Below are 121,896 nucleotides of genomic sequence, written 5' to 3' on the forward strand. Positions count from 1 at the left end.
TGTTTTTCTTTTGGCCGAGAGGGAGGGACAGCCTGGCTGATTTCTGGGGAAGAACCAGGAGCACAGCGCTGGTACATTCGTGTCCTCCCCACCTCCCTTGAAATCCTGGGAGGAGGTGTTGCTACACTTCCTCCATTTGACTACACGGGAAATTAAGGCCCCGGGGTTCAGAGACTTGCCCCCCGGGCCCGCAGCTGGGGCAGAGCGGCAGCCGGGAGAGCGGGCCCATCCGCATTCCTGGAAAGACCCCGCGGAGGCGGTCGAGCTGGGAGGGGCGGGATTCCGACCCTTGGCGGCCGCGCCCCAGCCCTCGGGGCGCGCTGTGCTTCCCGATTCGGCCGAAAGGTGGCAGCATCGTTCAACGCGGGATTCCCGGGGTGCCAGGAGGCGCGGGGCTGGGACATGGGGCTGGGGCTCCCCGAGCTCCCTCCCCGGGGAGCGGGCTGGTGGGCGGGGTGGGAGGCTGTCTCCGTGGGTGAAAGGCGCAGGGTGAGGGCCAGACGCCCAAACACGGATGAGCCTTGTGGAGAGCGTGCGGGACTTGGAGAGATGGGGCACGGGCCCCTGGGGAGGGGGCGAAGGGAGATGATGGGTGTGGTGCTGCTCCCCGACCTGGAGAAAGGCGGAGGGCCCCGGGAGAGGCTTAGTTCTTAGGTCTTTAGACGTCTCTTGCTGTGTCTCAGATCTGACTTTGCCACTGAAAAACTTCCCCAACTTAGTAGGGAAGGACAGCCGTGGCTTCCCTCGCCGCTTTCTCTTTATTTCTGTTTCTCATCTCTCCCAGTTGTGCTATCTGTGTTGTGTTTAACCTCTCCTTATCCCTCCCCGTTCCTCCCAGTCTGTCTTCCTGTTGCAGTTTCTCCCGGTCTGTCTCCACCGGCTTCCCTGCATTCCTATGCGTTCGCTGGTTTTCCCATCTCTGTTCTCTCTGCCTTGATCCCACTTTGTCTCAGTCGAGGAATCTGTGTGTCTCTCTCTTTCCATTTGCCTTGTCTCTGGCTTGGTCCCGTGTCTCGCTGTCTCTATGTCTGTTTCTCACCAGCTCTCCTGGTCTCTCTCTCCCAGTACCTCTCTCCCTGGTCTTTCTCTCCCCCTCTTTCCTTGTCTCTGTTTCTCATTATCTCTTGGCCCTTTTCGGCCCCTAAGGACAGAATCTTCCATTCTTCTGACCCAAGTGGAATTGGGTCTGGCCCCAGAGAATGCCCCCTCTATTTGAAATTCCTGATGACTCTCAGCTTGGAGAAGGGAATGGGGGGGGGGCACCACCTCCCTCCTCCCCCTGCAGTTGGCTCTGGACCCGGCCCAGCCCTCTGCCAAGGGGGACCTCATCCAGAGAGTGCTGGAGCTTTCTCCCTGTAGCACCTGTGCTACTGCCTCCTTAGTGAGGTCCTTGCTAACTTGGGCTCCCAGGGCCCTCCTGCCCCTGCCCTGGCCCCACTGCACCAACACCCAAGGCCTGGGATAACTCTCCCATACCCCCTTATACTCTGCCCAGGTCTGGGGCCCCACAGATGTGTGGCCCTTAGGGAAGAGGAAAATGGGTGAGCTAAGGGGTGGAGAAATGAGGGGGCTGAGAAGGGCATGGGGGAGTTTGAGGGGTAGAGGTGGGAGTCTGGGAGCTCTGGAGAGGTGAAGGGGCCAGACAGGCACCAGTGCCCTGAGGAGGGCCAGAAGGAGGGCAGGAGGCTGGCGTTACTCCCCTTTGGCTCTCTGGCATCCACCTGACACAGATTTATGGTTGCCAGACAAAAAACAGGATGCTCAGTTAAATTTGCATTTCAGATAAACAACGAATAATTTTTTAGCATAAGTATGTCCCAAATAAAGTTTATTTGTTGTTTATCTGAAATGAAAATTTAACTGGGTGTCCTGTATTTTTATTTGTTAAATCTGGCAACACTACTCATGTCCTTAAAATGTCAGAGGAACAGGCATTTGAGAACAGCTGCTCCACCCCCTGCCCCACATCTTCCCAATGGGAAAGTGAGGCTCGCGGGGCACAGTCCAGGGGGCCTCTGGGTCCCCAGCTTTTTTCATGACACCAAACTAACCCTCTATGCTCCTTCTTGTATAGGGGGATGGGGTGAGGGGCCTGGAGATGGGTGGTCCCAGCTCAGGCCAAGAGCACTAAGCCCTGTTGTCAGCATCCATCATGGCTCCTGGGGCCCCAGCATTCTTGGTGGGTGAGGTCGGGTGGGGGTGGGCGCACAGTGGGGCCCCAGACTGACCAGACAGGGGGCTGTTCTTGTCTAGAGGCAAGAGAGTCCTGGACAGGGACGACATCTTCTGTTCAACACTTAATCCACCAGTGGGAGGGAAGCGTGTTCATGTGTGCACGTGCGTGCTCAGGCACGCAGGGATACAGGGGCAGGGAGGCCCAGAGATCTCATGCAGTCAGTGGGTCCCTCTAGATTCCGTGCCAAATTCCAGCTGGGGTTTCCCGAGAGCAGCAGAGTTGAAATGTCTTCATATTCGCTTGCTCGCCACCTCCCCAGCCCATTCACTAAAGAAGGAATTGATTGTCTGTGCAGCCTACAAGGCCCCAGCTGGAAGGGCCTCGGAGGTCAGTTGGTCCACTCGCTGGCTCCTCAGGGAAGCCAACAGAAGCCTAGAGGGGTGGGAAGGCCAAGTCGCACCGGACACTGGGGCTGAGTCAGGACCAGAACCACGCAGGTCCGGAGACCCCACACCCAGAGGCAGCCTCAGAGGTGGCACACACGTCAGGTCTGGGGAGCCGCCGCTCTGGATGGAGGAACTCCTCACTGGAGGCTGAGGTAGGAGGCCTTCTCCAGCCCTGGGGGCCAGGCCCTGGGTGAGGGGGAAGAGCCAGGCTGAGTTCTGTTCCTCTCAGCCCCCCTCCCTGCCATACTGTGGTGGGCACTGATACCCATAATGGCTTATGGCGCTGGGCTGGGATCTTTCTTTCCAAAGCCTCCAGAACATCTGCTCTCGCCCGGCTCTGCCTGCAGGGACAGCATTGTGTTGTGTTAGTAAATGTGCCACTTGCTATGGTGTGCTGTGTGACCTTAGTCAAGAAACTAAACTTCTCTGTGCCTCTCTAAACTCATCTGGGGGGCGGTGTGGGGATTGGATAACAGTACCTCCCTTATCACATAGGGTCATTGTGAGAAGAAATAGTAAGCCGTCAGTGTCTGGCACACAGTAATGGTAAATAAATATTTGCTTAACAACGATAAACAATAAATGTTTCATTCCTGGCAGAGGAAGGGGGCCCAAAGTTCCTTCTCAACATTTCACACAGAGGCAGAATGAGGTGCCAAGGAACTAAGGGTCTTGCTTCCTTCTGAGAATCGCTCTTGGCCCCTCTGGATGGGCCGCCGTGGTCCAGCGCCAGTTCCCCCAGAATACCCCACTCACTGGCCCCCTCTGCTGTCCATTAAGGGCCAGGTCAGAGAGAGCGGGGCCAGTGACCACCTCAGAGGGTGACTTGGTAATGACCACTCCTCCTGGAGGGTCTCAGGGGACAGGATGTGGCAGTGGCAGCCAGAGATTTGAGCAGTTCCCTCTCTTTCTGGTCTATCCCCCTCTTCTGCTCCCCCACTACCCACTGATCACTGCCTGGATCGGCCTCAGGGTGGGGCTCACCTCTCCTTCAAGCTGAGAGCTCAGGGGGACGGAGACTGTGCTTGTCACAGGTGTGCCCCCGCCATTGCACCCATGAAGTGTGGCTCCCCAGGGCCAACACAACTGTCTTCAACAAGGCCTCCGGCCTGGTTTCCCCATTGTCCCTGTTGGGGCCTGTCACTCTCTTGCTCCCTGTCTTCCAGGGGACCCCCGCTTCTGCCTGCATAAAGTCCCATCTCAAAGATACCTCTGGGGTCCTTCCTAACTGGCTCCCACCTGCCCTTGCAGTGTGCTCTCCCGCTCCTGCCCACATGTTCTCCAGCCACACACTGACTGACCCGTTCTGCTTCCCTCCTTTCCCCTGCACTTAGAACAGCTGTTCCCAACCCCTCCCTGAACCCTAACTAATTCCCACCTGTCCTTCAAGGCTCAGCTCACACACCACCTCCTCCAGAAAGCCTTCCTGGACTTGGACCTTCCCACGAGAAGTGATTGTCCCCTCCCTACTCCTGCCCACCCTGGCCTTTTCTCTGGCCCTCTCTGACGCCCTTGGCCACTCTCCCTTGAAGATGTGTGTGCATGTCCTAATGTTCCCAACAGGCTGCGGGGGCCGGCCCAGTTCTGATTCAGCTTTCATTTCCCCATGGTGCTTTGTTCCAAGTAAACACTGGCTCTGTTGTCACTGAGTTGAAGTCGGTTGGGGGCCTCCCACAGTCAGGGCCCAGATTTCTCCAAGGGGATTTCCAAAGTCCTTGGTGGGGGGCTCTAGGTTGGGGGTGTTGTTCCAGACTGACTGGACTCCCCATCTCCACTGGCTGTGTGGTTTGGGGGATCCACCTCTTCTGCTTCCTGCCCTCTCCCCAAGTATACACATACCCCCAAGTGAGTAAGATGGCTCCCAAGGGATCAAGCAACTCCTACAGGGCAGGGCGTGCTGCAAGGAATGCTGGGCTCGTTGTCCACCTTCCAGAGGAGGCGGGATGCAAGGCGGGTTGCCAATAGGGATCTTGGCCAGAGGACCAGGGTCTGAGTCTCCTTCCCAGCATTCCTTTGGAAATTGAAGCCCACCGGCCCCTCACTCATTCTTGGGGTGATGGGCGTGGGAGCGGGAAGATGACTTCGGAGTTGACCCCAGGCCGGGGCCACCAACCCGTGGGCCAAGAGGGTGGAGGGAGGTGTGCCACCTGACAATTAACGGTGCAAGGAGCTTATTATCCTAATGAGCGGGTTGGAGGAGCTCGACTAATGCTCACCTTCCCCAAGGCTTAGAGAGACAAAAACGGCATTTGGAGCCATTATCCGTCCAAAGAGTAGGTTTCTGGGGCACAGCCAGGGATGGCAACACCTCCAGGAGGTGGGATGGGAGTCAGGGGGAAGGTTGAGCTAATGAGCCTTGGCTGTCTAGGGTGGCCGATGGAGCAGAGCCACTAAGATGCAGGCAGGAGGGGCTGAGCCAAAACCAGGTTAAAGGTCTTGAGAGCCCCCCAGCCCTAGTCCCCTCTCTCTGGGGCTCCCTCTCCCCAAGGCTCCCCTGCCCCTCCCCCTCTCTGCAGCCCCACTCCCAGCCCCACCCTCGCTGTTGACTCTGAGATAGGACCCTGTAGTCAGAGAGAAGAAAGGGGTTTGGGAACCCCCACTTTCTAGCTCTGTGCTTGTTGGCCCCTTGAAAGAGGGCTCTACTGCACCCTGCTTGTGGGTTCCTCTGCTCAGATCCAAATATTACATGGGATTGTGGTTAGACTTCACAAGAACTTCCCAGTCCCAAAAGCTAGAGGTTGAGGCTGGCCAGTGGAGAGGGTAGTCCCTCTGTGGGCTGGGCAAATTGGGGGGAGGGCTTCTAAAGGGTCTGGGGGCTCAGACTAAAGTGCAGAGAAGGTACAGCTTGGGACATCCCTGAAGCTTATCACCTCCTAGGGACCTGGGAATCCGCAGGCAAAGAATGAGTGGGAGTAGAGGGGTGGAGAAGAGAGGCGGGCAGAAACCACATTCTTCCGCAAATCATAGCTCCTCTAAGCAGCCACATCATCTGGCCCCCAGCCGACCTGGCTGCAGTTGTGTGCACGCACGCATATGTGGGTGCGTGCAGTGTGTGTCTGCATGTGTGTACATACGAGTGCACGCGTGTATGCACACCACCCTGCCTCCCGGGCTGATGTGGCAGCTCCCACTCAGCGCCCACCCCCCAGCTTCCTTATCACCAGGACAGCCTTTTGGGGGTTGCCTGCAGGATCCGCTCACCCCAGTGGCCCTATTAGCACCTCCTCCCTCCCTTGTTAGCGCCTCACAGCCCCTCTCCTCCTCCGGCCCCTGCTGTCCCCCAAGAGAGGCCCCGTGGCTCGCAGCCCAGCTCTCGTCTTCCGACTCCACTTCAGCTTCTCTTTCTCAAAGCTTCCTTCTTCTCCCAACCCCTAAGCCCCCTGCCCTCTGCATCCTCCCTCATCCACAAGGAGAGGTCATTTCCTGAACAAGGGAGCCTGGGGGATGAGGTCAGTGCCCCTCCAGTTTAGCACACACTCCTCTTCCAGGCTGGGGCACAAAGCAAGCCCCCCCATCAGCCTTTCCTGCCCAGAGGGTGGGAGGGGGCAAGTTTGGGAGGGAGCCCTGGACTAGGGGCCAAAGCTAAGTCCTGGTGCCAGCTGTGCCACCCCCACCAGGGCAAATCGCCACCCTCTCTGCGGCACTGGGGGTGGAGGGAGGATGGAGATAGACGTGTCCTCTTCTGCCCACCCGCTCCAGGACTCCTGCACCCCACCTGAGCCTGGGCTGCCGAGCGGGACAGGGTGGTCCTGTGCCCAGAGCCAGGCTGTCAGGCAGTGAGGACTGCAGGTTTCCTCTGCTGAAGGGCCCCTTCCTGGCGGCTTTTGATGTGTCTGCGAGGTTAGTGAAGGATGTTTGGCTTCGGGGCCCAGCGCCAGGATAAACTCCCTCTGCCTGCTGGGCCAAACCACTGCCTCCCGAGCCTGGAGCCTGGCCTCCCCCAAGGCCAGCACTGCTGTGCCCGCCCAGTGGGGTGGGCACCGAGTGGCCATGGTTACTGCTACGGGGAGAGGCCCTGAGGCAATGGATGTCCTGTCATGGAGGCTGTCTCTGGGGCACCCGCCTGCCTGCTTGGTGACCAGGGGCCTGGCCCAGGTGGGGCTTGAGAGGTTGGACCCCGGCTGCTAGTAGGGGTGGGAGTGAGATGGGGTATGGGGGAGGGGAGCGGGGTGTCCACGTGGAACTGCCTGCCCGGGCTTCAGCTCTTCCAGATGTGCAGAGGCTCCAGATGCGGGGATGACTCAGCCTGGAATGGGGAGGAATGGGCGGTCCACGGAGGGGGATGGCGAGCAGGGGGAAGTGAGGCCCCAGGCAACTGCCAGCTGCCGCTCCCCTTCCTCTGGAGCCCCAGCCGCCTCCAGCCTGCGGGCCGGGCCGCTGAAGTGGGAGCCACTGAGAACTGCCCAGAGCTGCAGCCCTTGTTTCCCACCGTGTGCAGATGGGGAGAGGGGAGAAGGAGGCCGAGGGCAAGAGGCCCAGCTAGGAGGTCACCCAGAGACTGGAGAGAGAGAGGCAGAAGGTGGGGGGCAGCGAGTGGGGAGAGGGGTGGGGAGAGGAGGTGGGAGGGAGGACGAAGACAGGGAGGGGCAGGGAGAAGCTCAAGACTGAAATGTTAGAAGCCCCCAGGGCTCCCTGGGGGTGTGGCACTGGGAGGAGTGTGTACTAGTGCAGAGGACCAAGGTGTATGCATGTGTGTGTGTGTGTGTGTGTGTGTGTGTGACCCCGTTGCTGGCGTGTAGGTTATACGTGGGGAGGAGTATCTTGGGATGAGCATCGTGTGTCTGACATGAATAAGGTGTGTTTGTGAGCTGGGTATTAGAAGATTATGTGTGTGTTGGGTGTGGCGGGCTGTGGGGTATGGTCTCTATGGTCTGTGTGATAGAGAGAGAATGTGGAGCATCTGTGTAGTGATTGGCTCTTGGGGATGGGGCTCTGATGGTGCAAGCTTAAGCGAAGCCGTGTGTGTCTTTGGGTGCTGATGGCGGGTCCCTTGGACCTGGGGAGTCAAGAGGTGTCCAGGCACACCAGACCAAGTCTCCAAAGTCCTGGGGCTTCCTCTCTTTCCTCTAGCCTCCCCACTTCCTGGGGGGGGTGCTTCTAGAATCCTTGGAGCTGCAGTTTCTCCTGCTGGGCACTGGGCCTGTATGATCTCCTCTTGCAGGGCAGCTGAGAGGCCGCTGAGCTTTGGGGGGCTAGTGCCCTGTGCACTGCAGTGTGAGGACCAGGTGTGCAGCCGAGCAAGATGCCTCTCCATGCATCCTCCTCAGCCAGAGCTGCTGTCCCAGCCTCCTCTTTGGCCTCCAGGTGGGTCTGCTGGCTGGGCCTCTGGCCGCTCCCTGGAGAGCCCCACCTGTGCCAGCCGCCCATGCCAGGGTAAACAGGGCATTAAGTGTCTGGGCTGGTGCCTGCTGTGAGCTGGGCACTGCTTCTCCACAGGATGCCTGCTGTGGCTTGGGTTGCCTCCTTGAGCTAAATGACAGGTCTGATGCCCCAGTCCCCATAAACAGTGTTTTCTGGGCAGGTGGGGGTCATGGAGACCTGATAAGCAGACAGATAATCAAGTTTAATAGGGAGACAACAAGTCTGGGGGGCTTTCGTGACTCACACCTCACCCCATGCTGCAAGGGTCCTCGCCCCTCTCACGCAGCACTGGTGGAATCCTCTGTTACCCCAAACACACAAACACACATACATATGCACACACACAAGTGCATACACATACATGCGTGTTCACACACCTATGTACACATGTACGCACACACAACATACATACATGCACACACACGTGCATGCGCACACGCACACACACACCAGCCCGCTCCTCTGGGTTTTTGGCACGGTTCTTGGCACCACTTTACTTGTGGTTGCAAATATAGCCCCTCAGCGGTGGCTGGGGCCCTGTCCGCTCACCTTGTGCTGTCCTGTTCCCCCTTTCACAATCCGTGGGTGAAGTCCAGAGAGGGTGAGCTGTATGCCCTATGTCATCTGCATGAGACATGAACTTGGATGTGTACATGGTCCTCCAGACACAGCAGTACCACCACCCACCCGCCCCATCCCTGGCCCATGTGGCTCCCTCCTCCTGGGACTCAGGCCTGGAAGCCAACTTCTTCTCAGGCTCTCCCAGCTTCTCCACTTCCTTCCCCACTTCCTATCAGCTCCTCTCCCCTCCCCTCCTCTGGGGCTGAGTCCAAATGAGAGGGGGGCACTTATTTCTCTGTCCGCCCTCTGGACTCACTGCTGCCCCCTACAGGGCAACTGAGAGGGAGGAGGAGCCTCAGGCCCGACGAAGCGCCCCCTGAGGGGCAGGTAGAGGCCAGGCTTCTGGGGGAGTGAGGCAGGCTCCAGGCAGACGGGAGGGGTACTGAGCAGAGGCGGGGCATGGAGGAGCAGGAGGAGAGTCTCCCTGCCCGGGCAGGCCTGGAGGCCCTTCACCCACCCTCCCGGAGAGCAGGGGAGAGGGGCCAAGGAGCCAGTGGGCAGGTTTCCAGGCCCATGGGTGCCACGCAGTAGAGATGGAGGGCACCCCCCTCTGTCCTTCCTTTCCCCCTGCCTCCCTCTGTCATTATCCATCTCTGTGTGTCTGTGTCGGTCTCTTTCCGTGGTTCTGTTTCTCTGTGTGTGCATGTCTCCATCTCCCGCTCTCTTCTCTCTTGCCTTTTCCCTCCCCTCCCCTCTCTTTACTCCTTGAGGGGAGCAGCCCCAGTGTCTGGGAGCCAGGCTCCCAGAATGGACGGTGGCTTTGTCCAGGAAGGTCCTTGGCCTAAGCCTGTGGTCTCAAAATAGCGATGTCCAGCTCCACACTCTCTTTGCTCAAGCCCTCCCCTAGCCCCCTCTGTGCCTGGGGTCCTAGGGGCCACTCTTGCGCTGGTCAGGTGCTATGGGAGGGGGTGCTCCCTGGGCACCCAGGGGAGGAAGGCAGATCTCTCTCCTCTCTCTCTCTCTCTCTCTCTCTCATCCTTGAGAAGGCAGCACTCTGGGAGGCTAGATCTGGGCCCGTTCCTGGGTGACCAGATGCCTGGGGTGCCCAGGACAGTCCAGACTATGCCGTTGCCTGGGTGTGATTGTTAGCAGCGCCCCAAAGCATCCTGATTTGGGCTATAAATTATATCCGCATGGCCCAGACAGGCCCTGGAGAGTCTCCCAGCCTCCCCACCCCCTTCCAGCTCCCAGGAGAGCTGTGTAGCCGGGTTGGGCCTCACCCAAGAACAACAGAACCAGACAGCAAGTAGGGGAGCTGTATAAATAGCCCATTTCGGGGAGAGGCCCCCCCAGCATTGTGTAGGGCGGGTGTCTTGCTGGAGAGGGAGGAAGGAGAGCTGTGGTTGCCCCCAGGCAGCATGTAATTTAGGATTTATTTTGGGGCACTCTCTCCAGCTCTGGGTGGGGCGGAAGTTAATTTAAGGGTTTAATGGGGTGGGGGGTTTGTTGGGGAGGGGGAGAGGGAAGCCCTCCCACTCGGGCCTGGCTGGGAAGGGGGGTCATTTCCAAGATCCCCGATACCCTCTGTCCCTGGGTCCCTCCTGGGAGGCCCTCCTGGCCCACTCTGCGCCTGCCTCCCCTAGTGGCAGGTGGCGATTTGCAGTCCCCTTCAAGGCCTGGGCTCTGGGGTGCGGGTCCCAGCCTTCCTCACATCACCAGGCACCAGGAGCAGCTGGTGGTTGAGGGAAGTAGTGATGGCTGGGCGGGGGGCAGTAGTCAGCATGTGGGCAGAGAGGGCCCTGCTGAAGGGGCCTGGGGCTGGGGAGCAGCCATTCCTGGAGCTTTCTGAGACACCTCAGCTCTTGATCCCAGATGCTCCATTCGCTGTCCGTCCCCAGAGGGCAGCGGGTTCCTGGTCTGCTGGAGGAGACTCAGGCTCTGCCCTCAGGGAGCCCTTGGTCTGAGGAGACAGGACACAGGCTCTACTTTAAGTGGCCAGTCATTATTCCCTTCACAACCCCTATCATGATCTTAATTTTTAGTCTTTATTTGTTTACGACTTTATAGTCTGTGTCTCTTCCTGGAACTTCAACTCCGTGATGGCAGGGACTTTATTCTGTCCCTCACTGTGTCTTCAGCACTGGCCTGGCACAGAGTGGCAGCTCAATAAATATTTCCCAAAGGAATAAATAAATGAATGAATGAATGAAGGGTGGGGAAACAACGCCAGATCAGAAAGCCCCAGGTCAAGAGGCAGCAGTGGACAGTCTGAAGTCCCCTCCTTTGGCATTCCAGGCCCTCATGACCCGGCTCCTTCACCTTGCAGCCTCCTGCTCCCTCTGGCCACACACTTTGGGGCCACCAGCCACCCTGAGCTATTGGCTGCTGAATGTTGGGCCTGCTTCATCCCCTCCACACCCTTTCTCACCACGTTCTTTCCTCCTGCAATTTCTTTTGCTCCCATTTCCACTTGACCAAATCCTGCTAGTTCTTCAAGGCCCCACGCAGAGTCACCTCCTCCATGACGCCCACTTGGATCCCTCTGCTGGATCTAAATGCCCGTAGCTCATTCTCTGGACCTCTCCGCTCACTCTGCATGGGGCTGCAGGGGTGCACTGCTTCTCTTTCCTCTAAGCCATAAGCCCCCGGGGGTCCTGGAGTTGTCCTGGAGCCTGGCCCCCCATGGGGGCTCAATCAGAGGAAGCTGTGAGCCAAACAGGGAGCCGGATGGTTGTGTGCGCTCCTCTCTGCCCCAGATTCTGGGAACTCTGAATGATTCTCTGGTGAGAGCTGTATGTGCTGGGTGGTGGTCGGGGGGTGATTTTAGGAGCCAGGGAGGGCAACCAGGACCCGTGTGGTGGTGGGGGTGGTATGAAGTTTCCCTTAGACAGATATTGAACCTTTGGGTCAGAGAGAAGAGGAGGGTGCAGAGAGAAAGAGTGAGTAAAAGAGGGCACATGGGGAAGAGTGAGGGGGTATTGAGGGGCGGGGGAGGCGGGGGCACAGAGAGTGGGAGAGGCTGGGAGTCAGAGAGAAGGGCAGACTGGGGTCAGAGAGAGGCAAAGGCCACTTTGTCCCTAGACCATGTGTCCCTTCTCGGCCTTCAGCCTGCTTCACCTCTGTAGCCGTGATGTGTTGACCATGCTTCCTCCTTGGGGGCTTCTGTGGCCCCTTACTCTCCTGGTTTCCCTCCCTCTCTGGCTACTCCCCCTCCAGCTCCTTTGCAGACTCTGCCTTGGAGTCTGCCTTGCGTTTGGGCCCAGCCTCTTTTCTCTACACTTTCTTGGGGGGACCTCCGCATATCCAGCCACCTGGTGGGCATCTCCACTTGGATGCCGTACAGGTGTATCAAAGCCACCATGTCCAACCGTAAAGCACCAGCCAGAAGTTCAGACCAGAGACCCAGAGCCAGCGCTTTTCCCTCTGCCAACCCGTCACCAAGTCCTGTGACTTCTGCCTCCTAAATCTCTGTCAATCTGGCCACTTCTTTCCACCCCACTGCCACCGGTCTGGGCCTGGCCACCGTCACCTCCCACCTGAATCTCTGTGGCAGCCTCCTAGTGGCCACCCCACCTCCATTCTGATCACTTTCTAACCAATCCTCCGGAAATCTTCCTAAAACTCCAGTTTGATGGTGTCGTCCCACCCGCCTCCACGCTCAGTGCCCCTGCAGCTCCCCACACTGTGGCCTGCTCCCTCGCAGCCTCTGCATGCCTGTAGCTTCTGCATAGGTTCTCTCTCACCGCTGGGCCTTTGCAGGTGCTGTGCCCTCGGCCTGCCTCACTCTTCCTCCAGGCTCCTCCTAGGCATCACGTACCCTGGGAAGTCTTCCCTGATGCTCCTCTCACCGAGCTTCGGTCAGGAGGCCCCTTCCAGGGGCTGCCATAGCCTTAATTCCCCCCATCACAGCACTCGTCATGTTGAATAGCACTTCACTCTTTACTTCTGGAAGCTCCACTAGAGCAGAGACCATAACTACCCATCACAAGGCTGGGGGCAGACAGGGTGGGTCCCCAGGAATCATTCGTGGATGGAACATTCATTCAGGGGAGACTTATAGGGTGAGAAGGAAGAAGATAGAGGGCATCCCCCCAGCACTGGGCTCTGAGGCAGTAAGGCGGGGGTGGGGGTTGCAGGGCCTGGGGATGGAGCAGGAGGCCTTGGTTAGGGTGCTGGCCCTGGGGCCTTTGCCTGTGCTGCTTGCCCTATGGAAGTTTACCTCCTCAGGAGGCACATGGAATCAGCAGAGAGCGCCAGCTCTGGCCCTGGGGCGGGAGAAGGCCTCTGCACCCGTGGGTGGGCCAGGGCTGCCCGCCGGCACCCACTAGCATCTCCGGTGGTAGCCTGGGGTCCAGACAAACTGGCCACAAACAGATATGACCAGCACCTCACCCAGTTCATGGCCAGGCCTGGGGGCAGATGCTGCTCCCTGGCGTCTGTGGACAGCCCCAAATGGAGATCTTTGAGAACTTCTTTTCTACGTTAAAAATTTATAGGCATTTTACTTCCTACCCTGTACTCTGTCCTTGTGTGTCTTAGTATCAAAATAATGCTTTAAGTCACTTAACACTGGGGACAAAATGGACACTCTGGGAGATGAGGCCAATGATCAAGCTGAGCTGTTCTTGCCTCTTTCCGGGTTTGGAAGGACGGCAGGACCAGGGAGCCACAGGCCCGGGTCCTAGGCCCTGCTCTGCACACACCCAGCATGGCTGCATCGTCCACAAATGGGTGGCGAGCCGGTGATTCCTCGGCTTAAGATGGTGGCCACCATTAAACGGAGCAGTGGGTGTGAAGACTTAACGATTCACGCATGGAACCGTAGGTGCCAGGCTGGGTGCCTGGGAGCCTGGCCCTCTGCGGGCGCTTCAGCGACTGCAGAAGCAGGAGGGAGCAACCCGGCCGGCACCCGGCTTCCGGGGAGCAGGCTGGGGGCTGGGGGTCCAGGCAGCGGCCGCCCCCTCCCAGGCTAGAGGAAAGGGTGAGCTCACCCTCTGGCCCAGGGAGAGCAGAGCCAGTAGGAGAATAATTAAAATGCCAGAGGTTAGGAGGTGAAGTTACAATGGAAAGAATGAAGCCCCAGCGCTGCTGGGGCCGGCTGCTTCTCCCACCCGGCTCCCTCTGCCAAGCCCACATTTGATTTTTATTTCGGGAGCCGCCAGCGCAGCACTTGGGAGGGAGTGAGGGAGCGGAGAAACCTCACTCCTGCTCGCCCTGCCACGTCTGGAGCTGGGGCCCCGCTTGGGGGAGGGGGCTCCTGGGACCCGGAGGAAGAGCCTAGAGGCCTAGCACTCAGCCATCCTCGGGGATGAGGCACAAGGGAAGGGTGGCAGTGGGGCAGGAGTGGGACTGGGAGGCAAGGAAAGGAGACCCAAGAGGAATGAAGGATATTCCTTCCAGGTCTCATTGGCGTTTGCATCTTCGCTTCACTCATTTGACGCTGAGAGAGAGAAAAATCATCCAGCCTCTAGCCTGGCCCTTTGTTCCAGCTTTTGCCTCCCACCCCGACTCTCGGGACTTCCGGTGTCCATTGGCATATGCATATATGTGGAAGTGTTCTAACTCTGATCTTGTTACTCATCACTTGCTGTGTGACCCTGGGGAAGTCACTATCCCTCTCTGGACCTCAGTCTCATCTGTGAAATGGGAGGGTAGGTAAGATAAGCAGTTTCAAACTGGGCTTGGCAGAGGTGTCTAGAGACCTGGGCCCTGCCTTCCCCAGGCCATCTCTCCTGGGCACATCTCTTCTCTGCCCCCTCCAGGGACTGGGGAGGTGGGGGCAACTGCTGGCCCATCCCCTGAAGAGCACTGAGCCCCCTTTTCCTGCCGACGGGAGCCGCCGGGGCCAACTCACATTTTCCTGCTCTCGGCTTTCTCCACTGCCCATAATACACTCCAGATGGTTTCTCCATCTGAAAGCCGAGGCAGCAGATTCCAGAGGGAAAGTGGTTGGGCTCCTCTCTCCATCAGGCTGGAGAGGGGGCCAGGGTGAGGGACTGGGGTGGCTGGAAAAGTGCAGTGGGGGTGGTGTAGCTCCACAAAAGGATGGATGGGGGAGATCTCCTGGGATACCCCTTGGCCGGATGAGGGGCTGGGCACAGTGGGAGAGACTGTGGGGTTGTGCTGCTGAGGCAGGGGCAAGGCTCTCTCCCAGACTGGGCAGCCCACCAGCAGCTGCTCAGGGGGCTCCGGGCCCCGGGGAGGGAGGCTTTCCAGTGTTTCCAGCATCAGGGAAAGAGCACCATCTGATGAGCCAGACACAACTGGGTTCAAATCCTGGCTCTGCCACTTAGAGGCTCTGGATCCTTGACTTTTTGGAGCCTCAGCTTCCTCACCTGTAAAATGGAGATGGCTGAAGCTGACCTTGGGGTGGTCGTGAAAGTGACATGGACAATGTACAGAAAGGCTTCCCGTGTCCTCAGGGGTGGGGAGAAAGCTGTCTCAGTCTGACTCAAATCCCTCCTGCTGCAGCTTCCTGGTGGTTGCTCTAGGACTCCCAGGGACTTTAAATCACCACTTGGAGACTGTTCTGGGGACAGCCCTGGGAGACAGGGTGCTATGGGCCTGAGGCTGAACCCAAGCCAGGGCTTGCCTCCTCCCAGGCCCCAGCCCCTTGCACCTCAGACTCCAAGGACTGGAGAGCCCTGGGCCTGGAGAGCCACGTAGAAGCAGAGGGGCTGGGAAGCGGGTCAGTCTCTCCTGGCCAGGCCCCGCCTGCCCCTCAGCTTCCCTGCCAGGACAGCCTCCCAGCCACGCTCACCCTCTCCACCTCAGCTGTACCAAGGGGAGCGCTTCGATTTTTCCACCAGAAGAGCCAAGAGCGAAAGGAGGAACAAATCCAGCCCGGGGCTGCAGTTCCCGCCTGCCCCCATGGATGGGGGGAAGGGGACAGTGAGTCCCCAGCCCCTTCCCTCCCCGACTCCCACCCTCCACCCAGGATGCCTGCCTGCTCCAGGACCCCCGGGGCAAAAGGCTTAGCTGGGGAGGGGAGGAGAGGGCCCCTCATGTCTCCACACCCACCATGAGGTAGAGAGTCTGGGGCACACTCTCTTGTTGCTCCCCACCCCCAGCCCTGGAAAAGAATGAGTAAAAAGGCCGCCTTCTCGCTTCCCCACTCGAGGCTCCGGGCTGGGGCCCATTGTCAGAGGGAAGGCACCCAGTCACTGCTCTCGGGAGCTCCCTGTCTAGACAGAGAGATGGAACCTCTGAGCCCCCTCCTACTTAATAAACCTCCTTTCCCTACCCAGCCCCCCTCCCCTTATCGAGCCTCTTCTCCGCTGAACCCCCTCCCCTCACTGAGTTGCAGTCCTCCCACTGCATCTCATTCACTGCATCCCACTCCTTCTCCACTCCTCTCCCCACTGTGGGCTCCTCTCTGCAGTGACCTCATCTCCAGCCGCTCCAGGAAGGAGCGGGCCCCACAGAGATGCAGGCAGTGTCCCACCCGCAGTCCCGTACACCCGGCAGGCCTGAGCGTTTCCTTTCCTCACTCTGTGAGGTGATGTCCCCTCCTGTCCAAAGTCCGCCCTCCCCAGGCTCAGGGCCCCCCCGCCCCGCCTCTACCCCCCCCTTATTCTCCTGGTGCTGCCCACACCTCCTACTTGAGGAGCCTCCTTCCACAGACACACGCTATTGTCTCTCACCACGTATCCTGAACCCCCGAATCACTTTTCTGGCTCTCTCCCCCTTCCCAGCCGCACTTCTTATAAGGGCCATCTCAGCTTCCCTTCACCCCTTGACCTGCTCCAATCTGGCTTACAGTTGAGACCCTGGAAAGAGCCACACTTAGGAATAAGGGCAAACTGGAACTAGACCAGCTTCGTTGCAGCAAGGCGATTTACCTGTATTGTCTGGCTGCCAGAAAGAAGTAAAATACTCTGTGGAAGAAGACCACATCAACCAGAGCCTCTGCAACCTGTCACACACAACGTCCACCTTTCAATAACAAATTACCAGGCAGCTCTCTTCCTTCTCGTCTCCTCCTCCTCTCCTCCTCTTCTCCTCCTCCTCCTTCTCCTTCTCTTTCTTTTTCTCATCTGTTCCCTTCCCTTCCCTTCAAGAACAATTACATCCAGAAGCTTTAAATAGGGCCAAGCAAGGTAGGCATCCCCAGGGAGGGGCAGGGGGTGGAGGGGGAATGCAGCGGCCCAGCATATGGTTTTGGAGCCCGAGTGAAGGAAGGAGGGCATCCCCGGTGGGGGCAGCCAGAGCAGAGAGCGAGAGTCCGTCAAAGCTCAGTTGCGCGGGCAGATGGCCCGGCCCGGATGTCGAATGTCGGAGCTTGAGCAGAGAAAGAGTGCACCCAAGTAGGAAGGCAGCCTGGCGTGGGCTGTGGAAGCCCAAGCAAGAAAAGGAGGATGTCCACGTGGGGCCAGCTCAGCGAAGGAGACTGGACCCTGCGACAGGTGAGGAAGGCATCTGACCAGGCCACACACCGGGAAGTGGAGTCCACGGGGGATGAGAAGGGCACCCCTAAAGGGGTGGCGCAGGGCATCCAGAGAGTGCGGGATGTCGGAGCCTGTAGAGGTGAAGAGCACATCCATGTGGGGGAAGGGGGGTCGGCGGTGGCAGGAGGCCGGGTGTTGGAGCCCAGGAGGGCTGAGGAGGGGTCTGCATGTGGTGGGGAGCAGTGGCAGTGGGACATTGGTCACTCACAGTGGGACTGATTTAATATGTAAATATGTTAAAGGAATGAACTCGGTTTCTCACTGTTGGCACAAGGAGTAGTTATAAACGTGGAAGAAAGGGAGAAAACTAGAATGAACCCTGGGATGTTGGATTGGAATTGGAGGTATTAGTTAGAACCCGTGATTTTCAAAATAAATAGATACAAAAATAAATGTTAATGTAAGTGTGTGTATGTAGGTGTTTGTGTTGTGTGTGTATGTGTCAATGTGTGTCCATTTATGTATATACATGCATATATTTCCTAGCTTCGTCCACTGAGAGGGCTTGAAGCAATGACATCTTAATAATGAGCATAGCTAGCACTCAAGTCTTGATTTCTTTTTTTGTTGTTGTTGTGAGGAAGATCAGCCCTGAGCTAACATCCATGCCAATCCTCCTCTTTTTGCTGAGGAAGACTGGCCCTGAGCTAACATCCATTGCCAATACTCCTCTTTTTCCCTTTTTTCTCCCCAAGGCCCCAGTAGATAGTTGTATGTCATAGTTGCACATCCTTCTAGTTGCTCTATGTGGGATGCCTCCACAGCATGGCCGAACAAGTGGTGCGTCGGTGCGCACCCAGGATCTGACCCCAGGCTGCCAGGAGCAGAGTGCGAGCACTTAACCGCTAAGCCACGGGGCCAGCCCCTCAAGTCTTGATTTCTAAATACCATTGTCCGCTGGAAGGAAGCAGGGCTCTCCGGTGAAATGGCTGATTATAGGGCTGGGGCAGGGAAAGTACAAGATAAGCCTGGATCATCTTGTGCCAGAAAGTAAAGAAGTGCTCAGAAATGATTAAACAGAGTTATCATACAACCCAGCAATTCTATTCCTAGGTATACCCAAGAGAAATTAAAATGTATGTCCACACAAAAACTTATACCTGAAGGTTTACAGCCACATTATTTGTGGTAGCCAAAAGGTGGAAACAACCCAAATGCCTATCAACTGGTGAATAAACAGAATGTGGTATATCCGTACAATGGAGTATTACTCAGCCATAAAGAGGAATGAAGTAATTATACGTGCTACAACTTGGATGAGCCTTGAAAACATTATGCTAAGTGAAAGAAGCCAGTCACAAAAGACCATATATTGTATGACTACATTCATATGAAAGTCTAGAATAGGGAAATGTATAGAGACAGAAAGTAGATTAGTGGTTGCCTAGGGCTGAAGTGGGGATGGGAGGATGGGGATGATAGCTAAAGGTTACAAGGTTTACTTTTGAAATGATGAGAATGTTCTAAAATTGACAGTGGTGATAATGGCACATATCTGTGAATATATTAAAAACCATTGAATTGTACACTTTATTTATTTATATTTTTTTTGGTGAGGAAGATCAGCCCTGTGCTAACATCTGCCAATCCTCCTCTTTTTTTTTTTTTTTTTGCCGAGGAAGACTGGCCCTGGGCTAACATCCGTGCCCATCTTCCTCCACTTTATATGGGACGCCGCCACAGCATGGCTTGCCAAGCGGTGTGTCGGTGCGCACCCGGGATCCAAACTGGCGAACCCCGGACGTCACAGTGCAGCACGCGCACTTAACCGCTTGCACCACTGGGCCGGTCCCTGAATTGTACACTTTAAATGGGTGAATTGTACGGTATGTGAATTACGCCTCAATAGAGCTGTTTAAAAAAAAATACTCAAAGAATGATGGAGACATGTCAAAAGAATACAGAAGCCAGCTGGAAGGGACTTCCATTGGCTGGATCTGGATAATTTGAGGAGCAAAGTAAATAATGATATCAATAGATTACAACATATTGAATAAAATAGGAATCCATGACTCTACACTAATATAAATGAATGAAAAAAGGAAAGTTTGTCGAGCAATGAGATATTCACATATTCTCAAAGTGCTTCCCCATAAAATTCTTATTAATTACAAAGGGGAAAAGAGTAACTTTACAGTGGTACAGTGGAGAAACCTGGCTGGCAACTGATGTAACCAAGTGATTAAAGTGAACGTCAACAGTGACGGGACAAATTAAAATCATGCACCACCCGACAGGATGCAATGAGAGAGACACAGCATCACTTCTCTGATATCCCTGCACAAAATGCATAACCTGAATCTAGTCATGAGGAAACATTGGACAAGCCCAAATTAAGAGACGGTCTACAAAATAACTGGTCTATAATCCAGAAAAGTGTCATTAAAGTTAAGAAAAAACTGAAGAACTGATCCATATTGATGGAGACTGGAGATACCTGAGAACCAACCGTAACATGTGACTCTTGTACTGCATCCTTTTGCCAAAAGGACATTATTGGGACCATTAGTGAAATCTGAATGCCTTTCATCTACACACATCCCCTTCAATCTCATTCATCCATCAGCAAGTCCTCAGTTATCAACATCACCTTTATAAACACACACACACACACCCCCCAGACATAAGCCCTTATTGTTTTAAATTACTTTTATACATTTGCTTCTCAGAACTATAGAGATCATGCATCAAGTAGACAGGAGGGTCTTCTGATGCTCAGATTTGGCTATTTCATCAAGACACAGTTTTAAAATAACTATGATTACTCTGTATAATAAAAGAGATAAAAAGCTGGGGAGTTTCATGAAAGAATTGGGATTAATAAAAAATAAAAAGTCAAGTGGAATCCTAGAATGGAAAAAATGCAATAACTGAAATTAAGAATTTTTTACATAGATCTAAAGGCAGATTGGATAGAGCAGAAGAGAGGATTAGTGAGTTGGAAGATAGGTCAGTAGAAAATACCTAGATTGAGGCACAGACAGAAAAAAAGAATGGAGAGCACAGAAAATAGCACTAATGTTATAGAAGACACAATGAAAAGTTCTAACATATATGTTTCTAGAGTCCAAAAAAGAAAGGAGAGAGAGAGAATGGAGCAGAAAAAATATTACTGGCCAAAACTTTTCTATAACTGATGCAAGGTTATAGGGTAAATACAAAGAAACCATGCTTAGGCACATTGTAGTTAAACTGCTGAAAATTGAAAACAGAGAATAAAAGGTAAAGGCATATTGTTTCAAAGAAACAACCACAAGACTGACAAATTGAAGTTCTAGAGAAATTCTAGAGTTCTAAAGTACAAAATTGAAATGTGTTTTGAACATATTTGATGGATGGGATTAAGAGCAGGTTAGACATTGCAGAGGAAGAGATCAGTAAGCTTAAAGATACACGAAGAAAGACATATCAGCAGAAAGTTTCTAAAAGGAAGCACAGAGAGAAAAAGGCAGCACTCTGAAAACATAAGAGAACCACAGTGGCATGGGAGGATGCTGAGGGCTCTAACATATCTGTAGTTGAAGTCCAGAAAGAGAGGGGAAAAGAGAAAAATAGTGGCCCCAAGTTTTCCACATTTGACAGAAACTAGAAACCCAAAGATCCAAGAATCTCAACACCACTTATAAAGACACAAATGACAGCAAGGTCTATTATAATCAAATTGCTGAAAATCTGTGGCAATGAAAAAATCTTAAAAGAAGCCAGAGGGAAAAAGGGACATTACATACAAAAAGACAAAGACGAAATTATCATAGACTTATTGTCAGAGACTATACAAGCCAGAAGACAATAGAATACGACTTTTTAAGTTGTGGGAGAAAAAGGTACTATCAACCTAGATCTCTAAACCCAGTGAATATATCTTAAAAATGAAGGTGAAAGAAAGACTTTTCACAAACAAAAAAAGTGAGAGAATTCATTGTCAGTTGACCCACACTATAAAAAATGTTAATGAAAGTTTTTCAGGCAGAAGGAACATGATACCAGATGGAAATTTGGATCTATACAAAGGAATGACTAGAACTAGAAATGCAAAATATGTGGATAAATATAAGGTATATTTTTCTCATTTAAAAATATGTTTAAAGGATAATTGACTTTTAAAGCAAAAAGAATAACAAAGTATTGTGGGGTTTATAACATACGTAGAAATAAAATGTATGACAATAATGGCGCAAAGTACCGAAGGGGAAAATGGGACTATGCTATTTTAAGTCTCTAACCTTTACACAAAGTGATACGTTATTTGAAGGAAAACTGTGATAAGTTGAAATTGCATATCGTAAACCTTAGAGCAAGGCTCAGGACGATTTTTCTGTAAAGAGCAGATAGTAAATATTTTAGATGTTGGAAGCCATGCAATCTCTGTTGCAACTAATCAACTCTGCTGTTGTAGCATTAAAGCAGCCCACAGGTAATATGTAAATGAGCATGGCTGTGTGCCAATAAAACTTTATTTGTGGACTCTGAAATTTGAATTTCATACCATTTTCATTTATCTCACAATATGATTTTTCTTTTGAGTCTGTTCAACCTTTTAATGTAAAAACAATTCTTAACAAATCTCCCAGGGAGAAGAACCTCAAATGATTTATGTAGATACTCTACTCTCAAGGAGGTGGAGCATAACTCCCCTCTCCGTAGGTGTGGGCTGGGTATAGTGACTTCCGTCCGAACAGTACAATCTGGGAAGGGAGGAAAAGGATAACTTTAGAGAAACCTGACAAGCACTACCTCAGCCAGGTGATCAAGGTCAATATCAACAGTGATAAATCATGTTGATAGTATGTACTCTAGATATGATGTGATGAAAATGGTACTTTACCTGTGTGGTCCTCCTTTAAAAAACCCATAACCCCAGTCAAAGCATGAGAAAAACATCAGACAAATCCCAATAGAGGGACATTATGCAAAACATCTGACTAGTACTCCTCAAAATTGTCAACGTCATCCAAAAAACGAAAAAGGAAAGTCTGAGAAACAGTCACAGCTCAGAGGAGCCTGAGGAAACGTGACGATTAAGTATAATGTGGTAACCTGGATTGGGTCCTGGAACAGAAAAAGGACATTAGATAAAAACTAAGGAAGTCTCCCAAGTGTCCATTGACAGATGAGTGGATAAACAAAATGTAGTATAGACGTACAATGGAATATTATTCAGCCTTAAAAAGAAAGGAAATTCTGACACATGCTACAATATGGATGAACCTGGAGTACATTATGCTGAGTGAAATAAACCAATCATGAAAAGGCAAATACTGTATTATTCCACTTATATGAGGTATCTAGAGTAGTCAAATTTATAAAAACAGAAAGTAAAATGGTGGTTGCTAGGGGCTGGGGGGAGGGAAAAATGGAGAGTTGTCAGTTGATGGGTATAGAGTTTCAGTTTTGCAAGATGAAAAGAGGTCTGGAGATTGGGTGCACAACAATGTGAATATACTACTAACTGAACACTTAAAAGTGGTTAAAATGGTAAGTTTCATGTTGTGTATATTTTACCACAATTTAAAAAAACTAAGGCTATCTGAATAAAGTATGGACTTTAATTAATAACAATGTATCAGCAGCAGTTCATTAATTGTAACAAATGGACCGTGCTATAATATAAGTTGCTAATAATAGGAAAACCGGGCACAGGATATAAGGAAACTCTGCACTATCTCCACAATTTTCTGTAAATATAAAACTGTTCTAAAAAATAAAGTTTGTTATTAAAATTTTTTTTTATTTCATGGGCCATAAAAAGTAGGCCATGGGTCATATGCTGACCCCCACCCTAAAGCAACCACTAAAAACATTTAAAAGAAGTATAGGTATTGAGACATTAATAGAGATAAAAGGACTGTTTAAAAACAGTAAATTAATTCAAAACAAGGCAAGAAAAGAGGAAAAAATAAATAAAGAACACATGGTACTAATAGAAAACAAAGAAAAAGATGGTAGATTTAGACCTAACCATACTGACCATTACATCAAATGTAAATGATCTAGAAACTCCAAGACAGAGATTATCAGATTCTATTAAAGAAAAAAGCAAGATCCAACTATCCACTATCTTTAAGACATAAGACTGACATCTAATATTTCCACAGATATGATGGAAACAGACAATGAAATGGCCTATCCGAAGTGCGTAAAATAACTGGCAAAGTAGCAAGTAAGTGAAAATATTTTTTAAAAAAATGATGATTCGGGCCGGCCCCATGGCTTAGCGGTTAAGTGCGCGCACTCCACTGCTGGCGGCCCGGGTTCGGATCCCGGGTGCGCACCGACGCACCACTTCTCCGGCCATGCTGAGGCCGCGTCCCACATACAGCAACTAGAAGGATGTGCAGCTACGACATACAACTATCTACTGGGGCTTTGGGGGAAAAAATAAATAAAATTATTTTAAAAAAAATAAAATAAAAAAGAAATAAAAAAATGACGATTCTAGGGCTGACCCTGTGGCATAGTGGTTAAGTTCAGCACGCTCCACTTTGGCGGCCCGGCTTTGTGGGTTTGGATCCCGGGCATGAACCTACACCACTTGTGAGCCATGCTGAGGTGGTGACCCACATACAAAATAGAGGAAGATTGGCATAGATGTTAGCTCAGGGCTAATCTTCCTCAGCAAAAATAAATAATAATAATAACAAAAATGATGATTCCAGTCCAGCACAAAAGAAGCTTGGAAGTGGTTAACGCCATCCTAACAACAATTAAAAAGCTGAATGAGCTGAAAAATCAACAACTCTTCTTGGATCCATCACAGGGCAAACAGCTGCCCCCCAAATTAGAGAGACAGACAGACGGATACAGAGAATCACAACTTACCTGAGGAGAAACCTCTGCAGGAACCAGTGCCAAGGCAGGAAATCCTAAACTGTAATTGATGAATTTCAGGAGGCTCAGTGTGGACAGTCCAAGAGTTAAAAACTTCAGGGCGACCCAGTCATGGGAAGCCCCACACTTTTGTGAATTTTACTTCTAGGAGCTCTACAAGGTTCTCACAGTAAATATTGGAGAAAAATCCCTCATGCTTCCATCAGGGGAGAAAGAAAAGTAATCATTTTGAAATAGCCAGAGCTTTCTGGTCTTTTAACAAGGGCTGCCCTCATGAGAAACTATTTTACCAGAGCCTAAACTATTGAGGTTTTTTCAGAGTCTAACAGATTTGTAGGAAGGGAAATACCTAACTGCGGCCCACTCTAGCCATCCTGTCCCACCTAAGGGGGGGAACTGAGAAGTACTTGTGAAGTTCACAGTCCAGAGACACAGGCTCTTTGAAAGACTGAGACCTGATCATAAGACAATAGAATGCTTCCCCTCCCCCTGCTCCTCACCACCGCATCACTAGAGGCCTGTTTACTGCACTTCCTTTTACCCAGTACATCATGTCCAGCTATCAAGAAAAAAATACCAAGACATACTAAAAGGCAGAAAACACAGTTTGAAGAGACAGAGCATCAGAACCAGACGTAGATATGGTAAGGATTTTAGAATTATCAGACACAGAATTTAAAACAACTGTGATTAATATGCTGTGATGGTTAATTTTACATGTCAACTTGACTGGGCTAAGGGATGACCAGAAAGTTGGTAAAACATTATTTTGGGGTGTGTCTGAAGGTGTTTCTAGAAGAGATTAGCAATTGATTCAGTAGAATGAGTAAAGAAGATGTGCCCTCACCGATGTAGGCAGGCATCTTCCAATCTAGGCCCACACAGAGGGCCCACACAGAACAAAAAGGGGAAGAATGGGCAAATTCCATCTCTCTCTTCTTGAGCTGGGTCGTCCGTCTTCTCCTGACCTTGGACATTGTAGCCCCTAGTTCTCAGACCTTTGATCTGCAGGACTTACATCAATGGTCCCCCAGGTCTCAGGATTTTGGCCTCAGACTGGGAGTTATACCATTGGCTCTCCTCATTCTCAGGACTTTGAACTTGGACTGAATTATACCACCGGTTTTCCCGGTTCTCCAGCTTGCAGACAGAAGATTGTAGGATTTCTCAGCCTCTGCAACCAGGTGAGCCAATTCCTATAATAAATCTCCCCTTATATATACCTATACATTTTCTATTGGTTCTGTTTCTGCAGAGAATCCTGACTAATACATATGCTAAGGATTCTAATGGATAAAGTAGACACATGCAATAACAGATGGACAATATAAACAGAGAGAAGTAAATTCTAAGAAAGAATCAAGAAGAAATGCTAGAGATCAAAAACACTGAAAGAGAAATGAAGAATGCCTTTGATGACCTCATTAGTAGGCTGGACATGGTTAAGGAAAGAATCTCTAAGCTTGAGGATGTCAATAGAACCTTCCAAAATGAAAAAGCAAGAGAAAAATACTGAAAAAAAATCTAAAATAGAATATCCAAGAACAGTAGGACAACTACAAAGAGTATAACATACACATAATGGGAATACTAGAAAGATAAGAGAGAGAGAAAGGAACAGAAGAAGTATTTGAAGGAATAATGACTGAGGATTTCCCTAAATTAATGCCAGACACGAAGTTACTGATCCAGGAAGCTCAGAAAACACTAAGCAGAATGAATGCCAGAAAAAAAATATATACCTAGGCATATCATATTCAAACTACAGAAAATCAGAAATAAGGAGAAAATCTTGAAATAAACCAGTGGGAAAAAACACCTTACCTGTAGAGGAGCAAAGATAAGAATTACATCTGACTTCTCAGAAACCATGCAAACAAGAAAAGAGTGGAGTGAAATATTTAAAGTGTTGAGAAAAAACACGTCACCAACCTAGAATTCTGTACCAACCTAGAATTCTGTACCCTGCAAAATTTCCCTTTAGAACTGCAGAAGAAATAAAGACTTTCTCAGACAAACAAAAATTGGGGGAATTTATTGCCAGTGGGTCTGCCTTGCAAAAAATGTTAAGAGAAGTTCTTCAGAGAGAAGGAGAATTATATAGGTCAGAAACTGGGATGTACATAAAGAAAGGAAGAACAATGGAGAGGGAATAAGTGAAGGTAAAATAAAAACTTTTATTTTTCTTATTCTTGATTGATCTGACATATAGCAGTTTGTTGAAATAATATTAGCAACAATGTATTTGATTATGTATGCTTATGTGTATATATATACATCTTATATATATGCTTATGTACAAGTGAAATGAATGACAGCAATAATACAAGGGATAGGAGGGAGGAATTAGGATTATTTTATTATTATAAGGTACTGACACTACTAGTGAAATTGTATAATGTTATTTGAAAGCGTACTTGGATTAGTTGTAAATGTATATTGCAAATGCTGGGGTAACCACTAAAAAAACAAATATAACTGATATGCTGACAAAGGAGAGAGACTAGAATCATGTAAAATGCTCAGTTAAAGCTGCAAAAGGCAGGGGGCCGGCCTGGTGGCGCAGCGGTTAAGTGCGCCCGCTCTGCTTCGGCGGCCCGAGGGTTCACAGGTTTGGATCCTGGGCACACACCGACACACCCCCTGTCAGGCCATGCTGTGGCGGCATCCCATATAAAGTAGAGGAGGAGGGGCACGGATGTTAGCCCAGCGCCAATATTCCTCAGCAAAAACAGGCGGATTGGCGTCGGACGTTAGCTCAGGGCTGGTCTTCCTCACACACACACAAAAAAACCTACAAAAGGCAGAAAAACTGTGGAAGACAAAAAATAGGAATAAAGAACAGGGCAATGAATATGAAACAGTAACAAGTACAGTAGTATTAGTCCAATTATATTAATAATCACTTTAAACATCAATAATCTAAATACACCAATTGAAAGACAGAGATTATCAGAGTGGATCAAAAAACAAGACCCAACGATATGTTGTCTACAAGAAACCCACTTCAAATATAAAGACACATATAGATGAAAAGTAAATGCATGGAGAAAGATATATCATGCTAACATTAGTCAAAAGAAAGCAAGAGTAGCTATATTATTTTCAGACAGAGCAGACTTCAGAGCAAGGAAAGTTATCAGGGATAAAATGTAGCATTCCATAATGATAAAGGGGTCAATTCTCCAAGAAGACACAATCCTTAATGTGTATACATCTAACAACAGAGCGTCAAAATACATAAGAAGACTGATAGAATTGCAAGGAGAAATAGATGAAACCACTATTATAGTTGGAGACTTCAACACTCTTTTATCAGAAATGGACAGATCCAGCAGGCAGAAACTCAGTAAGGACATAGCTGCACTCAACAGCACCATCAATCAATTGAATATTACTGACATCTATAGAACACTTCATCCACTAACAGCAGAATACACATTCTTCTCTAGGTCACATGGAACATTCATTAAGATAGACTGCATTGTGGGTGATAAAATACACCTTAACGAATTTAAAAGAATAGAAGTCATATAACGTCTGCTCTCAGATCACAATGAAATCAAATTAGAAATCAGTAAAAAAAAGATAGCTGGAAAATCCCAAACTACACAACACACTTCTAAATAACACATGGGTTGAAGAAGAAATCTCAAGAAAATTTAAGAATATTTTGAACTAAGTGAAAATGAAAACATAACATCAAAATTTGTGAGATGCAGAGAAAGCAGTGTTCAGAGGGAAATTTATAACACTGAAGACATATATCAGAAATGAAGAAAGATCTAAAATCACTAATCTAAGCTTCCACCTTAAGAAACTAGAAAAAGAAGAGCAAATTAATTCCAAAGTAAGCAAAAGAAAAGAAATAACAAAAATTGGAGCAGAAATCAATAAAATTGAAAATAAGAAATCAGTAGAGAAATTCAATGAAGTCAAAACCTTGTTCTCTGAAAAGATAATTAAATCAAAAAACCTCTAGCCAGGCTAACTAAGAAAAAAAGAGAGAAGACACAAATTACTAATATCAGAAATGAAAGAGAGAGCATCTCTACAGATTCCATGTACATTAAAAGGGTAATAAAGGAATATGATGAACAACTCTAGGCCCACAAATTTGATAACCTAGATTAAATATACAAATTCCTTGAAAGACCAATGTGCCAAAACTCGCACAAGGAAAAATAGACTATTTGAATAGGCATATATCTATTAAAGAAATTGAGTTGATAATTAATAACCTTCCCAAACAGAAATCACCAGGCCCAAATGGGCTCACTGGTGAATTCTTCCAAATGTAAGAGAAAGAAATAACACTAGTTTTACGCAAACGCTGACAGAGAAGAGAGAGAGAGAGAAAAAGAACACTTCCTAACTTCCAGGATGAGGGCAGCATAACCTTGATATTAAAACTGAACTAGGACATTACAAGAAAGGATAATTGCAGAATAATTTCTGTAAAAACATAGAGATAAATCCAAAACAAAATAATAGCAATCAAATCCAGTGTTATATAAAGATGATAACGCATCATGACAAATTTGAGTTCACTCCAGGAATGTGAGGTTGGCTTCACATTTGAAAAGCAATTATATAATTCACCACACTAAAAATATAAAGGAGTCAAGTCATATTTCAATGGATGTGGAAAAAAAGCCTTTGACAAAAATTCAACATTTATTTGTGATAAAAATTCTTAGCAAACTAGGAATAAAAGGGAATTTACTTAATCTGATATCAAACAAAAAAAAACTACAGCAAATATCACACTTAATGATAATATATTGAAAGTTCTCCCCTTGAGATTGGAACAAATGAGGATGTCCACCACCACCACTTCTATTTAATATTGTATGGGAAGTCCTAGCCAGTGCAATAAGGCAAGAAAAAGAAATAAAAGATGTAAGATTTGAAAAGGGAAAGAAAACTTTGGCTATTCATTGAGGGCATGATTACGTATATTGGAAATTTTTAAAAATCTATGGATACGTTATGAGTGAATAAATTTAGCAAGGTTACTAGAAACAGGATCACTATCCAAAAATTAATTGTATTTCTATAAGCTGACAATAAGCAATTAGAAAATATTTCACCAATAACATTTTTTAAAATTTAAAAAACCCAAATACTTAGGAATAAATCTGACAAAATATGTTCATGATTCTACATAGAAAACTACAGAATATCACCGAGAGGAAAAAAATACTTTTTTAAAAAAAATGGGGATATACTGCTTTCATAGATTGGTAGTGACAATATTGTAAAGTGGTCAATTTTTCCCCCAATTGATCTACATATTCAATTCAACTTCAATAAAACCTCATACACTGCTGGTGAGAATGTAAAATAGTGCAACCTCTTTGGAAAACAGTTCGGCAGTTCCTCCAAAGGATAAATATAATGTTACCATGTGACCGAGCAATTCCAATTCTAGGTATATACCCAAAAGAAATTTAAACATATGTCCACACAAAAACTTGCACATGAATGTTCACAGTGGCATTATTCATAATAGCCCAAATATGTAGAAACAACCTAAACGAGCAACAATTAATGAATAGGTAAATAAAATGTGATACATCCATACAATGAAATATTATTCAGCCATATAAAGGAATGAAGTACTGATACATGCTACAACATGGATGAACCTTGCAAACATTATGCTAAGTGAAAGAAGCAAGTCACAAAAGACCACATATTGTATGATCTTATTTATGTGAATGTCCAGAATAGGCAAATCTATAAAGACAGAAAATAGAATTAATGATTGCCTAGGGCTGGCAGGGGTGGGGATGGGGTGCTGCTAATGGGCATGGGGTTTTTCTTGAAGGATGATGAAAATGTTCTAAAATTTATAGTGGTGATGGTTGCACAACTCTGTGAATATACTAAAACCCACTAAATTATACACTTATTTAAATGGATGATTTGTATGATATGTGAATTAATCTCAAAGCTATTATTTTTTTAAAAAACTGAATTAAAAAATCCTGAAGGTTTTTTTAATTTTGGTGGAAATTAACAAGCTGACTCTAAAATTTATATGGAAATGCAAAAGGCCAGGAATAATAAAAAGTTACAAAGTTTGACAACTTAAACTACCTGTTAGTAAGACTTATTACAAAGCTACAGTAATTAAAATAGTTAGTATTGGCAAACTTATAGACGAATAGACTGATGGAACACATGGAGAGTCCGGAAACAGACCCACACTTATATGGTCCAACAATGTGATGTGGGCAAAGAATGATCTTTTCAATAAGTGGTACTGGATAAATTTAATATTCATGTGGGAAAAAAATAAACTTTGACTCCTACCTCACACTATACAGAAAAATTTGTCCTAGAAGGATCATTAATCCAAATGTGAAAGACAATAGAAATATGCCTTCAAAATTTTAAAGGAAAATTATTTGTCGCCTAGAATTCTATACCCAGTAAAATTATCTATCAAGTGTGAAGGTAGATTAAAGATATTTTCAGATGTTCAAAGTTTCAGAAATTGTACTGCCTTTGCACACCTTGCCAAGTACCTATTGGAGGATGCACTTCTAGAAAGAATAAAACAAGAAAGAGGAAGACATGGGCTCAGGAAATGAGGGAATCAGATGTCGGAAAGAGGCAAAGGGAATCCTAAGGAAAACGGCAAAGGAGATTCCAGCCTGAGAGCTGTTCACCAGGGTAGAGAGCAACTAGTCAGGATTGGGGTGAACCAAAGGTCTTCAGAAAAGATTGCTTCAACGTGTCAGAATGTCTTGATGGGGATCTGAGCAACTGGAGTTAAAATAGTGGTCATTACATAGAAAACTAAATGAACATCAGCAACAATAAAATGATAATTATTAGCTCAAGGAGAACAGAAAGCAAAAGTGATCATAGTACAATATACAGCTCAGACATGAATAACAGTTACATAATTATAATGTCATAATCATAGTCACCGAGTATTGGCCTAACCGAAGTTATCATGTAACCATGTTGGGAGGTTGATGGGCCTGGAAACGTGATTAAGTGTGGTAGAGGTGAGGAGCTGAAAAGAATTAAATCCTCATCTTCCATACTGGGAAGTCAAAGGAGAATGCTCAAAACTGGAAAATCAAGAATTGGCAATAAAAAACCTTGTTACTTAGAAATATGGAGACTCTCTCTTGAAAATATCAGCTGATTGAGTTGAAAATCACTGACTCTGGGAACAGGAAATAAGTATGAAGGGGTATGGGACTGCTCTTTTTCTTTACATGCCCTGTAAATTCTTACCTCCTAAACCATGTACATGTATACATTTGTTAAAACCTAAAATGACATCTAAATAAATGTGAACAGTAAAAGAAAAAGAAAGGTCTAGAGGAAAATGATGAAGAATAACAAAAGAAAATAAATTCATGATCTTTGAATTAGGCAAAGAATTCTTAAACAACACACACACACAACTAACCATAAAGAAAAGATTAATAAATTGTACTTTAGTAAAATTAAAGGCCTCTATTTATCAAAAGACATTATTGAGAGAAAAGGCATGCCACAGGATGAAAGATATTTTCTTCTCCTTTTTTTTTTTTTTTTGGGAGGAAGATCAGCCCTGAGCTAACATCTGATGCCAATCCTCCTCTTTTCCCTGAGGAAGACTGGCCCTGAGCTAACATCATGCCCATCTTCCTCTACTTTATATGGGACGCCGCCACAGCATGGCTCGACAAGCAGTGCGTCAGTGTACTCCCGGGATCCGAACCAGCGAACCGCGGGCCGCCGCAGCAGAGCACATGCGCTTAACTGCTTGCAGCACCGGGCCGGCCCCAAAAGATATTTCAGTATACATATCTGACTTGTATCTAGAATATATTAAAATTATCCACAAAATAAGAGAAAAAGACAATCCAATTTTTTTTAAATAAGACTTAACATGCTTTTCATAAAAGAAGATATCCAAATAGTTAACAAATGCATGAAAAGGTAGTCAACATAGTTATCAGAGAAATGCAAATTAATACCACAATGAGAGACCACTACACATTCACCAGAATGACTAAAATTAAAAAGACTGACAGGGGCTGGCCCCATGCCTAGTGGTTGAGTTCAGCATGCTCCGCTTCAGTGGCCCAGGTTCACAGGTTTGGATCCGGAGCATGGACCTACACCACTTGTCAGCCATGCGTGGTGTTGTACAACAAAGAGGAAGACTGGCACAGATGTTGGCTCAGCGCGAATCTTCCTCAAACAACAACAAAAATAAAAATAAAAGAAAGAGGAAGATTGGCAGTGGATGTTAGCTCAGGGCAAATCTTCCTCAGGAAAAAAAAAGACCAACAATACTAAGTGTTGGCAAGGATGAGGCCACTGCAACTCTCATACTGCCAGGAGGAGTGTAAATCTATACAACCACTTTAGCAAAAACTCTGGCAATAACTACTAAAGCTGAGCATATGCATTCCCTATAATCCAGCAGTTCCACTCTCAAGAACATGTCCAACCGAAGTGCACGTATATATGCACCAAAAGGGCGTCACAAGTTTGTTAGTAGCCACATTGCTCCTAATGGTAAAAAACTAGAAGGAATCCAAATGGCCATCGGTAATAGAACAGGTAGAGAAATAGCAGTATATTCATTCAGTGGAATACAGTACAGCAATGCCAAAGAACAAACTACCTCTACATGCAACAACATGGACGAATCTCGCAAACATTATATTGAGTAAATAAAGCAATTCACAAACAAAAGGATACACTCTATGTTTCTATTTACAAAAAGTTAAAAAATAAGCAAAATTATTCCATACTGATAGAAGTTGGCTATCTTGGGGAGGGCAATAATTGGATGGGGAATGAGGGAGATTTCCAAGGTGCTGGTAATGTTCCACTTTGTAAATGTTCATGAGCTGTGCACTTAAGATTTGTGTACTTTATAGTAAGTATGCTCTATCTCATTTTTTTCTTTTGTGAGGAAGATTAGCCCTGAGCTAACATCTGTTGCCAATCCTCCTCTTTTTGCTGAGGAAGATTGGCCTGAGGCTAACATCCATGCTCATCTTCCTCTACTTTATATGGGACGCTGCCACAGCATGGCTTGACAAGCGGTGCGTTGGTCCATGCTCAGGATCCGAACCTGCGAACCCTGGGCCACCGAAGCAGAGTGCGCGAACTTAACCACTACGCCACCGGGCTGGCCCCTGCTCTACCTCAATCTTTAAAATTCCTCTTCCTCTCTCCTTCCCCTTCCCTCTTTCCTTTCTTACCTTTTGCTTTCTATTCCCTTTCCTTCCCTACCTGAACAATTCAGCCCTAAAGCCATTAGGTAGGCCAGAGCCAGGTCGGTGCCCATGGTCGTGGTGGTGGGAGCCACAGTGGTCCAGAACAAGGTGTTGGAGCCAGAGTAGGGAGAGGAGGGCATCCGCCTGGGGGAGGGGGTGGATGGCGTGCTTAGTCAGCCTGACGGGGTGAGGGGGTCCATGCACTGGAATGGCCCTGTGCAGTTTATTAGAGCTGGGTTGAGGAGGGTGTCCCTGCATGGGGATGACCTGGCATGGGAAGTCAGAACCACAGTGTGTTTAAGAAGGATTCCATGCATATGGGGTGGGCAGGTGTGGGATGTCAGCCTGAGAAGAGTAAGGAAGGCATCCACACAGGGGGTGGCCCAGTGTGAGGATTCAACCTGAATGGCATGGGAAGGGCATCCGTGCAGAAGGGTGGCCTGGAATGGGATAACAGAGGCCAAGCAGAGAGTAGATGGAATCCATATGAGGAGGAGGTGGCAGCAGAGATGGAGATTGGTTACGGTCGGGGGAATTGATCAAATAAGTAAATATATTAAAGAAAATGGAAGCCAGGTTTCTTGCTATTGGAGAAGGACGTTACAAACAGGGAAAGGGAGAAATCTAGAATGAATCCTGTGTTGTTGGATTAGAATTGGAGGTATCTATGTCAATCCATGGTTTTTGATCTATACAGGTAAATAAAGAAATAAATGTAGATGTGAATGTGTGTAGGTGTATCTATTCCCTGGTTCTCTCCCTCAAGAAGGCTTGGAGCAGTAACATTCCAATAGCAATGAGCAGCACCTACATCTTGGTTTCTAAGTACCACTTCCCACTAAAAGGAAATAGAACTCTTTGGAGAAAGGGCTGGCTCCGGGGCTGGGGCAGGGAAAATACAAAATGAACCTGGAACATCTTGTGCCAGAAAGTAATGAATTGCTCAAAGAATGATAGGGGTTATATTAGTTTGCTAGGGCTGCCATAACAAAATACCACAGACTGGGGGGCACTTAAACAACAGAAATTTATTTCCCCACAGTTCTAGAGGCTAGAAGTCCAAGATCAAGGCCTTGGTAGGTTTGGTTTCTCCTGAGACCTCTCTCCTTGGCTTGCAGATGGCTGACTTCTGGCTGTGTCCTCACACAGCTTTTCCTCTGGCCATCCTGGTGTCTTTTCCTCCTTTCATAAGGACACCAGTCCTACTGGATAAGGGTCCCATCCTTATGGCTTCATTTAACCTTAATTACCTCTTTAAAGGCCCTATCTCCAAATATAGTCACATTGTGGGTTAGGACATAAATTTTGGGGGGACATAATTCAGTTCATATAGAGGCAAATAAAAAAGACACAGATGCCAGTTTGAAGAAGCTCCCACTGGCAGAATCTGGACAATCTGAGCATCAAAACAAACAATAACCTTAATACTTATATAAATAAATGAAGGAAAGGTAAAGCTTTTCCACTGAGTAGAATGACAGAGGGAATGGTGGAATTGGATAATCACCATTTGGCACCCCTCATAATAAAAATATTTCAGCCAAGAGATGTCACCGGATGCTAAAATTAATGGGTCCAAGTTGGATGAGGAATGGGATTTTACATAGTACTTTACAAAGTATCTCCCCACAAAAAAAGTATTAATTAAAATGGGGAAAGGAGTAACTTTACAGCAGACACCAACTTAGTCAAACTATCAAAGTTAACATCATCAATAATGAGACAAATTGAAATCATGCACCACCTGACAAGATGCAGAACACAGCATCACTTCCATGATGTTCCTGCCAAAATGCATAACTTAAATTCCAATCAAGAGGACACATCAGATAAACCCAAATTGAAGGATATTCTACAAAAGCAGTGGCCTGTAATCTTCAAAATTTACAGTCGTGATCGGCCAACGAGGAGCCATTCCACATTGAAAGAGACTAAGGAGGCGTGGCAAGTAAATGCAATGCATGATGTCAAATTGGGTCATTTTGCTACAAAGAACATTATTGGGATAAATGGCGAAACATGAATAAATTATAGTAATATATGTATAATTTTTATGATTGCTTTGTTTTGTAGGATTTACACTAAAGTATTCAGGAGTGATGGGACATCGTGTTGGCAACTTACTCGCAAATGCTTCAGGAAAAAAGTTCTTTGCACTATTCTTGGAACTTTTCTTTTTTGGGTGCTGGGGAGAGGCGAGCAAGATCAGCCCTGAGCTAACATCTGTTGCCAGTTCTCCTCTTTTTGCTGAGGAAGACTGGCCCTGGGCTAACATCCGTGCCCATCTTCCTCTACTTTATACGGGACGCCGCCACAGTATGGCTTGACAAGCAGTGCGTCGGTGCGTGCCGGGGATCTGAACCTGCGAACCACGGGCCGGCGCAGGGGAGTGCATGCACTTAACCACTTGTGCCACGGTGCTGGCCCTGGAAATTTTCTATAAATATGGAGTTATTTCCAAATAAGAAGAAAAAAATGGTGACAAAAAAACTTATAAATATTACGTGTGTGGAAAAACTATGTGTGTGTATATATGCTAGCAGCTAACGGGTGGAATGTTTTGGATATCTATTGTTCCTGCCTTCCCTAGCATTCACTCCTCCTTCTTCCAGAAACAGCATCCAGGTTTTGTTTTGGGGACCCGCCCCTCCCTCACTCTTGATCTATGTGTCACTGGTGTGGGCGTGGGCCCAGGTCAACCAGCATATTTCATCCGCCTGGCCGCGGCCATTGGTTTAGGGAAGGGCTCAAGTCAGCCCAATATAGGTCAACATTGAGATTTTTTTCTCTGAAACTATTGTGAAAGAGGCTCTGTTTTTCTCCTGGGGTTGCTTAGCTTTTAGAAAATAAACCTGGAACTGTCTGAGACCACCACATGGAGCCAGACTATATAGGGGAAAAAAGCCATTTCAGAGAAAAGCAAAAATAAGAGAGAAACTGAGTCTTCTTGATAGCATCTTAGCCCGTAGATCCAGCTGCACTTGGACCTTTTGGTTAAATAAGCCAAAGATATTTAATTTTCTGCTTAAGCCACTTGGAGTTAGGCTGTTGGCACTTGCAACTTAAAGAATCATGACTAATGTTAGGAAATTCCTAATTCAGCTGGGCTGGAGTTCCGGGGTTGGGGGAAGGGAGGAGAGTTGTAGCTGACAGCCAGACACGGCAGGACCTCTGGGCATCAGGATTCAGTGGGATCTTGGGTCCCTCGGGGTACTTTTGGAGAAGTGGTGAGAGCGGGAGGCAAGGAGACAACAACCAAGTAGGAGTCCTTGAGTCACTTTGGACAAAGCTGGGTCTTAGGCTTATTCCCAATCAACCCCACCTCATAACAGCTTGCTGCCCAGCCGGGAGCCCAGTGGCCACACTCTTGGCCCAGCTCTGACCATAGACGCCTGCAGGCCTGGTCCTGATCCCCATTTCCAACTTCATGGTAACTATGCCTTGCATTTCTTCACACTGCCTCCATTTACAAAGCACCCTGTCTTCGGTTTGTGCAAATGAGCATTAGGACAACCCTATGAGGGAGGTAGGACTAGGATTATACCCATATTACAGGTGTGGAAAGTAAGGCTCAGAGAGGTAAAGCGACCTGCCAAAGTCACAGAGCTGTTCAGTGGCAGAGCCAGGACTAGGGGACAGGGCTCCTCTCTCCAAGTCCAGAGCTCTTTCTAGAGCTCCCTGTGCTTCGGAATTTCTGAGATGGGGTTGAGAGATGGCACATTACCCTGGTGTGGAAGGTGTGGTATAAGACAATCTCTCGCCTTGGATTTTGAGACTGCCCTTGAATGAGTGGGAAGGGGTCAGGCTTTCAGGGGCACATGAGCCCTCAGGAGAGGGGAGTGGGGAGGGAACACTGTCAGGGGTCAGGATGCTGATTGGGGCAGGGTAGGGGACTTCACAGAAGAATACGGAATTCCCGGGGCAGGACCCCGGCGGACAGCCCGCCACCATGCACTGGGCAGGGCTCTGGGGAGTCAGGAATTGAGGGAGGATTAGGTGGGACCCCACACCCAAGAAGCCCACTGTTTAGTGGAAGAGACGTGTAGAGGAAACAGTAAACTGACAACACAAAGATTAATAATAATTACATATTACCTAACATAGCTAATATAGTGCATGCTTACTTATGCCAAGCGCTGTTCTACGTGCTTTAAGTTCTCACAACAACCCTATGGAAATCTATTATCCCCATTTTAGAGATGAGGAAACTGAGGCACAAAGAAGGGAAGTGAGCTGTCCAAAGTCACACAGCTGAGAAAAGGGGGTTGGGATTTGAACTGGAAGTCGGAGCCCAGAGCCCCAGCTCTCAAGAGCTGCACTGCACTGCTACCAGATTCGCATCCGCTACATGCCAGGCCCTGTGCCAGGAGCCAGGATGAACATGACTGACTGGCCCCAATCCTCCCAGAGCTTCTCCTTTGGCGAATGGGATGGGAGAGGGCAGACAGCCAGGCACAGCACGGGCCCTGGCAGGGGAAGTGCGGGTCCTGTAGGAGAAACCCGATGGGGCGGGTCAAGGTCGATTCCGCAGAGGTGGTACCCGAGGCGAGCCTTTGAAAGATGAGGAGTCAGAGACACATAAGGGAGGGGGTGGACTGTAGGTGGGGAGGAGGATGTTCCTCTGGGCAGAGAACGGGCAGCCGGCAGGAAGGGCTCAAAGCGAGTTAGAACCCGCGCCCCCGAGGCCCTGTAACGGTGGGCAGAGTTAAGGGGGCTCCCGTGGTGGGCGGTGTTTGGGCCTCACCCCAAGGGCGGTGGGAACCCTTGCGCGGCGGGGCGCGGACGGGTTCCCTGGGGGCGGGGGGCGCCTGTTTCAGAAATGCAGCCAAGAGACAGGGAGGCCTGGGGGCAGGCAGGAAAAGCACTGGCTTTTAGAGACATCGAGGAAAACGAGTCTACGGAAGTGACTGGGAACAGTGACTGGCCCAGGCAGGGTGGATGTAGTGGGGGTGTGTGTGAGTGTGTGTGTGAGTGAGCTACGGGAGTCGTCTACGCGGAGGATTCAAACCCTGGAAAGGCCGGGCCCTGGTTGGGCGGGGGTAGCTCACGGGGAGGGGGCGGCGGCGGAACGTGGCCGCGCGGTGCCGGGGTCCGCGCTGAGCCCGGCGCGCCCGGCCTCGGGGCCCAGGCGGGGAGCGCGGGCGGGACCCAGGGGGCTGGGCGGCGCCCAGGGGCCCACGGACCACGTGTGCGCCGGCCTCGGAATCCGCGCCCCGCACCGTCGCGAGCCTCGGGCGGGAGGCGCGGGCGCCGGGAGGCAGGGCCCGGGGGCGAGGGGGCCGCTGCGCAGGAGGCAGAGCGGGGAGGAAAGAGCACGCGCGCGTTCGGAAGACCACCCCGGCCTTTTGGAGAAGGGGCTGGACAGGAGCGAGGCGCGGGCAGGGAGAGGAGTAGGGAGGCTGTTGCAGGGATTCGCAGAGGTGGCGAGGCAGCGAAGGAGAGAGCAGCTCAAATTCAAGCCCCTCGGTGGAGAGAGTTTAGAGCGGGGAGAACTCCGAGCCCAGGGCGATGCCGTTTGTGGCAGGTGTTAAAAGCCCGCTCTTGGCTGTCAGACCTCAGTTTGAGGCCCATGTTGCCGCTCCCCAGCAATGCGACAGAGGGCAAGTTACTTAAGCTCTCTGAACCTGTTTGCTCATCTGTAAAGTGGAGCTAATGAGCGGTATATCTCATAGGGCTGTTGTGAAGACTGAGGAAATGTAATGAGCAGGAGGCCTGGTACTCAGTGAATCCTAAGTGAACTGTAGCCTTTGTTATTCTGTAGTTTAGGTTGCTCTGCAGACATTTTAGTGTGGGAGAAAGAGCATTGGGGGGGGGCATAAAAAGTCTTGGGTTCTTGTCCTAGCCCCTCCTCCACAAGCTAGGTGGCTTTGGGGAAGTTCTGTGGGTTTCTGGATCCTTGTCTGTATAATGGGAACACTAATACCTCCCACACTGGACTTGGAGGGGAGCAGATGGGACATTGTGTGAGCAGGAGCTTGTGACCAACCGGGAGAGGCTGTGAGGGAGGGTGAGTCCAGCTGGCACATGAGCCTGTGCTGGACGAGCGGGGCTGCAGGATCTTAGGGGCCTCTCTGGATTCCCTTTAGGAATTTCTTTATCTGCTGTGGAATGCAGCCATCTCAGACAGTACGGAAAAATGTTGCTCACACTCTTAGCATCAGCAATCCCTTAATGGGCGTTGAGCTCACACACCAACATGAAGTTTAAGCAAATTCAAAAAGAACATTGTATTTCTAAAAGAATAAAAATGCAACTTTGTAAAAGTAATATGTAGGATACTTGTTTCATATCAGTGAGAGAGATGGTACCATCTGAAAGTTTCCACCAGTGTATCTATGCGCCATGTGTCTATACAAAGACATAAGGAGTTTTCACATCCTGTCAGTTTCTTTTCTTACTCCTTATTTGCACTAAATTAGAAAATCCTAAACCACAATTATAGGTCATTAGAAATGGCAGCCAATGTTTGGTGGCTCTGTCAGATGGTTGTGGATTCAGACCAAACAAGAATCCAGAAATCACAGAGCTGTTTCTCCCCGAAAACTATTTTTCGCCTTCTTGGACATGAGGTCAACAGGTACAAATCTTCCAAAAGTGAGAAGATTGAGTATCTCACCTTGAGAGAGAGAGTGTGACAAACGGGGCCATAATCCTTTCTTTGGTTGCATTTGACTCTGGAAAGAATTCTTTAAGTTCTGATGTAATATTTGGATGTGGTTTTTAACTAATCTTAATAATATGTCATTGATTCCTTTCTCCTGCTCAGAAACAAAAATCACCAAGTGTTGAGAAAGAATCAACTCTCATAATGGATTAGGCACACCACAGTTTGGTTTTTAAGAAATTCTGTTAACTTGATACTCAGCAGTAAACATAATAGTTTGGTAATGTCTGGCAGTACAGATGTTGAACATATTGCCATCTGAGCAGGACACTTAAGATCTTAGAAGTAGTCTTGAGTGACATTATCAACGACACAGAAAAAATGGTTTTGTCTCATCATTCTTTTCAAAACTCCGTGTGGGAAGCTTTTCCCTCCACAGCTAGAAGATCTGAGGGCGGAGAAGTGGATTCTTGACCTTGCTGCACTTGTCTTTGAATAGGATGCCAAAGAGAAGTATGCTCAGTGAACGGGACGGAATCACAGTCACAATCTTCACTATTTCCTTCCACTCTATATTGGATGGGATTTAGGTTTGGCCATTCATCACAGAGATCCAAAATAACAGTGGCTTAAACATGATAGAAATTTATTTCTCTTGCATCTAATAGCCTAGAGACCAGTGGTCAAGGGCTAAAAAGATGGTTCTTCTTCACTGGTTTGTCCAGAAACCCAGGCTCCTTCCATCTTATTGTTCTGCTACCCTTAGGTCTTGCCCTCATTGGCATGCTCCAAGATGGCTCACCACTACATGAGGTTCCAAGCAATACCTGGAGGAAAGTGGGGTTGAAAGGCATGCCCCCTCCCTTCAGCTCATATCCCATTGGCCAGAACATTGTCACATGCCTACTAGTAGCTAAAAGAGAGGATGGGAAATGTAGTTTTTATTGAGTGGTCATATGTCCCACTAAAAATGGGGAATACTGCTACTATGAGAGAGAAGGCAAGAAGGGGTATTGGGGATAATAGTTGACATCTGACATTGCCAAAATGCTGGCGAAAGATCAGAAAACAGATTGGAACTGGCTGTCAGGCACAACTTCTTTCATCCTTGGAGGGGTGCGTTCCTGCTGCTCCCTCAGCAGTGTTTGCCAAACCATCTTTTCAACCTATATCATGGTTCATGAAATAACCATTTAAGCAAAGAATCTTTTTTCCTGAAGTATAAGTTTTTAGTGATAAAACTGAAAGTTATCGAACATTTCTCTAATATATGAACTACACGTATGCTAAGTGTGTTTGGACCCTGCACATCATTGATTTTAACCAACCTCACACACATGGGCTCACATGGATTTCTGAAAAGAGAGATGAGATAAAACCATTTCTTCAAGTCATGGATTATGCCAGTGGAGACCAGTTCTAAGACCTTAAACAGCTTGCTCAGATGGCAATGTATTCAATACCTGGGATAGTCTGAACCTAACCTTAGAGGAGCAAAAATTTAGGATTTTTAATGAGGTGTATTTATTAAAACCAAATATTTTCTCATAATGTATGCCATTGATACCATGTGATGCCCAACATTGTCATTCAATACAGGAAATTTGCCAAAAGCTGGTTCTGCATTCTCTCTGAGAAAAATGTGTGTTGTTGATAACACAGCTGTTTTACAAGCATCTCAGATAAGTGTCACTTGTATCTGTGTTTTACTGAAAGGAGTGCAACTTTAAATGCTGCCTATGTAGTTTTGTTTTTCTTCTTGCCTTTAGTAGGGGAAAAAAATCCATCAATTTTGTCCTGGAAAGCTTATTTTACTCTTGTTCTGGAAAAAAAAGGCTCTAATGGTTTACCAGAAAGGTCACTGTGCTTTGTTTGAAAATGATGTGAAAGTCTCGATGGCTTTATGCCACTATTTGACAAAGTTTCGTAACATACAACACTCTGGGGATTAAGATGGGATGGATAGCCAGTCCAGTGAAGTCCAGTGTCAAATAGTCAATATCATACTCACTATTTACACTTTTCTTTTTTAGCTGCTTGTGTGAAATAATCATACGTGTCCCGGTTCTTAGAGATTTACATTTTTTTGAACTAGATTCTTGTTCTCTATTTACTTTTATAACACTGTTCTCAGTTGCAGTATTTTTGTTACTATTTCATCACTCTTCTTAAGCTTTAATGATCCACTTTTGAGCCACTGACTTCTTATTTGAGTTGAGGATATTACACATCACAAAAGTAATAACCAAAAACCCATAAATGACATGAAAATATATCACCTGAGACAAACTGCCAAGATAGACCAACCAAATTCAAACCTTGTAGCACATGCACAATGTTGAAGAATGTGACAGTTATTAAGAACATAATGAGATTGCTGTAAGAATCTTAATCAATTTTGCTTTCAAATTTATAAGTAAAATAATTCCAACCTTTTTTCCTCGGAAACCTCAAACACCTGTGAACCACTTGTATAGCCCTTAAGGGACCCCCAACGGTCCATGGACCATACTTTAAGAAAATTTCTATAGCCGTTAAATCTACTGTCTGAGTCATGGGATGGGGCGTGGGAGGTGTCCTGTTACTCTCGTCTCTGGTCACTTCCAGCTGGAAGTGCGTGTTCTTGGCCAAGTGACTAGGTTAAGTGGGAGGAACATTAATAGACACATAAGAGCCATCCAAGAGAGATCTAGGACAATGTAATGACCAGAAACCTGGGCAGCTCGGTTTGAAGGAGGCTCATGGAAACATGGTGGGTCTGTCAGAACCCAGCTCATGATGGGCAGCCCCAGCCACGCAGTCACCCGATGTCCCCTCTGCCTCTACAGAGCCCTGTAGCATACAAGAAGCTGTTTTTCAAACAGAGTATAATCCTCCAGTGTAGATGGCCTTTCTCCAGAACCCGCGGGTCTACATTGTGATTCTCCTGTTGGAGTGTCCAAGTCTTTTTTGATGTCACAGATACCCCTAAAACCATAGGATCTGCAGGTCTTATGGTGCAAGTGGTCACAATCAGAGCTATTGCAGAGTTCTTTCCTGCTCTGGGTCTCATTCAAATTGGCAGCCTTTCATGTCACCTGGACATGGGCCAGAGCAGTATTGCCAAATGTAGGATATGTTTTCCCCAGAGTTAGAAGAGGCCTGCGAGATGTGCTTTCTTATTTGTGGTGGGAAGTACAAGGTGCAATAATTTCTCCTTTTCTCTGGAGGGATGTCCAGGCATGCCCGCAGACCACTAATGTGTAAAGACTTCATGATGTTATGAGCCCCCAAATCTTTGTAGGGTTTTTTCTTCCCATCCTCTGGAATGCACATGTCTTACTTGCAAGAATGCTCCTGCCCCTTCTTGCTCTTCAAGTCCAATTACCATGATGTGAATTGTAGATCATCAAATTAGTAGATCAATCTGATACTCTGCAGGATGTCCCTTCAGACTATATTATGATAGAGAGTGGGAGAGTTAATACAAGACCTTAAATGTATACTGCTGTCCATCCCAAGTAAATGCAAATGATTTCTGTTCCTCCTTCCTGAGAGGGATAAAAAAGAATGCCTTTGCTGGACCAATGGCCACATCTATGCATCTGAGGCGTGTTAATCTGCTTTAGTAAAGATACCACACCTGGTGCAGCAGCTGCAACTGGAGCTGGTACTTGGTTGCATTGCAATAGTCCACTGTCATCCTCCAGGGGTTATCTGGTGAATTTTCGGTTTTACATAATATATCCACTCTAGCAAGCCCACTGTCTGCTATGGCAGTTCTAGCATTCCTACTTTACTTGGTGTAAAGCTGGCCAGGGGGTGATCTAGGTCCAAAATTCTGTTGTAGAGTCTGCTTCCTTGGACCACTCCTGGAACCACTGTCTTAGGATAGGTCCCCAGGAAACAGACTCCGAAATGGAGATTTGTGTGCAGGAATTTGTTGGGGAATGAATGATGTAGGGCTGGGCAGAGGGGGGTCTTTAGCTGCAATGCATTCAGAACAAAAGCCTCAGCCGATCCTACAGGAGCTCTGGAGCTGAGATGGCCCTTTGGAGTTGTCCCCCCTTGAGACTAGGGGTCAAGGCTTTCGTACCCTCACAACAACCAGTCATAGGATGACTGCCCCTGAGAAGGCAGCATGATCTTTTTGGTGAAGTAACTCCCTTTGGCTGACAATGACACTTGGAGAAGGATAGGAAGCCAGCAGCTTCCCACCTTCCTATCAGCTGGGGAAATGGGTGTCTCAGTCCTGCAGGGGGTACCCAGACAGCACACCTCAAGTGTGCCTAGAACAGACAGAGGCTGGGGGAAGGCAGATTTCAAAGCCCTTTCCAACAATTAGAGTTTCCTTGAAAAGTAGTAATGGCCCTGTCACAGGAAGTATGTGAACCTGAGTCTGTAATTACCTGTCTAGGGTTTTATAGAACGAAACCAGGCACCGAGCAGAGCTTGGCCTAAATTAATGGTTTTCAAACTGGGTTCCGTGACACTCTAAAGGTTTCTTAGAATCCTTGGGAGACTCCATGGAGATTCATATTTAGGCTCACCCTGCACCCTCTCCCATTGCTGCTACGACCAGGACAGCTCCACTTTGATCTGCTCGTATACCAGGACTCTGCAGAAGGTTGCATTTGAGGAAAGGCTTTTACTGGCCAAAAATAACACTAGAAAGTTCTACAGAATTCCTGACCAGTACTCCTCAAAACTATCACAGTTGCAAAAAACAAGGAAATACTAAGAAACTGTTCTGAACCAGAGGAGACCAAGGAGACATGATGACCAAATGCAATGTGGTATCCTGGATGGGATCCTGGAACAGAAAAGGGACATTAAGAGAAAAACTAATGAAATCCAATAAAGTCTGGAGTTTAGTTAATGGTAATGTACCAAAGTTGGCTTCTTGGCTTTGGCAAACGTACCAAGGTGATGTAGGACATTAATATTAGGGGAATTGGATGAGGGGTACGTGGGAACTTTCTATACTCTCTTTACTACTTTTCTGTAATCTAAAATTATTCCAAAATAAAAAGGTCATTTGAAAAATAGCATTAGGGAACCATTAGACATATGAGCTCTAAATATTTCCAGAAATGAGGAGAAAGACAGGTGAGCTTTGTGGTCCAGGAAGGCTTCTGGGAAGAGGCCAAGTTTGGCTCTTGGGTTGGATTGGGATATCGGGACACTGGTGATGGGGCAGGATCCCTGCCCACAGATTTCTTTGTGGAATGTTAGATATTCATATTCCTGTCTTTCCTTGTCTCCAACTGCCCCAGGGAAGTAAGGACCCCTCTGGACAGGAGAGAACTGAGGTTGGGCTCGCTGGAGAGCGGTGGACGTTAAAGCATTAGAGTTTGAACAGGCTTTGGAGGGAGATCGGGAAGGTGGGGAGGGCTTCAGTCCCTTCATCCCTGCTGAAGACTTCCCAAGGCAGAGCCCAAGCCGGAGACCAGGAGAATCCACAGGAAGAGAGAGACACAAACCCTGTGCGCAGTCTGATGGAGGAAACCCGGATCATATACTTAAGGAACCCCAGTCTGGTGGGGGAGACACAGTGACTGCCCCCAGGGAGCTCTCAGTCTGATGGAGGAGACATAATCTTTACCTTTGGGAGCCCCTTGTCGGATGGGAGGGATACAGCTTCTTCCCCCAATCTGAAGGGAGAGGCAGGACACATTCCAGATCTGCAGACTAATGATGTCTAGGCTGACCTTCAGACATTGGTATTTAGAGGCAGGGAGAGCCTGAGAGGAAGGCTTGAGGAGGAGAGTGCTGTGGTCCTTTGTAGAGAGAAGGCCAGTGGGAAAGGTTCTGGGACAGAGTTGACGGGTCCCCTGGGGGTGAGCCCTGCTCAGATATGGATGTCTACTCTGATGGGTGACCAAGTCCTGATCTATTGTCTGATAATAGCTGATAAGCAGTGAAGGGGCAGGGAAAGACAGGAGACAGATGGACACACACAGAGGGACAGATATGGAGAGAATCAGCCAGAGATGCCGGGAGAAGATCTGAGATGGAGAGATGCAGAGTAGATGTGAGCATAAGACCAAAATGGAGGCAGAAGCAGAGATGTCCCTGTCCCCACCCCTGGCCCCCACCCCAGCCTTGGCCCCCAGCTGGCCTACCCCATTTGCATCTCCCTGCCTCTGTGCTCCCATTCAGGCGTTGGCATCACTTCAGTGTTTTCCCTCACTAGGTGTCAAATGCAAACCAGAGCCAAGATCCACACATCCTAGCCAACTGGGGAGGAGGCTTTCTGGGAAGGAAGGAGAGTGAGAGCAGGCACAGCCCCATCTACCATGTGGTACCAGGCAGAGCAGGTGGAGGAGGCAGGGAAGACCTGTGCCTTGTTCATTTCTATGTGCTTAGGGCCCGGCACAGTGCTGGGCACAACAGGGTGGTTGGTAGTGGTTGCTGACCGACAGGCTGAATAATACCCAGTCAATGTTAGAGAATGGGCTACAGCATAGTGACGAGAGCCTGGGTTCAAACCTCAGCTCTGCAGCTTTCTAGCTCTGTGACTTTGAGCAAGTTACTTAACCTCTCTGAGCCTCAGTTTCCTCCTTTGTAAAATGAAGATAAGGATATTAACAGAACCACACCATAGGATTGTTGAGGCTGTTCAGTGAGCTAATGGCTCTATGGCACTTAGGACAGTGCCTGGCACTCAGAGAACACCAGGTAACTCTGAGCCTGTATCACGTGGGTAAGTCGTGGTATGATTCTCCTGTGTGTTACATGCACGGGTGCTCACTGGGGATGTGGTGTGGGCAAGGGGTGCTTCTGGGCTGGATGACAGTGAGGGGACAGGTAGCGTAGTGCAGTGGGAAGCGCGCCGGCTCTGTGACCAGGCCGGGCAGGCACGGGATCTAGTCATAGCTTCACCACTTTCTGGCCAGGGGACCCCAACAAGGGGCTTCCCCTCACCTACAAAACGGGCATAAGACTTTCCTTGGGGGATTGAGGAGGAGCAAAGTGCCACTTGAAACATGATTGAGAGCTCGAAGAATTGAGTCATTCTTCCTAGTGTTGTCCGCGGCCTCTTGTGTGTGGCTATGTGTGTCTGGTGTTCATGTGGATTTGCACGTAGGGGACATGTAAGTCAATGACAAGAAGCCTGATCTGGCTGTCGAGCACCTGGGTTCTCTCCCAGCTCTAGGAAGGGGGCCTGCAGCAACGCCTTGACCCTCCTGAGTCTCAGGCTCTCCATCTGTAAAACAGAGGTATTAAGACTGCCCTCCCAGAGCTGTGTGAGGATTAAATGAGGTGACATGGGTGGGGCCCTCAGCTCCCCATAGTTCCTCAGCAAATGGGAGGGAGATGGCAGTGCACGAGAGCTTCCCAGCTACCATGGTGCCTGCAGTTTTTTCCAGCCCCGTGACGCTGTGATCCTTCCCCTGAGTGTGCAGATAGAGTGTGCATGTTTGTGCAAATAGTCATTTCTCCAGACTAGGTAGGAGGGCATCCCTTGGCATTCATCCTGAGTCTCTTGGACCTGCCGAGAGTAACGGTTAAGTCTGTGGGCTCTGGAGCCGGGCTGCTTGGGTTTGAATCCCAGTTCAGCCACTTCCTAGCTTTGTGACTTCAACCAACTGACTTAACCCCTCTGCGCCTCTCTTTCCTCTTCTGAAGTTGGCGACAATCATAGCACCCACCTCAGAGTGCTTTGTGAGGAGTACATCTGTTCCACCCTGTAAGGTCCTTACAGCACAGCCTGGTACATTTGTTTGTTATTCCTGAGTCAGGCTGGGTCTGAGGGGTGCACTCTGCTGCCCAGTTCCCACATCTTTCCTGGCCAACAGATAGCTCATCCCCTGGAACAGTCCTTTCTGAGCTCTGACCAGTCTCCCTTAGGAGGAAGTTCCTAGAAGGGTGCAGCCTGGGGCAACGTGGCCAGCACAAGCTGCTAAAATAATCACTCTTCAGAGGAAGCCCCAGGACGTCAGTGGGACAGATATTTTTGAAAGTGAATGTTAATGAATTTCAAGAAAGAGAAGTGAGGGGCATTGTTTCTGCAGGTCCCCAGCTGGGTGGAGAAGAGCAGCTCTCTCTGCTCAATTCCTTCTCCACCTCTCATCCTCCCTCCCACCCAGGACCTCAGAAAGAGCCAGTGACCTGAGGGGCCGTGGAGTGGCCTTTGGCAGGGCAGATATCCGGCACTCTGTGGTTTGAATCTCACGTCCAGGGCTCCTTCTTGCCCCTGCCCTGCCAGTCACCTCAGGAAGAGGAGAACAAGGAGCAGAAACATGTAAGGGAGTGGCAGAGTGCAGCGAGGAGTGATAGGGACGAGAGAAGAAGTGGGGGGCTGTCAGAAAAAGGGAAATAGAAATTGTGGGGGTCTGCTGCACCAAAGTCGGCAGAGGGCCAGGTGCACATGCGAATGTGTGTGAAAGAGTGTATGTGCGCGTGTGTGAACAGATATGTGTGTGAGAGAGAGAATGTGAGTCAGTGGGTGTGAGTGAGTGTGTGTACGAGTGCCTGAGTGTCTGTCTGTCTGACTGGGAAAAGACGGAAAAAAACAACCCTACTGGGAGGGACTTTTTCTGCACAGATCCCTATTTTACAGATGAGGAAACCGAGGCTCAGTGAAGAGAAGTGAAACTCAAAGTCACTAGACAAGTCGGGTACTAGACCCCTGGTCCCTAGACCACTAATCCAGGGCTGAGGGGCAGTGAGACAGGGGAAGAAGGGGATGGGAGACACATTTGGGCAGGAGAGGATTGGGCACTTTTCCTAACTCCTGCCTTTCCCCTCAGTCTCCCCTCTAGTCCCAGCTGTTTCTTCAGGCTGGAGGAGGAGAAGGGGGCAGGACAGGGCTGCCCAGGAGGAGATAGGAGAGGAGGAGGGGGCAGGAGGCAGCCTTGCAGGGCAGGGGCCCTGTGGGAAGGGTCCAGGCACCCGGCACCCACTTTCCTGTGGACGTGGACTCCCCACCAGAGCCAGGACTTGTCATCCTTGGAGCCCACAGCAGTAGCAGCAGCCTCTCTCCAGCTCCCCTGCCAGACCCGGCCTTGAATGTGGGGAGGGCCCTTCAGAAAGAGGCTTGGATGGGTTCCCAGCTTGGCAAAGCTGAGCCCGAAAACAGAGAGGGGAGAAGCCTGAGCCCACCAAAGTTCTGGCCCTCCTCCACCCACCCCTCCTCAGTTTCCCCACCTGGGAAATGGGAGGAAAGACAGGAAATTCTATCTGTGATGGACAAGATGGAGGCTGGGGGCATTCCTCTAAGCCCGCTCCTCACTGCTTCAGGGGAGTAGGGCCTCCCCGCAGTCCTGCACAAGGCTCCCCTCCCCCTCCCCCAGAGCCCCCTGCCTGGAAGGGACACCCTCTGCCCTTAGTGTGGGGGAGGAGGGGAAAGAGGGTCCACAGCCAGGGGAGGGAAGCTGCAACCAGAGCAGACATTCCCGATGACTCACAGGCCCGGAACGCCTTGCAAGGCGGCGGGACAGCCCCCTGCTCAGCTGAGGCAGCCTGAGAAGACCCAGGACCCGGGGTGCAGGGAGGCGAGGGGGAGGCAGAAGGTCAAGAGGCAGAGCCAAGGGGAGGCTCTGGCCTGGAAACAGGGCTGAAGGGAAGGTTGAGAGAGGTGTCTGGGGAGGGGAGACAGTGTGCCTCCCCACTTCCATCCTAGCCACAAACTGCACCCCCAATGCAGCAGGAGGGAGGAAGGCTAGATGCAAAGAAGACCACGCTAACCCCCCAACCTTCAGAGAATTCTCTTTCTTGAGGACAGTTTGAGAAGATGTTCTACCCTTCCACCTTTCTGTGTCTGAGAATAACCCCCTCCTGCCTGAGGAGGTTGGGGGATGGCTTTGGTGACCTCCAAAGAGCCCTCCTTCATTCTCGCCCACTCCAACTTGCTTCACCGTCATCCTCCTCCCATGACTCCAGTCCCTCCATTTACTGGGCTTCATGTTTGGGAAGGGGAAACTGAGGCCCAGAGTGGTCTGGGGGCTCAGGGAACACAGCTGCTTGCCCCGGTCGGCCTGACCTGGCAGAGCTCTGGGCTCAGCGTGCCTGTGTCCTTCTGCTCTTCCTCCCCCCGCAGAAGATGCTGCTAAAGCCTTCAGCCTACGTGGCAGGCAAAGGGGGGCCTGCGAGGGGGGGGAGATGGGAATGAGGTCAGCGGGTTGGATGGGCCAGGCCCCGGCTGCGAAGGCATCTGGGCTGCAGCAGTCTGGAAGGTAGGGGCCTCCGGGCCGGCCACTCCCAGCCCCAACCCGCCATCCACCCGCCCACCATGGCCTCTTTCCCGTCTCCTGCTCCTCCCCTCCCTGCAGCTCACACTCAGCCCAGGCCAGATGGTTCGCATCAAGCCTCTTCTATGTGGCAGTCCCACCCTGCCCACCAGGCTCCCTTCCCCCTCTGGCCACACGGCTCAGCCGAGAGTCGGGGAGCAGCTCTCTCGCCCTGTCCCCACAGGCCTGGACTGGTATTATGTGAGACCCCTGTGTCATGACAACCCCCATCCCCATTGCATCCCTGGCGCCTCCAGCTCCCCAGCCCCCACACCCAGGATCTTAAAGTGCAACAAGGATCTTACCTCTGACCCCTCAATCCCAGCTGTGTGACCTTAAGCAGGTCACTTCCCTTCTCTGGGCCTTAGTTTTCTCATCTGTGCGAGGAGGGGAGGGCAGGGCAGAATGAGCTCAAAGTTTCTTTCCAACTGAGCATCTCCTGTTCTATGATATTTCCACTTTGAACCTGTGAGGTTCTGGAAATCTGGTAGATGTTGAACACCAACTTTGGAGGCATCATCTGCTCCACCTCTTTGCCTGTTCCCAAGCCCCCTCTTCATGTTGATCCTGAGATCCACAAATCCCACCCACTTTCCTTGCATATCCCCCTCCCCCCAAGGGCCCCAGCTTTCTAACTTGAGTTCTTCTGCTGTCACTGAGGGATAGGTTCTCTGAGCAAGTCCTTGGGAAAAGGATCACAACCATGCCCTGCTCAAAAGCAGTCACTGGCTCCTCCTGGCCACCAAATTGATTATAATTTCCTCTTATAGAATTCCAGGCCTCTCGCAGTTGGCCCCAGCCTACCTTTCCAGCTGTATCTTCCATGTTTCTTCTGCCCAAGGCCCCCTCTCTCTCTCTGTCTCTTCCCAGGTTTGGTGGTGCCTTCCCTCCCATTCCAACCCTGCATTCAAACCCCGTCACCCGCCCTCCCAGACCCAGCTCAAAAGCAGCCTCCTCTATGAAACCTGCCTTCTCTCCCGCTGGCATTCTCGTCACCCTTTGCATCTCTCTGGAGACTTCCATTTACTGAGCATGACATCGGCCAACAAGGTGGTCTTATTACTACCCCATTTCATAGATTGGGGAAATGAGGTTCCGAGAGATGAAGCCACTTACTCAAAATCACACAGCCACTGCTGCCTTGGGTGAGAGACATTTCTGTGTTTATTTTATTCCCTTTCCTGACTGCACTCTCTGAAGGTAGGAGCTGTTGTCCCCAGAGCTCTCCCCAGCACAGGGCTGGCCCCAGGATGTCTGCAGAAACCATCCATGGAATAGAATTGACTAGAGTGTCTGCAACAGGCGCCGAACTCAGGATCTTCTTCCCCAGACAGGGTCCTCGCCCAGCCTCCACTCTTCCAGGGTACCACACCATCCAGTCTCTCAGGTCAGAAGACCAGGAGTCTTCCCTGCTCCTCGCCACCACACCCCCATGTCCAATCTGGCCCCAACACCTACAAATTCTGCCTCCCAAAGGGCTCTTGAATCCATCCTCTTCTTTGTGGCCATTCCCTTCAACCTGGTCCAGGCTCTCATCAGCTCTCACCTGGGCCCCTGCAGCAGCCACTGTCTGCCACAGCCCTCCTCCAGTACCTGTTCCACCAAGTGACCACGGTGGTCTCTTACAAATCCAGACCTGATTGTGACCCTCCCTGCTTTAGATCCTCTACTGGGGCCCAAAGGTCTGAGGATAAGAACTAAAACCAGTGATGTGGCTTCTTTGGCTTGCCTGGTCTTAGCTCCCTGTGCTCTAGCACACTGGCATTCTCTGGATTCCTTGAGCATCTAGAACTTGCCATGCCTCCTCCTGCCCCAGGGCCTTTGCATATGCAGTACCATCACACCCACCTCAACTCCCCACCCTGCCACCTACCCCTTACCTAAGTTATCTCTACTTATCCATCAATCTATTCAGGGAAGCGTACTGGGCCCCTGGGTCTAGGGTGGGATCTCTGGGATGCCTGCCGCTCAGACTGTGTCCCTTTCCTTGGTAACATTTACAGTTGCAATTACACGTTTATTTATGTGATTGCATTAATGTCTGTGTCTACCAGGTGTAAGCTCCATATGGACAGGCACTGAAGGCCCAGCGTCCAGCAAGGCCCAGCATATAAATGTTGTTGAATGAATAATTCTGGATCCTTTCTTTGTCCAAGCCAGACTCTGTCCAAAGGGGAGTTCTATCCAGGGCTGGTGCAAATGAACAGACTGGGATCCCCCCATCTCACCCTCTGTTCAACTCCCCACCCCAGAAACTCCAGAATCCCAGGTTTGCCAAGAAGAACTGGTGGCTGATGCAGAAGTGGAAGACACCAGACGTCTGTGGCCGAGGCTGACCTGTGGGGGATGGGGGTGGGGGTGAAGGAGGAGATCAGGGTCTGCACAGGTGCCTCTGCCTCACAGGGGCTGCCCCTCCCATTCTTTTTTTTTTTAATTCAAGCTTCAAAGGAACCTTTGCATCTATCTCCTAAGCCCTTCAACCAGACATCTGGTTGTGATGCAAGCCTGGTCCCCTCTGCCCCACCTCTCTGAGGCTGCTGCGCTCTCTCCTCCCAGAGCCCTGCACGCAGCATCAGGAGACCAGGAGACTGGCTGGAGGCACCAGAGATACCGGAAGAGAATATGAGAGAAAAAGAGGGAGGGAGGAGTGTGTGGGTGGAGGGCTGGGACAATGGGCCAGAGGAAGAAGAGAGAAAGGAAAGGAAAGAAAAGAACTAAGACAAAGAAGAAAAATACATGAAGAGGAAAAAGGTTAAGGGTGGGGGGAGATAAAAGAGTAGAAAAAAAGAAAGAAGTGAGGAATGGGAATAAGATAGCACAAGTAGAGAATTGAACCAAACCAGAAAGAGGTAAATGACAAATCAATTAGTTCACTCACCCAAACTTTGATAAACCTGCTCTGCCTCCAGATACACTGAGGGGCTAGAAAGACCATGAGGAACCTGCCAGGTCCCTGCCTGGGAGCTCACGGCCAGCAGGAAAGATGGGCGCTGACTCTACACTTGTGACCAGCACAGAGCGGAAGTAAGGATAGGTCCCCAAGCCCAACAATGTCCCCATCCAGCACATTATTCTCAGTTGGGACCTGGCTGGGACCTGTGGGTTGGCTGGAGCGGGCCTGGGGAGCAGCGTTAAGTGGAACAGTCCTAGTGTCACCTGAGGACCACGCCCAGCCCTTCTCCCAGCTCATCCCAGCTCCTCCCCTGGTTCCTCTGCCCCAAGTTCCCCTCTTGGACTGGGGGGCCCCAGAGAATGGGGCAGGGTCTGCCGGGACTAGAAATCAAGACTTCTCTTCAGTAGCCTGGACTGAGGGCTTGCTCTAGAAGAGAATGAAGTGGACATCTCGGCCTGGATGTGGACATCTGAGGGCAGAAAGAGCCAAAAAGGCAAATGAGACCCAGAAAGAGAGCTCCAGAGAGGGAAGGATGGAGAAAGAAGCAGCAGAGGGAGGCAGGGGACAGACAGGAGTGGGGGTGGGGGAAACGTAGAGAAAGAAGGAAAAAGAGAAGGAGGCAGGGAGGATGAGGTTCTACTCGCTCTCCTCTCCATCACACCCAACCCCTCCTCCGAGCTGTCTGCACTCTGACCCCGTTTCCTGGCCTTCCGCTCACTCCTCAGCCCACTCCAGACAGGCCTCCTCGCCCTCACTCCACTGAAACAGCTCACACTTAGGGCTCCAGTCACTGCCATGTCGCTGAATCCAGAGAACAGTTTACTCCTTATCACACTAATTCTCTTTGCAGCCTATAACTCTCCCTCCTTCTAGAGCAATCTTCCCTCTGCATACATGACATCCACCATCCCTCTCCTCTTTACTCTCCTACTTCTCCCGCTCTTGTCCTGTCTCCTGCGCAGGCTCCTCCTCCCTTTCCCTACCCCTAAACCCTGAGGGTCCTCAAGGCTCAGTCCTAGCCCTTCATCTCTCCCTGCTCCGTACTTTCTCAGGATACAACTCCATGCACACCATCACCCTAGGGGTCTCATTTTTGTCTCTTCTCTAAACTCCAGACCCAGACACCTTAGAGTTTCCTCTACATTTCTCACTGGATGTCTCATGGGCACCTAACACTCAACATGGACAAACTGAATTCATCATCTCCCCTCTAAACCTGGAAAGGATGATGAGTTGGAGGGAAATCTCAGAAGGCTAAAGAAGGATTGGGTTGAGGCTGAGGCATAGAAAGAGCAGAGCTGTGCCTGGAAACTAAGGAACTTAGCTAAGGACCAAAGGGCCCAGATGGTGCACTGCTGAGGAAAGGGAAGACGAGAGGACCCCACACACCTGGAGTCTGTCCCCAGACTCCGCCCCCAGAATTCCTCAATAGGACCTGTGCAGGGCTCCATGATGGGGACATGTGGAGACCAAGGTCTTCACTGCAGCCTCATTCTTCCACTCCCTCCCCTTCTCTCTCCTCAACCCCTCTCTAGAGACCCTCTCTCCATCACCAGTCTGGGGCCAGGGTGAGGCAGAAGACCATTCTGGAAGGTCAGATCAGGGACGGAGGGCAACGGAACCTCAGCAGAGGACCAGAACAGCTGGAAAGGGCTGACCCACCTGCCCACCAGGTGCACCAACACCAGGGCTGCCTCTTCTCCCTTGTCCCACATCACGGAGTCCAGACTGGGGGCGTGAGGGGCTCCAGAGGGAGAGGGGAGCTGGGGAGCACAGCCCGCCCCCTCCCTCGTGGAGGAAGGGCACTCGCGGAAATCTGGAGAGGGCGAGAACTTAGAGCTCAGCACTTTCCTCTTTCTGTTTTTCTTCTTGAGGAATTTTTTTCCCTAAGTGCTGATGACTTTACCATTTCTTGGGGGTGGGGGGAGGAGATTTTGGCTTTTGCTCCCCCCACTCCAAATGCCGGACAAAGTCTTGCATTCCACAAGAAGCCAGAGCTTCAGAGTTTCCTAAAGATGAGGTGGCGTCTCCTCCCCTCTCCAGCCCCAGCTCCCTCCCCCCAAGTCTCAAGCCCTCAGTCCTGGCCAAAGAGGCCCAGGCAGGCTGGGAGGAGACCCCAAGCACATTCTTCCTCTCACTGTCATGCTGCAGAAATTAAAGACACATCTTTGGGCTGGGCGCCCGCCAAGCGTTTCAAGTCAAAAAGTAGCAGAGGCGGCCCTGGGCCTCAGCTCTATGCCACGTGTAAAGGATGCTTGGAAACCCTCTGCTCGCAGCTCCGGGGATGGAGGTCCAAAACTGGACATAGGGGCAGTGGCTGTCACATGCCACACACACAAAGCCCACCCACCCCCATCCCAGGGGTCCCTGAACATCCTTCAGAAGCCCATGATGTAGCCGCTTCCAATCCGCATCTCTGAGGCTTAATCTCTTCTTGACGGTGAGAGTAGGACAGTCTGGACAGGGCGCATGTGGGGAGGGGGCTGCAGGGAGGAGTCCTTCTGGCTGTGCAAACTCAGCCAGAAGGGAGGTGCGCAGGTCACACCAACCTTTGCCCCAAGCCTGTGACACCCCACCCCAGACACCCACTCCACATGGTTGACTACTATGGGGGACAGGACCCTTTTCCTCTATTAGGGAGATGGTGCCCTTTGTCTCCCATCCACACTGGAGGGTGCAGGAACTGCCATCTCAGCATCTCAGCCTCCAGTCCTGCCCTGCAGTCGCTGGCACTAGGCGGGGGCAGATCCTGGGCCACAAGTTGCTGCCACATGGTGGGGATAATTGATGAAGGCCTGTCCCTCCATTGCTGTCTCCCGCTTGCCTCTCTGGAAACTCTATATTTTCCCTTTAATTATAGCCCCTGCAGTCTCCCTCCGCTGCCCCGCCCGCACGCTCATCCTGGCTGCCCACGGCCAACGTGGCTCCCTCCCCTTCTGTTCCCTTGGTCTTTTTTTTCCTTTGCCTTCGTTGCACAAAACCAGCTGGGGGAGGGCGTGGAGAGGGGCGGGGGGAGGCAATGGAATCTTGGATGGTTTGGGGGAGGCGGGACTCCCCGCTTCCACGTTTGCAGCTCCGGAGTGATGGGGGTGGGGAAGCTGTGCGGGAGGGATTCAAGTTGACGGGGACTGCAAAGGGACCCCCATTGCCTTCTCTTGAGCCCACAGATTTTGACAGGACCAGGGGTCTGAGTGGATTGAAGTTGAGGTAGAGCACTGTTGGGAGATTGGGACACGGGGGAGGGAGGACACTGGCTTCTAGAGGCATCTCTCCCAAATACAGACTTCTTGGGGTGCCCACCCCCTTTCAGGGTACATATGATTCTCTCCTGGTTCTGGGGGCAGAGAGAAATGCCCTGGGTTTTCAGGAAAGAGGTGGGGCAGCGGGAAACATTCTCTAAAACAAGGTCACTCACCCTCCCATGCAAGTCCATCCCAAACCCCCAAAGACAAATCTCCCCCAGACACCCAAATTCTCCCATACACCCCCAACCCTGAGTCCAGGTACAACCAGAGAGGGGGCCTTATGCAGAACCCAGAGGGAGAACCCTCTCTCTGGTCAAGTGCCCTCCACCGGAGCTTGACTATTCTGGGTAGAAGAGTCTCTAACAAGGCCCTGGCCACCAAGCACACCCTAACACGAGACCCCTTTCTAAGTCATCAGTGATCATAGCCCTCCGTGCAAAGTCACTTCCCTTGGGGTGGAAGAGTCCCAGCAATGCCCCACCAACACCAAAGCTTCCTTCTGGAGAGACCATGTAGCCAAATTCTCACCCGGTACTTCAGCCTCCCCATCTCGTCTCTCTCAGTCATACCTGAAGCTTGAGGGAGAGGACCTGAGTCCGTCTTGGAGCCTCAGGCATGGCAGAAGAATCGACATCCTCAAAATAAAACCCCTCTTGCCAGCACCCCCTCCACAAGTATCTGAATCTTAAGGTCTATAAAGGAATCTCTAACTTGGTCCCCAAATATTCCTAAGCTCCATAACCCAGCCACGCCAGAAGACACCCCAACAGGTACATCTTTTTAATTCCCTGGTCTCCTGTTTTGGAGGGGTTCCCGGCCGGCCTCTTCATATCCGTCCCTTAGCTCTTGCCAAGGATGTCAGGAGCGTGCATGAGGCATGGCCAGGAGGACCCTCTCCCAATCACCCCAATCCTTCCACCTTTGGAAGGCTCCCACCCACTCCCCAATTCCAGTTTCTCCAGATTGGGGGTTCCCAGGAAAAAAGCTGAAGAGGCGCCCCTACCCACTCTTTAGCCCACACTATGTTGAGGACCTAGATGCACCCCAGCGGCAGCATCTCTGGCCCAGGCTGGGCTGGGGGGCTGGGGAGGCAGAGCTGCGAAGGGGGGAGATGTGCGGTGGACTCCCTTCCCTTCCCTTCCCTCCTCCTCCCCTTCTCGGTTCCAACTCCCAAATTGGGGGCCGGGCCAGGCAGCTCTGATTGGCTGGGGGACGGGCAGCCGGCTCCCCCTCTCCCAGGGGCAGGGTTCCTCCCCGCTCTCCATCAAGATGGTATAAAAGGGGCCCGGGCCGGTCATCGGAGCAGACGGGAGTTTCTCCTCGGGGTCGGAGCAGGAGGCACGCGGAGTGTGAGGCCACGCATGAGCGGACGCTAACCCCCACCCCAGCCGCAAAGAGTCTACATGTCTAGGGTCTAGACATGTTCAGCTTTGTGGACCTCCGGCTCCTGCTCCTCTTAGCGGCCACCGCCCTCCTGACGCACGGCCAAGAGGAGGGCCAAGAAGAAGACAGTAAGTCCCAAACTTTTGAGAGTCCAGGGCTACTTGGTGTCTTGCCCTGCGTTCGGTCCCGGGGGTCTGCGACCTAAACTGAGACTGGGGATGCTCCGGAGATTAAGGGATGGAAGGGAGATGGTTAGGGCTCTTCCTTGCGCCCTGGGAGAGAAGGGCGAGCACCCTGGGTGGGGAGTGTAGAGGAACGTCCCCCAGAAGTGGGAGAGGAGGATGGAGCTCGGCCTGAGTTGGCACAGGAGGGAGTCTCGAGCGCGCACTGCGGCGTACAACAGGGAAAATGGGGATCTGGGCGCGGGTGGGGGGAAAGTACGTCGAAGATGGGATGGGGTCGCCGAGCTGGGAATTTGGAGCCCAAGATGTAAAAGCGGTCGGGAAGGCTGTGGGATGATTCACAGGGAAAGATTGTTTGCCCTCTCTGCGGGCTAGACAGTGTTCCTGGGGCCGCGGGGGTGCTAGGCTGAGGGGGGAGGGGGCGCGGAGTGTGGGCGGGTTGGAGGTTGAGAAACTTTGGCGCGACTTGGCAGGGCGGGTCCTTGCGCCCCCTGCTGATCAACACTGAGCACCGCGCCTCCCTGTCCAGGGCTTCCCGCCGTAGGAGCTGGAGAGAGAAGACGGAGGTTATTGCCGGGTGTGGACCCCACCTCTAGACCTAGAAAATAAAGCTGGAGACCGGGTAGCCCCTGTCTCTAACAGAAGCGGCCAGGCCCGGGAAATTGCTTAGTGTTGCCCGCCACCTAGTGGCCATCTGGAGAGAGGCTCGCGCGGTGGGCGTGGTTAACTAACTTCATTGCTATTTGCGGACTTTTGGTTCTTTGGCTAAAGAGGGACCCAGAGGCACTGGTTGGCTTTGGAAAACGGGGGTCGTTCCTGAGAGAGGACTTTTGAGATGTCTGGGCGCTGGAGATTAGGGCGTATCCTACTTTTGGGGTACATTTCAAGTCTCTGGGCGGGACGCCACGCCAATCAGCCCCTCCCCATCCTCCTAGCTCCGCCCACGCCATCCCACCTGCTCAGGGAATGGGGCCGAATGGGGGCTGGACCTGCCATCTCTCCTCCCACCCCCTCCTCCTGTCTCCACCCAAACCACGCCCCACAGTCCTGCCCTCTTGAAAGGGTCCCCCCTTCTCCTCCCCACTCCGCCATCCCCCACTCCCCCACCCAGTGGCTTTTTATTTCACTTGGCTTCAGCGCCAATGGGCTGAGGTTGGAGTTGGAAGCAACCCCGGCCTAAAGCTTTGTTTAAATTCCTGAGAACTGGAAAGAGTTATAGCCGCGCTGGCCAGGGGCCTCGACACTGTCACGGGCCCTGATGAGGAGCAGACGAACTTTTAAGGATTTAGGGAAAAAGAAAAAAAAAAAAAAGGAGGAGGAGGCGAGAAATGGAAAATCTAAATGTGTCTCTAAGACAGAGAGGAAGGGCAGATAGGGTTGGAGTCACTGGAGCCCCAAGGTGGGAGGCTCGGGCGTCGCTGACAGCCCCGCTCTTCCCCTCTTGCCCCAGTCCCAGCAGTCACCTGCATACAGAACGGCCTCAGGTACCACGACGGCGCCGTATGGAAACCCGAGCCCTGCCGGGTCTGTGTCTGCGACAATGGCAACGTATTGTGCGATGAGGTGATCTGCGAAGACACCAAGAACTGTCCTGGAGCCTCTGTCCCCCCGGACGAGTGCTGCCCCGTCTGCCCTGAAGGCCAGGGTACGCTCGCTAGGGGCCTGGGGCGGGCGGAGGGCGGGGCCGTCGGAGCACCGGAGCCCACCCTGCCTCTAACCCGCGTCTCTTCTCCCCCCAGTGTCACCTACGGACGAACAAACCACAGGAGTAGAGGTAATCCTCTACCCTCAACTTTTGCCACCCTGCCCGTGACTCCTCACGGTCCTCCCTTCTCTAACCCAGCTTCTGTTTCTTTTCCCCCAACCCCATAGGGACCCAAAGGAGACACTGGCCCCCGAGGCCCAAGGGTAAGCTTCGCCCTCTCGGGGCTGTTGGGGGCTGGAGGTTGGTGTGGCTCCTGACCTGAGCTCACCCAGGCGCCCTCTCCCCCTTCAGGGACCCGCAGGCCCCCCTGGCCGAGATGGCATCCCCGGACAGCCTGGACTTCCCGGACCCCCCGGGCCTCCCGGACCTCCCGGACCCCCTGGCCTCGGAGGAGTAAGTGCAGAGCGAGATGCTTGTGGAAGGCCTGGTGTGCTCCCCTCCCCTCTCTGTTGTTGTTGTTGTTGTTGTTTTTGGCGGCTGGCATCCTTTATATTTTGAAATAATTTCAAACTTACAGAAAAGTTGCAAGAGCAATGCAAAGAACTCTCATATATACCCTTCACAGTTTGTCACATTTGCTTTATCAGTCTCTGTCTATGCATACATATAATTATCATAATTTTTTTTCTGAACCGTTTGAGAGTAAGTTGTTCCTATTATGTCCCTTTGCTCCTAAAAACTTCAGTATTTCCTGAGAACAAGAACATTCTCTTACATGATCATAGCACATGATTACATTTAGGAAATTTAACATTGGAACAATACTATTGTCTAATATACAATCCATATTCAAATTTTACCAATGTCCCAAAGATGTCCTCTATAGCATTTTTTTTTCCTGATCCAGGATCCAATCTGGGGTCATGAATTGCATTTAATTGTCATGTCTCTTTAGTCTCCTTTAATCTGGAACATTCCTCAGACTTTCTTTGTCACAACCCTGAGATTTTTTGAAGAGGCCAGTTGTTTTGTAGACTGTCACTCAGTTTGGGTTTGTCAGATGTGTCATAATTAGATTTGGGCGGTGCGTCTTTGGCAGGAATATTTCCCAAGTGATGTTGTTGTTCTTCTCAGTGCATCACATGAGGAGGCATACGATGCCAGTGGGGCCTGTTATCCATGATGTCTTCTGCCTTTCAACTCGCTGCTGTCTCATGCACTCTCTCTTGTTTTTTCTAGAACTTTGCTCCCCAATTGTCTTATGGCTATGATGAGAAATCAACTGGAGGAATTTCTGTGCCTGGCCCCATGGTGAGCCACCAGGGGGTGTAGAGACGACAGAAGAGGAGCAGATGGGAATCCAGACAAGATGGGCCAGTAATGGCTTAAGATAACTTGGGAGATCAAGACAACTTTTGGGACCTCAGAGTCCAGAGAGGATGCAAAACAACTGGGCGGTCCCAACAGGAACCAATGGGAGATAGCCTGACTTCACCCACCTTGCACTTGCCTACAGAGGTATCACTACAGCTTCCCCTTCTTTTCCTTCTGTAGGGTCCTTCTGGTCCTCGTGGTCTCCCTGGCCCCCCTGGCGCCCCTGTGAGTATCCAGGATGTCTTCACACACCACCCTGGGCTTTGGTCTTTTGAGGGGAGGATTGGGATGAGGGCAGGGAAGGTGCTCAGAGATCTCTTGGTGAGATGGGGAAAGGTTGGCAGGGACATGCCCTTATAACCCCACACCTCTCTCCTTGTCCTCCAGGGTCCCCAAGGTTTCCAAGGCCCCCCTGGTGAGCCTGGAGAGCCCGGAGCCTCAGTAAGTGCCCCTCAACGTGTACTCTATACAAATACACACTCCCTCTACAAATACATGGATTCTTCTATTGAGCAACACCCCCATCTGGAGTCTTCCCTACCTCCTCCTTCCACTCCCAGCCTTCTCCTTCTTTTTTCGTTATCCTGGTGATTCTAACCTCTCCTCTTATCTCCTCTAGGGTCCTATGGGTCCCCGCGGTCCCCCTGGCCCCCCTGGCAAGAACGGAGATGATGTAAGTAGCCCCCACAAGAAGATGCCATCTGACCCCACTGCCTCCATGGGCTAGGTCTCAGTCATCTCCACCCCAGTGCCCCCACCCACCACCTTTGGGGGTGACACACAGAGAAAGGAGGGCAAGTTCTCCCTGACCCATGGGACTGCCCTTGAGCAATGATCTTCACCCTGTGTGGGATGTTTCTCCATCTCCCCAACAGGGGTGACTGTTCCTCCCCTGGTCCCAGCCACCTTAAAGTAGTCCCCAGTCCCACCCCTTGGGGTGAGTGACTTCCTTAGGCTTAACCACTCTGGGCACTCCAGATTTGCCCTCATATGGTGAGATTAAAATGCTGGTGGCAGAAATAAACAGATATTCCTTTGGAGGGACTCAAACTTCACCAAACAAGGGTTTCACGGTAGATTTAAACAGAGCTCTAAATTCAGAGATAAGATTCTGGGTCCCTAAGCCTGACCTTCAACAGTCCCAAGAAGACTCAGACCTCATACAGTTTTCCGGCCCAGGACGCACATGCATGAAGGCCTTTTCTCTCCCTCTTAGGGTGAAGCTGGAAAGCCTGGTCGTCCTGGTGAGCGTGGGCCTCCTGGACCTCAGGTGAGCAGGACAGTGTGGCTGGCCCCGGCTTCGCTCTGTTCGGGCATCATTTGGGAGCTGTGTCCTCAGTAGTGTCTTCTAACGGCCCTGCCTCTGTCCTCCTCTTCTTTGCTCTCCAGGGTGCTCGGGGATTGCCCGGAACAGCTGGCCTCCCTGGAATGAAGGGACACAGAGTGAGTCCTCTTTGAGTCATCTAAGTTCCCAAAGTCCCAGCATCCCACCATTCCAGCCCCTTCCCGGATCCTGGTGTGTGTCGGGGTGGGCGGCAGCTACAGAAGTCCCAAGGGATAGAGAGTAGACATCCAAAAGAACTTCCCTCCAGTGGGAAAGAAATCTTGACAAAGGGATTGGGTGAGATCTTGGGCCAGCTGGGGTTTCATCTAGCTCAGAGACAGAGGGATGGCTGTGATGACCTCCTGAGGCTCCTTCTCAGGTCTGGGTGGGTGTCAAAGAGGTCCACCCCCTCCACAGGGTCTCAACTTGGCTCTCCTTCCCATCTTAGGGTTTCAGTGGTTTGGATGGTGCCAAAGGAGATGCTGGTCCTGCTGGTCCCAAGGTAAGAGGCTGTCTGAATGTCATTGTCCTCCACCTCCCCACCAGTCCCACCATGAACAAATTCCTAACGCTATTCTCTGCTCTCTAGGGTGAGCCTGGTAGCCCTGGTGAAAATGGAGCTCCTGGTCAGATGGTGAGTGCATCCAGTTCTAGGAGGAAGAGAGGGAGCAGGGTGTAGGGGCAAGATGGGGGCTTGGGGGACGGGAGTGTGTCTCTCGTCTCACATGGCTTCTCTCGGTTTTGCTGTCAGGGCCCCCGTGGTCTTCCTGGTGAGAGAGGTCGCCCTGGAGCCCCTGGCCCTGCTGTAAGTACTCCTGGCCCTTTGGGGGATGCCTGGGCTCTGGAAGGGGTTCCCCAAGAGCTACAGGAAAGCGCCAGTGCTCAATGGATGTAACCGGGACTTCCCCTCTCTCCTGCAGGGTGCTCGTGGAAATGATGGTGCTACTGGTGCTGCTGGACCCCCTGTGAGTGCGACCCCTAGACCTCAGTGCCTGGGTGTGGGGAGGGTCTCAGGGTCAGCTCTTGGGCCAAGTTGGTTTGAACCCCAGGACTTCTTCTGTCCAGGCATGCGACCTGCAGCTGCCACCTTCCTTCTTGCTGACATCCCCATTTCATTCACAGGGTCCCACTGGCCCCGCTGGTCCTCCTGGCTTCCCTGGTGCTGTTGGTGCTAAGGTGAGACCCCCGACCTCCTCTGAGTGCAGCTTCCATAAGCCAAGGGGTGGATGTCTCCCTGCTTCCCAGACCTGAGGGACCCAGAGTGGCAAGTGAGAAGCCCATTCCCCAACACTTCTGTCCCAGGGTCCCCTTCTCTGATCTTGGAGTCCTGATTCTTGGTCTCCTGTCCCTTCCCTTTGCCTCCCGCCATCCAGGGGTGAGGTTGTGTTCCCAGGGCAGCTCCTGACGTGTCCTTTCTTCCCATCCAGGGTGAAGCTGGTCCCCAAGGAGCCCGAGGCTCTGAAGGTCCCCAGGGTGTGCGTGGTGAGCCCGGCCCCCCTGGCCCCGCTGGTGCTGCTGGCCCTGCTGTAAGTGTCACCTCCTCAGTCCCCTGTGCCACTCCCCAGCTCAGAGTCCTTGCTTGTCACTGACCCTCGTCTCTCTGTGCCACAGGGAAACCCTGGTGCTGATGGACAGCCTGGTGCTAAAGGTGCCAACGTAAGTATCCTGCAGGTTTCAGAGCTGCCCCCGATGCCACCTCCCACCTGCCCCGTGCCCTCCACTCCTGCACTCAACCTGTTCTGCCTCCCACAGGGCGCTCCTGGTATTGCTGGTGCTCCTGGCTTCCCTGGTGCCCGAGGCCCCTCTGGACCCCAGGGCCCCAGTGGCCCCCCTGGTCCCAAGGGTAACAGCGTAAGTACCACTTTGTCACTTCTGCCTCACCCCATGCACTGGCTCCAGTGTGGCTCTTGTCTGGGGAGCACGAAGAGCCAGGCCAACTCAACACCCCGACTCTCCACTCATCCTCTTCTCCTCCGCCAACACAGGGCGAACCTGGTGCTCCCGGCAGCAAAGGAGACACTGGTGCCAAGGGAGAGCCCGTAAGTCCCTGTGCTCAGCCCATCTGCCCTGGGAGCCCCTGGTGCTGGAGGCCCAGCCTCAAGCCAGCTCTGGAGCTGGCACCAGGACAGCTCCTCACTGCAGGCCGCCCCCTCCTCTCTGCCCTCCCCAGGGCCCCACCGGTATTCAAGGTCCCCCTGGCCCTGCTGGGGAAGAAGGAAAGCGAGGAGCCCGAGGTGAACCCGGACCCACTGGCCTGCCCGGACCCCCTGGCGAGCGTGTAAGTGCCCCCTTCTACGCCCCCAGTGCCAGCCCGGTGCCTGTGTGTCTGAGCTCACTGGCATCCTCTCCTCCCGCAGGGTGGACCTGGTGCTCGTGGTTTCCCTGGCTCAGATGGTGTTGCTGGTCCCAAGGTAACCTCTCTTCACGTCTGGGAAGCTAACTCTGCTGCTCCCTGGGCATTACCTTCCTCCTTTAGATATAGACAACCCCTTCCCACCCCCACCTCCAGGCATTAGTGCTCCACTCTGTGGCTGCAGAGCTCTCTGCATATGCAGCCTCCCCTTGACCTTCCTACCCCCTCCAATGCCGCTCCAAGCACCCCCTGCCCCACCTGGAGGAAGAAGATGCTGGCCCATGGCAAAGAGGCCCAGACCTGAGACCCTAATTGTTCCTGTGACTCCCCCAACCAGGGTCCCGCTGGTGAACGTGGTGCTCCTGGCCCTGCTGGTCCCAAAGGTTCTCCTGGTGAAGCTGGTCGCCCCGGTGAAGCTGGTCTGCCTGGTGCCAAGGTGAGACCCCAGCCCTCTGCCTGCTCAGCCCAGGACCCTGCCTGTCCTGTGTGGGTTTGGGATGAGGCGCTCTGGGGCAGGACCATGAATCTGCCCTCTGGAGTGCCCCTGACCCCGGCCTGCACTCTTCTCTTCCCCTCTCCTCCATCACTCCTCTCCCTCACGCCACCACACTTCTCTGCCTCCCCCTTAGGGTCTGACTGGAAGCCCTGGCAGCCCTGGTCCTGATGGCAAAACTGGACCCCCTGTAAGTATCACTCCCCCTGGGCCTTCTCCCACTCTCCCGATCACCCACCCTCTGCCCTCATCTCTGTTTTTGTGCCTTCCCGTCCTCAGGGTCCCGCTGGTCAAGATGGTCGCCCCGGACCTCCAGGTCCTCCTGGTGCCCGTGGTCAGGCTGGTGTGATGGGATTCCCTGGACCTAAAGGTGCTGCTGTGAGTATTCAGTGACGAACATCGCAGAGCCAGGGACAGACACGCCCAGGAGACCAGAGTCCTGGGATCTGGTCCCAGCTCTGCCACTGACTTACTGTGTGGCCTCAGGTCACTCACTGCCCCTCTCTGGGCCTCAGTCTCCTTATCTATCTCCTTGTGTACAAAATGAGAGCCCTCTCCTGGCTCCACAAACGTTGCTCTATCCCTGGAAATCAGTATTGTTGGTGTCCCTCATACACACATGGGGATAGAATGGGCCTTTTGCAGGATAGTCACCCCCAAATCTTAGTGGGTTCTTTGAGGTTCAAAAGGAGATGCCAGAGGAGATGAAAGGTCTTTACAACTCAGGTCACAACAGGCATATGACCAGGAGAAGGAAGGGGAGAGGGTGGAGAGAGGAGCTTGAAGGGGCATGTGGTCTGTGGAGAAGGCTTAGGAAGAGGCTAAGGACAGAGCAGTGAAAGCCAGCAAAGGCGTTCCCCCATGCCCAGAGCTGGTAGATGAGAAAACTCATTAAAAAAAACTCTGCTCAAAGTAAACAGGAGGGCCCCAGGGGGCCCCAGGTTCCCACTTCGGCCCTCTCAACCCTCACTCTCTTACCCCACAGGGAGAGCCCGGCAAAGCTGGAGAGCGAGGTGTTCCGGGACCCCCTGGGGCTGTTGTAAGTATCTCCTTTTGGTCCTTGTCCCCTTCCTGCCCCTGCCCGTGACACATCCCCCTCCCCGCAGGAGGGATGCAGGAGGTGCAGCCCATCACCAGGGCATCAGGAGTCTCAGCCCCAGGCCCGCTCACCTGTGCCCTCTTCCTCCAGCTGCCCGCCCGCCTCACCACCCTGACTTCTTTGCTCTCTCCCCATAGGGTCCTGCCGGCAAAGACGGAGAAGCTGGAGCTCAGGGGCCCCCCGGCCCTGCTGTAAGTGTCCCTGACAGGGAGGTCTGGGGAAGGGGCACTGTGGAGCAGGAAAGGGGACACACCCCTGCCCCTCCTCTCCTGGACTTCCCAGGACCACAGCATTCTCTCCATGACAGGGCCCCGCTGGCGAGAGAGGTGAACAAGGTCCCGCTGGCTCCCCCGGATTCCAGGTGAGACTCACAGCTGTCAAATGTCAGGGGACGGGTGGGCTCCCCTTTATTCTCTTCCAGATCTAATCCCTCCCCCTTTTCTCCCGCATTTCCCACCCTACAGGGTCTCCCTGGCCCCGCTGGTCCTCCTGGTGAATCAGGCAAACCCGGTGAACAGGTAAGAGGTAGCAGCCGGCCAGAGAGGCAAGGAATGCAGGGACTACACAGGGAGAGGCCAGCCCTCCTAGCTAATCAGACAACCGTCAGCTAGAGGGATCACAGTTAGACACCAGGAAGGACTTCCCATCATGAAGGGAGCCTCATAGAGGGAAGCAGGGAGCTGCACCTCTGTGTGATATGATCTAGAAGGAGCTGCGTGGCTGATAGTCTGGATGACTTCTTTTTAGAGCTGCTGGAATACTCTGTGACTTTCCCTCAACCCAAAGTCTGGGGAGGAGGCCATCTTTGACAGATCTGAGGAGGAGTAGAGGGATAATCCCAGTTCAGTGCTGAAGAGGAGTTGGTCTCTAATCACAGAGACTGGGGCGGAGGGCGGGGGCAGCCTCCAGGAGGAGGACAGGGTGCTTTCCAGGGGAGATGGCTGAGGTGGGTTTTGCTCACTGTCTGTCCCTCTCTCCCCCTCAGGGTGTTCCTGGAGACCTTGGTGCCCCTGGCCCCTCTGGAGCAAGAGTGAGTAGAGCCTCTGCTGCTCCTGTTGAGATGCCTCGCGATGGCCCTGTCTCTGGAGCCATCATCACGTGCCCTGTCCTTCCTTCCCTTCTAGGGCGAGAGAGGTTTCCCCGGCGAGCGTGGTGTGCAAGGTCCCCCCGGTCCTGCAGGTCCCCGTGGGGCCAACGGTGCCCCTGGCAATGATGGTGCTAAGGTGAGGGCAGCATGAGGACCAGGTCTCACCCCTCCTGTGGCAGAGAAGGCCTGGCTGTGACCAAAGCCACCTAGATGTGGGGGAGGGGCAGGGGGACAAGACTAGGGTGGGGTCCACCTGCAGCCTGAGGTTCTGGGCTGTCTTTCCTCTTAGCAGGTGCCTGTTTTTGGTCTCAGAGCCAAGCCTGGAAGATATCAAGAGGGGGCTCAGGAGTGCGCTGTGACCCACTCCTGAGACCCCAGGCCTCAATCCACTCTCTTGGTTGTCACACAGGGTGATGCTGGTGCCCCTGGAGCCCCCGGTAGCCAGGGCGCCCCCGGCCTCCAGGGAATGCCTGGTGAACGAGGTGCAGCTGGTCTTCCAGGCCCTAAGGGTGACAGAGTAAGTCCAAGCCCCACACCCTGAACCCTGTGTGGGTCCCATCTCTCTCTTTCCCCTCCCTGGGATCTTTCCCTCTTCTCCTGAATCCTGCCTTCTTCCCCTCTGGCCTCTTTGCTGATGACTCCTCTACCTGCGGTCCAGGCCATTCTCTCCCCATGAGTTACCATGGCAACGAGAGGTGGGGCGGCCTCCTGAACGGGAGATCCCTTGTTCATCTCTCTACACAAGGCAGGGGCCTCTTAACCTAGGTCCACCGGAATCCTCAGGCAGGCACCTTTTCCCCTGAAAGATCTTGAGTCCTTGGCACAGGTGGGGGCAGGGCAGAGCTGAGGAGGGGTCCCAGACACAAGCAAGACACCATAGGTCACCTCCTTGCCCCACACTGGAAGTCTCAGGCTTTCCTATGTCTTTAGGGTGATGCTGGTCCCAAAGGTGCCGATGGTGCTCCTGGCAAAGATGGCGTCCGTGGTCTGACTGGCCCCATTGGTCCTCCTGGCCCCGCTGGTGCCCCAGGTGACAAGGTGAGGTGGCCGCCTCCCCACTTTCTTCCCTAACACACAGCTTCTCCAGCGTGCCTGGGCATGGCTCTGCAGGGAAGGCAGGTCCTGTATTCCCAGCTGGCAACCCAGGGAGCTTGGGGGATCAGAAGGGAGGGGACGCTCTCCTGGGGTCGTCTACCAGGAGTATTCAAGGTGGGCCCCTGGCCCTGAGCCTCTTCTCCCTCCCTCTCTTTCAGGGTGAATCTGGTCCTAGCGGCCCTGCTGGTCCCACTGGAGCTCGTGGTGCCCCCGTAAGTACAGAAGACCCGGTTAAGGCCACACACTCAGCCCTTCTCTCCCTTCATATGCCCCCCCGGCCCTCTTCCTGTATCTCCTCCACCTTCATTCTTACCCCCGGGGGCCCTGGGGAATGCTCCTCAGGGCCCCTCTCCTCTCGCTGCCCCTTCACTCTACCCCACCTTCCCCCACATCGCAGCATCTCTCCAGTCTGCCTCCTTCTCTTCTAGGGCGACCGTGGTGAGCCTGGTCCCCCGGGCCCTGCTGGCTTCGCTGGCCCCCCTGTGAGTACCAAGACCCCCTTCATTTTCCATCACCAACTGGGACCCGGGACCTTGGGTGACTGAATGAGGACAGAGGCATCGGTCTGAGTCAGGGAAGGAGGATAGGGAAAGGATAGTCTCCCATTCAGGCATCTTTCCGCCTGGAGTTCCTGTCCTGCCCCAGCCCCGTGGAACCACCCAGCTCCCTCCTCTGACATCCCCAGCTCCTCCGCTCACCACACCTGCTCCTCCCCCAGGGTGCTGATGGCCAACCTGGTGCTAAAGGCGAACCCGGTGATGCTGGTGCTAAAGGCGATGCTGGTCCCCCTGGCCCTGCTGGACCCACCGGCCCCCCTGGCCCCATTGTGAGTATCTCACCCTCTGGCCCCGAGCTGCTGGCAGGCCTGGATCAGGACTGGCCCAGCCTTGACTTCTGTGCTCTCCTACAGGGTAGCGTTGGTGCTCCTGGACCCAAAGGTGCTCGTGGCAGTGCTGGTCCCCCTGTGAGTATCTCCCTCTCTGTCTAGAGGCTCTCCCAGCCCACGCTCGGAGGTGGGGGCGGCTGGGCCAGGTGAGGAGCTGTCCTCCTCCTAACTACTGCTTTGTCCTCTTCTGCCAGGGTGCTACTGGTTTCCCTGGTGCTGCTGGCCGAGTCGGTCCCCCTGGCCCCTCCGTAAGTATCTGGTAGAGACTCCTCTGCTCTGGGGGTGGGGCGCACACTGTTGGGCGGGTGGTGGGCCTGACTGAGGCCTCAGTGGTGCTCCAGAACCCACTGGAATCTCACAGCCCCTCTTCTCCCCGTCCAGGGAAATGCTGGACCCCCTGGCCCTCCTGGCCCTGTTGGCAAAGAAGGCGGCAAAGGCCCCCGTGGTGAGACTGGCCCCGCTGGACGTCCCGGTGAAGCTGGTCCCCCTGGTCCCCCTGGCCCCTCTGGCGAGAAAGGATCCCCTGGTGCTGATGGACCTGCTGTGAGTGCGAGCTCCAGAGGGTTCCCGAGTGGGGGCATGGACACTGGCCACTGTGAGGCACCTCACCCCCATCTTCCTCCCACAGGGTGCTCCCGGCACTCCCGGGCCTCAGGGTATTGCTGGACAGCGTGGTGTGGTCGGCCTGCCTGGTCAGCGAGGAGAAAGAGGCTTCCCTGGTCTTCCCGGCCCCTCTGTGAGTGCCCCCTCACCTTGGGGGGCCCTAAGAAGAACCATCACAGGACTTGGGGTGGTGGGGCCAGTGAGGACAGATGTGGTGGATGACCTGGGGGCCCCATCCCCATCTCTGGCCTGACTCTTCCTTCTCCCTCAGGGTGAACCTGGCAAACAAGGTCCTTCTGGAGCAAGTGGCGAACGTGGCCCCCCTGGTCCCGTGGGCCCCCCTGGATTGGCTGGACCCCCTGGCGAGTCTGGACGTGAGGTGAGCAGTCACCAGCCCCATTCCAGTGCCCCTGGTGTGGCTGCTTTGGCCTTTGCCTGAGCCTCCCACCCCCTGGCTGCCTCTCACCTCTCCCCCTCTCTCTGCAGGGAGCTCCCGGTGCTGAAGGCTCCCCCGGACGAGATGGTTCTCCTGGCCCCAAGGTAAGACGGCTGCCCCCCAGGGCCACAGCTCCACCTGCAGCTCCCCTGCCCCGCCCCGGCCCCTTCGGCTGGGGCTGACCCGCATTCCCCTCTTCTCCCCTCCCAGGGTGACCGTGGTGAGACTGGCCCCGCTGGACCCCCTGGTGCTCCTGGTGCCCCTGGTGCCCCTGGCCCCGTTGGCCCTGCTGGCAAGAGTGGCGATCGTGGTGAGACTGTAAGTAGCTGGGCTCTGGCTTGCTGCTTCTGATCAGGCCAGGGACTCTCCAGGCCTCCCCAGGGGCCTGCAGATGGACGTCTGACTTCACCCAGGCTAGAGGAGGAGAGGAAGTCTTGTAGGATGTCCAGGAACCTTGGCTTCCCTGAAAAGACAGAGCCCCAGCTCAGCCTCAAGGCCCCTCTCCCAACAGTACCCTGTTCCCCCCTGAGGAATGGGGTTTGTCCCCAGGTGCTTGCCCTAGCTCACACGAGGCCTGAGTTCACATGAAATTCATCCGGGGCTCAGGAGAGACAGACATAGTGGGAGAGGATGTGAGGGAAGAGGGATCTGGCCGAGGGGCAGCCTCATCCTGCAGCTCAGGCTGTGCCAGGATCTAACGCTCTCTCTGCCTCTCCCCAGGGTCCTGCTGGTCCTGCTGGTCCCGTTGGCCCCGTTGGTGCCCGTGGTCCTGCTGTAAGTGTCCTGCTCTGGCCCTCGTGTCCTCAGAGCCCTTGTCCAGGCATGGGCTGCACCCCACTCAGTGCTCATGAGCCTTCCACCTGACAGCTTGTTCTCTCCTCTCTTCTAGGGACCCCAAGGCCCCCGTGGTGACAAGGGTGAGACAGGCGAACAGGGCGATAGAGGCATAAAGGGTCACCGTGGCTTCTCTGGTCTCCAGGGTCCCCCTGGTCCTCCCGTGAGTATGCTCAGCCCCTCCCCAGCCCCCATCTGCCACTGAATCTTCTCTTTTCACCTCCCCATCCCTGCTGTATGATTGCGGGGGGCACTCTGCCTCAGTTTCCCCCTCTGGAGAGTCATTCTCACTCCTCCCTATTGGGGACTGGGTTCTGAAGATTTGGGGGCATTTCCAAGGAGCTTCTGAGAGGGCAGGGGGTGCACAAAGAGGAATGTGGGAGGAGTCTCAGCCTATGGACACTTTGGGACTAGATTTCCAGGATAAGGAGAGGTGGTGCAGGTTGCTGGCCACCTTTGACCCACACCAGGCCTGAATTGCCTTTGCATCTGTCTTCAGGGCTCTCCTGGTGAACAAGGTCCCTCTGGAGCATCTGGTCCTGCTGGTCCCCGCGTAAGTCATGCCTTCTGTCCATCTCCTCTTCCTGGGTCCCCAGCCCAGGCTCACTTCAGTGCTCTTTGCCTGGGACACAGGTGTCCCCCACTTCTCTGGAGAAGGGTCCAGGGGCAGGGGATGGGAGATGGGAGGAATAGTCCTGGACAATCTTACTCAGCCCTCAGCCTCCCCTTCCCTGCTCTTTCCTCCCACAAGATGTTTCCCAGCCCGTCTGTGGGAATGAGCTATGCTGAGGCCGAGGAGCCACAGGCAGGGTGGTGGTGGGCTTCTCCGCCAGAGTTGCGGTGGTCTCGTGCTTTCTGGCAGGCTTTCTTCAACCAGCTTCCTCCCTGCAGGGTCCCCCTGGCTCTGCTGGTGCTCCTGGCAAAGATGGACTCAACGGTCTCCCAGGCCCCATCGGCCCCCCTGGTCCTCGTGGTCGCACTGGTGAAGCCGGTCCTGTTGTATGTAGCCCTCTACCGTGTCCGCCCATGGCCCTCCAGCCCCGAGAGCACTTGGACCCCGGTAATCCCTGCTCTCCTTCCTCTCTGTGCAGGGTCCCCCCGGCCCTCCCGGACCCCCTGGTCCCCCTGGTCCTCCCAGCGCCGGTTTCGACTTCAGCTTCCTGCCTCAGCCACCTCAAGAGAAGGCTCACGATGGCGGCCGCTACTACCGGGCTGATGACGCCAATGTGGTCCGTGACCGTGACCTCGAGGTGGACACCACGCTCAAGAGCCTGAGCCAGCAGATCGAGAACATCCGGAGCCCCGAAGGCAGCCGCAAGAACCCCGCCCGCACCTGCCGTGACCTCAAGATGTGCCACTCCGACTGGAAGAGTGGTGAGGGCCTGCCCCAGCTGTGCCCTTCCTCCTCCTCTTGACAGGACAGGGCCGAGCCCTGAGCGGCCCAGACGCCCACGTGTGTCCTACCTCCCACACCTCCCCTGACTCCATCTTGCCCTGCCCCACTGCAGGAGAATACTGGATTGACCCCAACCAAGGCTGCAACCTGGATGCCATCAAGGTCTTCTGCAACATGGAGACAGGGGAGACCTGCGTGTATCCCACTCAGCCCCAGGTGGCCCAGAAGACCTGGTACATCAGCAAGAACCCTAAGGAGAAGAGGCACGTCTGGTACGGCGAGAGCATGACCGACGGATTCCAGGTGCGTGAACTGGACCCTGGAACCACTTCACGAGATGGGCTGGCCTAGGGCTCAGAAGGGGCATGAGGGAAGCTTCCGGGTGGATTAGACCTCTGCTAAGTGTGAGGGACAGAGCTGGGCTGGGAGGTGGGAGTCCTGGGTCCTTGATACTGGCTCAGACATAGGGTGTCCGTGGGCAAGGGATGCCACCTCTGGATGTGGGGGTTCACTGGGATGCTCTCAGAGGACTCCAGGGAGGGAGGCCAGGACTAGAGGCTCCAGCGTGGTCACTCACTCCTCACTGTCCCCGCCCCGCAGTTCGAGTATGGTGGCCAGGGCTCCGATCCCGCCGATGTGGCCATCCAGCTGACCTTCCTGCGCCTGATGTCCACCGAGGCCTCCCAGAACATCACCTACCACTGCAAGAACAGCGTGGCCTACATGGACCAGCAGACTGGCAACCTCAAGAAGGCCCTGCTTCTCCAGGGCTCCAACGAGATCGAGATCCGGGCCGAGGGCAACAGCCGCTTCACCTACAGTGTCACCTACGACGGCTGCACGGTGAGTCCCCGGGCAGGGCCCCCTCTCTGGGCTTTGGCTTTCCTGGCAGGCCAGAGTTCCCCTCGCCCCCTCACTCCCACTTGGTGACACCCCTCTCCCATTGTCTCCCTTCACCCCAGAGTCACACCGGAGCCTGGGGCAAGACAGTGATCGAATACAAAACCACCAAGACCTCTCGCTTGCCCATCATCGATGTGGCTCCCTTGGATATTGGCGCCCCAGACCAGGAATTCGGCATCGACATTGGCCCTGTCTGCTTCCTGTAAACTCCCTCCACTCCAACCTGGCTCCCTCCCACCTGACCCACTTGCCCCTGACCCTGGAAACAGACAAACAACCCAAACTGAACCCCCCAAAAAGCCAAAAAATGGGAGACAATTTCACATGGACTTTGGAAAATATTTTTTTCCTTTGCATTCATCTCTCAAACTTAGTTTTTATCTTTGACCAACTGAACATGACCAAAAACCAAACGTGCATTCAACTTTACCAAAAAAAAAAAAAAGAATAAATAAATAACTTTTTAAAAAAGGAAGCTTGGTCCACTTGCTTGAAGACCCATGTGGGGGTAAGTCCTTTTCTGCCCGTTGGGCTTATGATACCCCAACGCTGCCATTTCTGCTCCTTTCTCCATGCCTTCTTGAGGCCTCCCCTCCACTGCTCCCCAAATCTAAGTCTCCCCAAGAGACACAGGAAACAATACATTGTCTGCCCAGCAACCAAAGGCAATGCTAAAACAGCCAAGTGGCCCCCACGCTCCCAGCCCACTTCCCTCACCCAGCACCCCCAAATCCTGGGGGGAACTGGGGTTCTCAGACTGCCAAAGAAGCCTTATCATCTGGCATCCCCGTGGCCCCTGCAACATACCCCTCTTCATTTTTGAGGGGGGCATGCCAGGTTTGGAGGAAAGTCAGGAGGGGCCACGACAGAGCAGAAACATCGGATTCGGGAAACGTGTCGATCCCTGTGCAACAGGGCTGGGTGGGAGAGACTGCTCTGTTCCTTGTGTAATTGTGTTGCTGAAAGACTACCTCGTTCTTGTCTTTATGTGTCACCGGGGCAACTGCGTGGGGGCGGGATGGGGGCAGGGTGGAAGGGGCTCCCCATTTATATCAAAGGTGCTACATCTCTGTGATGGGGGGGTGGGGAGGGAATCACTGGTGCTATAGAAGTCGAGACGCACCCCCCCCAGGCTAGCAAATGTTCCTTTTTGTTCAAAGTCTTTTTTTATTCTTTGGGGGTTTTTTTCTTGTGGATGGGGACTCATGTGAATTTTCTAAAGGTGCTATTTAACGTGAGGGGAGAGAGTGCTGGCTCCAGACAGCGCCACTCACTTTCCACTCTCTCTCCACCCTCTCGCCGCCTCTCGCCTTCTCAGGCCTCTCTCTCTCCACCTCTCTCTCCTCTGAAACCCCCTCCTCCTCAGCTGCACCCCTCCTCACAGCCTCTCTCCTAGTCTGTCCTGTGTCCCCTCTCGCCGCTGCTGGGTTTCAGAGCACAACTTTCCAAAGCACAAAGCAGTTTTTTCCCCTAGGGGTGGGAGGAAGCAAGAGACTCTGTACCTATTTTGTATGTGTATAATAATTTGAGATGTTTTTAATTATTTTGATTGCTGGAATAAAGCATGTGGAAATGACCCAAGCATATCTGCGGTGGCCTCCTAATTTCCTTCCTGGGAGTCGGGGGAGGGAAACCCAGGGAGGGAGCTTTAGGGAGGTGGGTGGGCTCTCCTTCCCTTTCTCACCCCTTCCCTTCTCCTCCTCCTCATCTCGCCAGCCCTCAAGGGTCCCTCCCCCTTCCTCTTGCCTTTCTTGTGTCTTGACACTTTTTCTTTTCTCTCTTACAATCCTCCTTGCATGTCTCCAAACCCTCTTCTCCCTTACAGTGCCATACAGGCAGCCCATCTGTGCAGGAACACACACACACACATGCACGCATGCACACACACACATGCTGTCCAGACCTCGTGCCCACTCTCCCATCAACACCATCAACCCTCGCTGCCCTCTCCACTGCTATGGGCGCCCTGCAGGGTTGGGGCTGTGGAAGGCATGGGGCACTGGGAGGCCCACGCCTGGGTGAGGGACGTGAGACTGGGGAGCAGTTCCTGAGCCCCTCCGCAAGGCCTCTCCCTGGGCAATCATGGAGGGTCATCAGGCCTGTCCCGGCTCCTCGCCCTCTCTGAACTCCTTCCGAAGGAACAACAAGCAGTACAGCCTGAGATGATGGCCTGAGATGGTCTCTGAGCCTGTGCTGAGGATCTGTGGGGAGACAGGAGGAAGGGACGCCTCTTGCTCACTCACAGGGTCTCCCAGGGGACAGATGGAGGGAGAGGGCCCAGCCCTCAGGAGAGTCTCCCCAGGGGCCTTGGAGAGCTGCGGTCAAGGCATTGACAGGGCCTTCTCAGTCCCCAGGACACGAGACCCCCAGTGGGGTGGCCTGGGAGGTCATTTTGTCCAGTCTCTGCCCCCTGCCCCCTCCTTATCTTTTTAAAATTCTTTCTTCCTCTTCCTCCTGCTTCTCCCTCCCTTCCCTTTTCCCTCACCCTCTGCCCGCCCCTCTCTGCCTGCCTGAGAACCTGAGGCCCCCAGAGGGAAGGCGACGTGTCAGCTCCCCAGTCTCAGGGAAGAAGGACAGCAGCGTGTGGTCAAAAGGGACACACAGGATCCAGAGAGTCAGAAGTCTGAGCAGACCACGTGCCCAGAGACCTGGAGACGGGAGTTGACAGCTGTCCCCTCCCACCCAAGGTCTCAGGGCCCAAATCTCAAAGGCAGGAGAGGCCCGTGTCCCTCCCTCGGATCTAAAGTCTGCAGAGGCCATCGTCTGCAATACTAATACTAATCATTAAGTAGTCATGGTTATTAATTCTGGCCTTTAATAATTCATCATTAGCACGTCTACCACAATTAGAACAGGGGAGAAAGGGACTTAGTCTAGAGTAAGAAATTGTGGCCTGTGAATGAATGATTATTCATATGCAAATTACCCAAAGTTATGTGGTGATTGATTAATCAATCCACTGATTGATTGGTGATGCCTGCCTGACTCCCCTAGGTAACCGTCACCTACTTGGACCTGCGGCCCCTTGGGGGCCTTGGCTGTCTCGCCCCAACCCCACCTGGCCCCACTGGGGATTCAGAAGCATCCTGAGCCCGGCATCCAAGGCTCTACCTGGCCGCTAGCCACCTGTCCATTCTCACTGTCTCCTCCACTGCCCACACGTGTCACACCAGCCAGAAAGGCTGACCACAGTTCCCACAGATGCACCACTCTTCCCACTTCCACGCCTTTTTGCCTCAAATGTCTCATCATCCCCTCATTCTCTTGCCCAACTCAGGCTGAGTTTGTCTCTCTGAGTTGCCAAAGCTCTCCATGTCTACAAAATCAATCTTAGCCTTAATGCCAGACATTGTTGCCATTTTTACGCTGTGGTGTTTTCACCCTGCTATTCTCTGCAGGCCGGGCGGAGCTGACTGAGGCCGGAGGCCGGGTGCAGCAATGCAGGACGGGCCACAGGGTCCCAGCGTAGCTACTGGGAGCCAGCAGAGAGAACGTGAGGTAGAGGGCCATCCTAGGTGAGAGTGTGGAGCTGTGTGCGCCTTTGTAAACAGGAGTGAGCAGGTGTGAGAGGAAGAGCAGTGAAAACCAGTCCACGAGTGGAGCAGACAGCAGTGGAAGGCTCTAGGCCGGTGCTTTCTGCAATAGTAAGAGTGTTCTCTGTGCTGACACCGTAGCCACTAGCCACGTGTGGCTATGGAGCACTTGACATATGGATAGTGCTAATGAGGGACTCAATTTTTACTTTTATTTAATTGTAATGAATTTTAATAGCTACATGTGGCTAGTGGCTACTGTATTGGGCAGCCCAGCTCTAGGCAAAGGAGTAAATATGGCTCTCACCACATGTGTACAAATCTACACGTGGGTACACGAGTGTGTGCGTGTGTGTGCACACGCACGCGTGAGGGCACGTGAGGTGACACCCATGCCAGGGCTGTGGTGGTGGCAGTGCCCCACTGTGCAGCACCGTGTCTGTACCACGTGGTGTGAGGCCAGACTGTGGTTTCAGTGTGTGTGCAGGACAGGAGGGGAGGGGGACAAAGGGGCCATTGTACCACATTCCCAACTCAAGCCCTCCTTTTTGCTGACATCACAGCTGCCCTAAATACAGCTGCCCAGACCCGCTCCCCAGACCCGGCTGCCCCCTGTGTGGTGGCACAGCGCCGGCCATGCCCAGCGCTGCTGCGAGGGACTCACCTTTGTCTCCTCTGTGAGGAGATGAGCCACGTCCCTGTGGCTGATTTTTCAGTTAAATCCAGATGGAAAATTGTAGAAAGGGAGGAGGCTTCTTTTGGAATTTTTATTTTTGGGGCTTGAGAATCCTGGGTCTCTTTTGTGGCATGAGCCCATCTCCTGGCAAGATTTTCTGTGACCGAAATATGGCGAATTGTCCCTCCTTTTTTTCAGCTCCTTAACCCTCAGCTTCCCAGGTGCCTCCAAGACTTTCCTGGAAAGAGCAGGGTGAGGTTGAGCGGGGAGAGGAGGGGAGGGGGCTTCCTAGCTGGAGTGTGGCAGCCGCAGGCGAGGGGCACGCAGGGCCGTGTGGAACAAGAGTGAGCATGGGGCTGCTGTGAGTGAACGTGTGGCTTCTCTCAAAGCCAGGACCCTCAGGAGGAGGCAGCACGGTGGCCGTGAGTGTGGGAGGCTGTGTGAGTGAGCGAGGTGGGTCCAACCCAGCCATCCCTGTGCAGATGAGAATGTGTCTCACTCTCTGGGTGCCCACCCACCTATGAACAAACGTGTCTGTGTCCAGAGGGGCCCTCCACACGAGTGGATGTTTTGGGGATGGATGGGGGTCTGTCTATGTGGGAGCAGCTTCCCCACACAGATGGCAGCAGAAGATATGCTGTGTGAACTGAAAATGCTTTAGGGTCTAGCACTGGGGACATGCATGCGCATAGGCTTAAGAGAGGGAATGGAGGGTCTCTCTGTGAGATGAGGATGAATGGGGGCCAGTAGAACAGGGAGGAGTGGGGAAAAAATTAGGAGAGGCTGAGTGTGGAGCGAGACCACCGTCCCAAAGGCAGTGGGGCCCGAGTGCCGGTGAGCAGCTGCATCTCCGTCCCCTTCCTGGTGTGTGCTCCAGAGGGTACCAAGCAAGGCTGAGAGATGTCCACGGACCAGGAGGCAAGACCCTGGAAGGATGGCCCTTGCCTAGGAGAGTAATCAGACCCTCACACACACGGGAATTTCAACTCTTTGCAGAGGACAGGCATTGCAAGGCCTGGAGGGAGGTGAGTTTGGTGCAGAGGTTCTGGAGAGAGTGGGGTTTTCTCTGCATAAAACAGTGGGAGGAAGGGGAGGATTGGGTGGAATGGGGACCAAAGCACATTTCAGAACCAAGAGGCCACATATTCAAGTTCTAGGTGACTTCACTGCTGCTCCCCAAGAATTTGGAAAACTCTGATGAGTGTGCAGAGGCCTGATGCGAGCAGGTGTTCTGGAGAAACCAAGGAAAGGGGCTGAGTTCTGGGTTTGAGTCAATCTGGAGCAGAGATAAAGGAAGAGCCGTGAAACCAGTGCAATAAAATTATAGTGCTAGCCACATATGTAATTTTTCATTTTCTAGCAGCCATCCTAAAAAAATTTTTTTAAACAGGTGAAGTTAATTTTAATAACGTATTTTATTTAACCCAGCATATCCCCAAATATTATCATTTCATCATTACATTTGCAGCACATCTCAATTTGAACTAGCCACATTTCAAGTGCTCAGTGGCAGTGGCTGCACACGGCCAGCGGCTGCCATACCAGACAGCGCAGCATCGGGCAGCAGATCAGGGCCAAGGAGCTCGCGAATTTCAGCCTCTATCCAAACTCACGGGGAGAGTTTGAAATCTTCGGGGTGCAGACTGGAAATCGAGCCATTTTGATCTGGATCTTAGGGGGCAGGGAGACCTCACAACTTCTGGTTTTGGGGAGATGATGCGAGTGCTTGTATGTAACAATGTCTCCGTTCCAGGAGCTGACAGATGCCAGACACTTGCCTGGTCCTCACAGATTCTCACAACAGCCCAGAGGCAGTTACGATTAACGTCTATGAGTAAACTAACTGTCAGAGCTGAGCTCCCAGCGCCGCTTGCTCTGACCCCAAACCCCAACAAATGCACCAACAGCTCCCTGTGAAATGGTGAGTGTGGGGGTTTCAGAATAAGGGAGAAGTGGGCATGTGGGGCTGAGGCCAGCTGTAAGCAGTGCCCTGTGACCCCACATCTGGCAGAGATCCTTCTCATCAGTTGAGAGGTGACCAGGAACCGTCTAGGGTCAGGCCGTGTGTGGGAGCTGTGTTTAGGATGAAGGGTGGAGGCACGCACTGGGTCGTGTGGGCAGTGCCGGCTGTGGGACTGGAGAAGCCGAGGGTGGAGGGGGTGCGAGGTCCAGTCTCCGGGGGGGTGGGAGTGGGACGCTGTGGCTACTCCTTGGCTGTGGGGGGTTGGGGCGTGACCGCCGGGTGGAGTAGTAGAGGGAGGCTCAGTGAGTAGAGAGGGACTGAGTGTGTCCGTGCCCTCCCCATACGTTGCCAGGCACAGCTGGGCATGCTCATGCGTGTGCCCAGGCACGGCACAGTGTCCTCTGCAGTCACGCCATCCTCCCGGCTACTTGTCTGGGCCACTTCCTTCCAGGCCGGCAGCCAGGCTCCCGTGTGCTCCTTGGAGCTGAGCTGGGAGGAAAGCGCTGCCAAGATCCCAGGGCAAAGCTGGGAAGCAGCGGGAAGCGAGGGGCTGGCCTTGAACTCTCCCATCCCTGGCCAGCAGAGGAAGAGCACAGAGGCTCTGCCTGGCTGCAGGGGCGGGAGCACTGAGACAGGGAGAGGGCAGCCCCCTCCTCAAGGGGCAGAGACCAAGGGGGAGCCACCCCAGACGGTAGGCTGGCTGCTCCGAGCCTCCGTTCCGAGCAGATTCTGTGCAACACTTGGTTTCAGCCAGAGGAGGAGCCCCCAGGGAAAGGAGGAAATCACAAATGGGAAGTCAGAGACACCCTTTTGTCAGAGAACCCACGCGGTTGGAGGGTGAGCACCCAAGGAGCCATTCAGTCAACACACGTCTGTTGAGCACGTATACTGAGCCAGTACTGGGCCTCCGCCTGCCTCCGAAGATGCTCATGGGATTAACTGACTAACGGGTATGGGATGCCCAGCCGGGAGGGGGACCAGAAAATAATGGCAGAAGCTTTGGCACTGGCCTCTTCACCCGCTTTGCCCAGAGAGGAGAAGCGGCCTCCTTAAGAGCTCTGAGCAACCCAGACCTGATGGCCTGCCTTTATGCGTTCCTTCAGACCGTCTTTCCTGAGTGCCTGCTGTATGCAGGCACTGTGCCCCCTGGAGGCACAAGAATCCTGCCCTCCTGGAGCACATCGAGGGCAGAAGCTGACCCCAATGAGCAGCTATGCAGAGCATCCTCTCAGAGAGAGGGAGCACTGTGCAGGGTGCCTTGGAGGCCTGGACTGAGGGGGCTCTCTGGGGAGGGGGAAGGTCTCTCTGAGGAGCTGCCATTTGGGCAGAGACCAAAAGGACCACAGTAGGGGGCAGTTGTGTGGATGTGGGGGGCTAGGGGTTCCTGGCAGAGGGAACAGCAGTGGCAAAGGCCCTGAAACAGGAGTATGTTCGGAGGCAGCGTGGCTGGAGCAGGTGAGTGGGGGAGAGCAGGTGGTGAGGTCAGAGAGGGGACGGGCCTGCACGCTTGGTCAGGGTGTGGGTTTTACTCTCATGTGAAGGGAAGGTGTCGGAGAGTTGGGAGTAGGGAGACGAGACACTCGGATTTTTCCTTTTAAAGATGGGGCCTGGCTGCTGCAGGCAGCAGGACTGCTGGACGTGGAGGCAGAGGTCCGGGCGAGATCCTGGGGCTGGACGGGGAGGGTCAGAGTGGAGGCCGTGGGAAGTGGCGAGATTTAGGATGTGTTATGGAGGTGGGGATTCTGGGGAGTGAGAGAAAGGGGAGGGGGGTCCAAGGGCAGTTTGGGGTCCTCAGGACCCCCTTGTCTATGCAGTTCTGAGCACCAGGAGGCAGTGTTCAGCAACTCAGCCCTCCTCAGGGATCCTTGGCCCAGGAGATGCCCGCTCCCCCTCCCCCCACGGCCCCAAGGCTGGGCCCTGGTCTCCAGGTGAGGGAAACTCCCTGCGTCCCACCTCCACCACCTGAGCCCCGGGGAGAAGTGGTGACAGGGAGTCAGCCCTGGGACGGAAGGGGTCCCGGGCCTGGCGAGTGGAGCTCAAAAGGGATTTAGGGGCCCAGTGCTGTCGGTGTCTTGTCCTTGTTTGAATTCTCCTGGAGCTGCCTCCTGGGTCAGGGGCCTGGGCCACAGTCCTTGCTCCTCTGCTCCCTCTCCTTTATCGGGGTCCCCTCTGTCCTCCCGAGGAGCGTCACATGTGACACTAGGTATGGCTCGGGAAGGCAGTGGACACGGTGAAGCCGGCCTGCTCTGGTCGTAACCATCTGGGAAAAACGAGCTGCGGCTGCTCCCTGGCCAGCTGAGCTGTCCAGGGCTCACACAGGGACCAAGCCAAGCTGGCAACACTCAGCTTAATGTCCAGGCCGTGCGGCGTCCTCTGGACCTCGGCTCTGTCCTTGGAGGAGCCCACTGGGAGGGGTCATTGAGCCTGGGCATTCGGGGTCCTGCCTCCCACCCCCTCTCTGCATATCTAGATCGGCTTCTCTCCCTACACTGCTTACAAAGCAGCTCCCCCTCCAGAGGATCTGGATGGGTAAGAGCCTGGATGTCTTGCTTCCAGAACCCCCCAGCCCTCCAGAAGGCAGTGTGAAGGTGGACACACCAGGGTGGAATCCAAGTTCTGCCACTTGCTTGTCCTGTGACCTCGGGTAAGTCACTTATTCTCCCTCGGCCTCAGTTTCCTTGTCTATAAAATGGGGATGATGATCCAGTAAGCCCTCACTGTCAGGTTCATGTGAGGATTAACAGCAGCACCACAGGTGCAGGGTGTTACCTCTTTCTTCCAGAGAACTTGAGAAAACAGCAAAATGTCAAGCGTCCACAGGGCAGGCTGGCGGCCCCTGGCTGCCCCTGAGGGAAGCGGAGGCAATGAGGCCCGGCGCTGCTGAAAGGCAGGCGTTGGCAACAACAGATGAGCAGAGCAGCAGGTATTTATTCTGGAAGACCCTCACCCCGCCCCATCCCCATCTCTCTGCTTATTCCAATCCTGGGGTCCATCGGGCCAGGAGCCAGAAGCAGGAGCCGGAATCAGGAGGAGGGATGTGGCCGTGGGTCGTGGCTGCTCTGCGAGTGGGGAGAGAAGGGAAGATAGGCCAGGGCTGGTGCTGGAACAGCAGAGGGAAGAGAGAGTGGGGGGTTGTGAGGACCAGGCCCTGGTTCTCCTGCCCTCCCCACCCTGACCCTCTGACGCCAAGGGCTTGGCACTGGGGAGCATGGCCCTGGCATTGCTGAGCACCCCCCACCGCCGCCTCAGAGGGGCAGGCAGGTCTGTGTGCCGCTCCTCTTGATGTCCCCCGTCCCCCACCACCCGCCCCAGCCTTGAGATGGAGGCCACCCATTCCCAGAAATGAGGCTGGCACTGCCCAGCCAGACCCACCTGGGCAGGCCCTCAGTGCTGGTCCAGGATGAGGGGCACCTGGGCGCTGTCCACCTGGGGAGGCAGCCGCTCGCCTGTGCGCACGTTGAACATGGGCAGGGTGGAGAGTGGCCGGGGCACCTCTCGGCTATCTGCCATCTGTCGCAGCTCCTCCGTGTTCCCACGGATGGTGCAGTGGTGGACCATCTGGATGCTGGGGCACAGGGCGGGCAGAGTCGTCAGCTCTGGGAGTCAGCCCTCCTCCTCTGGGGTTCAGCTTGGCACTACCTCCAAGCCACCTTGCACTCTTCCCCCATTACATGGAGGGAGATTTACACCCAGGAAGTTCTATGGCACCAGCTCAGTGCCCAGTGACTGAGGCCTCGGCTCTGTATGCAGACAGCCTGGATTCAAAGCTGTGTGTCCTTTGCAAATTGCTTAACCACTCTGTGCCTCAGTTTCCTCAACTGTAAAATGGGGATAATAATAGAACCTACTTCCTAGGATTGCTGTGGGGATTAAATGAGAAAATGCAGGCTGAGTGTTTAGGAAGGTGCCTGGCATATGGTAAGAGCTCCTGAGATACTAAGACGCATAGCTAACCCCAGTGGATATACATCCCCAGAGGATATATGACCCTCTAGTCCCTTCTAGCACTCAGCTCCCTCCCCTAACACCCTCTCCCACCACCGAACATCCAGTCTTCCTCCCCTCCCCCCATCCCTGTCAGTCTGGTAAACACACCTCCTCCATCTTTCCCCACCTCCTAGCTTTTGCCCTGAGCTGTTTCCTGCCAGGCCTTGACCTTCTCATTTTCTGGCTCCTCAGACCTGTCCTCCGCTCTCTGGGTCCCTCGGCCCCTCCCACCCCCACTCTAGCCTGCCCCCAGCATGGACTAGCTCCAGACCCTGAATGTTGTGTCCGTCTTTGTTTCAGACCAAGGCTCCTCGAGGCCAGCACCAGGCTCCACCCTCCACAGGCTGGAAATCCCAGCAGCTCTGAGTGAACTGATGGCCACCTCCGGAGTCCCTCCTGAGCTCCACCTCCAGTTTCTCTTCAGAAGGTTCAGCCTCATTCTCATTTGGCATTCTCATGGGCTTGCTTTCTGCTGCCGAGGGGCAAGCTTTAGTTCATTCTGAGAAGTAGGGCAGCGTGAGGACTTGCTTTGGGTTTGAATGTGAATTCCACTGCTTACTGGCTGTGTGACCTTGTGTGAGTTACTTAACCTCTCTGTGCCACCATGTCCTCAAATGTAATGCAGTTATGGTATGAATTAAATGAGTTCATACCAGAAAAACACTTAGAATGTCTCCTAGTCAGCATGCAGCAAGTGGTAGCTATTATTACAGGGAGCCTTCAGTTGCTATTATCATCATCAGTATTATTTTATTATAGTAGGCCCACTGATGAACTTGGCCACCAGTGGAGGCATGTTTCCAAGCCCTTTCTCGTGAACCCACCCACATTTGTGGGCTCAGCCTGGAGACATCCTTTCAGACTACCTGGTTGCTGAGTCAGACAGACAGCAGGGACTCTTCATCATAAACAATAAGAATTGGGGTTTTCTTTAAAGGGGTGGGGGACCCGGACAGGGGGGATGCAATCCTACTTGCCACTGGGTTACTGATCAAATAGGGGAGGACGAGTGATCGTCACCCATGTCCAAATCTCAATTAGTGGGCACAGACTCCAGCGAGAGCCTGAGAGATTAGACTACAGGAAGGACTTCTAGCTTCAGGCTGAATGGGCCACACTCCTCCTGGGGGGGAGTAGGACCAATCCCATCTGGCCGGCGGGAGGAGGTGGAGTCACCCTCTAAGGCCCGGGGAGGGTCAAGATGAGCTCTTGATTCTGGAATTTGGTAAGCAGAGTTATCCAAAACACAATTTTCCATTCCCAGGCAAGGGAGGCTGAGGGGGAAAGGGAGCAAGAAGCGTGTGGATGCTGAGGGCTGTAGGCAGCCAGGCAGGTAATGCCCTCGGTGCAGGAAGGGCCTTAGTTAATGTGCCCCCTCCCACCCCCCAGCCCCACATCTGGGTCTCATTACTCCGGCAACACACACAGGTGGAAAAATGTCCTGGGGATGTTTTTCCAGAGCAGGAACAGTAGCCAGACCTGTGGTGTCTGCCCCCACAGTCCTTCCACATCAGCACTTGGGCAGACAACAAACGGGCAGGCATTCCTGCACACACACGCACACATACGCGCACACACACACTCCACCACAGACACACAGCCTCTCCTCTGGCACATAGACCGCAGGAAAGGGTCGTTGGGCTGGAGGACTTTCTGACCAGACACAGGTGAAAACCAGGCAGCAGAATCACAATTTGCAGATAATTTGAAAAATGGTAGACATTGAAAAAGGAAAAAAAAATTGGATTCTGTAGAAATAAATCAACAGAAAATTCAAACCTGCAAAGACTAATGTCGCACACGGTAAAATTGGTTATTGATTCAAAATTGATGGAGGAGGCCAATTTTCCTGACACCATCAGAGCTATGAACCTGGCCCAGGAAAGCTGGAAGTGGCAGAAATAACTGGTCACAGGAGAATATCCAGAACAGCAGAAGATATAATTAATCAAATTTGGCACAGGCCAAAGAAAATGAGGAATAAAATCCTCCTTGTAAAATTTACATAGAAAATCACTGATCCCAATGGGAAAAAAAATTGAAAATAGAAAAAAAAAGCAAAGCCTTTTCATTGCTGTGTATAGAAAGTTGATCAAAGAATTAAATTGACTTAGGTAGATCAAGGAATGACATTTCGGTTCACTCCGGAAAATATATTCCCCATAAAAATTCATAAATGTTGGTATAATTCTGATTCTAAAAATGTTTGTATTCCTCAACCCAATGGGTTGAGATGGTGGGGTCAACACGCTGGGTTTGAAGCTGGGGTCTCAGAAGACCCTGGAATCGGCTGGTGTGTGTACATATACACCCATGAGTGTGCACACACTGTGTGGGTCTGCCCATCTGGCCCACGCAGCCACAGCCCTTCTTCGCAGGGGACCTTGCATGTCAGATGCCCCTCCCAGGAGGGAACAATGAGGCCATTATGACCCTCACAGTATTCTGGTGGCCTCACAATGTCCCCCTGAGGTCACCACAGAGATAACCTTACTACCCCCTACGTCCGAGGCACAAGTCTGCTGAGGCCAGCCGTGGGTGATCATCCTTGGTCCTCCTTTTGGCCACCCAGGGGAAGGCTCGGGCCAGAGGGAAGCCTCTGAGGGAACCAGGAGCCGGGACGCACCTTACCCACCAAGGAGCAGCCCAAGGGAGACTTCCAGCTTCCATCCTGGAGGTCCTCATACCCAGTTCCCTTCCCCAGGAAGAGATGCAGAAAGACACTTCGCAGCCACCCCTATCTGCGCCCTTGGCCTCAAACACCCCCCTGGGTGCAGGCCAGCAGGCCAGCGTGTCAGGAGGCCCTAGCAAGAGCGAGGCTGGGCGCGGCGCCTGCCAGAAGAAGCCCAGCATATCCAAGGTGATCCTGGGGGTCGTGGCGGACAAGGGGGTGTACAACCGCATATCCCTGGCCGCCCTGAAGAAGGCTGTCGCCAACGGGGGCTACAACATGACCCGCAACGCCTGGCGCTTCAAGCGAGTGCTCAAGGGGCTGGTGGACAAGGGCATGGTCAAGCAGGTGACCGGCAAGGGGGTCTCAGGCTCCTTCTGCATGGGCAAGAAGAACGCCTCCGAGTTCAAGCTCAAGGTCAAGAGACAGTGGCAGCGGCGGCCGCAGTTGGGGCAGCGCCGGTCTGGGCAACGCCCGCCTGGGCCGCAGCGGCCTGCGCAGCGCAGGTGGTTACTGGGCTCCAAACAGGGGCACAAGCGGTGCATCAAGGGTGTTCGCAGGGTGGCCAGATGCCGCCGCCATTAACGAAGCAAGCCGGGCAAGCAGGCGGGCGCCAGGCCTGCCACAGGCTCCGCGCAGCGGGAATAAAACGAGCCTGACGTATGTCACACCTGCCTCCTGGAATCTCTGGGGTTCAGGGGATGGGGAGAGGAAGAGGGCTGTGCACAGAGGAGGGGGGAGGCCACGGGCTGGGAGACCTGGGCAAAATAATGGGAAGATGGATTTGGACAGGGGTGGAGGAATTGAAAGCATCCACACACATTAGGTAGTCCAACCACATCACAGGGGGAGAAACTGAGGCCAGAAAAGGTCACAGTGATTATGCGGCAGAACCCAGCTTGGAACCCAAATGCCTGACTCACGGTGAAGTGTGCGTGTGTGTGTGTGTGTGTGTGTGTGTGTGTGTGAAGCCTCTTAAACTGCTTCTCAAACACTTTTCCCCAGGGTAGCAGCTGGTCCCCAGAGCCTGGCCAGGTCCCCTCCCCTGTCCCATTCCACGTTAGACTCTGCCATGGAGACCAGAAAATGAGAAGGTTAGGCCAGGATAGGTCAGGCCCAGCATCCAAGGGTGGCCCCCATCACCCCAGAATAATCTGGTGTGTCTATGCTGCTCATGACGGTTAGAGGGTCCAGCTTGACAGTCTAGGGGCGTTCCCACCCAGCTCCCAGCTTCCCCTACTCACTCAGAGGTGGCCAGGTCTCTCTTCAGCCTGAGGAAAAGCAAGGGAGGGGATTGACTATTAGCCACAGCCCCCTCCTGGTGCCAGGCCAAGCAGGACCCGAGCCCTTAGCTGCCTAGAAAGGGGTCCCCCACTCCTTTCCTGGCTGGTCCCCCACTCCTTTCCCACTCCCTTAGGGATCTGGGTCACCACACAGCACAAGTGCCACAAGGAGTCCCACGGATGTGAGCACCAGCCACAGTGCCCTCCCTGCCTCCGTCCCCCACACTCACCGTCCCTCACGCCGGCAGCACATGACATAGGCCAGCAGTAGGGTGAGCAGCAGGGCCACCAGCAGAGGCACCAGGAGGGTGACCAGCGCGTCAGTCAGGAAGTCTCGGGCCGTGGCCTCAGTGGGTGGGCAGAAGAATGGGTCATGCTCCAGGATCCCGTCGCCTGGGGTGGGCACCTCATCTGCGGGCTCTGGCACTGACTTATCCACCTGCTCAGAGAGCCCAGGGCTGACCCAGGAGCAGCTGGCTGGACACAGAGACCCCCGGGGCACAGGGCAGGGGTTCCGGGACCACCCTCCTATTGCCCCATGCAACCACTAGAGTTTCCTCCTGCCTGCCTCTGCCAGCTCAGCTGACCTAGCAGGATAAGCCCTGGACCAGGAGCCGGGAGAGAAATTCTAGGAGAGGCAGGACTGTACAATGGTTAGAGCACAGCTCTAGGGTCCAACTATCTGGGTTGAATCCTGACTCAGACAGTGCTTTGCTAGAATGACTTACCTCTCAGTGCCTCAGCCTCCTCACCTGTAAGGTGGAAATGCTAATAGTGGTACCTGTCCCCTGGGGTGGTTGTGAGGATAAAACATGTTGATTGCATAGTGCCCTGCACAGAGCACATGTTCAAGAATGTGGTTGATGACCAGGCCCTGGCTGCGCTGTCGGACAATTCACGGGAACAGAGTACTCCGGGGGTTCCCAGCCCGGGGAGTCAGGGTCTCTAGTGACCCCAGATTCTTCAGCTCAATATTCCAAAGAGCAGTAGTGAGCGTCTTTGGTTTATTACAGGGGGGTGAGAGCTATCTGTTCCTTGCAGGCAGATTTGCAAGGTGACACCTTAGAAGGAAGCAGACAGAGCTGTCACACAGAGGCCCTTGGTGGGGAAAGGGTTTTGGAATCGCCCTGGGATTTCAGGAGTTTGAGATCCCTTGTCTGGATTATGGACTCTGTCGCCCTCTCGTGAGAGAAGGTGGAACTTCAGTGTGTGTGTGTGTGTGTGTGTGTGTGTGTGTGTGTGTGTGTGTGTGAGACAGAGAGAGAGAGAGAGAGAGAGAGAGAGAGAGAGAGCGCAGATAATCAGAGAAAGATACAGGGACAGAAAGACTGGGGTGGGAAAGGAGGAGGGAGGAAAGTGATGGGCCCACGCCCCACCCCCACCCCGAGCCAGGGTCCCTCCTCACCAGGGACACGTTGCACCAGTCGACACAGAAGTGAGGTGCCAAGGTGTCATAGCAGGACAGAAGCGGTGGCTGGCCCTGGGCACAGCGAGCGTGGCTGTCGGGGGACGCCACCACCTTCAGGCAGGTGGAGAAGGGTGAGGCAGAGCCCACCTTGATGTACACCCTGGGCCCGGATAGAAGCCACCGTCAGCAAATTAGGGAGGTGTCTGTGTGGCGCAGTGGAGATTTGAGGGTTACAGGGCCACCCTGAGATCTGGGGTGATGCGAGAGTACACAGCACTCCAGTCTTCCAGGGGCCTTATCCCTACAGGAATGCCCTTTGACGGATGGATCGTTCACGTCCTCACGGGGCACCACGAAGTGCAGAGTTCAGGGTAACTAGGGTTTGGACCCAGGAAGGGCAAGAGGGAGATGAGGGGGCGGCTGGAGGGAGGTGGACAGTAGTGTGAAGCAGGGAGGTACAGATGGGCGTGGTGAGGGTGCACAAAGGTAGGTAAAGCCCCACCAGGAAATTAGGGAGACCCATGTTCTATGCCCTCCACCCAGACAAAAGGCAAGCTGCCTCCTCCTCCTCCAGGAAGCCCTCCTGGGCTGCAAGCCTACCCCTCCTTGCGGCCCTCAATGGGAAGGGGGACGCGGCCCCCACGGTCCAAGGCAGAGGTGATGTTGAGCAGCTGGAGCTCCCCTGGCTCCCAGAGCCCCGCCAAGGCTGTGAGGAAGCGGCTGGCAGGCATCGCGGGCAACACCTCCTCCACATCATGGCTGCTCACCAGGAACTCAGCCTGGTATGGCAGCAGGGGGCCTGGAAGGACCAGGTTGGCACCTCAGGCTATACTCAGCCCTGCATGGATCCTTCCCAAGCCTCCTCTGACCCCCCTCCCTCAGACCCTTCCTTTCTCCCTAACACCCCACACATCACAGGCCCCAAATGCCCTTCCCCAGCACCACGGCCTCAATGACTCACCCAAGGCCCCACAGACTGTCAGCAAAGCAGCTAAGAATACACCTTGGAGTCTTTCCAGCATGCCCTGCTCCCCACTACTCTCCAAGTCTCTCCCTTCCACCCCCCACCTTCCAGGGGAGATCCCCCAAGATTGGTGTTGGTGGGGAGAGTGTGGGGCAAGGCTGGTGGTACCTTCTGGGTCCCCAATCAACAGCACCAGCCTCTGCTGGGTGGTGTCAAAGCTGTCCCGATTGTAGGCTGTGACCTAGGGGAGGGATGGGGAAGAGGGCCAAGAGGTGGGGTTAGGAGAGAAACGGTGCAGCTGGGGCCTGGCAGGAGAGGATTGAGATGCCACCAAATTAGTAGCATGTAAATAATGTGAACAAACTTGAATGAACACACACATGCGCCATAGCCTCTTGGGGGCCCTGCTGGTACCTCGATGACCTGGTGTCCACGATCTTCTGGGGTGGGGGCGCCGTAGAGGAAGCCAGGGTGGTGGGGGCTGCGCTGGGTGTAGCGGAGCCATCGGGGCAGGTCTGGGTGTCCCTGGAGGTGGGCGTGGTAGGTGATAGGGACGGTGGGTGGGACAGCTGGTGGAAGGGAGGAAAGGGGATTAGAGACACGACAGAGCCTTTGCCAGCCCAGGGCCAGGGACCCCCAGCCCAACCCAGTGCCCATCAGGCTCTCTCACCGACTTGTTCAGGAAGGTGCGGGAAGGTTTCATGGTCCAAGGTGTGCACGAAGACACGGCCCACAAGTGGGTGCTGCGTGGTCTCCTGGGCCTCAGTGGCCCCCAGCCCTGCCAGGAGACCTGTGGGGACCCCACAACCCCAAACACATGGACCAGCCTGAGTCCTGGGCAGGGGATAAGCTGCCCCTCCCCACCACATCCCACATGCCCCTAAGGGATGGGGAGAAGTAGGTGAGAGAGGGGGGCTCCTTTGTTGGCTCCCAGGAAAGGACAGAGAGGGGCCCTGCCTGTGCCATACACTTTAATCTGGGACAAGACCCAGACTGCCCCCCACTCCTCATTTTAGGCCCCCATTGGGGGTCACAGTGGGCAAGGACTGATGTTTGGCTGGGAGAAGTGTGCGGTATGTGTGTGTGTGTGTGTGTGGGTTTGTGATAAGTTCACTCTGAAAAGAGCCTCATGCTGAGTATCTGGGAGGCTGGAGAGAGGGGGAAAGAAAGAAGCATTTGGAGGAGAAGGGTAGCCATTCCGGGACTCCCCCCCACCCCAACATACGGGGAGCAGGGCCTGCACTAGAGGCCAACAGGAGCTGAGCAAAGGGGACCCTGAGTCCTGGGGAGGGGACCTACCCTGGCAGGGCCCCCACACCCTCCCAGCGCCAAATTTAGCCTGGGCCCAGGAAGAAGCCACCCTGGTCGGCCCGTTAAAGGGCCATGACGCTCTGGGCCTGCGCTGTCAGGCCGACCCCCCCAGGACGCTCCAACTCTCAGAGCTCCCAGTGCCCACATTCCAGAGCCCAGCTCCCAGCCCAGTTCCCTTGATCCCCTGCCGCATGTGGCATTTACCCCCCAAAGTCCTGCTGGCCCCTGCCTCAGCCCCTCAGGCCCCTCCCCTGAGGAGCTTCCATACTTCCATCTCATCACCCCTAAATCCACCCCCTCATCCTGGACCTCTGCCCTGCGAAGGCCCCAACTTGCCCACAAGGAGAGGAATCCAGATTGGTGCTGCAGCCATGGCTGCCTCAGCCTGGCCGCCTGTGAGTGACAGAGACAGGAGCTGGGAGGAGGGAGGGAGGGCAGGAGGGAGGAACGGGGAGGTGTCCCAGAGCAGCTGGGCCCTGGCTTCAGCCAGGGCGGCCCTCCCCATCCCCACCCAGAGCAGGCACCGAATCTAGGGTGGACACCTTCCTCATGTGACAAGGCCCCTCCAGTCAGCCCCTCCCTGTGGCCAGAGTAGGTTTTCTAAACCACCCACCTGACTGCCTCCGTGCCCCCTTAAAACCCTAATGGCTCCCACTGCCCTGAGTTCCCCAGCTGCTGATGGCTTTCCCCCGCTTCCTGTACCTGGCCATCCTGACTAGAATCCCCCCCTCTACCCGCCACCACACACCCACACACACACCCACACACACCACCCCAGGCTTCTGCCCAGCCTCCCTCTGCTGCCCTCCTACCCGACATGCTCTCCTGAGTCCGCATACATTGGCACAAGCTGTTCCCTCTGCCTGGAGTCCCCTTCCTGCCCTCGTCCAACTGGCAAACTTCCACCCACCTTTCAAGACTCAGCAGAGGCATCGTCTCCTCTCTGAAGCTTTCTGTGCTCCCCGGGGCAGAGCTGGGGACCCCCTCAGCCCCTATGCACAGCCCGACCACACGGGATAGTGGGGCAGACCATCTTTGTGTCACTGGACCTGGCATAGGGCCTAGTAACCAGTAGGTGCAGGGGGCTAGGTGACAGCTTCCTTCCCGGCACATGAGGGTGCCCGTTCACCCAGCCTCATGCTCAGACCAAGCCCCCCCAACGTGTACCCCAGGTCGGGGAAAAGAGAGGCCTGGGCAGGAGAAACCAGGTAGAGACGGGGGGCGGGGTCGGGGGCACAGGATTGGAGGCCTGCAGGCCTGGACACGAATCCCACCCTGACCACCTACTGGAGACATGGCCTGGAAAGAGTCGGTCACCGTCCCTGGGCTCTGTCTCCACAACTACAAACTGGCGAGAATAGTGCTCGCCTCTCCGTGTCCTTGCAAGGAATCCACAGAATCGTGGATCCAGCACATATTTGTGGAGCACCAACCATGGACCAGGCACGGAGGACACAGAGACGAGCAGACCTCTGCACGTGTGGGGCTCGCCTGCTGGGGGGTCATGAAGGCTAACCCCCGCCTGCTCCTCCGCCGAAGGTTTATATGTATTTACAGGGAGTAACTCATTCAGTCCCCATAGCAGTTCTGTGAAGAAAGTATTACTATTGTCCCCATTTTACAGATGGGAAAACTGAGGCATGAGGGGTGTATAACTGACCGGCTGAATGCATGTAGAAAGCTTAGGCCAGTGCCCAGCTCAACCCCTGACACCGCTGAGGTACTTGCTGGCAGGCATCACTTCCTCTTTCTTCCTCCATCTGTGGAGGGATCTAAGTCTGGAGGTGAAGGGGATGGGGTGCCCTTCTCTCCCAGGGCTTCCCCCTCAGAGCAGGCAGAGGGGCACTCTGTGTTCTGAGAAGGAGGCAAGGGCTCATGGATGCCAAGGTTCCAAAATTCTTGGTGCTTGTGTGAATATCCCTCTTGGGCCTTGGCACAAAGAGTGTTGCCACCTCACCCCCATAACCAAACGCCCAGGCAAGGACGTCGGGGCCCTGCCCTGAGTTGGGCCGGAGGGGGAGGGTGTTGTCCTGCAGACTGGGGTGACCGGTGGGCAGTTACTTAGTCCTTGTCTCTTCCTCTCTCTCCCCACCTGACCATCCCACCTGTCCCTGGAGAGCCAGCAAATCCCAGAGTCAGCGTGCACTCAGGCTCTCAGACAGGGTGGTGTTTGTCCCCGAGTCACCCTGGCACCCCTCTGCCTTCTCAGAGAAGGAGGGCAAGAGGAAGAAAGGTTCTGGAGGCAGAGGGAGAGCCAGAGGGCTCTGGGATAGCAGGTGGAGTTGCCAGGGCCTGGCCAGCCGCCCGGGCCTCAGCCCCTCAGCGGCTCCATGTGACTCCCCACCCTCCCCCTGCTGCCTCCCCTGCTATTTTTGGAGCCACCCACTCACACTCTCAGCTGTCTTAAGGTGGCAGTGCCCGAACCCAGTGCCACCAGGCCCACAGCAGCCAGCCTTCCTTATTAATCCTTCTCTCCCTCCCCAAAACCAGGGGAACCAGGGGCTGTGCCAGGAGCCAACTGGAAGTCCCCTGAAAGTCTCCTCTGGCCCACCAGAGGACCCCCGCCCCCACCTCAGAGCCTTGTGGATTGCAACCTGCTGCTGTCATATTAGCACCTCTGTTAGTTGGGGCCTGGGGGAGGGAGGAGGGTCACAGGGTCTTTAAACTTATTTTGGAGATTTTTAAATAAAACAAAAATATACAGAATAATCTAAGGAGCCTCCATATATCCATCACCCTTCAACACTTCAACAATTATCAACTCAAGGCCAGTCTCATTTCATCTACTCCCCTCCCAATTTTCCCTTTCTATTTAATTTCCTCTGTTCAGTGTCTATCTTGGAAAGATAATGTCTCTTTTTTTACATAATCACAATTATTATACCCAATCAAATGATTATACCTTAAAGTTAATAATAATTCCTTAATACCAGATCTAGTGTTCAAATTTCCAATTTCTCATAAGTGTCATTTTTTTTGCAGTGTATTTGTTTGAATCAGGATCCAAATAAGGTACACACACTGAAACTGATTGATAGGTCTCTTTTGAATCTCTTTAAATCTATAGGTTTCCCCTCCAACTCCCTCTCTCTCTCTTTTTCCTTGAGGGAACCAGGTCATTTGCTGTGTAGTTTTCCATAGTCTGGATTTTGCTGATTTCATCTCTATAGTGTTTTTTAACATGTTCCTCTGACCTCTGTACTTCTTGTAAATTACATTTCCTGTGCATTCTTATTTCCCATAGATTGTAATTGGACGGAGACTAGGTCCATTTTCTTTGGCAAGACCACCTCATAGGTGGTGGTGTCACTTCTTCCACCCAGAGGCGCAGGAGCCACTGATACTCAGTGCCTCATCCATCAGCTCATTTTTTTTTTTCAAAACAATATTCCAATTCAATCACTCCTTCTTTTATTAGCTGGAATAATTCTAGACAGAGAAACTGCCCCTCACTTACTATTTGGTTACTGAGTGGAATACAGCTCATATAGGAAAAAGGGGATAAATACTTGATTCTGTTCTTGTATTTACCAATTACCAAATAATGAGCTGATTCCCTAGCATCCTCCAAATTGTGACCAATTACCTTTTTTTAAATTGGTAGTATAGTGATAAATTTATGGTTTTAAACGTATTTGATTGTTTCAACCCATTGCGACTAGTGTCCCTCCTGGGGCTATGTCCCATCTTGATCCTCACCAGTTGGAGCATCCATCTGGAGGACTGGAGTGTCAGGTCTCTGCATGTCGGTCTCTCTCAGCCTTGTCTTCACGAGCCCAGCCCGGGTTCCCGCGTCTCTGCTTTACTCCTGCTACTCCAGCCCTGCCCTCAGCAGCTGGTCCCCGCTGCTTTGCCATCCGCACCTGTCTCCCCAGCTTTCTGCCCCATCTCAGCCCGTTGAGGTCCCAGTTTAAGCCCTCTGGTCCTCTGTCCTTGTCTTTCCCCACCTCAAACCCCGCAAACCAGTGAATGTTGAATGAATGAATGATTGAATGAATGAATGAATGCACCATCTCCCCAACTCTGTCTCATTCTGCTTTCGTCTCTATGAACCTGTCTCTTGATCTCCGAGGGCTATATTTTCTTCATCTGCCTCTAAAACGGGGGATTATATGCTGTCATGAGGGACAAAGGAAAGGGATTCTCATCATTGTGATCTGATCTGTGACTCTAGCCGCCGCGCTCAGTACGCACCTCGAACGCGCATCTCCAACCAGACTCCACCCACATCTTCCTCCCCCATCCTCTTCGCCCGCCCCCAGCGCGACAACAAAGCGTGCGATCTGTCAGTCCGCCACGAGAGGGCGCGTTCGCCGGCTCCAGCCCGGAACTGCGTCTGCGCAATATTGGGGCGGAGCGGGGGGTGGAGGGGCGGAGCGGGGGGGTGGTGGGGCGGAGCGGGGGGGTGGTGGGGCGGAGCGGGGAGCGGAGGGGCGGGCTGGCCCTGGAGCGCCCCGCCCGGGGTTGGAGATGCCCGTTCGAGGTGCGTACTGAGCGCGGCGGCTAGAGGGGGCAATGGAGGAGGGGACTCAGCCTCTAGCACCACCTCGTCCTCCCCTTCTGGAGGATGTTCTTCTAAACGGAGAGGAGAACCCGCGTGGAGACAGGGGACTGGACACAGTGCCCTCTTCCCTACTCGCCCCATCATCTACATCCACCCTCCGACTTCCAAGGACATTTCCGTATTTCCCCACCCCTCCACGACACTTAGGGGCACCAGCCTGAGGACCTAAGTGTACCCAGAATCCTCCCCGCCTTTTATCCGTGGACTTCAAAGGGGTTCCTTGAGCCTCGTGCCCGCCCGGAGCCATCAAACAGGAGTCTGAGAATGCCAGAGACCATCCCTGGCCAGACTTTGTAGCTTACAGGAGAAACAGAGACGGGAGGGACTGTCTGAGGCCCCACAGCACAGTATTCTGCACAGCTAGATCTCTGGGCGTGGAGCCAGAGCCCTTTCTACCGAGACACTCCCTCTGTAAAGTGGGGTAATAAGGATCAATGAGATAATGGAAGCGAAAGTGCTTTGTAAACTGTAAAGCCCTGGAGAAAGTAAGGGGTGTTTTATTTATTTATAACTGATGGTGCAAGGCAGTAGCTGCCCAGAGGCCAGTCCACTGGCACAACCTGAGAGTTGGGAGAAGTCAGATTTAGAAGCCACCACTCAGTGATAGAAGGATGAGGAAAATAAAAGCAACAAAATCTCTGACCTTTTTTGCAAATGGTATGATTATTTATATAGAAAATCCAAGAGATTCTACAATCGTGTTATTAGAGTTATTCAGAGAGGTCAGCAAGGTTGCTGGACAAAGATTAACATCCAAATACAAATAAAATACAAAATTCAACAGTGTTTCCATACACTAGCAAAAATTTATTAGAAACTATAACATCTTTTTAAAAATAAATCATTCATAATAAAATTAAAATTGTACTGAACCCAGAAAAAAACTTACAAAAGATAAAGATATTTATGAAGAAAAAGTATAGGCTATTAAACTATAGGCTCTGAAAGGAATAAATGGACAGATGTATGAAGTTTAGGGATAAGAAGCCTCAATGTTATGAAGATAGTTCTCTTCATATGAATCTACCGATTCAATGCAAGTCCAATAAATATCCCAACAGTTTTCAGAGAGCTAGGCAAACTGATTCTAAAATTCATTTGGAAGAGCAAAGCACCACGAAGAGACCAGACAATTCTGAAAAAGAATAAGCCCCTTACAGATACCAAGACTTATTTGAAAGCAATAGTAATTAAAACAATGTGGTATTGGTGCCGGGCTAGACAAAGAGGTCGATAGAATGGAGTGCCCAGAACAGATCCAGGCGTAAGTGGGAATTTGATTTATGATGGCTGTGGCATTGCAACTCAGTGAGAGAATAGACTCTTTAATAAGAAGTGGTGTGACAATTGGCGATTCATATGAAAAATCTTCACACCATCCATAAATATTAATTCCAGATGGATTAAAGAACTAAAAGTGAAAAACAAAGCTTTAAAATAATTAGAAGAAAATGTAGGCACTCTCAGGGTAAGAAAAGATTTCTTAGACAAGAGACAAAACTCACAAAAGATCGATCGATTTTACTACATTACCTGAAAAAAAAAAGAAAAAGAAAAAAAGCTTTCTGCTACGAAAATGACATTATAGACAAAGCTAAAAGACAAGCGACAGCCTGGGTGTCAACGTTGGCAGCACACAAAACAGATAAAAGGTTAGTATCCAGGATATGTAAAGACCGCCTACAAATCAATGAGGAAAGCTCAGACCTTTCGAGTGCCACTCCAAATGGCGTTCTTTCTTTGCTACTGGAACCTTGTTCTGATTCAGGAATCAGGGGTCTAGGCTTTGGGGGAGGCAGGGCCTTTCCCAGCCCCATCAGATGAACAGAGATTGGTCTAAATATAGCATAATAATTCGGTTCCTTTGGTCGATAATCGGTTTAGGTGTGGACGTGTATGCAATTCTGGTCATCAAGATGAGAAGGGGGATCTCCTGTATGGCCTCTGGGAAAGAGACACTGAGAAGAAAGCATCCACTTTCTTCTGCCTCTGGACATCGTTGTCTTCATGAGACACCCAGAGCTGAGGCAGCCATCTTGGACCATGAGGGGGCCAGTCTAAGAGGCAAGCCAACATGATGACAAGGGTATTATAGAAAGATGGAAAGAACTTGGTCCTTGATGTCACAGTTGAGTCTCTGAATTAATCAACCCTAGGACTTCTTGTTATGTGAGATGATAAAATTCCTTTTCTGCTTAAACCACATCTAGTTGGGCTTTCTATAATTTGTATCCAAAGCTGCAATAGATAGCAAAGGATATGGAATAAGTGATTTGCCTGGAGCAAACCCAGATGGCCAATGAGCATGATAAGATTCACGACCTCATAGGCAGGGAATGCAGATTCAAATGAGATACCATTTCACACCCATCAGATTGGCAAAAATAAAAAGTCTCACAAGAGCAAATGTTGGCAAGGATGTGGTCAAACAGGCCGTCTTGTATAAATGCTGGTGGCCAGAGCATCAATTGGCGCAGTCTCTGTAGAGAGCAGCTTGGCAGTACTAGTCAAGGTGAAAGTGCACCTGCCCTACAACTCTGGTCTTCTGCTCCTAAGTATAGACTCTAAGGATGGGTTCAGACAAGTACAAGGGTGTTTGTTGCAGCCCTGCTTATAATAGCAAAACATAGACACAATTGAAATGCCAGTCAGTAGGGAACTGATAAATAAATATGATGAAATTCACATGATGAAGTAATAAACAGAAGGAATCAAAGCCAGATGTATCAACGTGGATTCATTGTGAAAAACGTGTCAAGTGAAAAAAAGACACAAAATGACACACGCAATATGATGGTTGTCATATACATATGAATAATACAGAAAGCATTACTATATACTGCTTTATGAATATTTAAATGTGTAGGGAAATTATGGGCTAGACTTTAAAAGGAAGGAAATTCTGACACATGCTACATAATGAACCTTGAAGACATTATGCTAAGCAAAATAAGCCAGTCAGAAAAGGACAAATACTGTATGATTCCACTTATATGAGGTCCCTAGAGCAATCAAATTCATAGCAACGGGAAGTGGAATGGTAGTTGCCGGGGGCTGGGGGGAGGAGGACATGGGGAATCATGGTTTAATGGGTACAGAGTTTCAGTTTGGGAAGATGAAAACAGTTCTGGAGATGGATGGTGGTGACGGTTGCACAACAATGTGAATGTACTTAACACCTATGAACTGTACACTTAAAATGCTTAAAATAGGGCCGGCCCTGTGGCTTATCGGTTGAGCGCTCGAGCTCCACTGCTGGCGGCCCAGGTTCGGAGGCACGCACCGACACACTGTTTCTCTGGCCATGATGAGGCCGCGTCCCACGTACAGCAACTAGAAGGATGTGCAACTGTGACATACAACTATCTACTGGGGCTTTGGGGGGGGAAAAAAAGGAGGAGGATTGGCAATAGATGTTAGCTCAGAGCCAGTCTTCCTCAGCAAAAAAGAAAAAAATGCTTAAAATAGTGAATTTTGTTATGGATATTTTACAGTTAAAAAAATAATAAAAAACTATAGGCTATAAAGGATGCATTCCAAATATGTGAGAGTGGGTGGGGCAGGCAACAGGATTGGGGAGAAAGAGAGAGGGGCTGCAGTGCAAACTCTCATGTTCTATTTTTTTACATGAAAGAACTTGAAGCAAAAATGACACAATGCTAGCATTTGTAAATTCTGTTTTTATGTGATTCTCTGAAGTTTTCTTATTTTTAAAGAAACTTTTAAAGCTAAAAGTAAAAAAAAAAAAAAGGTATATATACATATATATATGTATTTTTTTTTTTAGAAAGAAGAGTTTTCTGGAGTAGAACTGCCCTGAAGTGGTAGAATTTGTCCCTCCATCCCTCACCCTCAAGGTCACCTGAAGAGCAAGGGGTTGAGTGTGGGAGACTGGAGAGCTGGCCTTACAGAGGCTGTACCTGTGCCAGGTGCCACGCCAGCCTGGCTGAGCCCGGCAGAGCCAGTCAGGAGGGGAGCTGCAGGGGCGGGATGCTCTTTGCCTTCACCCCGCGCAGGTAAGGCAAAGGCTGGTGGAGGAAGGTGAGTCTGAGAGCCAGTTTCCTCCTCAGGCACCCACTGCACAAGACCCAGAGAGCAGATGAAAAATAGAAACCATCATCAAACACAGGAATGTGTATTATTAGCAGTTGGAACAGGCAGTAGACAGAGTTCTTCGAATCCGCTGATGACAAAATATATTGCCCAATCTTTCCGGTTATTTTCTTTTTCTTTGACCTCCCCGCATATCTTTGAAGCTCCCACAGCTATGGCTGTCTGCGTTGCAAAATACATATTTACAGGCCCTCTAAGCCTGGCTAAATATAGGCTTTCTTTTAAAGCAAATGATGAATTGGAGAAATCTTTCCTCTGTCCCACCTCCTCCCCCTCCAACACACACACACACACACACACACACACACACACACACACACAGCCCCTGACTTCTCCTTCTTGGTCTCCCTCCTGAACCTCCAAGATATATCTGAACTTTCCAAGTGGCACTAGAATGAAGTGTGGAAGGTGAATGAGAGAAAGGGGGCAGAGCAGAGGGGTGCAGGCAGCAAGGCAGTCTGCCAGCTGTGTCAGGACCCCAAGAGACCCCTCTCCCTGCAGGGGCAGTGGGGGACTTGAGACACCAAGCGGCAGGAATGAAAACCCCTTGGGGAGGTAGAGAAGGGAGGTCACCTTCACCCCAGGGATCATCCCAAAAGATTTGGAGGAGCTGCAGGCAGGGTGTGCTTACACATCAGAATTCCATATAATAGACCTCAGAAGGAAACAAGAGGCTCCAAGTCCCATGAAGACACACGTAGAGATGCAACCTCTGATGTCCATTTTTGGCCACACCTGCCCATGCACGTGCACGTGTACGCATACACCCATACATGTAATCAATAACAGCCAACACACCAAGCTCCTACTCTGTGCCGGGAGCTGTTCTACATGCATAAAGCATTCGTTTAATTCTCACAACACTATGAGGTTGGTATATTATCTCCATTTCACAGATGAAGGAATTTGTTGATGTCCCTTAGCTGGGAAGCCGCAGGTTGGGGATTCTAACAAAGATTGTCTGGCTTCAGAGCCCACATTCTGCTGTGCTCCACACAGAGGGAGGAGACCAGGATCACCCATGCTCAGGAGACACACTCAGACATTCAAATTGACCATTGTGAGGAAATTAGGCGTAGGGAGGAGAAATGACTAGCCCAAGGTCACCCAGCAAATGAGTGGAGCAAGGACTTCATTCAGACCTTGTGACCCTTAGCCTGGTCTCTTTCCTCCAAGACAGGGTAAGTCACTTCCCTCTCCATGTCTCAGCCTTCCTCATTTCCCCTGGAAGGGGTCAGCCAAGGGCCACTCAAGGCCCTCCAGCACTGATATCCTGGATTCGAGTTCTGTATGTAAGTGTGTACACACACACAGGCCTTTCCAGCATCCTCATATCAGCCCATGTCTCTGGCACAGGAGGACAGATGAAGGAGAGTGATGGGGGCAGGGACCACTGGCTCAACACAAAACGGCTGAAGGGCAGGGTCTAGGCCAGCCTCTGCTCAGATGACCGTGGCCACGGAAACACCACTTTCAGAGGCTGAGTTTCAAGGCCCCGGGGCTGGGAAGAGAAGCCAGCTTTGGCTCCCAGCCCAGGCCGAGCCCAGGGTGCTGAGGGCTTGGATTTATCACAAATCAGGTCTCTCTCTGCCTTCATCACCCGGCTTTGCAGTTACACCTGGTATTTAAAACTAGCAAGCCTTAAGGAACAGTCCCAGAGGGCCCTCATCAAATTTGGGGATAGGTGGGAAAACAGGGGCTTTAAAAAAGGGCCTCCGGCTTTTTTTTAGCAAGAACTGGGAAAGGCATTTCCTTTCCCACATGCCCTATCTTCTGTGTTCCAGCCACTTTCACCTCAGTTTATTCTCTCAGAGCACAGAGAGGCTACTAGAGTTGCCAAAGGTCACACAGCTAGTAAGCGGTGGGAACTAGGATTCAAACTCTGGCAGCCTGGCTTCTGGGGCAACTTTGGGGACCACACTACCCTCACTTCCAGGGCAAAGGTAAGGAAGGAACTTCCATTCAAAGACCACCAGGCAACTTGGGCATCAAGGCCTCCTCCACAAAAGACAGCGGAAAGAGAAAGAATGGTTAAGTTACCCTGGCATACTGAACAGGTGGAGATAGGTGAGGCCACAGCCTGAGGAAAGAAAACTAGGTTTAAATCCTTCAGTTTGGACAGAAACCCTCCCAAATGTAACCACCCTCCTCACCCTCTCTGGTGGGATTATTGCTGCAGTCAGGCAGGGAGGGGATGGAGAAGATGGCACCCCATTCCCCACCCGTCTCACAGGCCCGCCGGCTGGGTGCCTGACTCCAGGGAAGGAGTGGTGGTAAAGCATTTATTGCTCTATAAAAGCTTCTTCGGGAATTCTGGCTGCGGGTGTCGCTGAGCTCACCAGGAGCCCATGAAATAATAATCCCACTCGCTAGTCTCAGCCCTCCAGGCTCTGTGCTGGCTCCTCTCTCCTGCATCTCCAAGCACCTAAAGGGGTTTCACTCTCGTAAGTCTCAGGAAAGGGAGACCTGAGTATCCCAATAATTCTAATTCACTCCAAGCTTCTGCTGGAGGTGTTGTTGGGGGTCCCAGGGTCGCTGGGCCTGACAGCTGGTTCTCAGCTCCTCCTCCCACCCTTAGAAGCCGGCTTCCCCACCTGGCCAGAAGCGTGGGCACAGACCCCCTGGGCTGGGACCAGTTAAGATGACTCACCAAAGGGTGTGGGAGATTCTGGGCAGAACACCCAGGGGCCTGCGCCCTCCTCCAAGGCACACCAGAGCTTCTGAGGACACTTTGCCCAAAGGCCCAAACCCCAACTAGGTGAGATTTCTGTCTCACCCAACTTCCGCAGTGGGGTTGAGGGGCAGGGGGGCAGTTCAAGCCCCAGCCTTGAGCTTGGAAACCGAAGTCCCAAAGCTCTTTCCTGAAAGTGGTCTTCTAAGAAGGGTTAGGAGGGAGGGCAGACTGAGGTTAGCTTCTTCACTCTGCCCCTTTGCATAAAACTGGAGAAGGGGAAGTTTCCTGGGGCAGCTGGGCAAAAAAGAGACAGGTGGCACTGGAAAGCCTGAAGTCTAGGTTCATTTCCGGCTCCTGCTCAGAACCCACCCCCGCCCTCTCCCTTAGCCTCGGATCGCCAGCCTCAGGATCCAGTCTGTGGTTGCTGGCCCCTCCCTGTCCCAATATTCACGGTTCCCAGGCGGCTTCCCACAACCCATCCCCCACGCTCTTCTGCACGTGCTAACCAGTTTATATCCCACAAAATCCACACGCACCCCTACAGTGGAGGGTGGGAGGATTCCCTTCGACAGCCGTTCTAGGCCACGGGGGGGAGAGAGTGGGAGACTGGGAAGAAGAGGAAGGGGATGGAAGGGAAGAGGGCGGGGGAGAAGGCAGAGGCCGCAGGAAGGCCCGAGATGAAGGAAGCAGCTGGGAGTGGGGGGGAGGCTTTGTGCCTGAGTTGTTCTCTGGGTCCTAGGGTCCACAGTGTACAGCATTTTCTGGGATCTGTAGATCCCATTTTCTGGACCTGTCATGGTCTAGGAGGTGAACCTTCACTCCAGGCCCTAGCTGCTGGGGAGGGGTAGGGGGCAAACTCAGGCCTCTGGTTGTGTATGCGGGGGGGTGGGGGGAGCATCAAAACAGCTTTCTGAGTTGCCAGGACAGGGGATGTGTAGGTCACTGCGTCCCTTCCTCTTCCCTCCCTACACACACTTGCACACAGTGGCCAGGATCTTTTTTTCTTGTATGAGACCCAAGCTAGAGCTCTGGCTGGTGAGACTTTGGCCCCAGGTCTCCAGAAGTCCTCCTCCATAACTCCTTCTTCCTGTTTGAGAAGCAAGAGTGCCCTAGGAGGGGCATGACCACAGGGTTTCCGCCCCCTCCCTTCCAGCCCGTGCAGAGCAGGCAGGTGGCAGCACACCCTCTTCAGATTTAAAGGGCAAAGGCCAGCTCTGGGCTGCCACTTGGGTGATGAGGACCATCTTTCTCCATTGTCCTTCCTCCTCCAGCACAAGGCCTTAACCCCAGGCCAAAGTTTTAGACCTTAGAGGGTGCAAAGTTTCCCCACTGGGAAGTGTTAAAATGCAGATTCCCCCCCGGCCGGCCTGGCCTCTGACATTCTGCTTCACAAAGTTTGGGGGAGGGCCCAGAAATCTGAATTTTTTTAATTTTAAAAGCATCCAGCGATTTTGATGCTTGATGGCCTTGAACCATACTAGGAGCTCGAAGGACCTTGAAGGAAACGAACGATCCTGTGCCCCTCCCCACTTATCTCCCTTCACATTCGGGGTGGAGACTGGCCGCACTGAGACCTCTGTGGCTGGATTGCCTCCCCCCAGTATGTAATGGGGTGCGGTTATGTGGGTTGTGATAAGCCGCAGTCAGAGGTTGGGATGGAAGGGCTGAAGAGAATCGGCTGGGGTCGGGGTCAGCGGAAGGCTGTCCGCGAGGGAGCGGCAGGGGAGGGCATACATTCGGGTGGAGGGGAAGGGGAGGGCTCACAGACTCCGGCCCGGAAATCCGATCCCTTTAGGACCCAGAGGTGCCAGTCCCCCAGCGGCGGCGGCGAGAAGGGCAGCCGCTCGGTCTCGGGCAGCCGCCGCTCCGGCAGAGCCAGAGAAAGACCGAGGCTCGGGGCGCGGGGGGGAGGGAGGGAGGGAGGGTGGCGCGGCGGCGGAGCGGCCCGGGCCGGCGGAGCAGCCATGGGCACCGGGGTGCCGGGCCCCCCGAGAGCCAAGGCCCCCGGCCGGGGTGGGGGGCGCCCGGGCTGCCCGCCCTGCTGACACCGCCTCGGACGATGTGAGCCGGCGCCTCCGCCGCTGCTTCGCGGGCAGGGCGCGCGGTCCCACCGGCCCCGGCCGCCGCTTTTCTCATTTGGGTGGGGGCGACCGTACAGGCCGCTCGGGCTGTGGAAGAGGGGCTGGCTGTCTTTGGCAGCTTGATTGGGGGAGGCGACCCACACAGGGCGCTCGGAGATTTTTTTTTCTTTCTTCCTTTCTTTTTTTTTTTTAAAGCGGGGTTAACTGTTTTTAGCAGCTGGGTTTGGGGGGGAGCCTGAAAAAGGCCCTTCGGGGGCTCTTTTTTCGGGGGGAGGGGGCGGTGGTCCCGACTTGGCCAGCCGCCTGTTGGAGGGGGGGAGCGGGAGACGAGGGGATGCGAACCCGGCTCCCCCCACCATGATGAAGACGGAGCCGCGGGGGCCCGGGGGTCCCCTCCGGAGCGCCTCCCCGCACCGCAGCGCCTACGAGGCAGGCATCCAGGCGCTGAAGCCGCCCGACGCGCCCGGGCCCGACGAGGCACCCAAGGCGGCCCACCACAAGAAATATGGCTCCAATGTCCACCGCATCAAAAGTATGTTCCTGCAGATGGGCACGACAGCGGGCCCGCCGGGCGAGGCGGGCGGCGGCGCGGGCCCCACGGAGGCCCTGCGGGCGCCGGAGCGCGGCGTGCGCCTGTCGCTGCCGCGGGCCAGCAGCCTGAACGAGAACGTGGACCACAGCGCCCTGCTCAAGCTGGGCACCAGCGTGTCGGAGCGCGTGAGCCGCTTCGACTCCAAGCCCGCGCCCTCGGCGCAGCCGGCGCCGCCGCCGCACCCGCCGTCCCGGCTTCAGGAGACGCGGAAGCTGTTCGAACGGAGCGTCCCGGCGGCCGCGGGCGGCGACAAGGAGGCCGCGGCGCGGCGGCTGCTGAGGCAGGAGCGCGCCGGCCTGCAGGACCGGAAGCTGGACGTCGTGGTGCGCTTCAACGGCAGCACCGAGGCGCTGGACAAGCTGGACGCCGACGCCGTGTCGCCGACGGTCAGCCAGCTCAGCGCCGTCTTTGAGAAGGCCGACTCGAGGACCGGCCTCCACCGTGGGCCCGGGCTCCCCCGGGCCGCGGCCGGCGGGGCTCCCCAGGTCAACTCGAAGCTGGTCAGTAAGCGGTCCCGCGTGTTCCAGCCGCCGCCGCCGCCGCCGCCCGCCCCGTCGGGGGATGCCCCAGGCGAGAAGGAGCGCGGCCCCGGAGGGCAGCAGCCCCCGCAGCACCGAGTGGCCCCCGCCCGGCCGCCCCCCAAGCCCCGGGAGGTGCGCAAGATTAAGCCGGTGGAGGTGGAGGAGAGCGGGGAGTCGGAGGCCGAGGCGGCGCCCGGGGAGTTGATCCAGGCGGAGGTGACAGTCCACGCGGCCCTGGAGAATGGCAGCACCGTGGCAACCACAGCCAGCCCCGCGCCCGAGGAGCAGAAGGCCCAAGCGGCGCCCGAGGAGGCGGCGGCGGCGACCACCGCGGCGGCGCCTGAGAGAGGGGTGGGCAATGGCCGGGCCCCGGACGTGGCCCCCGAGGAAGCAGATGAGTCCAAGAAGGAGGACTTCTCGGAGGCGGACTTGGTGGACGTGAGCGCCTACAGTGGGCTAGGGGAGGACTCTGGGGGCAGTGCCCTGGAGGAGGACGACGACGAAGACGAGGAGGATGGGGAGCCCCCCTACGAGCCCGAGTCGGGGTGTGTGGAGATCCCAGGGCTCTCGGAGGAAGAGGACCCGGCCCCGAGCCGGAAGATCCATTTCAGCACGGCGCCCATCCAAGTAAGTGAGCCCCCGTCCCGGCCCCGCGCCGCCCCTGCCACGTGCACGCCGTCGCCCCCGCCTCGCCAGCCACCCGGGTTTGGCAGGCTGAGTCAGCCCCTGCCACCCAGCCCCCTTCCCAGAAGTTACCACCCTGAGGGGGGCGTGGGGGAGTTCCAGCTGTTTGTCAGAGGGGGAAGATTTTCAGGTGGCTTGCCCTGACCTGCCCTCAGGTTCCCCTGCCTGCTGCCCCGCCCAGCGCTTGGGCCGCACCCGCCCTGCCCCACTCAAGTCCTGGGACACTTGCTTTCCCTTCCTTTCTCAGACGTTCTTCCTCCAGAGACTGGGGCTTGGGTGGTGGAAGGTAGGGGTGTGTGTGTGTGTGTGTGTGTGTGTGTGTGTGTGTGCGTGTGTGTCCTCAGGAAAGTCTCCCCACATTGGTTCTTACTCCAACCTGGGCGGGAGGGGCCAGGGGAGCTTAGAAACACCCCCCTGCTTTCACCCTATATAGGAGCCGCTTAGGGTGAGGGAGGGAGGAGCCAGGAACTTCTCAAAACGAAAGTGCAGGGGACCGTGCAGGGGACCGCAGCCCTTCCTCCCTCCTGTCTCTACCCCCACCCCAACTTTGCAGAAGTGAAAGAGGGAAGCAGGTCTGTGAGGGTGAGCTGGGCTGGGGCCATGTGACTGGGGTGGGGGAACCGCCTGGGCTGGGCCCTGTTCCCTAGGGTCTGTGCTGGGCCAGCTCCCTCAGGTGGAGATGTTGGGTTCCTTGGTGTGGCCCTTGACGGGGCTGGGCCTTCTGCGGGGCTCAGAGGAGGAGGGAGTGGGGCTGGGAATCTCCCCAGGGTTCCTGGCAGCAGCCTGTCTGGCCTTTGCTCTTGGCAGCTCAATAGGACAGACCCCTATGGCCTTGGCAAGTTTCAAGTGCTGTTGCCACGTTCTCTGGGTGCCCCGAAAGAGGGATGGGAGCTGTCCATTTTGCTGGCGTCTCAGTTTGCCCTCCCATCCCCACCCCCATTCTTGGTGGTTGGTTTGTGCCAGTGCCTGAGATCCTCAGAGTGGTGCTGATGGGTGGGGGGACATCCCCCCGGGGAGAGTTAAGAACCCCAGACTCACCACCACCACCACCCTCCACTCTTGGCTGGCACATTCAGCCTAGATGGGCTTTCTCACTGCACCAGGCTCAGCTGTGCCCAGCGCTGGGTCTGCTGCATGGGGGTGTCCAGGCCTCTGGACTTTCCTTGGCCTGGACCCTGCCTTTAGCCCTCCCCAGCCAAACCCTCATTTGTTTGCTCGCAGTTTCCATAACTACTCCTGGACACTGAAGCTGCCCCAGTTTCCTCTCCCCCGCCCAAGTATCTTCACCTCTGGCCCTCTCCCACCTCCCGCCCCAGCATGAAGCCTGAAAGGTGGTACTTCCCGCCAGGCCAGCCAATTCCCCGGGGCTAGGACCTTACAAGTCCTTTCCTTTTTTTTTTTAAAGATTTTATTTATTTATTTTTCCCCCAAAGCCCCAGTACATAGTTGTCTGTCATAGCTGCACATCCTTCTAGTTGCTGTATGTGGGACGCGGCCCCAGCATGGCTGGAGGAGTGGTGCCTCGGTGCGCACCCGGGATCCGAACCCGGGCCGCCGGCAGCGGAGCGCACGCACTTAACCGCTAAGCCACGGGGCCGGCCCACAAGTCCTTTCCTAACCCTTCTCCCCTCCTGAAGGCAATGGGATCCCGGAGGGAATGGAGGATTATGGTGTTTCTTGGGAGGCTGAGGAAGGGTTGGGGACGCCTGAGGGAGTCAGGAACCCCCCATCCTCCACCACCACCACCACCACCAGAGATGATACCCTCAGAGATGGAGTTTGGTCTTTCAGTCCTGGGCCTCTGACTGTCTATATTTGACAGCTTACCCTGATTTTTGTGTAAAAAATAGCACATGATTTGGAGCAGTGCTCCCTGATTCCCTGGTGACTGCTGCTTGCCAAGTGTGGGAGCCAGTGGTGTGTGGTGCCGCCTTGGTGTGTCTGACTTTTGACCTTGCTGGAGATTTCCTCCTCCCCACCCTGGGCAGTGGGTCCTATTTTTTCCCTCTTCCCGCCCTCACCCTGCACTGATACCAAGTCCAGGGGCTTGTGCCCCACTGATGACCCAGTTGTTGCCTTTATGGAGGCTTCTGCTGAGGACAGAGAGCCCAACTCCAGATTGTCACCTAGGGCAGGGGGACTGGGCCCAGGGCCCTCTGATAGGTTGGGCACATCATGGTGGGCAATGTGAGGGATGGTCTGGGGCCTCTGAGCCTGAGGCCTGGGTTTCCTGCAGGGGGCAGGATTTGATAAGCTGAGAAAAGAGGGGAGGGCAAAGAAAGCCCAGGACAGGCTGTGAGGGTGTTTGGAGGTCACAGCGTGTGTGTGTGTGTGTGTGTGTGTGTGTGTGTGTGTTTGTGCACGCGCGCGCACCACCACAAAGCCTGAGGGATGGAGGGACCCTATCTGCTGGAGCAGAGGATGAGGATCAGGGGACTCAGATGCAAAAGTGGGCCAAAGCCAGTTTGCTGGGTCCAGGCTCATGCCAGCCCCTGACCTAGGGCCTGGGGCATGTGTGCAACAGGGGCAAAGTCACGGGTGACCCCCACCACGGCCCGGCTGGGCACAGTCTCATCCTGCCCCGCCACTGGCTAACCCAAGTGACCTTGGCTGCAGAGCTGGCATCTTACACTGTGTGCAGCCTGGGTGGCCAGTCCCTCAGGGGTCTTGGAGGCCGCCGGCCTGGTGTCAGGAGGGCAGTCCCACCGCTGAACAAATGATGGTGAGCTTTAAGGGCCTGAGCTCCAGTTTCTCTGATGCTGTGAAATTGAGGGCAGTGAATTCAGTGACCACATAGGCTTTTCCCAGCTGTGCTTCTAATCCTGGGAACCCCCCACCGTGGGAGTGAGCCTCTGTGGTGGGGGCTGGGGGATGACACAGAGCAAGCCCAAACAAAGGCTGGGATGCAAGAGTGCTGCTACCCTCCAGGGTGCCCATGGGGCCTGCTCCTGGAGGAGAGGGGGCCCTGCAGGGGCCTCGGGGGAGACGGTGCCCCACTCCAGCTCCTCAGGCCTCAGGCCCAGCCATCTGAGAGAGCTGCTCCCACCCTTTCTCGCCCCCGCTTGGCTCCAAGTGGTACCAACCTGTCGCTGCAGGCAGTGAAGCAGGAACACGTCATGGTACCCCAAATGGTGGTGCTCATTAACCTCCCACCGGGGGCACCCCTGCCTGGGCCCAGAATTAGGCACTCCCACAGAGCCCCTGTCCTACCTTCTCTGTTTCTGGAAGAGGGTCAGGCTGGGGAATTCCCCTTTATGCTGAGAGACACGGGAAGAGGGAGACAGGGGTCAACAAGGGCTGGCCTTGGGGTTCCAACAGAGGCTGGGTTCATTGTGGACAGTGTCACAGAGGCTGCCACCTCCTTGCTCTTGTCAGGGCCCTGGGCCTAGGGGCCTCTGCCTGGGCCTCCTAGTGCACTGGGGATAAGAGGCCTACCTCAGAGAGCTGCTGTTCTGGAGGGAGGCTGAGCCTGGCCCTGCAGGCAAGGCCATAGGGGCCTGGCGTTTTCCCTGCTCCTGCCACCTGAGGGGCACCTTGGTGGAGGGCCTGCCGTCTCTCCATCGGGGTGGGGGTGGTCCTTCTCACCTCCCTCCCCCACCCTGGCCTCAGCTTCAGGTTCAGGTTAGGCTGGGTCCTGGGTGCCCCTCTGCCTCTCTCAACGCTCTCTCTTCCCTCCCCCTCCTGGCGTCTCACACCCGCTCCCCCCTCTCTCCCCATCTGGCATCCTCCAGTATCTTCTCCATTCTTTTTCCCCTCCTCCTCTTCCCCTCTGCTCCTGCTCAGCCTGTTCCTTCCGCTCTCCTGCCGTCTGTGTCCACCCTCGCCTCTCTCTGGCTCTCTGGGTCCTCATCTCTCACCCTCTCTCTGCACCTGTCTGTTGGTCTCTCTCTGAGCCCAGGACCTGGGTTCCTGAGTCAGAGAGCTTCTCCAGGACTGCTCTTCCTTTCCTTCTACAGCGGGCCGTGCCCATGCCAGTTGGGGCTGCAGGAGAGAGTAATGGCAGGGACTGGGCAAGGCTGCATCCCTTTCTCTCTTGCCCCGTGGGCTCCAGAATGAGAAGGGCCTTCGCTCTGAGCTGGGGTCATTGCGGGGCTGGGGGAGGCCCGTGGCAGGAGGGGAGTGGCAGTGGGTGGCACAGCCTGCCCTTGCGGCCTCACCACCCCAGTTCTGACGTGCAACCCCCCCAGGTGTTCAGCACCTACTCCAACGAGGACTACGACCGTCGCAACGAGGACGTGGATCCCATGGCGGCCTCCGCTGAGTATGAGCTGGAGAAGCGGGTGGAGAGGTTGGAGTTGTTTCCCGTGGAGCTGGAGAAGGGTGAGAGGCTGGGGCCAGGCCGCCTGGGGCTCCTCTCGGCGCCAGCTTCTGCCCTGGGCCCTCAGGGCCTTCCACAGGGATGTTCGGCCCCTACAGTCAGCACCCCACAGCCACGTGGACTCCAACCCTGTCTCACAGCTCTCTGTGCTCCTTCAGTTACCACGTCCCTGAGGAGCACTGTGGGCTAGGTCCTGGGCTATGTGTTGGCCATACGACGAGGGGAGACCGATGGAGGAGGCAGACATTGATGGAACAGTCACGTCTAACTACATCCTTAAGCACTGTAATAGGTGCTGGGAAGGGATGGGAGGGGCCGCATAACAGCATTTAGTAGGAGACCTGACCAGACTTGGGGTGGGGGAGTTCCCCAAGGAAGTGATACTCGAGTTGAGCTCTGAAGAGGGGGAACTCGGGAGTACGCGGGAAAGGGAGAAGACAGGCTTGGCTGGATTTGGACAGTGAGGGGAAGAAAGGTGTGCAGATAAGGCCTCGGAGACCATGTGCAGGACGCTGTTTTCTAAGATGGACCGGAAACCACTGCAAGGCGTGGGAAAGGTATTCTAGAAAGCCACATCAGCCTGCAATGTGGAGAGAAGGGTCATATGTGGATGGAGGGGGAGACCACTGTGATGTGGACAAGATGATGGCCATGCAGGAAGTGGGTGGCCTTGAGAGACCCTTGGGAGGAGAACTGGCAGGATCTGGTGGTTATTTGGCTCTGGCAGAGGCTGTGAGGGGGAGGGAGGAATCCAGGTGACTCCTGGGCATGGCAGCTGGTGGGTGATGGTGCCATCCCCCGTGAGGGAGTGGCAGACGGGAAGAGCCTGTTTGTGGGGGAAGATCATGAGTTTGGATGTCAGAGGCCCATGAGACAGGCGGGGGCAGCCATGGAGAGGGGAGTGGGCCTCAGGGGAGAGACAAGCAGGAGGTCTTTGGTGATGGAGGCTGTGAGTATGGATGAGACTGCTTAGAGGGGGAAGACCAAGCCCATCGTGGCCACCCCACCCCACCCCATCCCCGTGGCCACCATACACCTCATCTGCATACAAATAGTCTCCTGCTCCTGCTGCCCTCAGCACAGCCCTGCTACCCATTTGTTCTTTGGGTGGGGCAAAGGTCAGGGAGTGAGCCAAGGGCATCCCAGTTGGCTTGGCCAAGAAGGAGTGGACAGACCCATGTCCCGTCCCCAGTTGTGGGACCTCCCCTAAGCATGGGGACTGCTTCCTGAGGTGGGGCTGTGCCCAGGGTGAGGGTTGGGGATGGGGGGGTCTCTCTGTTCCCTGCAAGCCCCAGGCTGGAGCTCCTCCCCTCCGACTGGCATCTCACTACCCTCTGCTCCACAGACTCCGAGGGCCTGGGCATCAGCATCATCGGCATGGGGGCCGGGGCAGATATGGGCCTGGAGAAGCTGGGCATCTTCGTCAAGACCGTGACTGAGGGCGGCGCGGCCCATCGGGACGGCAGGTACTGCCTCCCCGCTCCCCGACCAGCCATCATCTGTGGGGTGGGCCACCGAGCCCGGATCAGCCACTCGGGTGTGGGGCTGATTCATGGAGCACTACTGTGCCAGGTGCTGGTCCAGGCGCTGGGGGACAGCAGTGAACAAAACAGGTGGAATCCCCCCCATGATGCTCGCATTCTAGGGGCTGAGAGTGGGCACTGTGTGTAGGCGTTGTGTGTCCTGGTTCGGGGTGTGTGTTGGGCCATGGTAGGGAGAGCACGAGTGTGGAGGTTGTGTGCCTGCTGGAGTACATTTGAGAATTCTTTTTTTTCCTTAGCAAATATCATGTCCCTGACTCTGTTGTAGGGCTGGGGCCAGGCTCTGGAGAGTCAGTGATGAGGGCCTTGTCCTCGGGAATCGTGTGATGTAGTGAGGCAGACAGATATTCAAGTGGACACACAGAAAATGGTGAAATGGAGGAAAAGTACAGGTGCCAGGAAGGCCTGACCTCTCTGGGTATCAGGGAAGGCTTCCTGGAGGAAGCGATGTTGGAGCTGAGACCTGTAGGGATGAGCAGGAGTGAGTGAGGCTGAGGGAGTGGAGTGTGCAAGACATTCCAGGCAGGGGCCCGAAAGCAGGCAGGTATGGCTGGAGCCTAGAGAGCAAGGAGGATCCAGGTGTGTGGTGTGGCTAGAGAAATTGGGGGGGGTGCCCAGAGATGAGGCTACTCCTTGTGTGCATTCCTGTGTTTGGCATGTGGGGCTGGCCGGCGTGAGTTCTGGGGTTGGAGTACTCAGGGAGGGCTTGCTGGAGTCCTGCACAGCCCAGTGACCCCTCCATGGCCTTCTCTGCTGTGTGTATTGCAGGGGGGAAGTGGGAAGGGCTTTAGGGCACCCCCCAGGTTGTTGTAAGTTGGACATCAGGGCAACCTTATGTTGGTACCCCCAAACCTAGACTCCCTCATGTGACGGAGGTGAGTGGGTGTCCCTGTGAGGTCTGGGTGACTTTGAGGTTGCTAGAGGTGAGGTCACCTCATTCAGGGGGCTTCTGCCTGCTGCAGCCCAGGTGGCATGGGGGGCAGAGAAAAGGAAGGCTGCCATCCCTGCTTTTTCCCTTAGCCCCTTATTTGGACTTTGCAGAGCCTGTCCCATGATCGCCTGTCAGCAGTTTGGAGAGTGTGTGTGCATGTGAGAGAGCGTGTCCACGAGCCCATGCCCACATGTGGGGCATGTGGGGGTGAGCTGTTTACAATAGGCCACTTCCTCCATTTCCGTGGGGGAGCCCTGAGAGAAGGCCTGCGGCTCCGAGGGAGGTGGGGGTGGAGGAAGGAGGTGGCCAGAGGTCCCTCCCACTCCTTCATCCCCTGGGCAGGCCAGGCTGGACCACCCCATCTCTCTCCTTCTTGTGTGGAGAACAAGGGCTTCTGGAGCCACAGCTGGAACGTGTGGGGTGCTGTGCCCCCGTATCAGGGTGAGGTGACCCAGTGGGACTGTGTGTGAATGTGAGAGAGTGTGTTACCTGGGTCTCGGGCATTTGGGAGGAAATGTGCAGGCTCGGATCTGTGCAGAAGTATATGTGTAAGAGGGCTGCGTGTCACATGTGTACCACGGGCCCTCGCTAGTGTACATGGCCGTGATGAGCTCTGTGGATGTCACACCGCTCTGTTGGGTGTGATGGAGGAGGGGACAAGAGTGTGGTTGTCACAGGAAATGTGTTTGCCACCACTCCTGGTCCTGGAGTCTGCCTGTGTCTGCTTTGCTTGCTTGAGTCTCACTGCCCACAGGTGGGTCTGGCAGATGCCTGATGCACCGGCATCATGCATTTATGCAGGTACACAAAGTACCAGGTCCCTATGGGGGCTGAGCCTTGAGTTTCTGATGGGCGGGGGGGCGACCTCTACGCTAGCTCCACAGTTCCCCTGGTGAACCCCTAACCAATGTTGCCTCCCCTAGGATCCAGGTGAATGATCTCCTGGTGGAGGTGGATGGAACGAGTCTGGTGGGAGTGACCCAGAGCTTTGCAGCCTCCGTGCTCCGGAACACCAAGGGCCGCGTGCGGTGAGGGCCAGGAGGGTGGGGGGGAGGGAAGCGGGAGCAGGCAGGAGGCTTGGTCCTCATCTGGCCGCTCTGCCCACCTGCCCACATCCAGTTACGTTCTGGGTGGCCCAACTTATAGATGAGGTTCCACTGCCTCCCTGCTGGAAGGAATGGCTGTGCGCACACCCCTTGCCTGGTGCATGCCTTCCCATCCTGAGCCCCTGACTGCTGCTGGCCACCAGCACTCGGGCTTCAAGGCCCCCCGTCCACCATGCCTCCACACTGGCACACTGGCCTCTTGGGCTTTTTCTCCTTCCGTCTGCCTGTTCCCAGCTCATTCATTGAAGAACCAAGATGTGCAGGGAAAATGCCATCCAAATTGGGGTTCTCCCACCCAGCAGTTCATCCTCCATCCTCACCAGCCCCCTGTAATCCTGGGAGGACTCCCCTCCCTGGGCCTGTCAAGAGGGCTGGGTTAGAAGCACCCTGTGTCCCTCTCTGGCATAACATTCAGAGACCACTCCCTGCCCCCCTCCAAGAGGGGCACTGCCCCCAGGAAAGGGTGGTGGAGAGAAACAGGATGTGGGTGGCCACTGAGAGGAGGGGCTGGTGCCTGGAAGTTCCACTATTTCCTCTCCATCCTAATCTCCAGTCGCCATCATCCCGCCCCTTCCTGAAGCTCATGGCCTTGGAGCGCACACAAGACACCCCTTCACAGCCCCAGCCCTCCTGGGACGGGTCAGCTTCGCCATCCCCCACCTTGTTTTCTCCCACCTGGTGGGGGAAGAGCCTCTACTCTGGCAGCTCCTGAACTCATGGCCCCTGCAGCCCAGCCCAAAGTTTGGCTGACATTGCCCCTCCCCCGAAACTGCCCAGGAGGGCTAGTGGGCCTCTGCCTCTCCTGGGAAGGAAACCCAATAAGGGCCCCCAGCTCCCGCATTCATTATTAACACTCCACAGCCTGTGGACTCAGCCCTGTCGTTTCACCTCCCTTGGGATGGCCTGGGTGTGGAGAGGGGAGCACCAGTGGGAGGATGGTGGCATTACCCATGCTGAGGACAGAGGCAGGGGGATGACGATGGTGCCCCTGCAGGTTTATGATTGGCCGGGAGCGGCCAGGCGAGCAGAGCGAGGTGGCCCAGCTAATTCAGCAGACCCTGGAACAGGAGCGATGGCAGAGGGAGATGATGGAGCAGAGATACGCCCAGTACGGGGAGGATGACGAGGAGGTAGGAATTCCTGGCCTGGTTGGCAGCCTCATCGCCCCCTGGTGGCTAGATGGAACATTACAGCCACCCTCTGCCTCTGCTGCTTTCCCAGGCCTTGTAAAGAAGCCCCAGAGCACCATTCCCTATCCTGGAGGAAGCCTCAGTGTGAGGGAGGCATTGCAGGCCCTTCCCTCAAAGAACCCCTAGTATGTTGGAGGAATCACACCCTCTGTCTTCAGAGAGCTTCCTGGTCCTACAAGGAAAGCACAGTTCCCTCAGAGAGTCCCCATTTTGAGGGGAAGTCATAGCCGCTAACCTCAGGGGACCTAATCTGAGCAAGGGGACAGCGCCAGATCTCAGGGGACCCGTAGTGTGAGGGGGAAATCACAGGCTGTTTTTCCAGGGGTCCCGGTCTTGTGGGGGAACTAACAGGGGACTCCCTAGGCTATTGGGGGAAGACACAAACCATGCCACTGGTGTGGCCCCAGTATGATGGGGGAGGCATGAACTATACCCCAGGTAGCTTCCAGTCTGACATGGGCAAAGCACTGCCGGTCCAAGCCCTGGCCATTAGGGCTGAGGGAGGCTGGGGAGGGCAGCGCACACGGCCTCCTTTCTCCCTTTGCAGACTGGAGAGTACGCCACTGACGAGGATGAGGAGCTGAGCCCCACGTTCCCAGGTGGCGAGATGGCCATCGAGGTGTTCGAGCTGGCAGAGAATGAGGATGCCTTGTCCCCTGTGGACATGGAGCCCGAGAAGCTGGTGCACAAGTTCAAGGAGGTGGGAGGAGGGGGTCCTGGGTGGTGGAGGGCAAAGGCAGGCCAGTGTCCAGCCCTACGGCACTGCCCGCCCCAGCCGGAGCTGAGTGCCTGCCCCTCTGCCCCACAGCTCCAGATCAAGCATGCTGTGACTGAGGCCGAGATCCAGCAGCTGAAGAGAAAGGTAAGAGCGTGTGGGGGACGGGGTCTGAGAGCTGGGGGGACAGTCCCCTACCCTGACACCGGCACACGCTGACACTTGGCCCCCACAGGCACATACAGAACAAGCCACTCTAGACAAGGGAGCTCATGCCCTGGACCCATCTGCTCCACCATGCACTCGCTGCTCTGTGCCTCAGTCTCTTCCCCCATAACATGGGGTAATAACAGTGCCAACTCCATAGGATCCTTGTGAGGATTAAATGAGAGAATCCATATAAAGTCCTTAGCACAGTGCCCGACACACGGTAGGCACTCAATACAAAGTCGAGCTATTAGCTGTCACACTAAGTCACACTCTAGACATCTTCGTGGTCACACTGTCTCACATACGTCCTCTACACACAGGCCCAGCAATAAATGCAAACTACCCAGAGGTGCACACACTGGCCCACAGCTGCCTGGACCCTGGGCACATGGTACCCACAGACCCGCTCACCTGACACGGAGAGACGCCCGCTCCGGGCAGACATGCCATGGAGGCGCTGGCCCCACACTTCATGTGACACTACACCCGGCTGCCTCAGCCTGGATGTGCAGACCCCTCTGCGCTCGTCTGCTGTGAGATGCAGGCAGGCCCACCACGCAGGAGGGTCACAGGACGTGCGTTCTTACAGAGGTGCTGAGGCTGACGCTACCAGATGGTGACACACGACACGCACAAACATGCATACGCACCATGCGCAGACACCCACACAAGCAGGCTGGGTGCCAACACGCTCGCAGGCATGAAGACACAGATGTCACGTTAGAAGCCCGTACTCGGCCCCTGCTGGGCCTGGACATTAGGAGTCCCGAATCGTGGGCAGCTTCCAGTGTGGTAGGGGGAGGCAGGGGGACACGGGCCATGCAGACACGGTGTACCAGGTACTAGCTGTGTGCACTCCCACATGTGGGTTTACCCCCCACACACAGAGAGAGGAGAGTGTAAAGCTGAGCCTTGGGGGAGGGCAGGGTTTAGATGACTGAGGTGGGAGAAGGGCGTTCCTGGCAGGGAGACACGCTCGAGCATGGAGGCTGGCTTTGGGAGGAGGCCCGCAGGCTGTGCAGCCATTCCTGTGGGGAAGAAGCGGGGAGGAGTCGGGGGGTGGGCAGAGCTGGACTGGCAGGGTGGGCTGCGGCGTACAGTGTCCTGACTCCCCCCAAGGACTCTAGCCTTGCTCCTGTGTGGCCATATGGGGGCTGCAAGTGGGAAGGTCACTGCCGGTGAAGTGGGAGGACATGAGAGTGGGCAGGACTTGTAGGCTGGCAAACCGGTTAGAGGCCGGATGGTGTCCTGGCAGGGGCGGGCCAGGGCTGCCTGGAGTACAGGCTGAGGGTGTGGATAGGAGGGGCAGCTTAGAGCTGCATTTCTGAGGTCGAGATGACAGGCCTCGTTCCTGGGTGGATGCGGAGCATGAAGGACAGGGGTGAGTCAGAGGTCTGTTCATGCTTTCAGCTCGTAAACGTCTGTTAGGGGCCTTCTAGGTGCCCGCACTGCTGTGGTCCCTGTGATGGGCAAAAGCAGATTTGCTCCTTGCCCTTGTGCGGCTTAGAGCCTGCACACTGATGACCGTATCGTTACAGACTGACATGGGGCTCTGTAAGAGAGGACAGGGCTACTGTGTTTCTAGAGCAGATGGAATCTGATCCAGGCGGGGTGTGTGTGGGGCTGAGCTGGTGGAGGGAATCACAGGAGACCTCTCTGGGGGGGATACACTGAGCAGAGAGTCGAAGGGTGAGCTAGTGGGGAATGACGAGGCAAGGGGAAGGGCGGATGGGGGCATTCCGGGCAGAGGGACAGCACGGGCAAAGGCCCATAGCAAGAGGGAACATGGCAAGTCTGAGTATCTGCAGGAAGGCCCGTGTGGCTGGGGCATGGGGAGCAAGTGGCATTTGCAGCCAACAAGGCTGGAGGGGCAGGCAGGGGTGAGGCTGAGCGCTGGGGTGGTGGTGAGATGATGGCACCTTTGAACAGAGGTGGGCTGGTCAGGAAAGGAGGAATAGGTTTGTGCAGGTGGGGGTCAGGTTTGGGGCCTGTGTCTATGAGGAACTGGGAGATGAGGCTGTAGTTGGGAGCGAGGTTGGGCTGGAGCTGGAGACTAGGGGCTCTGAGTGTATAGAGGCAGTGTGGGAGGTGAGCGTAGCGAGAACAGAGGCTCCGGGACTGAACTGGTGGGCTGGGAGGTCTGCACTTGGTGGCCTGGGAGCTGGGAGAGGAGCCAGGATTGTTCAGGAAGCCACAGAAACAGGGACTGGTCAGCAGGGCCAGAGCTGCAGAGAGGGGCCAGAGGGCAATGGTGACCCTCACCTGCCCTGCTCTTTCATCTTTCACATTTACTCTCTCACTGTAGCCTTTCTGAGCTTGGCAAGGCAGGAATCACTCCCATTTTACAGATGGGAGGACTGAGGCTTAAGATAGAAGTTGCCTTGCCCCAAGTCACAGAGTGAGTTGGTGACTAACCCAGCCTCCAGGGACCATGGCTGGGAGCTCTGAGGTCCCACCTCTTCCTTCTCCAAGTTTCAGTTCTCAGGTTCAGCCAAGTAGAGTTAATAGCTGGGGGGCAGTGGGCTCCATATCTGCAGGAATCATCTAGAGACTCTGGCCCGATGGGCTCCTCCTTGGCTGCCTCTGGGCCCCATCAACCCAGGGCTGCTCCTTCCTCTCTCAGCTGCAGAGCCTGGAGCAGGAGAAGGGCCGGTGGCGGGTGGAGAAGGCCCAGCTGGAGCAGAGCGTGGAGGAGAACAAGGAGCGCATGGAGAAGCTGGAGGGCTACTGGGGCGAGGCCCAGAGTCTGTGCCAGGCTGTGGACGAGCACCTGCGGGAGACCCAGGCCCAGTACCAGGCTCTGGAGCGCAAGTACAGCAAGGCCAAGCGCCTCATCAAGGACTACCAGCAGAAGTGCGTGGCCGGGCCGGGCTGGGAGTCCTGGGCCCAGGGATGTCCGAGAGGCCTGGTGGCAGGCCTCCCCACCCCCAGCTCAGTAGGGAGGCAGGAGCACAGAAGTTGGAGGGCCCCGTGTGGGGGGGTACCTGGTCCCAGAATGACGGCACCAGAGCCAGCTTAGCCAGGCCCCAGAGGCTTTGGGAAGACCTGAGGCCTCCCACCCTGAGAACAGGGAGAGGAGTAGAGCTGCCCAGGTGGAGCTGAGGCCCCTGAGTCTCCCTGGAGGGAAGCCAGAACACACACCCTTACCCCCGTCTGTCTGTGCGCTGCCCATCCTCAGGGAGATCGAGTTCCTGAAAAAGGAGACCGCACAGCGCCGGGTTCTGGAGGAGTCGGAGCTGGCTAGGAAGGAGGAGATGGACAAGCTCCTGGACAAGGTAGGCCCAGGGGTGCCCTGGCATGGGCCCTGTGGAGGGAGCAGGCCCCCATGCTGCCCCCACTCTGTGGATCCTGGAGGGAGAGAGGGAGAGTCATGCTGCTGGCTGGGAGCTCAGGGTCATGTCCCCACCAGGAGGGCAGATGGGGCAGGGCCCATGCCTGGTGCCCAGGCCTGACCCCCCTCTCCCCTTTGTTTTCCAGATCTCAGAACTGGAAGGAAACCTGCAAACACTGAGGAATTCCAATTCCACTTAACAGGAATCATTCCTAACCGGACAATAATTAATCCCCTCCCATTGTCCTCCCTCCCCTGTCCTCAAAACTCCACCCCGCCCCCTACCAGCCTGGGGACAGGTGCCCCGACTCGCCCACCCCTCTGCCCCACCTCCCCCAGCTTCAGGGACCAGAGGGCCTGTATCACAGGTCCCCTTAAGGTGGCCCAGGCAGACAGAGGTGGCTGGAAGGAGGGCCTCCTTCTTGCCCCAGGGGGCACAGAGGCCGAGGGATGCCGAGGGATGCTGAGGGCCGGCCTGGGTGGTGGATGGACACAAGGACCTGCAGACCAAACTGCCAGACTTTACAACCTCCAGCCTTTGTCTCTGGACTGGAATGGGGCTGGGGGCTTTCCCAGCATCTCACCACCTGGAGGCTGCTTCCTGCCCACGGGGCTCCTGGGTGGCCCCTGGGCCTCTTGACTTGAGATTCTACCTTCTTGGCCTTCTCCCCACCCCCCATCATTGTGCTGTCTCTGTTGCATCCTGACCTTCCTGCTGGGAGGGGTTGCTGCCACACCTCCTCCCATCCTGTCCCTCCTCCCAGAGGGATAGAGTCCACCCCAGAGCCTGGAGGCTGGGCCCGGCCCTGCACTGATTTCTCGTGTATTCTTCAGGAAAAGGGGAGAGTCCAGGATATCTGGTCCCCAGCTCACCCTTTCCTGGGGCAGCAGCCCTCAATTTCTCCTTGTGCCTCCCTTCCCCCAGGTGCCAAATAGCCATAACCTCCTCCTGGAACTGTTCTGCGTCCTCTCTGGGGTCCTGGTTTCCTGGCCAAGCCTGGGAATGCCAGGGAGAGAGGAGGTCAGCTTGGGGGGCCTGGCTGCAGCAACCCCTGTCTTAGGCAAGGGGGACATTTCTCACTGGAGAGCCAGGCAGTGTCCTGCCCTGTCCTGCCCTGCCCTGCCCAGGGCCACACCTGGAAGCCTTGTACTAACATCGCAGAGACTCAGCCTCACCCCACCCACACCCACACTGTTTCCAATGTTTTGACTGGAGGGCAAAATTTTACTACTCATCTTTTTGGAGACCAGGGCTCCCCTGCTGGCAGCCTGCTTCCTAAGTGAAATCGACTCCGCTTCCTCACTTTAACCCCAAATTGGGGCTTGGACCAATTGGAGGTGAGACCCTCCCCAGGTCCCCTCCCCTTTCAGAATCCATCTCTCATTTTGCCTCTTTCTCATGCCCCTGCCCCAGACTGGGTTTTTGTTCATTTTTTAACAACAGACAACCCCCATCCCATCCGTTTTGGCCTCTCGTCCCCTGTAAATAGACCACACCATAAATCAGTATTTCTCGGTCCTCTTTCCTGCCCCCAGACGTGCCCCGCCCCTGAAGAGCTGGCTGTCACAGCGCGGGGCCCACGCGCTTAGCCTCCTGCGCCCCGGCAGATGGAGGGGGCGGGGCCGCGGGGCGCTTCCGGTCTCTCGGCCGGCGGCCGCCCCGCCCCGTCCTCCGCTGGACCGCGTCTCTGTATATAATATATATATGTATGTATTGTTCCCGGTTTTGTACGGACCATGCCCTCTGTCAGGTCGTCCCCATAAAAGCAGCCCCCAGAGCCTCGCTGCCCTGTTTCTTGATTCGCGGGCGAGGGGAGGTGGGGGAGGGGCAGAGATGCCAATCTGAGCCCCGGGGTCTCCTTCCACCAGTGCTGCCTGTGACCCTGAGGAGCTTTCAACAGGGTTCTCAGTTCCCGGTTCCAGCAGTCTCCCTCTCTGCCACCGTAACTCCCATCAGCACCCATGCTCGCTTACCCGGTCCTCCTGGGCAGGGCTGGGAGTTTAGAGAGTTCCTTTGGCCCATCACATTTCTCTGTTTTTCGAGGCCTTTGATGGAATTCAGAGGATGGGTTAACTATGGTCAGGTGAACCTCAAGTCCCTCCCCTGAGAAGCCCTGTAACCTGATGGGGATACCCAGCCCCTACTCTCACAAGGCACCCTGTACGAGGTACAGAAAGGATCAAAGGTTTCCTGGAGGTGGCAGCTGGGGTAGGAGGTGTCATGTCTGAGCAGTTTTGTCCCCAGGGTCCTAGAGAATCTGTTCTGTTCTAGAGAATCCCTCTGGGGGTGGCCCAAGAGGCCTTAAATGGTCCTAGCCCTCTGCTTTGTGCCAGCATGTCTGGCTGCAAACTCAGCTCTAATACAAATGGGTTTGGGGGTCCAGACGCGTGGGTTCCAGGGACAAGCTTTGGT

General features: G+C 53.7%; 4 protein-coding genes and 1 non-coding gene across 5 annotated transcripts; 3 read left to right on the forward strand and 2 right to left on the reverse strand.

Moving 5' to 3' along the window:
- Positions 1–19,654: 19,654 nt before the first annotated feature.
- On the reverse strand, positions 19,655–19,733 carry LOC147914993 (small nucleolar RNA U2-19). Its single transcript, XR_015554816.1, has one exon. It is a non-coding gene; the product is annotated as a small nucleolar RNA U2-19 (small nucleolar RNA).
- Positions 19,734–57,341: 37,608 nt separating this feature from the next.
- Positions 57,342–74,128, forward strand: COL1A1 (collagen type I alpha 1 chain). Its single transcript, XM_004434679.3, has 51 exons — positions 57,342–57,534; positions 59,039–59,233; positions 59,328–59,362; positions 59,461–59,496; positions 59,585–59,686; positions 60,473–60,544; positions 60,788–60,832; positions 60,995–61,048; positions 61,227–61,280; positions 61,824–61,877; positions 61,997–62,050; positions 62,380–62,433; positions 62,521–62,565; positions 62,683–62,736; positions 62,852–62,896; positions 63,054–63,107; positions 63,359–63,457; positions 63,543–63,587; positions 63,684–63,782; positions 63,917–63,970; positions 64,102–64,209; positions 64,289–64,342; positions 64,622–64,720; positions 64,914–64,967; positions 65,057–65,155; positions 65,763–65,816; positions 66,014–66,067; positions 66,184–66,237; positions 66,341–66,394; positions 66,862–66,906; positions 67,001–67,099; positions 67,373–67,480; positions 67,894–68,001; positions 68,217–68,270; positions 68,487–68,540; positions 68,777–68,884; positions 68,969–69,022; positions 69,139–69,192; positions 69,326–69,487; positions 69,573–69,680; positions 69,819–69,926; positions 70,034–70,087; positions 70,194–70,301; positions 70,704–70,757; positions 70,873–70,980; positions 71,317–71,370; positions 71,709–71,816; positions 71,909–72,191; positions 72,326–72,516; positions 72,814–73,056; positions 73,176–74,128. The coding sequence occupies exons 1-51, from the start codon at positions 57,444–57,446 to the stop codon at positions 73,320–73,322; spliced, it is 4,383 nt and encodes a 1,460-aa protein (XP_004434736.1). The 5' UTR covers positions 57,342–57,443; the 3' UTR covers positions 73,323–74,128.
- Positions 74,129–82,200: 8,072 nt separating this feature from the next.
- On the reverse strand, positions 82,201–104,229 carry SGCA (sarcoglycan alpha). Its single transcript, XM_087441881.1, has 11 exons — positions 104,032–104,229; positions 95,107–95,248; positions 90,272–90,391; positions 90,016–90,170; positions 89,770–89,842; positions 89,238–89,436; positions 88,635–88,797; positions 87,460–87,668; positions 87,191–87,217; positions 82,661–82,853; positions 82,201–82,388 (listed from the first exon to the last, which is right to left on the reverse strand). Exons 1-10 carry the CDS (start codon positions 104,227–104,229, stop codon positions 82,673–82,675), a joined length of 1,467 nt encoding a protein of 488 aa, XP_087298007.1. The 3' UTR covers positions 82,201–82,388; positions 82,661–82,672.
- On the forward strand, positions 85,986–86,531 carry LOC106802545 (histone H1.9-like). The gene has a single exon (XM_014790813.2). It carries the CDS (start codon positions 85,986–85,988, stop codon positions 86,529–86,531), a length of 546 nt encoding a protein of 181 aa, XP_014646299.2.
- PPP1R9B (protein phosphatase 1 regulatory subunit 9B) lies at positions 104,217–121,261 on the forward strand. Its single transcript, XM_004434676.3, has 10 exons — positions 104,217–106,084; positions 110,329–110,461; positions 111,805–111,925; positions 113,855–113,959; positions 115,032–115,167; positions 115,775–115,927; positions 116,036–116,089; positions 118,776–119,005; positions 119,331–119,427; positions 119,630–121,261. Exons 1-10 carry the CDS (start codon positions 104,702–104,704, stop codon positions 119,681–119,683), a joined length of 2,466 nt encoding a protein of 821 aa, XP_004434733.1. The 5' UTR covers positions 104,217–104,701; the 3' UTR covers positions 119,684–121,261.
- Positions 121,262–121,896: the final 635 nt, after the last annotated feature.

This window comes from Ceratotherium simum, chromosome 16 (assembly GCF_057802395.1).
Source record: "Ceratotherium simum simum isolate JZ-2026a chromosome 16, ASM5780239v1, whole genome shotgun sequence".
In the NCBI taxonomy this organism is placed as follows: Eukaryota; Metazoa; Chordata; class Mammalia; order Perissodactyla; family Rhinocerotidae; genus Ceratotherium; species Ceratotherium simum.

Bases quoted from the DNA above. Each gene is read 5' to 3' on its own strand.
- PPP1R9B (XM_004434676.3), top strand. From the start codon at position 104,702: ATGATGAAGACGGAGCCGCGGGGGCCCGGGGGTCCCCTCCGGAGCGCC. The intron at 106,085-110,328 runs GTAAGTGAGCCC...CAACCCCCCCAG, and splicing joins TCAGCACGGCGCCCATCCAA to GTGTTCAGCACCTACTCCAA. The intron at 110,462-111,804 runs GTGAGAGGCTGG...TCTGCTCCACAG, and splicing joins TCCCGTGGAGCTGGAGAAGG to ACTCCGAGGGCCTGGGCATC.
- COL1A1 (XM_004434679.3), top strand. From the start codon at position 57,444: ATGTTCAGCTTTGTGGACCTCCGGCTCCTGCTCCTCTTAGCGGCCACC. The intron at 64,721-64,913 runs GTGAGACCCCAG...CCTCCCCCTTAG, and splicing joins CTGGTCTGCCTGGTGCCAAG to GGTCTGACTGGAAGCCCTGG. The intron at 70,088-70,193 runs GTAAGACGGCTG...CTCCCCTCCCAG, and splicing joins ATGGTTCTCCTGGCCCCAAG to GGTGACCGTGGTGAGACTGG.
- SGCA (XM_087441881.1), bottom strand. From the start codon at position 104,229: ATGGCTGCTCCGCCGGCCCGGGCCGCTCCGCCGCCGCGCCACCCTCCC. The intron at 90,171-90,271 runs GTGAGAGAGCCT...CCCTTCCACCAG, and splicing joins GCACCTTCCTGAACAAGTCG to CTGTCCCACCCACCGTCCCT. The intron at 82,854-87,190 runs GTGAGTAGGGGA...CCTGTGCCCCAG, and splicing joins AGAGACCTGGCCACCTCTGA to CATCCAGATGGTCCACCACT.
- LOC106802545 (XM_014790813.2), top strand. From the start codon at position 85,986: ATGCAGAAAGACACTTCGCAGCCACCCCTATCTGCGCCCTTGGCCTCA.